We start from the raw sequence: 121,896 nt of genomic DNA, 5'->3' as shown, positions 1-121,896 counted from the left end.
GGAAGAATATCAAAACTAGTATCAGCATTAAATAAACAATTAACTGTAGGGAGTAGATAGATAGATAGATAGATAGATAGATAGATAGATAGATAGATAGATAGATAGATAGATAGATAGATAGATAGATAGATAATTCAGCTTTTGGCTTGTGCATGAAAGTTTTTCGTCTGTTTATGTGTATACATTCCAAATTTAAATTAAAACATTTAAGTGTTATTTGGAGTTCATATTTTAGCTTCCATTCATTTTGTAATCTGACAACATATATGCCAAACAGTGGGACCCGGTATAAATAAACACATGTAAACTGATCCGTCTTTAAATATTCATTCATAGCTACAGTTCAGCATAAATGGAAAAAATACAAAGGAAATAAAGAAAAAGGTCCATTGTTGTTGTTTGGGTTGTTGCCAGCACTTTATGAAGGGCTGGTGAAGGGTTTGATGAGACCAAGATCCATAGCTTTGACCAGGCATGCACGTGCCACATCGATGGCCTCCTGCCTCTTGGGATTGTCCGCCGCCTTGCCAATCACTGAGAGGATTTCCAGCATCTCACTCTCGATCAGCTTCTTGGCCAGCTCACTGTCATCTGAGTTGAGCATGTTGTAGACAATCACAAGGCCACGGTGCTGGATATTAGGATTGGTATGGAGACATAACCTCTGCAGGATCTCAAGCCACTGGGTGGTCTGTTGGGAGAGATCAGTGACTCAATCAGTGACACAGTGACGCAGTAAAGTATGTGAATGATGAATTAAAAATGTCACATGCTGCTTTAAACTTGGTCGTTTAGACATTTTGCAGCTGCACTTACACTTGCAGTTCTAAACAGTGGAGTCTATGGCTTAAAATGAGGGTTTGAGTAAGTTACTTTTTGTGTATGAATTTTAATTTTCCTTTTGAAGGGGATCTCCACTGATTTTACACATGACCATCAGTTTAGTAGCCACAAGGAGCAACTCTCTGCTTGTAAAAAATGTCATCTGTGGTTTTGCCACTGAAGATGCCATTCCAATATCACCCCCATTATTTCAACTTGACAAATTTGAAACAGCCTGTAGTACAAACTGGGGCTGTGGAGTTTAAAATACAGGCAGTGATGGTAATGAAAATATGCTATTGAGTTGCATTATGGGAAGTGCAGGATCCACTGTTTTTGGAGGCTCACCAATAGGGACTCAAAGTCTGCCTCCATTTTGACCATTTTACTGCGTCCACTTCTCTGTTAAATCACAGCTGTCATGGTAAAGTAACACTTTCAAAACCAAACATAACCTCAGCTACAATATCATAGGGCTGTGTTGAAACCAGCTGCTGATTTTAGCCAATTTTTTGAGATACCAATAAAAATGCATGACATGCTCCCAAGTATTACAAACGTTAGCGCACTACAGAAAAATAATAATTTTTGTAATCCCTTGTTTCATGTAATGTATTCAGTGGCACAAAGATTGATATGTGGTACACCAAGGTGCATTTTATCTCTTGCCACAAAACATGGATAATGCTGCACTGCGTGATGCCCTTAACATAACAGCCAGGAGGGTAAAGCATCAGTGTCTTAGTTTTTCCTTTTTACATCACATTCAAAGTCAAATTCAACCTAAAGCTTCAGTCCTTTAGTATGGTTCAAAATTCAGCTGGGTATATGGGAAATGCAGAAGTGAGCTGGATGGTAACTAGGTGTCATAAAGGTTAGCAGGTGTTTTCCACAGAGCCATGTTGTGCTATGTGTCGTCCAGGTTATTTGCTCCTGTTGCATCTACCAGGTAGCATAAGTTATCAGTTCCTGAGGGAAAGCTAACCAGGGGATTTATGGGCATTTTTCATAGTGGGGCACACATGCCTTTGAAACAGACTCTGATGTGACACTTTAATTCATATTCCACGCTAAAAACAGGAGTGAACACTGTTGTACATACCACCCGGGTCAGTTTGAGGCAGAGCTTCTTCTGAGCAGCAGTGAGCATGGCTAGAGCTCCACCTGCGGCTACCTGAAGATTGTCGTCATCCTCGCCACATAGCAGCACCAGCAGCTTCAATTTATCATTGCCATCTTCCAGGTAACGATCTTGGACCTCAACACACAGAGATCAAATTTTCAAGTTTGACATGTTGACTATGCATCATCAGTTATTATGTGAAGATTTTAGCTGCTTGTCTGTTCTCACCTCTTTACATGTAATGAGGTTGCACATGCATTCAGTGGCAGCCTGTCTGATCTGGTCGTGCTCCTCAAACATGTAGTTCTCAATCTCTGGCAGAGCTTTCTCTTTAACAATCTTTGCTCTAGAAAATAGATCACATGTGTAGGATAAGTTGAACACCCACAACAAGGCAAGACCTGAAAGCTATATTGAGGTCACTTTGGAGGAATGAGCTGTTAAGTATCACTGTGACCATAATATCATGTGAAAGATGTAACCTTAGTTTTTCACTGTAACCAGCGAAGTTGGTGAGGCCTTTCAGAGCTTCAAAGTTCTGCATTCCATCCCTCTCTGTGTGGAGGAGGCTAATTAAAGGCCGCACCACCTCATACACCTGTTAACCAAGAAACAGCTGAAATGAGAATTTTAAGTCTTTTGTTGACCTGTTGCAAGGTAAACACCAGAGCAACAGACTGAACTCTGCAGGGGAGGAACAAACAAGATTAATTATCACTATAATAATGATAATAATGTCAACCACCAAAAGACTATCACAGCAATCAGAAACACAAGTTATGCATCATCTTCTAGCATATAGAGAGACAGAGAAAAATAGAGGCAAAAACAGGAAATGTCAAAAATCAAAGACAAGTATTGTATAGAAGTTACGCATCTAGTGAGGGGAATAGGAAAATGTGGTGACTCAGTAAATTTCCATTCCCCTTACCTCACTATCATAGCAAATGTGACCTCCACAGAATTAATCACTACTAAGCAGTTACTGTTGTATGTCTTACCCTCTCCCCAGGGAAGGCGATTTCTGGGTTAGAAATAGCTGCAATCTTGGCAAGGACATGGCTGGCCTTCACCTTTCCAGCATCGGTCCCTTCCAGAGCAAGGGGTATCAAAGCCTGAAGGAATAGAAACAGTTTTTATTTATATAACAGTAGTGAGCAACAGTGGTGATACTACCGTTTGCAAGAACTAGTTTGTCTGGTTAATAGCAGCGCAAAATATTTAAGTTCACTCCACCCTTCTGTTGTTGAAAGTTTCTCTGAAAATACTCACCTTTCCCCCACCTTGGGCTATAATAGTACCACGATCCTTGGGATCCTCTGATAATGCCAAGAAAACCCTAATGATAAAAAAAAGAAAATAGGCTCCACAATAATATATTTTCAAGCAAGGTTGCAGTTTAAGGAGGCATTTACGAGAAATTGGATGTATTTAGTTTTTAGCTGGGATTTCCAGTTTTTTCACAATGACTTTGATGACACAAAAGAATGGTTTATCATCATTTCGCCATGAGGTGCTTCTCCCACCTTGCTAACATCTCTTTGGTCTGGTCGGTCAGGATGGCGTTGTCTGCTTTGACCATAACAGCAAGAGCTGATGTGACACCAGCCTTCAGCAACCTTTTGACTCTCTTCTCAATAAAGTCCTTCTTGTCCTGAGAAAAGAGAGTGTGCAAAGTGTGTGTATGCATGCATATCTGTCAAAATATCCTGCTCTGCCTACGTCAGTTTAAATATTGTTGTCTGCTGTCTTAGAGAGTATTTCAGCTTCACTCCCTTTCTCTTTTACCTTAGGATGTTGCTCAGGCACATGTTGCTTGGAGAACTTGGCTAGCTGGACCAGTTCAGGGATGATTTCCTTCTTATCATAGCAATTGGTGCAGTTAACCAGGATGCAAGCTACTGCATATAAGATTGTCTTATCCGTAGACTAAAAATAAAGAGAAAGGAGAGATGTTATTTCCAATTGATAATCAGATATACTGTATGTTTCTTTCTGACTGTTATTTCTGTACCTTGGCCAGTTCAAACATGGCTTTCATGGCAGGCTCATCCTCAACAAAGTCATCTTTCACGTCAGCATCATTAGTCAGATAAGCAAGACCCTCGATAGCCCATTTCCTTGTTTTGGTATCAATCTGGGGATTACAGAGCCACCTGGGGTAAAAGAAGGAAACATTTACCAGCAAGTGTGTCTAGCGATGATTTAAAATAGTAGGATTGCAAGGTACATTGGCATTCTGTTACTATATATACCTAAGGAATTAAATCCATTCAACATTTTGTATCAAAATTAGACAATAACTAATTATGTGTTTAGCATATACTGTTACCACTATCAGTTTTCTCAAAGCTTTTCTACATATTGTCATTTTTGCTTTATTATGTATGATGACCTGCTAAATTCCAGAGCAGTCATTTCTATGCATGATTACTCACTTTCTGCACTGCTTGGCCAGCTTCTCCGTGGAGCCCTCAGCAAACTGCCTTAAACTATAATCATCGCCTCCGGCTGAACCCAGTTTACAGAGACCCTGCAGAGGACATGGCCACGAGTTATGTAGTCTAATCAAACTTATTCATATTCTTTCGCTAAAGTCAACAACAGAAATTTGTGCCCAGTGTAGCTGAGCAACCATAGCTGCTAACTATGTTTTTTCCTTCCTGTACTGTATTGTGCTATTTATACTACTAACTGCGGGTTTTCGCAGTGTGTGTGGGCTGTGGTAAAAAAAACATTTTTGGTTTTTGTGTTTTTGAATTATAAAGTTTTGCTATCTTCTATTCTTTCCTAGACACACTCACCACCAGCGCACGTATTTTAATTTTCTCATTGTTGGTCTTCTTGTAGATATCCTTGAGCAGTGACACGCCATTAGTAATAATGAAGGAGGCGCGGCTCATCTTTGAGGAGGCATGGATCAGCGCCTCCACAGCAACTGTCTGGTCCACCTCACGTTCTGAGCCACACAGCGCCACCATCATCTCCATGATACCTTGCTGTCCAACTAGGGCGTTACCAACATCAAAAGGGCCCTGCAGCAGCCCCGAGATGGTGTTGACAGCATGAATGGTCTTGTCCATGTTATTGGGGTCAATTTTTGATCTGTAGAAACGGAAGGGAGAACAAGGGGGAAAAAAAAAAATCAAAAGAGATTACATAAATTATTTCAGCTTTGTCTCCATTTGGAAAGTTTTGCCTACAACATCGGTAAATGGGGGATCTCTGGGAACATACTTGATATATTCATTACAAATGTCCCTGAAGTTGGTTCTCTCCGGGTCACATTTGAGATCATCATAGAGCTTGTTGAGGAGCACGCTGGCAATCAGCTGCGTGTTTTCTGTCAAGGGCAGCTGGTCTGGCAGTTCGGGAACCTGACCGCACACCTTGAGGATCTTTTTCAGACCTGGTGAACAAACACATATATGCATATCTAGGTATCTGCTGAATACACCACGTCAGGGAGTCTAGGAGGCAGCAATGGACTGCAGCTCAAATCAAATAAGTGACATGATGCAGCAGTGTGGCTCACCATGATCAATGGTGAAGAGGGTCCTGGTGTGGTCTTTCTCTTTTTTGTCTTTGCGAGGTACATTCTTGGTCAAGAGGTTAAGGGCCTGGTCTCTGCCGTGGCCAGACACCTTCTTACTTGCAACCATCTCCAGCAGCGAGAGCAGAATGGTTTTCAGGTCTTCAGATGCATCTGCAGAGGGACAGATGATGTAAAAGATTGTATGTCTCATTCAATAGTGCTGGGAAAAAATACCAACAATAGCATAGTTGAAGCCATACAGATACACATGATAATTTTGTCTCACCCAAAACCAAGGCCTCTTCTTTCCCATATTCCCTTGTATCTCTACCAGTGAGGGAATCGTTAATGCACTGGAAGAGGTTGCAGGTGGCCAGTGTGATCTCCTCATTGTCAATAGCCATGATGCTGCACATCTTATCAATGCCCACCATGTTAACAATAGCCATGGCCTGTTTAGAGGAGTGAGAAGAAATATAAATTTTTTGAGAAAAAGGCAATACAAATAATATTATCCTTATTTCGAAGCGCATAATATAGACTTCACTTTGCTTTTGCCTTGACTCATTTTCTAAGGCTATGCTCACCCGAGCTTTGTGCCCTGTGCACATTCCTGACAGAGTACGAATGGCAGCCAGGATCATCTCTGGTTTGCCTGTCTCTATCATGTTGAGCAGCAGAGGCACTCCGTTGTTCTGGAAGATTCTCTCTGCTCCGGCGTCTTCTCTTGACAGCACAATCAGGTTGTTGGCAGCCTAGCCATTAAAAGAAAAAGTAGTGCTGTGTAAACCCACAGAATAACTTTGCATACACATCCTTACATTAAAAATGGGAAGTTAGTTCATTCACCAAATTTTTCTTCAAATTACAGAAAATACCCACTTTTTCCCTCTTGTCCTTTTCCATTTCTTCATTGAGGAGAATGTCGAACATGTTCTGTACCCTTGAATCTGTGGAGAATGTTGTTTTGAGCTGTGAAGAAAAAAATGTGAAACTAAGTGAAGCTTTGATCATTTCCTGTAGCAGTAGAGCAACATTGGACAAGTGATACTGGCTTGCCCCAGTCAAATACATTAATTTTGTTTTTGGTTTAGTGTAAATATCTGTCAATATTCCTTTGTATACAAACATTTCATTCCTATCCTACAAGAAAAGAAATCAAAATTATGATATTTTTCAGCCAAAGGATCATTATTAAATACATCTAGCGGTGCTGATTTGATGCTATACATTAGTGAATGCTGGATGCATTTGTGTAAAATGAATCCTGTAGTCTTATACTGTACAGTACGAACTTCTGTGTGTGGGTGTGTTGTTCTGTTTAATGCTGACCTTGGCCTGGATGTCTGCCCCCAGCCTGCGGAGAGTCTCCAGGAAGGTCTTGTTCTTTGGTTCAAGGGTGGCGCATCTCTGCACATCTTTGAAAGCCATATCTAGTTTTCCTAGCTTCTCCAGAGCTTGGCATCGCCGGTACAAAGCTTTAATATCTGCTGCATCCACATCAATTGCTAAAAAGCGGAAGAATCATAATGAGCCTGTGGCTATTCTTTGGTTTGATACTACAACTGGTGTTGGTTAAAATTCTATATTTATTACTCTACCTTTAGATGCATCAGATGCTGCGTTGGCATAGTTTTCCTATGATAAAAAAAGAAACATTTAAATGAAAATGTATTTATCAGAAGAATTACAGTACTTCACCTGGTGCTTGTATGTTCTTCTTTACCCAGCTGCTTACCTTTTTTAGGTAGCATGCAGATCTGTTCCTGTGAATGACAGCCAGCACTTTTTTGTCCTTGCACACCTTGATGGCTTTAGTGTAGCATTCAATGGCCTTGTCAATATCTCCAGCCTGGAAGTGTTTGTTTCCCTCGTCTTTTAACTGGATTGAGTCTCCCATCTGGTAGAGATTGGAATAATCACGTATGAAATATAAAATTAATACACCAGAAAATTTTTGAGTAATTTATGTAAAATCCAAACTGATAGCCAGCACTTATGTCTCATCACTTCTCGTATCTGACAGTATCACCTCAACAGCCAAAGGACAATTTAACAATTTAAGTGTCATCAATCAAATGTACATGTAGTATTTTAACTGTAATAAAGCCACCAAAGTCTTATACCACAGTCACACGTTCAAGCTACAGGTTAAAAACAAATCTGCTGAACAGTTTTACAGCTTTTGTCATTCTAAAGGTAAAAATCATTAGAATAGAAGAATAGAAGCAGTTCAAAACCAATACAGATATACAGGACCCACACTTAATTCACATTCCCCCTGGAGAACAGTAATCATAATCTGTCAGCACAATTATATTATTTAAAACTACTATAGCATCAGAAATATTTTTATTCTCACCATTCTTGCTAATAAGTATCCTGCTGACCTGGGTCTCCTGTAGCAAATGGCCACGCACATGCTATCTCTAACTTAAATGGCCTCCCCTCAGACCTTATTTGGGCATGGTCTTGTACCCCAGTTGGAGCATTGCAACAAATGCCACTTTCCGAATGGACAGACACCATCTCCTCCTGCTCACCTGATAGGCACAGTCTATCCCCCTCTGTATCCTTATCCTAAGTACCCTCTGCATACCTGATTGACGTGCAAAAGGGAAAAAAAAGGTCTCTGTGGAAGTTGTACAGTACCTTTAGGATTGTGTGCTGTGTCTCTTGCTTGATCCTCTTCTACGTTCTTCAGTTTTTTTCTCTACTGTAGATGGTCTGCACCTTCAGCCCCTAGTGTTGGTTGCAAACTTTTTCTGTCTTGTGTAACCTTCCCCCACCAAGACCTCAATTTATATGTATGCTTGATGTCATTGAGGTGGGACAGAACTAAAGTGGACCATCCATGACTCATAGGGGTTAGTTCCAAGCATACAAAAGCCCCTCAAATAACTTTGTAGTAAAGGACATCATAAACCATGATTACATGTGTTGCAACAAATATCCTTCCAGTGTATCTGAATTATCCAAGGCTTTATGAATGAAACAGTTATTTTCGATTAAATAAATTCTGTGAGAGTGACCCCCTCAATGATGGTCTCCTCCTGATAAGGTCTATTTAGGGCACAGACAGCTGAGAACTCACCAGCAAATGCCTGATGTCAAAGTGGCGGGAGGGGGGTTTAAAAGAGTGTGTGTGTATATGGAGACGAGTGGTGGGGGGTTGACAGCTGTAGGACCACAGAGGGACCTGGTAGCTTCTGGAAAGAGAATGATCTTGGGCCACAGGAGTTGGATTTAGATATTTAGTTGTGGTAATTAGGGGAAGGGTTAGGAGTTAGAGGATGCATCACATCAAGAAGGATCCTCATAAATATACAAGTGTGTGTGTGTGTGTGTGTGTGTGTGTGTGTGTGTGTGTGTGTGTGTGTGTGTGTGTGTGTGTGTGTGTGTGTGTGTGTGTGGAGATCGATCCAATTCTGTGGTGAACTGATGTACTGGGTGGTTGTCTCCTGCTCAGTGCATGCTGGGATAGGCTGCAGAACCACAGGGAGTGTAAATAGGAATAAGCATGTGGATATTAATAAAATTATCAGAATGCAACAGATTACAATATAATCCAGAGAAGGGTTATGTTAGGGATGTAATCCCACTGTAGTAGTTGTGACTTCTACACCAGTCAGTATCTGTTATCAGTTTAGGTGAGAGGGGGAAATAACTGATAAAACGTCCTGTTGTGTTTATTGTTACGTGTAGAAACATGTTTCACACTAAATTACATGTTGTACTTTGCAGAGGGTATTTCAAAAAATTCATTACTCATTACTTTCCTTACATTGTGTAATTAACATCACCAGTTTGGTTCCTTTACTTATCAGCCTCATCATCAATGCACATCAAAAAGTCAAAAGATATTTGCTGTATCTTCTTTGTTGAATGCTCAATGGCGGTCTTGCAAGCAAAAAATATGAACAAATAAGAAGAGATATTTGTGGTGTGACAATGTTTTGTTTTTTTGTGTTGACTACACTTCTATCTGGATGATATTTTCAATTAATTTTCACTTTTTTCAATTTAATGTGCAATGGTCCACAGTGGAATAATTTGCGATGCATCTCATTTCTTTCTTTCTTTCTTTTTTTGATCTCTTGCTCCTCAATACTGGTCCTCTCTAACGAGGAAGTGAGGAGCCAATGAGTAGGATGGAATAGAGAGGAGAAAATAGTACAGATCATTTGGAACAGTTAATTTGCACCCCATCATCATTACAGAAGTAAATGGCACTATTCCTAGTGTTAATTGTCTCCCATATTTTGTCACTGATGTCATATGTCTGGTTACAATGATGTCTCACAACCACACACACACCCGCACACAGGCAAAATGTTTGTACCAAATCTGTCCATTGAACATGTATTGAAGGAGGGAAGAAGTTATTCTTGGGCATTGGGATGTATCCTATGTGGGACATTAGAGCCTTGGTGCCACCAAGTGGCATACATCCGTTACAGTAAAAGTGACAATCACACCCTTGTAATTTGGGATTACTGTGCCATACAATGTACAGTGCATACACACTCTTTTACGAGTAAAAGTTGTGCATTAAAATGTATACTTAAGAATACGTTTTATCTGCAAATACTTAAAATATGGTAAATAAAAGTACTCGTTTTGCAGGAGATTTCTCCTTGTTAGCGTTATATTATGATATATATTACTGCTTAACATATTTTAGGGTAGTTTAATCTATAACAATGCATCATATTTTATGGGGGAAGGTTTTGTATGTACAGTGCTAATCTGCAAAGTAGTAACTATAGCTGTTGGGTAAATGTGGTGTAAAAAGTGCAATATTTCCCTCTAAAGTGTACAATAAGTATAAACTGGAAAGACTCAAGAGAATAAATTGGAAATACTAAAGTAAAGTACAAGTATCTTGACTAAATGCACCTGGGCAAATTACTCACTTTCCATCACTGGTGCCATGAATATTAAAAATTCCCAGCTAAGGCACTTTGTACATTATATGTAACAGGCCTACTTTATTATTGTATGTTTCCTCAGTTAACTGGATTTCCTGTTATTAAGAATGTATGGTGGCATGTCTCTCTGCATATGCATGATCTAATACCTCTAAACAACGGCCACATAAAACTACAATACCCGGTTGGTTTGGAAATGCTAAATATGAGACGACTTATCACATATTTTCATTCAAGCAAGGATGTGTAGGTCAAATTTTGACCGATTTTATTTTGAAAAATGCCGGACCGGAAACTATTAGCTATTCTTGGTAGCTACGTAATGCTAGCTCATTTCTGTTGCCTGCATCTTCCTCTCCAACCAAATACTGCCAAACACAAGAAGCTGCATTGCCCCGGCTTATAATAAGTATTTAGTCCCGTGTCCGTTAATTGTTTAAGTAATGTAGAATGGCGTCGGCTTTTGGGAAGATTGTCGTCGGGACTTATGTAGAGATAAAGCGCAGTGATGGTAAGTTTCATCCTGTCTCAGTTGTTTGGGGATCTTTGTTGCTGCGGTGCTGTTGAATACAGCAACCGTTGTTACTGACTGCAGAGCGTAACGTTCACGTTAGCTACACGAAATCGTTAAAACTAGCTGTCAGGGCGGAGTGCATCGACATGGCCAAAGCCTTTGAATGAGCCTTTACCTTTGTTAGCTAGCTTCTGTGCGAATCCAAGATTGCCGTCAGCTATTAATTCATATCGTAGGATAACAGTAAATGCGGTCAATTGCAAATGAACGCAGCTAAAACACTAACGTTAGTGGCACCATATAACGTCACCCAAATTATTTATTCTAACGAATTGAAATTTAACATTAGCCAAGATAGCTCAATTGCTAACCAAGTTAGCTTAACGTTAGCTCCTTCGATTGGGAGCAACGCTCTCTTATGATTAGCTAAACGGCTAACGCTTGTTAATGTTACCCGGCTTTATAACAGCAGTTACGCTGGAATGAAACCTAACCAAGAACCATTTAGTTGACGAGAAGTTTGCTCTTTGGCTGTATTTAATGTTCTAAGTAATTCATTTATTCGGGTTATTACATTTTTACTGAGCTAACCGTAGTTGTTAGGGAGACCTTCGAATTGTCCAAAATTAAGTATCAAGAATGTTTTTGAACACCTTGTAAATTTGACATGCTGTGAATTGATAGTAACACCCTAGACAGACGTATCCCAAGATTTTGGTAATTACATTGGTTTTCTAGATAATGAATGATGATGATATATTTCAAACTTATTTGGATAAGATCACCTCTTGCATCGCGGAAATCTTATTTTAGATAATGTAATCCTTTACCAAGATAACATTAGCATGAAGACAAACAAACAAACTGTAGTTTATGAAGCGCCTATTACCGCTCTGGGATTGCTACAGAAGTACTGCATAATGTAGCTAAACTGCCACAAGGTAGAAACTGGGATTACAATACACAAACTGGAGCTTTTTCATTTTTTTTTTTGACGGGTTAACAGAGGAGGAGACCAGAAAGGGAGAGGCGGCTTGTTGTATGACTCTTCTCTGTTTGAATGTCTGCTTTATTCTGCCTGTCTTGTGTAGTTGTAGAGCATTGCTTCAGGGCCAGGCAACCAAAGATGACTGAAAAGTTTTTGTCATTCCTGCTTGGTCTTCCAGGATTACGCTATACCCAGTGATAAGATTTTGCAATAAACCTGTAAACAACAAATAGTCTTTTGAACAAAGCACTTGAAAATAAACTGTTAACAGCCAGGGGCAAGAGTGTGTTTTTTTGTTTTTTTTTAAACCATTGTACTGGTTACTGTTGATTAGGATGTCCTCAACTCCATCATCCCTGAGTTATTTAATTATACTGTCCTCGCTGTCCTGAGATCAGGGGTGTGATGTGAAAGAAACACTCAGCAGGCCCAGAGAGGGAAGTGGTTCTGTCTGTCTGTTTCCCTGCTAGTTGGTGTTGCATCCAGATCAGGGATTTCCCTCTCTCTGGGGGGGGGGGTTGGTGGCAGGGCTGGTTCAGATTCAAGCCAGATTCAGGCTATTAGCCACCACCCCATCTGTTGCAGCCAGCTCCCTCGATTCTGCCAGGACTCACTCTTGCTCACTCTGCATGTTTTCCCTTTCACAGTCAGTCCTGGTGAGAGCAAGATCTCATAGAGAATAATCTTATGCTGTTCAATAGATGATGCAGCCATTGCTTAGTTTATAACCCTCAGTGTAGTGGCATGTGTATGCTTTTTTTTTAAATTTGTTAAGGTTCCATGTTTAATCTAGGTAATGGATTATTTGCTGTTATGAGGCATTCATTTTAATGTGAAATATAGTAGTAGTCTTTCAAAGTAGAGTACTAGAGAGACATAGGCCACCTACCAAAAGTGATTATTGTCTGCATATTTTTTCTCAATCTGTGACATGTTGACATAATTTCATTAATGAGTGCCTTGGGTTTCTGGAGTGAAACTGATGCTTTGAAGGCTGTGTTTGTTCCTCAGGCTTAGCAGAACTCGAAGCATCCCGTTTTTAGTCCCTTTGACTACTGGGAGGTGGTTTCAGCCAGGTTTTATTATAATAGTGGGACACACTGGACAGTGCATTCAGTTATAGAATATCAGCATTTCAGCTGCTGTAAGACAAGCCAGTATATGTGATTCAGCATTTCAGCTCATGTAGCTATGGGAATAGTGTGTGTGTGTGTGTGTGTGTGTGTGTGTGTGTGTGTGTGTGTGTGTGTGTGTGTGTGTGTGTGTGTGTGTGTGAGTGAGAGAGGAAATGGCATGCAGACTATACAATACTGATGTCAGAGGTAAATGAAATGTTCCCTTCATCAAGAAAGTCAGAGTTTACAGCTAAACAACACTGTCTGGATATTGTAGGTATACAGTGTCTGCCACAGGACGTATGCCGTGCCCTTGAAACCTAAATCTCTTTACTTATGCTAAAATGTTTTATGATAACGATTAATCAGTTGAAAAAACAGCAGAGAAAGAGAAAGTTGATAATTGGTTAATAATTTTAGTCTATTATCAATCACAAACACCAAGTAATTGCCTTACCTTTTTAAAATGATTCCATACATACTCTATATCTATAGTATATTTATATAAAATTTGAGCTTGGACTCTGATAATTGTCATTATTTAATACATTTCATAGATGGAATGAGTTGTAGAAAATTATTGATAGTTTAATTATTTATCGAAAATAATCTCCAGTTTAGCATTGTCCCAATATTACACCCTGCCTTCTCGGGATGTGGAGGTAGTAAGTTGTTCTTCCAGTAAAAAACACTGTCCTAGCAGTGGTGTGGTGTGTCCTAAGGTCTCTGGCTACAGCTTAGCCAGGCCCCCTACATTTCCATTGTTGTGAATGGTGTTACTGTGGCCTCCATTCTCAGGTTATGTAGTTTGTGCCATAGCTGCATATTTCTACAAGCAGCAACCCTGCTTTTGATAGGAGGCCGACCTCTTGATGCATTCACGTCCATTATTGGGGTCATTATGTCAATCACACAATGTCTTCTAGTTAGAGCAGAGATGAGGTTCTGTCCATATACAAAAAGTAGGCCACTGGGGGCTGGTTGATACAACAGACATCTTGCTAAGTCAGCAGAGTTGGGAAGAAAAACTTCACGTAACATTTATTTGTGTCAGACTGGTTTACTGTCGTGATTTGATTCCTCTGTCATCTTCTATGATTTCCATTGGAATGGGCAAAATGACAATTTGTGTACCTTCGGAATTAAAGTGCTTAAAATGGTATATTTAAATTAACTTTAGCTTTACTGAATGTAATGTGGTGTAACAAGACCTTTCCAGACAAGTGGTTTGGAGGAAGATGTTGCTCAGCTGCTGTTATTCACGTAGTATGTTGCTGACTAGAGTCCTATCTCTGTAAACCCAGGGGAAGGATGTAGTCTCAGATTTAACCACTGACATTAACCAATTATCCAGCCACATTTACTTTTTTCTTTTCTCTTTTTTATCGTTAACAAATACCTATTATTAGGAAGCAGTAGTGATTTGGAAGGCCTTTTACAGACACTCTGTTGTCTCTGTAAATCCTCTGAGTGCTGTAGTCATTTGTGCTTTCAATACTTCTTAAGTAGAGGTGTGACACCAAGCACCACATGGCTGTTGTTCTAGCCAATTTAACTGTCGCCAAGTTTTGTATGCAACATACTTTGTCACAGTTCAACATTGGATTATTTTCACTGGCATTCATTTCTATTCGTCTTTCCACAGTGTACTCCTTTCAGATGTCAGCACAGTAGTCACTGAAGTACACTAAAAAAAGTTCCATGCGCAGTCAGACAGTTGACAAATTAAAGGAAAACTTGAATAAATGACTGGAGCAATATAACAAATGCAGATGCCTTCATATAGGGCACAACGGGTAACTCAATAGGTTTAAGTATTGAAATGATGTGAATCATATAATCAAGGCTTCACAGCCACCAGACCTCCATCGAAATGAACACCTATTTTGGACCGGTGCTCTCCACAACCAGCACCAAATGAGGAAATACCTTCTGGAAGTGTGGTGTTTATTCCATCAGTAGAGTTAGAGACTTGAAGAATTAATGCCAAAGTGCATTGAAGTTGTTTTGGCAGCTGATAGTAGCCCAACACCTTTAATATGTGACCCATCTGTTCGATAGTGTGTTAAACTAAGTTATGCCTGTGTAAACAGATAGGCTTGAAATGCCTCAAGGGTCCTACAGTGGGTTTTTTTTGGTGAAAGGAGAAGAATTATATAGCCCTCACAAGCTTTTGTCATCCATATTATACCACTGTGACATACTTGTATATAGCCTAGACATTGTACCTAAATATTTACTCTACCTTAATTTTTAATTAAAGTAGTTTTATCAAGACTTTGTCTATGTTATGTCCTCCGGGTGCGAGTACTGGCTCAACCAGTAACGCAGAGATTTTTGTGGTCCACGGTAAATTTTTAATGGGGGGTAAGGCCCAGTGGTAGGTTGAAATCATTAATGTTCATGAAGTTTTTATGGCTGTGGCATGTGTCGATAATTTCGCATGGTTTATGCATGCAAAATTATGCAAAGTTATCAAATTTTTGTTGCACTTAGATGCATAGCAATGTTAATTCAGATCAGGTCACTTTTTTATTTAATTATTTATATTTTGGGCTAAACTGTATTCTTTTATATGAGAGAATGTAGCATAACAGCATTATTTAATCATCGTTGTATGATACATTGGAAAGACGATATATGATACTGTTGAAATATTGACCATCCTCAAACAAAGATGCTTTTGATCCAGTGTTAATTAATAAAGAGTTAGTTGTTTTTTTTAATATATGAGATAGGTCTACCCTCTTAAGCCAAAATATTCTGATCTTTAGAGTCCAAAAAAATGTTTTTTCCCCCAACCCTCCCTGTTTTAAAACACTAGATTTTCTTTTTTCTGCATTTTGCCAGTGTAAAACAATTGTATGTTAGATCAGCCAAATGTTCAACTGTTAAGAACACTAAAAGCATCTTTGCCTGCTAGCTCCCTGTGTGTCTCTGAATAATGGATACAAGAACATGGTGTTTCCCTGGATTGACAAAGATGGGAGGGCTGAGTAGGCTCTTTACGGCTGCTATTATTTTGCTGCAGACACAGAGGCGGACAGAAGCGTACTGGGTAGAAGCGCAGCAGCAGCTGTGCCTGTCTCTGTTATCAATGATTTTCTCTAACAGGTCATTATCTAACCTCATGGGCAGAACTTTCTAAGATTAGCCTCAGTCTATTGCCTTACTTTCATTTGAAACTTAAAGGACCTGATTACCTCCTGATTTTTTTTTTTTTTTTTTTTTTAGGTAAAATAAAAATAATAAAAATACTGCTGTTGATTACTAATGTGAGCACAGATGACGGGATTTGGTTTAGTAGGGCATCATTCAACACTGTGCTAGTGGAGTGTCTTAGGCTGGGTAATATGGTTGAAATCATGATGACAATATTACTTTCGATATTTTCCGATACTGATTTATACTAAACTGAATTCAAAGCTGTGAACTGTGAAAACTTTAATAACTAGTTTTATGAGCTTTTAATTACAGCATGCACAGAATCATTAATTTGGACAAATTTGTAGAATATAAGGTCATATAATGTTTGTGATTCAGCTGAAAGTCGACAAGTGATAATATAGAATCACTGCCAGGGCCAATTTGTGTTAATAATGTCTTCCACAAAATAAGTTTAGATAAAGGGCACAGGAAAACTAAAGAGTAGGAAGATAACAGTACACAGACACACAATTGAACACTGAAATATGAACACAGTACATCAGTGTTTAGTGACTAAACAGTTATTACAATTTACTATATTATCAAAAACTTTGAACCCTGTTCAGGTTCTTCCGCCTTGCCTGATCTCCAAATAAAAACAGTTCTACTTTAACAGGAGTACGTACAGATCTGATCAGGCTAGCAGGTGGTAATTAGGCCTTTTGTAATTTACCCTACTTATACTTAAAATGGATTTAATCAATATATCTGTTATGTTTACCTAGGTGTTTAAAAGAAAAAGAGAGGGAATAAAAATACATTTGTACTGATACATACATAATTATCCTTGTTACCTCTTTTTCATTAGTAAAACACGAGAATGCAAATACTACAGGACCATTATTACTTCACTCATAAACACTGAAAACATTGCTATGATTTGGTCAACTTGGCATCCAAAAGCCGATGACTTGTGGCAGTCTCTGCAGCCATTTATTAAAACTTGCTATCACCCTAAAAGAGATAAGGGAAATGTTCCCGCTTGTACAAACTGCCTTCACTTTTGAGTGTTATTCTGCCATTATGATGTTTGTGTTTCCTCTATCTATGATACTTTCACAGGACGTATACACCAAGCAATGGTGACCTCACTGAATGAGGACAACGAGAGCGTCACAGTGGAGTGGATAGAAAATGGAGACACAAAAGGGAAAGAGGTAAACTGCCACTTATGATCACTCAAAGCACTAGTAGCAGCAGCATGTTCTTTTATTTTCTAAAGCAATGAATAATGCATCCAAAGACATTCAAGAGCTGTAATGATTACACAACCAACCTGCATGTATGACAGTCCTACTGGACGTCACCCTTTGTGTGCTGATGTGAGCATAAGCTATCGCAAACTGTACACTGGTCGTATGTCCCCCACTGTGCATACTCAATAGTATATCCTACTACTCAGCCAAGTAGCTCCATTGTATTCTTTCTACATTATATCTTAGTATTTAAAGTGTCACTAATAAATTGACCTACCCTACTGAGAAGTTGTAAAAGGTTTATATTGTGTTATTCCAGTCATTTGGAGAGTGAATGTATATCCAGTAAAATCTGTATCTTTAATGATCAGAGGCTCTCTCTCTCTCTATCTCATTCTCTTGCTTTGTCTTTTTCCTCCATCTCCGTCTCTTGGGTCATTAGAAAGAGATAGCGGATGGCTAACATTAGATATTGCTGATTACAGTTATTAATTTTGCGATGGACATTTAGACTACAAAATCTTAAATGCAAAAATCACATTACTATAATGTCATGTATCTTTTACACTTTTTGGTATCAAAGACATAACCCTTCTAGTCTTTAAAGGTAGCTGGCAAAAGTCCATGGTTTGGTTTCTCAATTCAGACAGCAGCTGTTGTCAACTTAACTTCTTTTTAGATACAATGTATTGCAGTTATAAGAAAAGTCATGGTGGGAAAAAAGCAGTCAAGTAAAGACTGGTCTGTCAGAACATTCTCTGAATTAAGACGAATAAAATCGGGATTTGGTCTAGTCAACAATGCTTACACAATTGGATGACACACTGATTCGCATTTTCATAAAGTAGAACAAAGAAATACATTCTGTCAAAAAAGTGATATAGTAAGTTAGAAGTATTAATTAAATCATTAACTTGTTCAAAAGTAAGCTCATTTGTGGTTGTTGAGAATCACTGCATTAGAGCCGGTCTCGAGCTCGTTGAAGTATGGCTAATTTCACTCCATCAGTTTGTTGCTCACTGACAAGCTTGCACGCTCATGAGCTACTAATGTAAGCACAATTTTTCATTTTCGGGCTTATGGAGGACATCAGGTCAATCAAGTTCAAGTGAAGTCTCAAATCATTGGTGTCAAAGTCAAAATACAAGTCTGGCAGCTGGCAGCTCCTGTAAAAAGTGTTCTCCTCACTTTTATATGTGTAAAGTATTAACAAAAATCGGACTTCTAACTCCTACTTTGTTAGCGTGCTGGTCACACTAACATCAGCCATAATATAAAAAAGAATATTTTAGCAGTTTCAAGATGGCTAAGCTGTTACTTAAAGTTTTCAGATGATTTGCCACTCATTGTAGATTTGTAATATGCCAGTTTATGCAAATTTGGAAGTTATTCAGACCCTTGACTTTTTCGACCTCTTGCTAGGATAGTAAGTAATTTGTATGTCTGTCCTGTGATCACATGTCAATGTCCAGGTGTCAGTGCTGGTAACATTGGATGAGAGCTGCAACTGACACACAAAACTATCACTAAGATTAAATGTCCTTGTCTGAGAATAACTAATAATAATTAATGTTGATGCATAATGAATAATATTGGATTACTATTTCTTATTTCATTGGCTATTTGGGATTTTTGTAGTAATGCATTTATAATAATAATAATAATAATAATAATAAAAATAAAAAACCCTGCAGCATTCATATACTGAATTGGACGTCAATTACTATAGCAACGGTCTAAGCTTGGTAGCTTCAAGGCATTTGGGACAGCCCTCATTTAATGTTATTTTTGTTTATGAGAAATGGGAAGTGTTTGGAATATGTTGTATTGTTACACTGATTAAGATACATGTAATCAGTTGACTTTGGTATTAAAACTCCTCTGCTTCTGGACAGATTGACTTGGAGAGTATATTTGCACTTAACCCAGATGTGGCTCCAGATGAGGAGATTGCTCCTAGTCCAGAGACTCCACCCCCTCCTACACCCACATGTGTGAAGGTCAACAAAATTGCAAAGGTGAGTACCAGTGTCCTACCTTATCTGGTAGGACGCTATAAGGTCATTTCTTTTCTTTTTAATTTGATTCTTTCCCTTCATTCACATTATAGCAAGAGGGTGTCTAAAGTGCTCAGACTTGCTCAGTGTGGCTGCAGTTTGCTGAACCTTAATATAGACCCTGAATCCTTCTAGGTAACCAGCTAATTGATTCTGTTAAGTACACTGTGTGAAGTACACCGTAGATTAGTGCTGCTCCATATTGCCACGAAAACACTGGGATTATTTTGGTAAATATTGCAATTGTGATTTAACCTGTTATATAGTATAAATTTCCTTTAGCTCTTCAACATACAAAACATTTAAAATCAAAACTGTGAGGTAATGTAAAATGAGATTATATTGCTTAAATATAAAGAAAGGTAGTTAGTTAGTTGTGCACAAATAATAGGATACTGTAATTTTGGCCTGTAACGATTTTATAATTGAAGTAGTTTTTTTATCCGCCATAAAAAAAGTACTTCAATAATAATAAGAAGAATAATAAGAATTATTATTCTTATTGTTGTTGTTGATGTTAATTATTATTTTTATTTATTCATTTTTTAAAAGATAATTTTATATTATGTGCATTGGCAGTGTCATCACAAACATTAGTGTTAATAAAAGAGGACTCTGTACTCAGCACTAATCAGATTCTCAGGCTTTGTCTATTTCTGTATCTTTACGTAACATAGGCAGGTGGAAGTGGTATAAAACTGAATAGAAAAAAATATGTTTTCCTTTTCACATCCTGAGAAGCAATGAAATACATAAAAGTGAAATTAGGAATCATGTATCCGTAATCCTCTTGCCTTAGAATATTTTACTGTAGCTTTTGTTTCCGCTTGCAGAACCGTCGGACGATAGCACCTACAAAGAATGACACTCCGTCCAGGGATAATAGAGGTTTGTTTTTTAAATTCTTCTCATAATATGTTTATCTTAAACCTTTTTAATGAACTTAGAAATAATAAAAAAGGCAAAGGTCAATACATCCAAGCATATAAGTGACGAATATTATCAGATTATTCTGAGTATTAGGTTACTATATTTCACACATTTTTAAACATATGATATCACAACTTTTTATGATTGGTTGACCCACAGTTTATACGGAACACTGTTACATACAGTCAGTTGTGAGTTTATCGGGTACACTTAGCTAAAGAGTTGTTGATTCCACTGCGGGGTCATTTTGGAGGATAAGGTTTGCGGTGCCGTTGAACGGTATTGCATTATAGAGAGATGTTATTTGGCCAACATCATTGATATAAATGGGGTTGACAAAATCAGGTGTGTAAAATGCAAAATTATCATACATTTGAATAAAAACCTCTGTATAACATTTTCAACATAAACTGAATATTATAACCTTCATGAAGGGAGGATTTATTACAAGGATGTTGTAATACACTGCATTTGTTTTTTCTGGGTGTATCTAATAAACTGGCAACTAAGTGTACAAAGCTGTTTTTAAAAAAAAGATTAGAGCTCTAGACCTTCGGTCGCTACTTTTTGGTAGAATTCAGCCATGGTCAAACACATTTTAGTGTTTAGTTAAATTTAAAAGTTTAAAACAGTGGGTTCCATTTTAATTCCAGAATCAAATGTGGTGTTTTAGTAGCATATGGGTCAAATGTCTCTTTCTTAATCTTTGTGGTTTTGTGTTTTCAGTGATTCCGACCCGGGCCAGACCCCAGCAGCCTCAGCAACCAGAGCCGGCACCACCGCCTCCATCCCAGCAGCCTGCACAGCCCAATCAAGCTCAGACACAACAGCAGCTGCAGAATGGTAACATGATGAAAACAATAATGTGTTTTTGAATTAACTTAAGATAGGATCCAACTGTGATCTTTCTCAAGAAAATACTATTTTCAGGGAACCAGTCGTAACATTTACAGTATTTTCAATCAATTGATTTAGGCCTTTTGCAGAGACAAACTTCTGATCATAACTTTTTAATATCTCCATGTTTATGTTGACCACGTGTTTATCACAGAATCCTCACATCACCTGATATCCAGAAAGGAGTCTGGACAGCTTTGTATGTATCACCTGCATGTTTCCCCTGCCCTCAATGCTTCATGGTGATTCTCATAGAGTTCCCAATAGAATCTGAGAGTCCTCTAGTCCTACGAGGAGATTGTACACCCAAAATGTCTGCCAGATTTTATTCAGAGCTGTGGTGTGGGGGTGAAGTAGCACAAACACAATCCATCCAGCAGACAGGCTTTCTGGGTATTAGACAGGGAGTAAAAAAAAAAAAAAAAAAAAAAAAGGGTTTGTGCTGCTGTTTGACTTCGCTGTCTTTTCCTCATCGGATTTCTGCCGAGTCACACACAAGCACACGTGAAAAAGCCTGTGGCACTCTGCAGTACTCCTCTAGGCTCAGATGGCAACAATAACTTTTTTCTTTACCCTCCATTCCTTCCAATTGCTCACTGTCATTTGATGAGCTAAGAGGAGAAGGAGGGAAAGGCCTTTTTCCCCCTCCTCACCCCTCAGCTCCCCCAACAACTGACCGTGAGACTGAGTAACCCATAAGTAGCGATGGTGTTGCATCCCTCTTATAGTGCTTTTTCCCGGTGCTGACCCAGCTCATGTTCTCCTCCCAGATTGGAGCAGATTATTAATCCCTCTGCTCTGATAGTCTGGGTTCTCGGGGACTGGAGCCAGCAGGAGGCCAGGACTGTATTACTGGGCCTTGGTCAGGCTTTGCAGTGGTGGGGTTGTAGCAGCAAGCCAGGGCTAATCAGATAACATAGATTTTATGAACTTTGCAAGGAATCGTGGCTTTTACTCACATGTTTGCTAACTTGTTTTTTCTTGTTACTAAGAGTTTGTGATTGACCTGAAACAACACTAACCTGTGGGTTTGCTGTGCTGGGAAATTTGGAATAACCTTCTGGTTGATTGAAACAATTTTCTAATCGTACTTGATTTGAAACCAACTCTAATTATAATTGGTGTAAGTGCAGTAACACAAGGCACATATCCTACATTGTAAGTGATGCGTTTTAGCAGTCCCCTAGCAGCAGGCTTTGAACACAATGTAAATGCCTTTTGTTGGTTATGTAGATAAAGCAGCTAGTGTTCTACTGGAGGCACTGTGTGCAAGCCACTGCATCCTGGTCTCAGTGCTTGAACACTATCACTCTTCTCCTTTGTTGGAAATAGCCCAAGGCTTATCCCGTATGTTTGAAAGAAAATCAAGAGAAAGGAAAGACTCACAGAGAGAGAGAAAATAGAAGAAACAGATTGGAAGAGGGATGAGAGAGGAAGAGACCTTTTTTGGGAAAAAAAAAGGCTATTGGCATATCCAGTGAAAGGTAGTAGAGTTACTGTTTCTCTTGTCTTTATGGCAGCGAGGAGGAAGTCAAACTGTGTGAAAGAGGTTGAGAAACTGCAGGAGAAGAGAGAGAGGCGTCGGCTTCAGCAACAGGAGCTCAGGGAGAGGCGAGCTCAGGTACATCAATATTATTTACCTTACTCCCTCGTGTTCAACAATATTTATTCAATGAATCTTGATAACCACTGATGTTCTTGACATTGATATTTTAAAGTGAAAGACATTAGATTCATTTTCCTATTGGTCATTTTGTCTCTCCTTGTCCTCCTAAAGGAGGTGGATACCACAATTCCTAACTATGAGATCATGTACATGATCCGAGATTTCCGAGCCAGTCTAGATTACCGGCCCCTGACCACAGCAGATTTGGTGAGAAGAGACGATGGCTTTTTTTCTCTCCTGATTTTTATATGTTGGCCCTCAGTAACACAGAATAAAATGTCCTTCTCTGATGCACTCTCCAGATTGAAGAGCACAGAATATGTGTTTGTGTGAGGAAACGTCCGCTCAACAAAAAAGGTAAGGTCTTTTAATGTTAACAACATTAGCCTTGTGACCAATCGTCGTATGTCATATTCTATTTAATACTTTGGACAAAAATATTTTAATGTGATTTAAAGTCTCGTCTCTGCTGTGTTCCAGAGTTGGCCATGAAGGATTTGGATGTGATCACCATCCCCAGTAAGGACGTGGTGATGGTTCACGAACCTAAACAAAAAGTGGACCTGACCCGCTACCTGGAGAACCAGACCTTCCGCTTTGACTACGCCTTTGATGACAGCACCACCAATGAAATGGTTTACAGGTGTGTAACAACAAACAAACCAAGCCATGAGACCAAGCTGTTTCATGTGCTTGCTCCAATAGTTCACAGAAGTTACACCTGACTAGTCAGTGTGACGAGGATAATGCTTTGTTTTACATACAATGGTTAGATGTTATATCTTGCTTTGGCAGGAGGAGTAGTGAATGTATGTGTGTTCTGCCTTATCCTGTAGGTTCACTGCCAGACCTCTAGTGGAGACCATTTTTGAGAGAGGCATGGCCACCTGCTTTGCCTATGGGCAGACTGGCAGTGGAAAAACACATGTGAGTTACATGCAATGAAAACCACATGACTTACCACTGATCAAACCTATTTGTTTAATTGAGAGTATTGCTTTATTTTATTACCCTTGCATATAATTTGAAAATACCTCTACACGTATATTTTATTGTGTACTGTATTTTAGACTATGGGTGGCGATTTCTCTGGGAAGAACCAAGACTGCTCTAAAGGAATTTATGCATTAGCTGGTAAGTCAGTGAACTATGTTTTTCAGCTACTTTGTTGTGTTTTAGTGAGGAAAAGTGTTCAAATATAATTTGTTTGGTTATTACGTTATAAAAGGTTTTGCTTGTTCTGGTGAAATTTTTAGATCTCTCATATATTTTCTTGCAGCTCGGGATGTATTTCTCATGTGGAAGAAACCCATCTACAAGAAGTTAGATCTACAAGTGTACGCAACCTTCTTTGAAATCTACAGTGGAAAGGCAAGTAGTATGGAATCATTTGTTTGGGATTTTGCTTCTTTTTTTTTTCCCCAAATAAAACAATGACCAATGCTGACTGTGTGTGTGTGTGTGTGTGTGTGTGTGTGTGTGTGTGTGTGTGTGTGTGTTTGTGTGTGTGTGTGTGTGTGTGTGTGTGTGTGTGTGTGTGTGTGTGTGTGTGTGTGTGTTTTTTCTTTAGGTGTTTGACCTGCTGAATCGTAAAGCTAAGCTGAGGGTGCTGGAGGACGGAAAACAGCAAGTGCAGGTTGTTGGGCTTCAGGAGAAGGAGGTCAAGTGCACAGAGGACGTCCTGAAACTCATAGAAGTGGGCAACAGCTGCAGGTATGACAACAGAAACTTTGTCAATCTAGTTGTTGTTTGTGGTGCTATCCCAAGACTTTGAAATCTTGTATTTGTTCAGTACTTGTCATTATGATCATAGCCCAAGGCTTTTGTCCTGCATGAACTTCGACTTCCCTGGTCATAGTCCCAGTACATCATGCTCATAGCAATTAAAGTTGTGTTGCAATTTTTTTCATTTTATTTTTTTATTTTTTCCCTTTTCACTCCCCTGCATTTGTTCTTTTCTTGCTGTCATCACATATGTTTGCCATTTGTTCATCTTTGTCTCCTTCCTCTCTCTACTAGAACATCAGGGCAGACGTCAGCCAATGCTCACTCATCTCGCAGCCACGCTGTATTCCAGATCATTCTTCGGAGGAAGGGGAAGATGCACGGCAAGTTCTCCCTCATCGACCTTGCGGGGAACGAGAGAGGGGCTGATACATCCAGTGCCGACCGCCAGACTCGTCTAGAGGGAGCTGAGATCAACAAAAGCCTGCTGGCCCTGAAGGTCCGTAGTCAGGAAAGTAAAGTGGCAGAAAGTCTGTTTTAGAGTCCCAAGCGTTTCCTGCCACTTTCTTTCATTGATTTATTTGTTTGTGAAAGGACAAACTACACAGTGATTGCAAATTGCTATTGTATATTTACCACATCACATGTTGCTCCTTTTCTTCATGTTTCAGGAGTGTATCAGGGCTCTTGGCCGTAACAAGCCCCACACTCCATTTAGAGCCAGTAAGCTGACCCAGGTCCTGAGAGACTCCTTCATTGGGGAAAATTCACGCACATGCATGGTCAGTTCATTGCTTTCATAAATATCTGTGTCCATGTTGTCATCTCTTCCATAGATGATAAAATTTGAATGGTCCTCTCTCCCTTTCCAAACAGATTGCAACAATCTCTCCTGGTATGACATCCTGCGAGAATACACTCAATACACTACGCTATGCCAACAGGTGGGAATATGTTCTCCTACTACAGTGATTTGGAGAATGCATTGTTGCCACAGGAACCATCAGAATAAATGAAATTATAGCTCCTGTAATTCTACTATAATCCCTGCAGGCTAGGTATAGATTGAAATTAGCTGTACCAATGTTGTGAATATAAATTTCTCTGCCTGGTCTCGGTAGTTGTGTCAAACTTTCTTGTATCCCCTCTCACTTTTTTTCCTGCTTTGTTTCCCTCTTCTCTCCCTCTCTCTGTGCGCTGGCGTGGCTGGTGCCGCTGTGTAGAGTGAAGGAGTTTGGGATTAGTCCATCGGACATCCCCTTCTCCCAGGGTGGTCAGGGGAGTCGCCCTGACCACTCGCCCACCAATACCTTTGAGTACGATGACTTTGCTGCTACCTCTCCCAGCAGGTCAAGCATTCCCCAAAGCACTGCACTGCACTGCACTGCACTGCACTGCACTGCACTGCACTGCACTGCAAACACACACACACACACACACACACACGCACACACACAGTGCATGCGCTCCCTCCAGGTTTTTATCAAATAATGATACACATCCATGATCTCATTTTAGCAGCTTTCATTTACTTCATCAGCCGTTCGCTGTGGAAAACCTCCGCTGCCGTCTTATCCTTCCTCTCCTTCATCTGCATGCTGCAACACTTTTCATCCTCCTTCCTTGCTTTGACTTGTGCTTTCACTTTTATATTTGACTAAGCTGTGGACACAACTTTTTTCTTTTCACTGACTCCTGAAGAACAATGCATCCGTGTGTCCGTGTGTTTGTCTTTTATTTGTTCTGTGTGAGTCCATCAGTGGTGAGGCCTGATTGGCTGGGACATCTGTGAAAGATGGGTGTGATTAGTAGATGGAATGAGAACATGGCAGTTCAAAACTTGACTTAATGAGGGGTCAGCTGCTGTTTGGTGTGAATAATAACACTAAAACGTCCATGAAGCTGTTCAGTAAAAGCATCCAGGATGAGCTTTTGTCTGGGCCACCTCTGAGCATGTAATCCTTTTAAAATAGTACTAAATCTGCAGGTCAGGTACAGGGCGGTAATATCTCATCAGCTCTGTGAGTCCTTAGTATTATAACCTCCTATGGGTGGCATGTATTTGATTGCGTTGTATTGTGCAGGTGAACCAGACAAAGTACTCTTTCACGCTGTCTGTGAATGAAGTTAGCATTTCTATTCTAAGAATAAATGGATGCAAGCATTATATCAGGGCTCAAACATTTACAGGACCAACACATTCATCTTTCCTCATGCATGATGTCACTACTGTCATGATGCAACCATCCTGTGCTGTTTGTGAACGCTTTTGACCCTACAGTTAATGTCAAACCCCAAACCGCAGCCATGTTCAGAGTGGGTTTGCACTGTGAAGGACTCAGTCCTGACCAGCTCAACGGCTTTTCTCTGCAGGGTGAAGGAGCTGACAGTGGACCCCAACCAAGTGATCGAGGGGGGTCGACCAAACATTCATACTGTTAACCAGCTGGATCTTTTGGACGAGGAGTGGCTGAGCATCTCGCCGCAGAGAGACGACCTCAAACTGCTCTGTGAGCAGAATGTAAGTACACAGGATTATTATCTCTGAACAGAAAGTTTACCCTGTGAGCGATATGGATCTCATATGATATCAAGGTATATGTAACATCATATCACATATCAGTATACAGCATATAGTGATATAATTAATTTTGTGGAAAATTAAGAAACTTAACCAAATAACTAGACAGAAATGTTTGACTTTGGCTAATCCAATAAATTAAGAACCTGCCACCAATTTTGGTACAGACCATTTCAAATAATCAACATGATCAATAATGTCCACTGGAATCCAGATGTGTCTGACATGTGTTCTGTTGGTTTTTGTAGGTCCTGGAGCAGTGTTAACAGTGTTTGTGTGCTTGTTGGCCCTGTAAATGTGTTTCCCAGGAGGAGGAAGTGTCTCCCCAGCTCTTTACCTTCCATGAGGCAGTGTCTCAGTTAGTGGAGATGGAGGAGCAGGTCCTGGAAGACCACCGAGCTGTTTTCCAGGTCAGAACACTGAAGACTCTTTGAATACTACAGCCTACCTCTTTGTCATTTTTGATGTCCATACATGAAGACATTATATACCATCTGTTTTTATGTATGCAAATACAGCTAAGTTATCCTTTGGACATGTCTAAACATTGAAAACACTAAATAAAATCAGTATAATGTGTGTTTATACAACAGATTTGACACATTACTAATAATTTTGGCAACTCTAACAAGGGAGTCGTATTTTCCATGCTCTCTCTACAAAACTTAAGAAGTCTAACACATGCGTTGGTAACATTTGTGAAGGCTGTAATAACTAAGGTCATTCTTCAGTGCTGCATGTACTATTTCATAAACTAAATATGCACTTGTATGTGTCCTCTGTGAGCAGGAGTCAATCCGGTGGCTGGAGGATGAAAAGGTGCTGTTGGAGATGACAGAGGAGGTGGATTATGACGTGGAGTCATACGCCACTCAACTAGAGCAGATCCTAGACCAGAAGATAGAAATCCTCACTGAGCTCCGAGGTATGACTCGAGTACAGACACACGTTGATGACAATACATCCTGCTCCAACAAACACTCATTACTTTTTAAAAAAATGTCTTTTCCTCTCCTTCCTTTTGTCAACAGATAAAGTGAAGTCATTCCGCTCTACGCTCCAGGAGGAGGAGCAAGCCAGTAAGCAGATCAACCCCAAGAGGCCACGTGCTCTTTAGAGACTGGAGGCTGAAGAGGTTAAGTGGCAAATACAGAAACATAACCACTAGATGTTTGGCACAACTCGGGCTGAGTAGAGCAGCTGTGAAAACACAAATAAGACTGTCTGATGTATCAGTGGGCTCAAGGAATTGCATTTGTTATGATCCCTCTCCTAACAAAACTGGCTGTTCACTCACTATGGTCTTGTTAGAAAACTTAGGAAGGAAAATAGTTTCATATCCTTCCTTTTTAGTAAATCTTTTTTCATGGAGAATTTTTAGTTTCAGCTCCCTGTTTTTCTTAAATTATTTTCTTTTATACTTGTTTGTACTTTCTTTCAAAAGAATATTTTTGACCTGGCGTAAGAAAAGATCTTCATTGAACACGTTTTAAGGTTTATCACACAAAACCAGTATTTAATTTCTGGTCGCCCTGGCTGACATGTCTGCATGTGCACTCTGTGATAGCGTATGTATGCCACTGTCCTCGGTTTTCATGCTTCCTCAGTTGACATTGTTAAGTCATGTCTCATTATAAGCGATCTCCTCTCTTTTCCTTCGATTCAGCAGGTCAAACAGTTTCTACCAGTTTGGAAGATGCCATTAACCACAGTTATGCTTCTTCCTTTGTGTTTCTTTCCTTGTGTCCCTGACAGGGTTTTTAACGTGTAGGTTGCCTCAGTGTGTGCCATTGCATTCTATGTGGCAACTGACTTAAAAATTCTTACTTAATGTAAAACATGTTTTCCACCCGTTTAACACTTTGTTATAAAAATGAAACTAGAAAAACCTGCTATTAATAAATGTATAGTGAAGACCCCTGACCTACCATTGGTTATGTTGCTCAGTGTTTGCACCGGATATAATGCTGGATGAAGTAATAAAGATTCATGTGTTTCATTTGAATGGCTTTTGTGAAAATCAATTATCCAAATAAATGGGCTGAATAACTTACATGAAGAGCCATCTCTGATGACCTCTGAGTAGAAATGGATGTCATAAAACCCTCTGACACTAGTCTGCACTACTGCTGACTCTAACATCATACTCCTTGGCCAAGTGTGAGCATGACTACAGTTTTCTACTTATTTCATGGTAAATTCAAATAAAAGGAAAACACAAGTAAATCCAAAATTGTCTTGATTTACAATAGCTATGTCCTTCCATCATTTTAGAAAAAAAAATACACAAAGTGTGTAACTTGTAGCATTATACTCCGTTTTTTTTGGAGTTGTTTTGCCTTTACAGAGAAACACCACATGGTGACAGCCGCTAGGGAAGCATTGTGTAACAGTATCCATGGTGACAGATGCTTCCTGCCTAAAGCTACAAGTGCATCCCCCAGTTTACCTGTTCACCCTCCATAGAAACCAATGTGACGTCATGCATCGAAATGAATTGGAGGTGACAGGTTTAGAAAGGGGCCTAAAGGCAACACTGCACATATCTGTGAAGGGGATTTAACCGGTTACTTCTTACCTGAAAGATTGATGCTGCAGCAGCTCGAAGACAAACTGCGACGAAGTCTGCACAACAGAGAGGAGTCTGGTTTGATACATCAGACATGTCATTTAGCTGCAATAGAAGGGCTGCCAAAATTTTCGCTGTAAAGAAACATGTATCCTCCGTTTTAATAAGGACGGGATTTCTACAAAGACTGGGAGTTTTTGCCCCGTTTGAAAGTTTTATTTTGAAAACGATTGACGGGAAGCACAAATGTCACTGTCCACCTTGACACCACAGGAGTCAACGATTGCCATGACTCAGTATATTCATTGCCCTCTGGCGGTCACAGTGAGTAACTACATCTGCATATTCGAAGGCCATAATATAGATAGCACTGACTTGTCACTGTAATAGCTACATTTCGAGACTGTGCCACTTAATGTAATAAATACAATAAATAAAAATACTCGGCCTCTGGGAAATTGTATTGAGTATTTTTTTAAACTGAAAAAAAATCTGACATTTTGTTTGAAAATGTTTTATTTAAAAAAAAAAAAAAAATCCTAAGTAATCGATAAGAAAGTAAGCAACAGTTGCAGCCGTAGTCTGCAGTACAATGTAGTGACAGGTGGTGTTAGCATATAAAAATAAGTGTGACATAAAGAAAACTTGTGGACAATCTGAATTTATTTTGAGAGACTACACACATTCAAAAGGTACACTTATTAAATAATTACCTTTTCCACAAGGAGGTCATTTTGACGGAGTTTAGAAAACTTGTAGACTTGATTTTTGATCAGAATAATCATAATTTAGAGATTATTTTCGATGAATGACAAATTCTCCCACGCACCGAGAGTCCCTTGAACAACCAAGAAGGGCTTATACAGCTTCCATCTGCCACAAATTGTCCATGGTTACCCAGTGACCCTTTCTGTATACTCATATGGGGTAAAATCGCACACTCAATATGAGCTCTTTAGAGGTATCCTCCAATATTCTTTGCATATTTCATCCAAGTATTTCAACATTGGGAAATGCACTTCCTCCAAGCAAATCTCCACGGAGGAAAGATGAGTCAGGCCATCTCTTTATTCCCCCCCCCCATCATAAAGGCAGGTGTCGTAAAGCTGATCTCTTCAGTCCCGTCTGCCATTTAAGAAAAGTGGATCCCTGCAGAGTTGAATGCATGCAGCAGTCTGAGGATGAAGAAAATACCCACGATTAAACATGTCAAATCAGTCATTGATTTTCAGTAGATTCTCTGACAAAGAGGGATCAAAGAAACAATTAAGTAGATGTTCAACTTACACCATGAAGTCATCAATGTCCATGGACCTGGCTCTCTTCTCACTGAAATCCGCCTCCTGCAAAACACTCTCAATCTTCTGGCTGATGCTGAAGTCTGCCGGGACTTCCTGTCAAGGTGAAGCATCAAGAGTTTAGATTCGAACTGGCCAACCAGTGATCTTAGAAGCCACAGGTCTGCACTCCCAAAAAACAAGTGTGTTACAAGGGGCAGCTTTTAAGAGGAGTACGACATGACTGGAAAAGATGTACACTGGGATATTCACTCACCACATTGTGTACAGAGCAGTGAATTTTGTAGTTCTTTTCCAGCAGCTGTTCCACCGCACCCGACCTGGAAATTATAAACATCAACATGATCGTCTGTTTCTTTTCCCCACGCGCTCTTTTGACGGAACGGGCTTCAGTTAAAGTGGCAGCGTCTGCAGCAGGCAGGTACTCACTTGAAAGCCGCACTGAGGGTTTTGTTTTTCCTTACAAAGGCTATTCTGACCAGGCCATCCCACTCCTTTTCAGGAGAAAAGAAAACACAATGTTAATATCTACAATCTATCTCCTGTTTTGACCAACTAGATTCTCACAATTTTAAGAATCAAGCCTCAAACCTGGAAGTTAACTGGCGGGGGAGGATTTTTCGGTTCTATCCTGACAACACTTGACTCCACTTTTGGGGGAGGACGGAAATTGTTTTTCCCTACCTGATAAAAGGGAGAAACATCAACACTGAGACACAGTTGTTTCAACGCGGGAAAAATCTTGATGAAGATGCACCAACTAAAGACACTGTCATGTTGTGGTGTCTGGACAGTTGCTGTCAGCGTGGCAGACAAACATCAGAGTGTGCACACCGACCTTCATGAGGTGGTCTACACGAGCCAGTAGTTGTGTGTTGATGGAGAGTCTGCAGTACAGTTTGTCTCCAGGTTTGGCGACCAGTCGCATGGCAAACTCTCTCTGGAACATCAACACGGCACACCTGAACAAAAGTGGAACAAGAGAGGGGCTGAATGCTCAACGCGGACATGAGAAGAATTCAGTAAAAAACTAAAATCTGTTGTTTTTTTTTAACTTTCTTACCTGAAGAAAGGTCGGTGCAGCAGGAGCTTGAAGACAAACGGTGATGAAATCTGCACAAGACATTAAGAAAGGACTAGTTTTAGATAAATGCAATGAATAATGTCATCAAATCAACTGCATGCAGTGTGGAGGAAAGCATGTCGTCACCTGGTAAGGTAAATTAGCCACACAGATGTCAAAGAAAGGCAAATCTGTTTTTAATACATCTCCAACTAATATTTGAAGTTTGGTCTGCATGGGTCTGTTGGAAAACACAAGGTCCTTTCATTAGATCACATATTCACTCTCTATTTAATTGCAGTTACTGTACTATGCTAATATATGGTGGCATAGTGCTGTTGTCGTCACTCACGTGCACTGCACTCTTTTCTGAAGTTCAGCCACCAATCTGCCGTCCAGCTCACAGGCCACCACCTGCGAAAATAACAATTACTGTTTAGACTGAACAGTGACACATAATATAAGGAGAGCGGCCGTCAACACAGCTGAAGGCCGCGTTCACAGCCGCTCTCCCTAAGCCTCTAATGCCCAGAGGACAAACTCGATGCGAAAAACCCGCTGGCAGAGTAAAGACAAATTTTCTGACTTGATTCTTCATGATCTTCGCAAGCTTAAATGATTATTGCCCCCCCCCCCTTGACTCTGTTTGAAGCCAGTAAGAAGCAGCAGCTGTGATACGTTTCTCAAAACACACACAAAACACACAGTCTGAAATGATGGGAGACAACATGAGGATAACCTAGTCAGGAGTCAGAGCTAGATTTCTGCCTAAGAACAATTAATCTGTCGTTTATAAATATTGCTGTGTGTCTTGGAGGCTTAGTAGACGTGTAGAAGGAAAAGACTGAAGACAAGGATAGAAATATCATGTCAAAAAGTAACATTACACCATCTCATCTGGGCAAATATTAAATGCATTACCAAAGTGCTTCACAAGTGATACACCAGGAAGACTACAAACTCCAAAATCTCAACTGTGAAGACTACCTTTACTTACAACAGTGTACATAAGGCTTATGTCTTCTGAGACTTTTTATCAGGATGTAGGGGGAAATTTGGAAAACTGAATACAAGCAGCATGCACACTGCAGTTTATAGAGAATGCCTAATAGTAATTCATTATTTCATTTCAGGAATCACTGTCAACTTTCCTGTTGCTCCAAGTACTCAGGTTGAGTACTTGGAGCAACATGGCACTTTTTCGACACCCTCACCTTCTTGGCTTTTTCCAGCAGTTTAACGGTCATATTACCAGTGCCAGGTCCCACCTCCAGAACCACATCTGTCGGCCTCAGAGCAGCCTGAAAGACGGGACACGTACCAGCTCAGCCACAACCACGGATTAGGAGGACTGTGTATCATGATTGTCTTTAAAAATGCCATTGCGATTATCCCTGTGTGAAAAAACTCCACTGTACGTCCACTTCTCAGTGCCAGAGAGCATTAGAGAACAGCCCACCTTTTCAATGATACCGTTGACCACCAAAGGATTCTTCAGGATGTGCTGGCCAATGCCGGTGTTGAACATGATCCCTGCAACAGGCAACAGACGGGACGCTGCTCACTGGGCTTGTGTAATGTTAATGAGTAAAGCAATTCATGGTAAAACAATTCGATTCTATTTCCTTATTCCACTGCTGACAAACTACTTCTAATTCAAGGGCTGTTATAAATAAGCTAAAGACTATATGCCCAGCACATTTCATGAAAAGCTTTAGTCCCAGGGATTCGAAAACCAAAAAAACAACTTTTAGTTTGTTCTGTAGCGTTAAACAGAAAGTTCACTTTATGTGGCGAGTGACACCTGGGATCAAAATAATTCGGTGAGTGAAACTATTCTTGTATTCATTAATATTAGACAAAGAAGATACATTAAACAGAGGAAACGAAACGCGAATACTTAGCACTTGATAGGCGATAGTTTTGACATGAACTGATAATTTGGTGGACACTGTGTGCCGAAAGAACCACAACACACTTGATTATTCAACAAGTATCCCAAATAGAGCAGTATGACGTTTGGGCATTTGCAGGCAAGTCGGGCAAATTAAATACAGATTTTCTGAATTAAGTTTGGTACACTGTAACGCTAAAGGAACGTGAGCTGAGCGTTACTAACTCACGTAAACAAACCTGTGAAACGCGTGACAGGAGTGAGAACTACAGTTTCCATTAACGTGTGGTCCCTGATACCGGTCTGGTGACAGAACCGACGACTGCTCAATGTTTTGCATCGACATGATGACGAACTCTGACTTTAAAGCCCGTTTTCCTCCAGCAGCTGACCGTGATGTCTGCTGTCATGCCAATGCTAACCCCTTCCTTGGAGAATCATACCTTGGTTCTTCACCTCTTGATGCTGCCTGCTTTTCTTCTCCGCCTTAACCTTCGGCATATTTACTCGGTTATATTCCGGTTAAAAGTCCAGAAACCGAAGTTGGAAACGATTATTCAAAAATATATCCGCCTGGGCTCGGGAAACACGTGTGAACCCCGTTTCTTCTTCACGGACAGGAAGTGCGGTAGCTGTACAATATTTCCTCGCTTGCTGTTTCGCCCTCTAGTGGCAGCTGGACGTCATCTCCAATGGGTTTACAAATAATTCATAATACCGGTTTTAACAGTTTTATTTGATATACTTATTATTATTATTATTATTAGACAATACAACACAGAAACACTTATGAGTGAATACATTTCTTCTCTAGTCAGAGGTAGGAAACTCCTCCAGCGTCATGGCAATGTCTCGAAGTTTGGGATCATCCAGCCAGTTGACTTTACAGGCCAATAGGATGCCCTGAAAAAGAAACACATACATTATTATTACACCAGCTGCTAAGTTCATTGAATGCATTAACCATTTTCAGACCTTGTACTGACTGTACAATTTACCCTGAGCACGTTCTGTGTCATGATGGCCATCTTTTTATATTTCTCCAGGTTCGCCCGGCCTTTCTCCAACGCTGCTTTATACTTCTCTGTGTCTGGGTGCTCTTTCTTGGACATCAAGTCTTCCATCTCTTTCATTTTCTCATGTGTGAGCCGTTTCATCTCTACACACGAGACAAATTTAGTATCGTGTCAAGACAGTTAATAATTTAGTTGTGTAATTCTGAGAACTCATGTTAGTCATTTGTATTTGTACAACATACCAAGTCTTTTCTTCTGTATTTCTGTAATTTCATCTTGAAGATCTCCTGACTCCTGTTGAAAAAACAAGAGGGATTTGGGCATGAAATTAAATTGGAATAACAATTTAATATTAATACCTATCTCAATTTGTAACAGTCAACCTTGAAAAGAAGCATCAGCTGTAGGAATAAATTCTTCCTTTCAAATCTAATCAATGATTGCAAATATCTCCGTATTAACTAACACATAAACAGAAAAAAATTGATCTGGCCACACTCTGGGCTTTTTCACTTACAAAGCAAGTGCATTATGTCAATGAGTTTAAAAAGGAACCCAGTGTGTTGTAAATTTTTCATGACCGAAATGAAATATTTCTTTAGAAGTTTGTGTCGTGGGTCAGCAGGGACAATAAGACACAATCTCAATATACCTGTTGGATCACTCATAATTCTGCTATGACAAGTGATGACAGTGGCCTAACAACAAATATGTCAGTAATATATATGGCATCCACAGACAGCAACATAAAATACACAAAGTACAAACAAAGTGCCATTTTATCTATTGCCAAAGCACAGTTCAAATCCACTTTATACACAAAAAGATTTTAAACATGGCAATAATAGTGAAGACAATGGAGCAATGATTAAATGATGGACACACAGCGGTAGATGAGGCTGCTTACTTTCTGAAGTTGTTTTATATGTGAACAAAGAGCCATACAGCGATCGCTCACAGCTTTCAGTGCTCTATAAAAAAAGGAACAAAAAAAAAAAAAAAAAAAAAAAATGCAAAAAACGATCATCAAAATTAAGTTTTAACAAAATAAATGTATGTGCTTTTTCAGTATGTAGTGAGTTGACATACTCAGCCTCTAAATCATTCTGTTTCAGCTTTTCTCCGATGGCATGCCACATCTGCATTCTGAAAGACACCAGTCAAATAAATGAATGGTCAAAGTTAACAAATGTTCACTGCTTTTATATCATATATTACATTATCATATATGCAGAGATGTCCACCATTCATCACAGAGAATTAAGAGTGTTTACCTGTGCAATGTCAATGTGCTGTTAAAATGATTCATCTTGACTTTTTCCAGCTCCTTGACATAAGCTGGTCTGGAACAATTAATGAAAAAATATACGTTAACCGTGTAAATTCTGAATATAACTTCAATCTTATATTTGTTTTAAATTCTAGATCCACATCATTAGGCTATTTGCAAATACTCACAAGTCTCTCTCAGCTTCAGATGTGCTGCATGATCTCTTACTTTTTCCTGTTACGGGAAACTTGATTTTAATGCTTTGTTTGTGTCCTTTGTGAAAATATATTGTGCTGGAAATAACGCAATGTTATATACCTGCTTGGAGCTGTACTGCCATCTCAAAGCACTGGTTGGACATTTGCTGTTTTATTCTAACAAGAAAGTAATTTCAGCAGTTACAAAGGTTCTAACCATTGGTTTATGACAAGAGGTAATGTGCTTTAATGGGTGCATGATATAACTAGATGAAAAGTGACCCTTAACTGCTGGTGATGGGGTGTGACTCATCAAATAAACCAGCAGTCAGCCACTGTGAACTGAATAAAAATTGGTGCTAAATCAGATGTGGAAGAAGAACCTCAGCATGTCTCTAGGGGAGGTGTCCCTCTGTCTGTTGGAGCTGTCAGGTTCAGGGCAATCATTCAGTGCCACAGCATCCATCATGTGGTTGAGGTTCCCCGCGTTGTCCGGTGGGTCCATCAGAGAACAAGGAAGGACGACAGAACAAAGACCTTCACACGAGAAAGTCTATTTCAGATCACCTGTGTTTGAACCAAGAAGCAGAACCACTCAACCAGTTTCATACTGCTGACTGAAAATAATGAATAATTACTCATATGCTACTGAATTTGCTGAAGCATTAAACTAATATCCAAGAAGAAAAGCATGAGAATGACAATGAGCATTAAATGAAAGCAACGTGTAGGGTAAATATGATTCTAACTACAAGGCTAACCTGAAAAGGCGAACACACTATGTGTAAGGAACTAATGAATTTGTATGTATGTGTGTGTGTGTATATATATATATAAATACATATATATATATATAAATACATATATATATACAAATACATATATATATACATACATATATATATACATACATATATATATACATACATATATATATACATACATATATATATATATATATATAAATAACAGTGAATCCCTGTTTGTGTACAAACGACTTATAATAGCGTGGTTTTTTATAATAAATGGTCTAAGAAGTAAAATATTTGTCTCTCGTGGGGTAGAAGTATAGCAGAAAATGGAAAACTCAAAGTTGTACTAGAGTACATACCTCGGTAATACCTGGTAATGCTGTGCAAACGCTACAAATGCATGAGTCAAAGTCAACACCTCCATGTGAGCACTTTATTTTCTATATAACATTACTGGGATTATACTAGGGGCTAATGGAGTTAGCAATGTCTTACCTTGATTAATTGATCTTACTGTTGGCTTTAAATAAACACAGCAGTCCGTTAGCAATTAACTACGTCGGCTAATTGACTTTGACGATAAGCTGTCAAAAGCTTTCAGCGGCTGTCGCACCTGAATCCTTGTTTAAAGTCACTTGGACGGTGGTTTTGTTTACCTCGGTTGCTCTCAGTTGGAAAACCCCGCCAGGAAGTGACGACATCCCGTCACAGTTCTGTTGCCGACAAATGATGCAGCGCCCCCTGCAGGCCTGGACCGAGAAGGGACGGTTTATTCAGGCAGAAAAATCGAATGGAGTCAGCTTCATTCCCTGAAGTCTCTTCGAATCATATTGCTTATTGCCTAAACTACATGCAAAGGGAGGTCGAGATTAGCTGTGAGACTGACAGTGTCCAAAGGTCCAAATAATTCATTATGTATTATCCAGTGCCAAAAAGTGGTAGACAGGAAATTACCACTTTGCCAGGAGATTACTAATTCAGATCATTTCCAGAGTTTGAGTAGTGGTGTTCTGCATCTGATATATAAAAATAATATATGAAACAATCATAATTATTTTTTCTCTCCTTCTTTTGTTTTTCGTCTTGTTTTTTGTTTTGTTTTACAAAATAAGTCTATAACAATTGTTTTAATATGTTGTGGATTGACTTACTCAGCCAATGAATCATTCAAGTTTTTCTGCATTAGCATGCTACATCTGCATTCTGGAAGACACCAGTTAAATCGGTATTACTATTATAGATCGACTATATATATTGATTTTATTTTGACACGCACTGGAGCAACAATAAGCATTTCGAGCACGGCATGGGTGTAACGTAAAGCTCTAACTTTCTAACTTCGCTCATTCCTCGGCACAGGTCACGTACTTCCCGTTTCAAAATCTACAGGTTCCACCGAGATTTGAACTCGGATCGCTGGATTCAGAGTCCAGAGTGCTAACCATTACACCATGGAACCACGCACGCGCCATGTCCACCTGGAAACGAATAATAACTGAACTGAGACCTCCGGTTTCTCTTCCATATTTCCGAAGAACACAAAGTTCGGCTCAGTTAACAGTCTGATGCCAGGTTCACGGTACCTTTAAGCATTCACATTTGTGAACACCTCTCTTATTTATACATTTTCAGACCAAACCTTTCGTCACTAAATGTTAAACTGCAATAGAAAACAACATACTCCCCTGCTATCTCTGGTTACAGCTAAGAATTTAATGTGATTTTGCATTTATAGACATAAAGAAAACTGGTACCGGTACCCCCGCAAAAATAAGTATTACTCATGTAGAAATTTAGAAATAGAAAAATAATTTGATTTATAGAACCGTTGACAAAAGGCTAAAGGCTAATTTATCTTTCTATTTAACTTTATTCAGTTCCCTTTCTGCATGTACCTGTTTATTTTATACAATATTTATTTTATGCTTATGATTTCCTTTTGGCATGGTTGGAGTATTTCCATTTTTCTGTAGTTATTGAATAATTTCAGTTTAGCCTCCCTGGTCTATTTGAGTTTATAAACTACTCTTGAGCTGGTATTGACCCGACCGACAAAACACAGGAGCCTCAATTTTCAAAACCTACAGGTTCCACCGAGATTTGAACTCGGATCACTGGATTCAAAGTCCAGAGTGCTAACCATTACACCATGGAACCACGCACGTGTGTCAGTTAGAACGGATCAGAACTCCAATGCGGACTTCAGTCCTCCCTTCATTTCTATTCGTATTTGGATAGCCAATAAGTACGTGTGGTTCCATGGTGTAATGGTTAGCACTCTGGACTCTGAATCCAGCGATCCGAGTTCAAATCTCGGTGGAACCTGATTCTTTTCAAAGGTAAGGTTCACTGAACTGTAATTACTTAATTCCATGCAAGTCATGTTGGTGCTTAACATGAGCTTTAGTGTAGTTTCTCAGCAGGTAAGCACAAAGTTGGGTTTGCAGTCTTTTCAACTCAATCGTAATAATCAAGCCTAAACCTAAACACAGTAATAATTCATTCGAAAGCTTGGGGCTTACTCTTACATTACTTTAGCATTATAAATGGTCTAAGAAGTAAAATATTTGTCTCTCGTGGGGTAGAAGTATAGCAGAAAATGGAAAACTCAAAATACAAGTACCTCAAAGTTGTAATAGAATACAATACCTCGGTTATACCTAGTTTTTTGAAAGGTGAGCCTCACATCATGTTGGTGGTCAAGTCAACATAACCTCAACGATGTTTCAAAGCACAAAATTACTTAAGAACTGCACAAAAATGAACATACACCAATTAACTAGTGCAAAAACTAAACTATAAATGATTAAATAAACAATATATTAATTAAGATGTACATGCAGTAAAAGAAGTGAATAAATATGGATAGAAATGTAAATGAAAGTCTTTCATGTTAAATCAGCCAAATTTTTGTGTTCGTAGGAAATATGGAAGAGAAACTGAAATCCTCAATTCAGTTCTCAGACGTTGTAGCTGGGGAGTAGCACAGCAGTTTTTAAGCACAGCAGGTAAGCACAAATAGAGCATGAAATCTGAACTGAAATAACTTAATTACTGCAGAAAAATGGACATAAACCAATGAACCAAGGTTCCTGTTACCATTCACATTTATGAACATCATGGACATTTATTTAAATATTTTTTTTGTCTGCAAGTGTTGTTTGTCTTAAGACACAAGGGGTCAGTATGAGTGTGCTTTATGCCTATTAATATTAAATTACCTTAAATTGAGGAAAACTTTCCTTGAAGTCCTCAACTGACTTGCGTTGTGTGTTAGCAGGGAGTGGCAAATGTATGGTTCCATGGTGTAATGGTTAGCACTTTGGACTCTGAATCCAGCGATCCGAGTTCAAATCTCGGTGGAACCTGACTCTTTTTGAAAGGTGAACCTCAATTAACTGTAATTACTTAACTGCATGCACATCATGTTGGTGATCGAGTCAACATCAGCTCGAGTGTAGTTTTTAAGCACAGCAGGTAAGCACAAATAGAGCATGAAAAGTGAACTATAATGACTTAAATTACTTAACTGAAGGAAAACATACACCAGTTAACCATTGCTAAAAGCAGACCATACATGATTAAATAAAAATGGATTTAGGTATTTTTGTGCCTGTAAGCGTTTTTTGTCGTAAGACACAACAGGTACCAGTTTGCTTTATGTCTATTGATGTAAAATCACATTACATTCTTAGCTGTAACCAGAGAGTGCGGGGGAGTATGTAATGTTTTCTATTGCAGTTTAACATTTAGTGATGAAAAGTTTGATGAAAAAACGAATTAAAAAAAGTAAGCCCTCAGGAAGACACCTTGACAGTTGAAGTCAGCAAACAGATAATTATTTTACCAATCAATCATTCAGTGGTTTCTTTAGCAATGTGGTTCCATGGTGTAATGGTTAGCACTCTGGACTCGGTGGAACCTGTGAGCTAGAAACCGAGACTTGCACTGCGCTGGTGTTTAAGTCAATATCAACCCAAGTGTAGTTTCTACAATTTAGAGCTTTACTTAATAATATAGGACATGGACTAATTAAACAACTAAATGGAAAACATGCATGATTAACTACTGAGCTGTATCTTCACCTATTTAGAGCTGTCTTTACATAGAGGCAGCCTCACAGTTTGAAAAATGAAGTTAATGCTTTGTCACTGAAACCATGTGTTAGTGACAGTTTTTAGGAAAACAATTGCCTTATTTAAGAGTCGGTTGTCAAGACTTATTTTCAGAGTGGTTCATTGGCTTCACACCCTCTAACAAGCAGATCTGCATATGCTTGACTTGACGCTGTACTTCTTTGTAATAAACCTTTATATGCAATCAAGACGGTGTCAGTGGAGTCTCCATCCTCTTCACATCATCAACACCATCAAATAAAATACACTACACAAGTTCAAGCAGAAAAAGAATTGGATAAATATATAGAAATGTAAAGCCTTTAACTTTTGTCCACAGTTCATTCCATGTTGTAAAGGTTAGCACTCTGAACTCTGAATCCAGCAATCCGAGTTTAATTCTCAGTGGACCATCAAGGTTTCAAAAGGAGAGCCTCAGTGAGTTGCAATTACTAAATAGCTGCACGCGTATCATATCGTTAATCGATTCAACATCAAATCGAATGTAGTTTCTTCACAGCAGGTAAGCACAAATAGAGAATGAAAACTGAACTGTAATTACTGAAATCTGAAAAGATATAGAAATCATATTAATTTTTCAAATTTCTACATTGACTTGGTTCCTTGGTTTATGTCGATTTTTCTGCAGTAATTAAGTAATTTTCAGTTGAGGATTCAAGCTATGGGCTTAAAAACTATACTCAGGCTGATGTTGACTCGATCACCAATATGATATGCATGAAAGTCTTTAGTAATTACCGTTTAGTGAGGCTCAACTTTCACAATTTTAAAGGTTTCACTGAGATTTGAACTCTGATTGTTGGACTCAGAGTCCAAAGTGCTAGCCCTTACACCATGGAACCACACATGACCACCTGAGCCATACTGACTTGTTGTGTCTTAAGACAATCAATGCGTATAGGCAAAAAGAATACTTTAATACTTTAGATACTTTACAGTTATACTTTTAAATTTTAGATTTTACTTATAAAATTTAAAAATATATTTAGAAGTCTAAATTTAGATCAATTTCATTTATCTTGCTATCTATATTTATTCACGTATTTTTCTGCTTGTACTTGTTTAAAATCATGAATGCATTCCTTTTGGCACTTTTTCATTGGTGTATGTCCATGGTGTCCATGGTGTATGTCCAAAACTGGATTGGAGTTCTGATCCGTTCTAGCTGACAGACATACGTGGTTCCATGGTGTAATGGTTAGCACTCTGGACTTTGAATCCAGTGATCCGAGTTCAAATCTCGGTGGAACCTGTAGCTTTTTGAAAGGTGAGGCTCCCGTTGTATTGGTGGTTGAGTCAGCATCAGCTCAAGTATAGTTTCCAAGTACAGAGGGTAAGCAGAAATACAGCATGACAACTAAAGGGAGGAAAGACAACATAGCACAATACAGGTACCAAGTAAAGATGATAAGAATGAGTACAGAGGGAGAGGAGCTTTGTACATCATGGGAAGTCCCGTGGCAGTCTAGGCCTATAGCAGCATAACTAGGGGAGGTTCCAGGCCCAGCCTGAGCCAGCCCTAACTATATGTTTTATCAAAAAGGAAGGTTTTAAGCCTACTCTTAAATGTGGAAAGGGTGTCTGCCTCCCGGACCCCAACTGAAAGATGGTTCCATAGTAGAGGAGCCTGATAACTGGAGGCTCTAGCCATCATTCTACATTTGGAGACTCTAGGAACCACAAGTAATCCTGCGTTCTGGGAGTGAAGTGTTCCACTGGGGAAATAGGGTACTATGAGTTCTTTCATATATGACGGGACCTGAACATTAAGGGCCTTGTAGGCGAGGAGGAGGATTCTAATTTTAAATTCTATTCTGGATTTTACAGGGAGCCAATGCAGCCAATCTAACACAGGAGAAATATGATCGCTTCTCCTGGCTCCTGTCAGTACTCACGCTGCAGCATTCTGGATCAGCTGGAGATTATTTAGAGATTTGTTGGGATAATAAGGAGTTGCAATAACTAGCCTAAAAGTAACAAAAGCATGGACTACTTTTTCTGCGTCTTTTTGTGACGGGATGTGCCTGATTTTTACAATGTTACCTAGGTGAAAAAAGGCAGTCCTAGAAGTTTGTTTTATGTCAGAGTGAAAGGACATACCCTAATCAAAGATAACTCAAAGAATCCTAACAGTGGTGCTGGAGTCTAGGGCAATGCCATCTAGAGTAACTATATCATTAGATAATGTGTTTCTGAGGTGTTGCGGGCCAAGTAGAATAACTTCAGTTTTGTCTGAGTTTAACGGTAGAAAGTTGCTGGTCATCCAGGTCTTTATGTCCTTAAGACCTGCTTGAAGTTTAGCTAATTGATTGGGCTTCATTGACAAGTACAATTGGGTATCATCTGCATAACAGTGGAAGTTTATGCAGTGTTTCCTAATAATATTGCCTAAATGAAGCATATATAAGGTAAATAGAACTGGTCCAAGCACAGAACCTTGTGGAACTCCATGACTATCTGGCTCAAGAGCAGGCTTTTTAAGAAGAGGTTTTCTTACAGATATTATAAAGGTCTGCAGTACATAGCCCGTTAATAAAAAAAGATTGATTATATCTAATAAAGAGATGCTAACTAAGGGTAAAACTTTCTTAAGCAGCCTAATTGGGATGGGATCCATGAGATAGGTGGATGGTGAGATAGACATCTTGTGAAGACATTTTTGACTAATGGTGTGTGGTCCAGCAATAGCAATTGAAAAGTTACCAAGCAATGGTTCGATAAAAGAGGATTCTGTGGAAAGACTGTTAAATGTCCAATTTCCATGCCATAAGTCAGGGCAAGGTCGAGGGTGTGGTTAAAACTGTGAGTGGATTTATTTACACTCTGAGCGAAGCCAATTGAGTCTAATAATGAGATTAATGCAGTGCTAGGGCTATCACTATCAACGTCCATACTGAAATCACCTTCTAAAATTACCTGTACTAAGGATTAAACTTTATACAGTAATATGAGAATTCAGATACAAATTCAGAGTATGGGCCAGAAACGTGGTACACAATAACAAATAGAATAGGCTTTAATTTTTTCAATAATGGACGTGTAATAGTAAGCACCAAGCTCTCGAATGAATTATTACAGTGTTTAAGTTTAGGGTTGATTATAACGATTGAGTTGAAAATGGCTTCAACCTCAACTTTGTTCTTTTACCTGGTGAGAAACTACACTAAAGCTGATGTTAACTGAATCACCAACATGACTTGCATGGAATTAAGTAATTACAGTTCAGTGAACCTTACCTTTGAAAAGAATCAGGTCCCACCGAGATTTGAACTCGGATCGCTGGATTCAGAGTCCAGAGTGCTAACCATTACACCATGGAACCACACGTACTTATTGGCTATCCAAATACGAATAGAAATGAAGGGAGGACTGAAGTCCGCATTGGAGTTCTGATCCGTTCTAGCTGACAGACATACGTGGTTCCATGGTGTAATGGTTAGCACTCTGGACTTTGAATCCAGTGATCCGAGTTCAAATCTCGGTGGAACCTGTAGTTTTTTGAAAGGTGAGGCTCCCGTTGTATTGGTGGTTGAGTCAGCATCAGCTCAAGTGTAGTTTCCAAGTACAGAGGGTAAGCAGAAATACAGCATGACAACTAAAAGGAGGAAAGACAACATAGCACAATACAGGTACCAAGTAAAGATGATAAGAATGAGTACAGAGGGAGAGGAGCTTTGTACATCATTGGAAGTCCCCTGGCAGTCTAGGCCTATAGCAGCATAACTAGGGGAGGTTCCAGGCCAAGCCTGAGCCAGCCCTAACTATATGTTTTATCAAAAAGGAAGGTTTTAAGCCTACTCTTAAATGTGGAAAGGGTGTCTGCCTCCCGGACCCCAACTGAAAGATGGTTCCATAGTAGAGGAGCCTGATAACTGGAGGCTCTAGCCACCATTCTACATTTGGAGACTCTAGGAACCACAAGTAATCCTGCGTTCTGGGAGTGAAGTGTTCCACTGGGGAAATAGGGTACTATGAGTTCTTTCATATATGACGGGACCTGAACATTAAGGGCCTTGTAGGCGAGGAGGAGGATTCTAATTTTAAATTCTATTCTGGATTTTACAGGGAGCCAATGCAGCCAATCTAACACAGGAGAAATATGATCGCTTCTCCTGGCTCCTGTCAGTACTCACGCTGCAGCATTCTGGATCCGCTGGAGATTATTTAGAGATTTGTTGGGATAATAAGGAGTTGCAATAACTAGCCTAAAAGTAACCAAAGCATGGACTACTTTTTCTGCGTCTTTTCTTGACGGGATGTGCCTGATTTTTACAATGTTACCTAGGTGAAAAAAGGCAGTCCTAGAAGTTTGTTTTATGTCAGAGTGAAAGGACACTCTCTAATCAAAGATAACTCAAAGAATCCAAACAGTGGTGCGGGGGTCCAGGGCAATGCCATCTAGAGTAACTATATCATTAGATAATGTGTTTCTGAGGTGTTGCGGGCCAAGTAGAATAACTTCAGTTTTGTCTGAGTTTAACGGTAGAAAGTTGCTGGTCATCCAGGTCTTTATGTCCTTAAGACCTGCTTGAAGTTTAGCTAATTGATTGGGCTTCATTGACAAGTACAATTGGGTATCATCTGCATAACAGTGGAAGTTTATGCAGTGTTTCCTAATAATATTGCCTAAATGAAGCATATATAAGGTAAATAGAACTGGTCCAAGCACAGAACCTTGTGGAACTCCATGACTATCTGGCTCAAGAGCAGGCTTTTTAAGAAGAGGTTTTCTTACAGATATTATAAAGGTCTGCAGTACATAGCCCGTTAATAAAAAAAAGATTGATTATATCTAATAAAGAGATGCTAACTAAGGGTAAAACTTTCTTAAGCAGCCTAATTGGGATGGGATCCATGAGATAGGTGGATGGTGAGATAGTAATCTTGTGAAGACATTTTTGACTAATGGTGTGTAGTCCAGCAATAGCAATTGAAAAGTTACCAAGCAATGGTTCGATAAAAGAGGATTCTGTGGAAAGACTGTTAAATGTCCAATTTCCATGCCATAAGTCAGGGCAAGGTCGAGGGTGTGGTTAAAACTGTGAGTGGATTTATTTACACTCTGAGCGAAGCCAATTGAGTCTAATAATGAGATTAATGCAGTGCTAGGGCTATCATTATCAACGTCCATACTGAAATCACCTTCTAAAATTACCCTTACTAAGGATTAAACTTTATACAGTAATCTGAGAATTCAGATACAAATTCAGAGTATGGGCCAGAAACGTGGTACACAATAACAAATAGAATAGGCTTTAATTTTTTCAATAATGGACGTGTAATAGTAAGCACCAAGCTCTCGAATGAATTATTACAGTGTTTAAGTTTAGGGTTGATTATAACGATTGAGTTGAAAATGGCTTCAACCTCAACTTTGTTCTTTTACCTGGTGAGAAACTACACTAAAGCTGATGTTAACTGAATCACCAACATGACTTGCATGGAATTAAGTAATTACAGTTCAGTGAACCTTACCTTTGAAAAGAATCAGGTCCCACCGAGATTTGAACTCGGATCGCTGGATTCAGAGTCCAGAGTGCTAACCATTACACCATGGAACCACACGCACTTATTGGCCATCCTAATACGAATAGAAATGAAGTGAGGACTGAAGTCCGCATTGGAGTTCTGATCCGTTCTAGCTGACAGACATACGTGGTTCCATGGTGTAATGGTTAGCACTCTGGACTTTGAATCCAGTGATCCGAGTTCAAATCTCGGTGGAACCTGTAGTTTTTTGAAAGGTGAGGCTCCCGTTGTATTGGTGGTTGAGTCAGCATCAGCTCAAGTGTAGTTTCCAAGTACAGAGGGTAAGCAGAAATACAGCATGACAACTAAAAGGAGGAAAGACAACATAGCACAATACAGGTACCAAGTAAAGATGATAAGAATGAGTACAGAGGGAGAGGAGCTTTGTACATCATGGGAAGTCCCCTGGCAGTCTAGGCCTATAGCAGCATAACTAGGGGAGGTTCCAGGCCAAGCCTGAGCCAGCCCTAACTATATGTTTTATCAAAAAGGAAGGTTTTAAGCCTACTCTTAAATGTGGAAAGGGTGTCTGCCTCCCGGACCCCAACTGAAAGATGGTTCCATAGTAGAGGAGCCTGATAACTGGAGGCTCTAGCCACCATTCTACATTTGGAGACTCTAGGAACCACAAGTAATCCTGCGTTCTGGGAGTGAAGTGTTCCACTGGGGAAATAGGGTACTATGAGTTCTTTCATATATGACGGGACCTGAACATTAAGGGCCTTGTAGGCGAGGAGGAGGATTCTAATTTTAAATTCTATTCTGGATTTTACAGGGAGCCAATGCAGCCAATCTAACACAGGAGAAATATGATCGCTTCTCCTGGCTCCTGTCAGTACTCACGCTGCAGCATTCTGGATCAGCTGGAGATTATTTAGAGATTTGTTGGGATAATAAGGAGTTGCAATAACTAGCCTAAAAGTAACAAAAGCATGGACTACTTTTTCTGCGTCTTTTTGTGACGGGATGTGCCTGATTTTTACAATGTTACCTAGGTGAAAAAAGGCAGTCCTAGAAGTTTGTTTTATGTCAGAGTGAAAGGACATACTCTAATCAAAGATAACTCAAAGAATCCAAACAGTGGTGCGGGGGTCCAGGGCAATGCCATCTAGAGTAACTATATCATTAGATAATGTGTTTCTGAGGTGTTGCGGGCCAAGTAGAATAACTTCAGTTTTGTCTGAGTTTAACGGTAGAAAGTTGCTGGTCATCCAGTTCTTTATGTCCTTAAGACCTGCTTGAAGTTTAGCTAATTGATTGGGCTTCATTGACAAGTACAATTGGGTATCATCTGCATAACAGTGGAAGTTTATGCAGTGTTTCCTAATAATATTGCCTAAATGAAGCATATATAAGGTAAATAGAACTGGTCCAAGCACAGAACCTTGTGGAACTCCATGACTATCTGGCTCAAGAGCAGGCTTTTTAAGAAGAGGTTTTCTTACAGATATTATAAAGGTCTGCAGTACATAGCCCGTTAATAAAAAAAAGATTGATTATATCTAATAAAGAGATGCTAACTAAGGGTAAAACTTTCTTAAGCAGCCTAATTGGGATGGGATCCATGAGATAGGTGGATGGTGAGATAGTAATCTTGTGAAGACATTTTTGACTAATGGTGTGTAGTCCAGCAATAGCAATTGAAAAGTTACCAAGCAATGGTTCGATAAAAGAGGATTCTGTGGAAAGACTGTTAAATGTCCAATTTCCATGCCATAAGTCAGGGCAAGGTCGAGGGTGTGGTTAAAACTGTGAGTGGATTTATTTACACTCTGAGCGAAGCCAATTGAGTCTAATAATGAGATTAATGCAGTGCTAGGGCTATCACTATCAACGTCCATACTGAAATCACCTTCTAAAATTACCTGTACTAAGGATTAAACTTTATACAGTAATCTGAGAATTCAGATACAAATTCAGAGTATGGGCCAGAAACGTGGTACACAATAACAAATAGAATAGGCTTTAATTTTTTCAATAATGGACGTGTAATAGTAAGCACCAAGCTCTCGAATGAATTATTACAGTGTTTAAGTTTAGGGTTGATTATAACGATTGAGTTGAAAATGGCTTCAACCTCAACTTTGTTCTTTTACCTGGTGAGAAACTACACTAAAGCTGATGTTAACTGAATCACCAACATGACTTGCATGGAATTAAGTAATTACAGTTCAGTGAACCTTACCTTTGAAAAGAATCAGGTTCCACCGAGATTTGAACTCGGATCGCTGGATTCAGAGTCCAGAGTGCTAACCATTACACCATGGAACCACACGTGCTTGCTAGCCATCCTAATAGGATGAGAAATGAAGTGAGGACTGAAGTCCGCATTGGAGTTCTGATCCGTTCTAGCTGACAGACATATGTGGTTCCATGGTGTAATGGTTAGCACTCTGGACTTTGAATCCAGTGATCCGAGTTCAAATCTCGGTGGAACCTGTAGTTTTTTGAAAGGTGAGGCTCCCGTTGTATTGGTGGTTGAGTCAGCATCAGCTCAAGTGTAGTTTCCAAGTACAGAGGGTAAGCAGAAATACAGCATGACAACTAAAAGGAGGAAAGACAACATAGCACAATACAGGTACCAAGTAAAGATGATAAGAATGAGTACAGAGGGAGAGGAGCTTTGTACATCATGGGAAGTCCCCTGGCAGTCTAGGCCTATAGCAGCATAACTAGGGGAGGTTCCAGGCCAAGCCTGAGCCAGCCCTAACTATATGTTTTATCAAAAAGGAAGGTTTTAAGCCTACTCTTAAATGTGGAAAGGGTGTCTGCCTCCCGGACCCCAACTGAAAGATGGTTCCATAGTAGAGGAGCCTGATAACTGGAGGCTCTAGCCACCATTCTACATTTGGAGACTCTAGGAACCACAAGTAATCCTGCGTTCTGGGAGTGAAGTGTTCCACTGGGGAAATAGGGTACTATGAGTTCTTTCATATATGACGGGACCTGAACATTAAGGGCCTTGTAGGCGAGGAGGAGGATTCTAATTTTAAATTCTATTCTGGATTTTACAGGGAGCCAATGCAGCCAATCTAACACAGGAGAAATATGATCGCTTCTCCTGGCTCCTGTCAGTACTCACGCTGCAGCATTCTGGATCAGCTGGAGATTATTTAGAGATTTGTTGGGATAATAAGGAGCTGCAATAACTAGCCTAAAAGTAACAAAAGCATGGACTACTTTTTCTGCGTCTTTTTGTGACGGGATGTGCCTGATTTTTACAATGTTACCTAGGTGAAAAAAGGCAGTCCTAGAAGTTTGTTTTATGTCAGAGTGAAAGGACATACTCTAATCAAAGATAACTGAAAGAATCCAAACAGTGGTGCGGGAGTCTAGGGCAATGCCATCTAGAGTAACTATATCATTAGATAATGTGTTTCTGAGGTGTTGCGGGCCAAGTAGAATAACTTCAGTTTTGTCTGAGTTTAACGGTAGAAAGTTGCTGGTCATCCAGTTCTTTATGTCCTTAAGACCTGCTTGAAGTTTAGCTAATTGATTGGGCTTCATTGACAAGTACAATTGGGTATCATCTGCATAACAGTGGAAGTTTATGCAGTGTTTCCTAATAATATTGCCTAAATGAAGCATATATAAGGTAAATAGAACTGGTCCAAGCACAGAACCTTGTGGAACTCCATGACTATCTGGCTCAAGAGCAGGCTTTTTAAGAAGAGGTTTTCTTACAGATATTATAAAGGTCTGCAGTACATAGCCCGTTAATAAAAAAAGATTGATTATATCTAATAAAGAGATGCTAACTAAGGGTAAAACTTTCTTAAGCAGCCTAATTGGGATGGGATCCATGAGATAGGTGGATGGTCAGATAGACATCTTGTGAAGACATTTTTGACTAATGGTGTGTAGTCCAGCAATAGCAATTGAAAAGTTACCAAGCAATGGTTCGATAAAAGAGGATTCTGTGGAAAGACTGTTAAATGTCCAATTTCCATGCCATAAGTCAGGGCAAGGTCGAGGGTGTGGTTAAAACTGTGAGTGGATTTATTTACACTCTGAGCGAAGCCAATTGAGTCTAATAATGAGATTAATGCACTGCTAGGGCTATCATTATCAACGTCCATACTGAAATCACCTTCTAAAATTACCTGTACTAAGGATTGAACTTTATACAGTAATCTGAGAATTCAGATACAAATTCAGAGTATGGGCCAGAAGCGTGGTACACAATAACAAATAGAATAGGCTTTAATTTTTTCAATAATGGACGTGTAATAGTAAGCACCAAGCTCTCGAATGAATTATTACAGTGTTTAAGTTTAGGGTTGATTATTACGATTGAGTTGAAAATGGCTTCAACCTCAATTTTGTTCTTTTACCTGGTGAGAAACTACACTAAAGCTGATGTTAACTGAATCACCAACATGATTTGCATGGAATTAAGTAATTACAGTTCAGTGAACCTTACCTTTGAAAAGAATCAGGTTCCACCGAGATTTGAACTCGTATCGCTGGATTCAGAGTCCAGAGTGCTAACCATTAGATGGCTATCCTAATACGATGAGAAATGAAGTTAGGACTGAAGTCTTGTTTTACCACTTTGCCAGGAGATTACTAATTCAGATCATTTCCATCATTTCCTGAGTAGTGGTGTTCAATTACCCGTCGTAGTTCATGGCTAACGGACCGCTGTGTTTATTTAAAGCCAACAGTAAAATCAATTAAACAAGGTAAGACATTTTAATCCAACTCCATTAGCCCGTAGTATAATCCCAGTAACGTTATATAGAAAATAAAGTGCTCAGATGGAGGTGTTGACTCTGACTCATGCATTTGTAGCGTTTGCACAGCATTACCAGGTATAACCGAGGTATTGTACTCTAGTACAACTTTGAGGTACTTGTATTTTGAGTTTTCCATTTTCTGCTATACTTCTACCCCACGAGAGACAAATATTTTACTTCTTAGACCATTTATAATGCTAGAGTAATGTAAGAGTAAGCCCCAAGCTTTCGAATGAATTATTACTGTGTTTAGGTTTAGGGTTGATTATTAAGATTGAGTTGAATATGGCTGCAACCCCAACTCTGTGCTAAGCTGTTGGGAAACTACACTAAAGCTGATGTTAACTGAATCACCAACATGACTTGCATTGAATTAAGTAATTACAGTTCAGTGAACCTTACCTTTTGAAAAGAATCAGGTTCCACCGAGATTTGAACTCGGATCGCTGGATTCAGAGTCCAGAGTGCTAACCATTACACCATGGAGCCAGACACACACCATGGTCACCTGGAAACGGATAAGAAGTGAACTGAGACCTTGCATCCATCCATGATGTGCATGCAATTAAGTATTTACAGTTAAATGAGGTCCATTGGTGTCCATGGTGTTCATAAATGTGAATGGTAACAGGAACCTTGGTTCATTGGTTTATGTCCATTTTTCTGCAGTAATTAAGTTATTTCAGTTCAGATTTCATGCTCTATTTGTGCTTACCTGCTGTGCTTAAAACTGCTGTGCTACTCCCCAGCTACGTCTGAGAACTGAATTGAGGACTTCATTTTCTCTTCCATATTTCCTACGAACACAAAAATTTGGCTGATTTAACATGAAAGACTTTCATTTACATTTCTATCCATATTTATTCACTTCTTTTACTGCATGTACATCTTAATTAATATATTGTTTATTTAATCATTTATAGTTTAGTTTTTGCACTAGTTAATAGGTGTATGTTCATTTTTGTGAAGTTCTTAAGTAATTTTGTGCTTTGATACATCGTTGAGGTGATGTTGACTTGACCACCACCATGATGTGAGCCTCATCTTTCAAAGAACTACAGGTTGCACTGAGATTTGAAGTCAGATCACTGGATTCAAAGTCCAGAGTGCTAACCATTACACCATAGAACCACATATTGTTCTTAAACTGTGTAAATTACTGGACGACTTAGACAATCTCTCCACTAAAGTAAATGCTTGGTTAGGCCCCAGTACTAATAGTTAAGTGTCCAGCTGCCAGAATCTACCATAAACAAATAAAACAGAAGTTGTGTTGATATATCACACCCCAAGCAAAAATCATGCTACAAATATACAAAACATAATCCCTTGCTATCCCTTAAGAAAGTAAGTCAAAGAACACAGACTAATTGTTGTATACATGCCCCCCCTGTCACGTCCTGCCCCTGGATAGCTGCAATGCCCATCCATGAAGATAAAAGCTAGGGCCGTGCTCTTAAGCATCCACACCAGGTATTATCATTTGTCCTAGATGAAGCTCAAGCTCAAGGAACCTCAGCAGGCACTGTTTCACTTTTTGTTGACTCCAATTCAAGGAATTTGGTAAATGTACTTTAGGCGTAGTGTTTGGGTGTGCTGTTTGTTAATTGGTGTTGCTTGCCTCTTGGCACCTCAACATTGCCGCCACCTGTCTCTGTCAGGAACCCCTCTCTCTTCTCTTCAGCCTTCTTAGCCAGATAATCATAAGTCAGTATCTTAGAAGCTGTAAATAAAGAAGCTTTGACTGAATTTGAAAAAAAGAAAAATTATCGAGTTTGAGAATGCAAACACACTGTGCCATAGGTCATGGGGCTCATCAAAGCAGAGTTAAACTCTGTTGGAACCCATTAAGCGTTTCCCCCAGTCTCATTAGAAATGATGCAGCCCGGTGAGGGACTGCGTTTTATCTGTCTCAAAGCTGTGACCATTAAAGGGGAAGTTTTTACATTCCTGTCCTCTGAAATAGTCCAGCCAGTGTGTGTAAACATTGACAACTCCGCGGCTCTCTCCCACACCTAGCAACTCAACCAGATGGCTTGATGCATCTCTCTGTGGATACTTTACAGTTAAAATGACACGTGTACAGCATTTTTCTAATGTTATTTCGGGATCACTTTATTGTTTTTTTGGAAGCATGCACGTGTACTGCCATCACATCGCGGTAATATTACTATGCCACTTGATTCATGACTCAGAGCATCAATCAGTGTAGCAAGTGTGGTGTAAATGCAATTGTTAGAATGTTTAAATGGTATTTATTCGTCTATTTAGTAATTTATTTATTTTTTTGTTTGTTTGTTTTTCTGTGTGTGTGTGTGGGGGGGGGCTGTTTGTTTTCGGGTTTTTTTTGTTTTTTGTTTTTTTTGGCATGCATACTGCTTTTGATTCTGAAGCTACAGACCCTCTCTACAAAACATCCACACTGCCCGACCCAAGACGTCAGCACGTCCCTACGTGCCCTGCTCTAATGTTGCCTTCAAACGCTCTCAGGACAGAGCTACCTCGATCTTTTCTCCGCCCTGTCTCGCAGCTTGATTGTAGCTTACTTCCATTAACACACCCCTTAATGATAACAATATTAATTCGACATGTTCCATTTTAAATGGATGATGGCAGTATATAATATGAGGCCAATTGCCGTTGTTAGTCAAAAACATCACAAGCGCTTCTGCTGGAGTGAGAGACTAAAAAAGAGAGTTCTCTTCAGAGATACGTACGAGAATTGTATGTTTTGACAACTAACGCTCGTGGTTGCTTAGTTCTTTCCGACATTTCTCACAGCACATGAAAGCAGCGTCGTTATTTTGCGTATGTGGTCTTGCGGGGCAAACGATGAAGAAAAACATGGTCATGTTATGAGTCTGGAGACGACGTTCACCTCTCTGAGGACAGCGCGACTGGACAAACCCCCCCTGTCCCGCTCATTTATGGCCCCGCCGCGTCGCGTCTGAATGATGTACGCCGCCGCTTTTGGATCCTGCCGTTACTCTGGGATGAGAGCGGAGGACCGGGGCCGGGAGATCGGGCACAGCGGAGCACGGCCGACGGGCGCGCCGAGCGTCGGGCCCGGTAAACACACGGTCGCGTGTTGCGTGTCAGAGTCGGAGAGCCAACGGCGAGGATAACCTTCGCGGGGGGGGTCGCGGCGGGCAGCCAGACATCCGAGTTTAAAGCAGGTGGGCCAGGGATGGGAAATGACACTGCACTCCTCCAAATTCATCCGCTTGAGCGAAGCAGGGTAGCCCTGCAGGCGAAATATCCCCGGAGGGAAAACGGTGTTTGGTAAACGTCGTTCCGACGGGGTTTGACGACGCTGCGTTTCGACTCTCACACAGCGCGGGCGGAGGTCTGCTTGGTGCAAGCGGCGTTGTTATTTCGGTGTCATCTCTTCACAGACATGTCCTTCACAATGGAGGATAGCCTGGAGTCGGGCTGGGTAGCTGTCCGCCCGAATGCGTTTGAGGAGAGGGAGAGGCATAAATTCGTTTTCATCGTCGCCTGGAACGAAGTGGAGGGTAAATTTGCCATTACGTGCCATAACAGGACGGTGCAGAGGAGAAGCTTTGGTAGGGACCCGCCAGCGGAGGTGACTAGTCAGGATGGGGACAAAACAAAATGGCCCGAAAGTCCCGTCAGGGATAAAGTATCGAGGAGCCCCGGCAAAGGAGCCAGGCAGGCTGCGCTTAAAGGCTGCAGCCCTAAAACCAAGTCCGCGATAGCAGCAAAACCAAGTCCGGTCAAAATTCAAACTGTTATTCAATCTGCGGCATCTCCCCGTAGTCCTGACACTGAGGTGTTAAAGTCCCTAAGAGAGGACCGACCGTCCCCCGCAGTGGAGGGCTTGGACCTGGAGGAGCTGGACAGTCTGAGCAGGGAGGACTGCAGCTGGGCCGGGCTCTTCTCCTTCCAGGACCTCCGGGCAATCCACCAGCAGCTGTGCTCTGTGAACTCGGACCTGGAGCCCTGCCTCCCGGTGTTTCCGGAGGAACCAGCCGGGATGTGGACCGTGCTGTTCGGCTCAGCGGAGGTACCCGAGACCGAAATGGATGAGCTGTGTTACAGTTTACAGGTGTACCTGGGCCATGCGCTCGATACGTGTGGATGGAAGATCCTGTCGCAGGTTCTGTTCACGGAAAACGACGACCCGGATGAGTACTATGAGAGCCTGAGCGAGCTGCGGCAGTCCGGGTACGAGGAGGCGCTCAACCGTGCCACAAAACGTCTGCAAGAGGTGAGAGTTTTGGTGATCTTCCCCCAGGATCTCCATGATTAAGTCAGTGCATAGTCCTCTTCTGCAACTCACATTCACGCCGTTGCACATCTGGACAACCAGGAGCATCCCAGTACAACCACTGTCTTTCTAATGTAGTGGCCACCCCAGCTGGACTGCTGGAAGCTGTGCCATGCCAAAAATGGTGGTGAGGAAGTTCGATGCACTAGCCATAAATTATTTAATAGATATAATTAATATGATTGCATCAGATTAAGTAAAAAACAATGCATCATACAGAAAAGGTTAACACGATCTTCATAAATCATACAACCACAAACGATGTAGGCTACATTTTAAGCATCACTTTAATCATATATTTTCTTATCTGGGAAATTTAAATAATCCAGTCCATCTGGTCCGTGCATCACCAGACATCTTTGCATTGCTATATGCGAGCCAACCAAAGTAAGATCAGCATGTGGACTTTTATGAAGTAAGCCAACTAAGAGAAGCTAACTTGGTTTGCATCAGGCACTAGATACCTAAAGCAGGAGAAGAACCGGGGTCTGTGAGAAAGAGAGGTCGCCAGAGGTTACAGTATGAAACAAGCTATATCACAATCTAACCTCTATAAGCATAGGCAAGATTAATATATACAGATGTATCATTTAACCCTCACACACAATGATCGGATATCTGATAGTGTTTACATTTATTTTTGCCACTCCTATGAGAGAAGTATCCTGAAAATCTGTGGAGGGACCGGCCCCAGTGGCTTGCTAGTAAGAGAAGAAACATTTTAAAATTTAGGTTGTAGCAGTAAGTAAGTCCTCTGTGGAATCTTATACCCTCAGCGTGGCTGCTGTCTGCTGCTGAAACAGCTGAGAGAGTCAAGTCTACACACAACACAAACACGCATTCACACAAGCACAGTCCAAGCGCTTAGTTCCTTGTAGAATTAACCTGTTGTTGTAATGTGCAAAGTCATCATCTGTGAGCAGCCGACTTTGCAGTGTCATTATTCAAAGTACAGTCACCGTTTTTAGTGGGACTCTCATGGTTATTTCTTATATTATTAAGAGTCAAGTAACACACAGTATTTTTCATTTTTAGTGATATCGAATCACTTACTTTAACATCCAATGTTATATATCAGATTTCTCTGTCTCTTTCGTGCTTATTATATATCACTGTCTTTCTGCTGTTGTGAGAACATGCACCAGAAAATCCAAGGATTTTTGGCAGGTGCAGGTAATGCTTTTATTACATACAATTCCAACTATCAAGAAAGAACTGTTACATAAATATTGATCGATTGGTTATTACTAGGATACACATCGGACAGTTTTACTCTGACCGGAGCAGAGTGAAAAGGCAAAATGGCTAAAAACAAGATTTAGAATTTTAGGCTACTGTGTCAAATAACATACAATATAGAATTGTGTAGTTGCAAACCAGCCACTGGTTTGTTCAAACATGTGATTATCATGCAGAAAAATCATGGTTCGATTATGGATTTTTGGCGTTATCCAGAGCGACCAATGTGTGGTAGTGATTATGAGTTCTGCATGCATTTTATAAACAGTTATAAAAGATGTCTTGAAGTTATAATATTAACAAACATTTCCGTGAAACACTTCTCTATGTAGATAATATAATCAAATACTTTCACAAATATTCAACTTATCAACTTAGTTCTGCTTTGTATGTGTCTTTGACTTGACACAGTGAAGACATGATCCAGACACCACACACACTCCAAGCCTGCTCATCTTGATTGATTAACTGCTCTATATATAAACAGACATTATATTGATAGTCACTGGCTCTCACATTCTCCCACTTATCAATGGCATTAGATGAATGCATCCTTGACTAATGGAGCCAGACAGTGCAAGAAATCCTTTGAGAGGACGTGGAAGAGTTATCCATCATTAGCGTTATGGCATTACTCCTGGCCATTATAGTGGATAGAGGATAAGCTTTGAGCGTTACCTGTGTTTATGAAATAAATGTCTTTCAAATACATGTAATATAGTACATGTAGTAAAGTAAAGAAAAAAAAAAGACTTTAAGATTACTCTGTTCATGCCTCCAGCAGTATGGTAAGGACAGCAAGGTCACAGCATATTAAATTTTATATCTGCTCGTATATTTCCTTTCATTGCAAAAGTAAAAAAGAGTCAAGAGAGTCCATCCATTTACACTGATGTGTTTACATGATTTTCTGGCCAAGGTGTTTCCTCTCTGCTCGGCTTTTTGGCAGTGAAAAGAGGCCGTGAGCAGCATAGACGAATCACCCACATGTCATTCCACCCAGTCAGTCCCACACCCACTCTCATTCTCACAGTTCAGGAACACACACACGCACAAACACACACACACGCGCGCACACACACACACAGATTAAAAAAGAATGAAAACCAGACACAGGAAATGTTCCCTTACTGCCTTTCCTGAGAAAAAAACATCAAACACTTTTCTTGAAGGTGTATTAGTCCTGAAGATGAAGGAGGAGCTGCTGATCTTATTCAGCTCTTTATCACAGCACGAGCTCTTCTGTCTGCAGTGGTAGTGCTCTGTAATTCATTGAAGCACATTTGCAGTTTGTTGTGTTGTAGGATCTCATGCACACACACGCATACACACACAAACACACACGCATCGATCTTCGCCCTTCATTTGAGGGCTGTGTTAATGGCTATTTCAGTGCTTGCCGGTATTGGCCTACAGGATTGTTCAGTCTGGCAAAAATGTGTGTGTATTGATCTTATTCCCAGAAGCAGAGAGGACTCTGCTTATTGATTGCACTCAGATACACTCTTATTATTTACTGTTACACAAAGCATCTGACAACGAGGTGCAGGTTTCCATTAAGTGCTGATTGGTACTTAAAAATATATTTAAGTATGTTCTACTGACTTTTGTTTACTTGGGTTATCTGAAATAGCTGCAACACTATTATACAGACAACAGAGAGTTGGAACCAAGCCACATGGCATCAGAAGATTACATTCCAGCTACTTACAGTATGTTTACCCTGTGCTTAACAAGGTCGCACAGAGATTTTAAAAGGGGCTATAAATATTTATCTGTTCTGATGTTCTGAAAGTTGATTGAATGTTGACTATAATAGAAGTAGCTTCTTGCGTGTGTATGTGATGCAGCTGCTGGAGAAGCACAAGACCATGGACAGTATGGTGGAGCTGTTGGAGCTATATGAGGAAGAAGACCAGGCCTATGGAGGTCTGCTGGAGGCCTCCACACAGCTGTACCAGTATCTGCTACAGCCTTTCAGAGACATGAGGGAACTAGCAATGCTACGCAGACAGCAGATCAAGGTAAGAATTTGCAGCTGTTTAAGTTTGCCGCTGAAATGTATATACAAGCATAAACAGGTATTTAAAAAGTCTGCTCCCCAGGAGACGGAGAAGCGTCCTCCACTTTGTTGGGGAATTTTTCTCATAACAACTAAATTATTAAGTCTCAAACAGAGTTTGGGCCCTAATCCTGTAGTGACCCAGTAATTTGCCAAGACCTGTCTGGCATTTTACCAAGCCTCTTCAACTTCCCATGAGTCACGATGCTCCACTGACAAGTGGACGACGCGGTAGACACACAAACACAGATGAGCAGGGGATTTCAGTAGTGAAAAATGGTGCAAGGTATTGATGACATCCAGCTAGGAGAAAATGACAAAGACAAAAATAACAAAAAAGTTTTCTTTGTTTTTTCTGGTAGTCTGGTCCCGTTGTTGTCGACCACGGGAAGTGGGATTTTTGTCTGACTCCTGGGGTTATTCTGATGCTATGCTTAACTAGCATACATGGGAATCTGGCTATTGTGCAGATGGGCCTAGATTCAGTGATGCATTTCTCTGGTTCTCCACAGGAACCGACACGGAGCAGTCATAAAACACAATGCGTGCTCACAGGAAATTCTCATGTCTCTTAAAATAGGTTCTCCTCTGTGTGTGTGCATCATTGTGTATGTATGTGAGTGTTTAACTGTAATGAATGATGCAAAGTGAATTCTCTAGTATATTCTGATAAGCTTTACGCCTTATGGTTAGTAAACAGAGGACCGAGGCTGGTGAATGGATAAATGGGGGAGAACCTTTGTTCAGTTGTTGCAGTGCTGATGGCACATTTATATTTAGCTCTCTGACTCACACATAGCACATCAGTAATAAAAAGACTTCAGTATCAAATTATCACATAAAATCCGTTAACAAAGAACACATATAACTGTTTCCAACGTTGGACGTGAACACCTTCCTTTCAGTTTTTTCCTTTTCCGCATTAACTGAAGCACTTGTGGGATGTTGCAGGTGGGGGTTGAGTGACATGCTGCGAGTTGCAATGGAGCAATATAGATCTCCAATTTCCTGAAGGTACACAGAGACATGAATAAGTCATGTTGTGTGTAGTGGTATAGGTTTACTGCAGGTACAGGTTGATGCCAACCCATTGGGATCAGCAGACACACAGCAGAAATGGAAAGACTGAGAGCAAAATGAACAAGCTCTCCAGTTTAGGTGTGGCTAGATAAATTTTCTCAAATCTCATTCCTCTGGGGAGGTGAGAACCTCCAGTGTCAGCTGAAGACAGTAATGTGAGCAGGCTGCAGTGTATTTTATTAAGCTAAGTGAGATCTTTTTACAGCGGAGGGAATTTATTCCATTTGATTCCAACGCAATTTCACACGTTGAGGTATTTTATTAACTTACTATGAATAAATAAAGGCCAATGAGGCGAATCACATTTTTTGCAATGAGAAAGATATATTTTAAAACTGCTGGATTAAAGTACTTGTTGAAGAGACTTCTTTTTTTCAGAATCCTGACACAGCTGAACTGCAGGACGTGAAGAAAACGTTTGTGCTGTCAATCAAATGGCACTGGGAACTATAATCAGACTTATAAAAGTTTAATTTGGAAAGCAATCTGATTCTAATAGATAAGAAAATTCTCTTGAATTTGACTTAAATAATTGAACAAAATCTATCGTTATGCTGAGATAACTGGTAGGACATGGTGATAAGATATAGAGCTGCTGGTTTGGATTTAACTTTTAATTTTATGACAACAGTTTTGTGTTACTGTCTATTCATTGGCTCATTTTCTGAATGGATGTCAAATCATGTCCTTTATTTTCAACCTGTCTTGTGGAGTGAGTAGTAACTAGAGGGCATAGTCTTGACTCACTTTTCGGTTCAAAAGGCTGCAAAAAGAATAAACCTGCATTCTGTACATTTAACTCTCATTTTTCTGGTACAAACCAGGAAACTATTACCAACAATGACCCACTATGTTAGTAATAGGTCAGAGCTGACACTTAGCTGTGTACGCTCTTACTCGCAAATCACGATTTCACTACTCCTTTTTTTTTGCCAGGGCTGGCAAGGATGAGCAGGCTCTAATCCTTTCTGTCTCTCTGTTGTTGCACTCTTGAACTCACAGGTCCCACCGAGCTTTGAAATCAGATCGCTGGATTCAGAGTGCAGAGTGCTAACCATTACATCATGGAAACTCTTACCTGTCTGAGGAAGGGAGAGGGAGGGAGGGTTAAACTGCATCTTCTGGGTCTATTTATAGCCTACAGTGTCTGTAGCTATGTGGGGGTTATTTGTCTTATTCCTTTTCCTTTTTCTGTCACTTCTTCCAATTCTGTATTTTTTGTAATAATTTCTATCTCTGACACGATCCAGTGTGATAGAATAACCTCTTCAGTCACACATCTCGTGCATTAACAAGGCACGAGAAGGCCATGCAGTAAAATTTAGATAGCTCTGTATATATTTTTAAAATTTTTTAAATGTTAAATTTTAGGTGGTAGGATTTCATGTAAAAGATTGGGGTTACTGAGAGTTTCAATACCACAAATCATTGGATGTAAATCTAAAATTAAACAATGTATAGGAATGCAATAAAGAAAAAGAAATAAATAAATCAAAATCAAAAGAATGAGCACTGGCACACTGACAGAAGGAAATTGCAGTGGTAAATGATACTGGTGCACTGCTGGGCAGTGCACTGTGAGCTGACGTGCAGAGTGGTTACTTAGGGTCACACAGGGAAGCTGTGTGGCTCTGTAACCCTCGCTGCTCGCTTTCCCTCTCGTGTGCTACACAGACACCTTTTGTTTTCCACTTGGATGTTTGGTAGTTCATTTTCCCAATTTTTTTCTTAATTAAATGTTTTTTAGTCAGCCCCAGCTCTGGGTTGATCAGTCAAGTAATTTTCAAAGATTGTTTTTTATGTATATAGTTATGGAGACATAGTAATGTCATATTCCCATTGTGGTCCTTAACGCTCTTCAGATGGTTTTACAATGCAGTGATTAAAAGATTAAGTATGTAATGCTGATATATTTAGAGGCAGCTTTATAAATGTTAAAATATTCAATTTACAGCTTCTTCCTTTTAAATACAGCAACAAAAAACAACAACAACAGTCTACAGCTTTACATTTTTTGCAATATCGGTTCCCTATGTTCTGTTCTAGATGCCAATGATACTTTTATGAGTTGGTTGAAAATCGATTTGTTGTTGACCTTGTGACACCATCTTAAGGATTTTTTAAAAGATTTGGTACTGCAGAGTATGAAAAAACAGTGTTTGTGCAAGTGTATGGATGTGTGTCTGAGTGTGCACATGGTAACTTGTATGGGAAAAATATTGCACATTAACAGTGCTTCCATGTGTGGGTGTGTAGCTCCCTCTCCAGGCCTACTTGCTGTGGTGAAACCAATGAAGTAGAGTGCAGATTTCTAACTTATCCTGTTCCTCAGTAAATTCAGAACTTGCTTTCTCTACAACATTTGCAGGGTATATTAACTATACTGTCATGTATACCATTTCCTAATGGCTCCTAAGTATTATTAGGGGAAACATTTATATAACTTTTTTTTTCTCTCCCTTTTTTTTAAGCCAGTTCCCTCTTACCACTAAGTGGCAGTAATGTGTCACACATCATTCCAGCCACTCTGAATCTCAAATGAGAAAGAAGCAGTGTTATCTTATTGGTTTGGACTGTAATGAATGTGCTTCTAACTCCTCTGTATTATTAAGACTGCATTGTCCTTTTTTTAGACTTTATTTTTCAGAGGATAAAGCTTTTATCTCATCACACTCCCTCACTGACACCAATCATTGCTCTTCATCTTTCTGACAGAAATATGTTCATCCTCTCTCAATAGATTTCCATGGAGAATGACTACTTGGGCCCGAGGCGAATCGAAGCTCTAAAAAAGGAGGACACCGACTGGCAGAAGAAAGCTCAGGAGGCGGTCCTCAACATCCAAGAGTTTACTGTAAAATACTTTGAGATCACTGCCAGAGCCCAGAAAGGTACAGTATGCCGTCACTGTGACTGCCAATGTAAAGTTGACAAAGCAGCAGAGGAATGATATTGAATAATCACACAAAGCACACACACACACACACACACACACACACACGCAGTAGTAGTTTTTGCCTGCTATTGACCCGTGTGTGCTTTGGAATGCCAGGGTTAATGTGATCTGGTATTAATGAGGCAGTGCAGACAGCTTTGCTTTGACAGGGACAGGAGGAAACAAGGACAACCTATTGATCAAACAGCTCTGCCATCAGATTCTCTCTGCGCAGGGTTAGTCCACAATGTGCCCCTGCTTATCCCAGTTTTTCTCCACCACCGATTGGTCCATTCATCTGACACTTAGTAGATCAAAAATCAAATAAGTGAGTGGCTTCCAGTGCAGGATGGAAAGAAAGAAGTTGTAATGTTAAAATGGGGCCAATAGATATCTGTCTCTACATTATTATTGCGATAAACATTTAGAGACTTTAGTCATCATGTTTGTGCCTCACTCTCACATGAGCATATGTCACATTTAACTGTGTGGAAGTTTCACTCAGTCACCTGTATATTGTGTTTTGTTTGTTTGTGTTTGTGTTTGTGTTTGTGTGTGTGTGTGTGTGTGTGTGTGTGTGTGTGTGTGTGTGTGTGTGTGTGTGTGTGTGTGTGTGTGTGTGTGTGTGTTTGTGTTTGTGTGTGTGTAGGGGTGTATGAGCGTATGAAGGTGGACCAGCGTAAGTTTGGTAAATCTTCATGGACAGTGGCGGTAGAGCGCATGGAGAGACTGCGCTACTCTGTCGCCAAGGAAACCCTGCAGCTCCAGAGAGCCAGGGAGATCTGTCTGGAGCAGAGGAAACACACGCTTCGAGAGGAGGTGTAGTAGTAACACTCGGCAGCACACAAAACACATACGCGCACAATTACAGACCGTTGTTCTGTGACTTTGTTTTTTCTCCCGTCCCCTCAGATGCAGAGTCTGTGTAGCAGTGAGGATGCGATGGCCCTCTTAGACCACATGGAGACACAGTACTATGAGCTCCAGCTCCAACTGTATGACATCCAGGCTGATATATTACAGTGTGAAGAGCTGCTCCTCACCGCTCAACTAGACAGCATTCGCAGACAGATGACAGGTATGGCCTTATTTTGGCTGAATTTACTAGCTGCAAGAGAATCCCGAGAAGACACTACATTTCACAAACTATTCTATACTGTTGGCTGTGCATGAATCTGCTACAAAACAGTCTGAATTAAAAAACATGTCAAAAACATGAAAGTCTATACATTTATGTACATGTGCTTTCAGAGCATCAGGATGAAGTGGTGTACTATGACACCTTTGAAAGTGCAGATGATATTACAGAGGACGATACTGCAGAGAGGGAAGAGCTGCGCAGACTTCAGGTCAGCGCTCGACAGCTGGAGGCAAGAAGGGGGCGCATCACTGCCAAGCGCTCCTATCTGAGGAACAAGAGGGTATGTATCCTGTACTCGCACTTATTTTCATTCCTGAAGTGTATCCTGGTTTCTACATGCTGTTAGTGCATACTATTCAATATATAGAATTGGGCGTGTGTGCTGCACTTTGTTTGAATGGGCTTTATTTCCAAGCAGAAGTGACCCCCTTGAAACTGTGCCCTGTTTAGCTCCTCTGCTATGTCAAAAACGTATTTTATCAAGAAACAGCTAAAAATATCCTAACAATCAATGGAGAAATCTCTTGTCTGTCCTTCAATTTTCTCAACAACCGCTCATCCAACCAGCTTTAAACTTCACCTGTGTCTTGTTGAGGACCCAAGGAAGTGCAGTGTCAACTGTGAAGTTCTCTGTAGGAGCGGTTTTCTTGAGAAACAAAAAAAGAGAAATATTAAATGACAGTCGGTTAGGGCTTGGGCAACTTATCCACGTCGTCGATTAGACTAGACATCAAAGCATGGATTCCCCAAAAAACAAGCTCCAGCTACAAAACCTCACACTGGATCAGCTAAAGTGTGGGACTTTTTTAGACAGAGACCCAAGCTCTGCAAATTGGAAATGGCTTATCGCAGCATTACAACTGTTATGCACTGACACTTGAAGCAAAAGCAACCAGGAGCACTATGTTTAAGACGCAGCGACAGGATTATTAACTGGCGGAGCAAGTAATTTATGCACTGCTGCTGTTATGGTAACATAACGTTACACCATTTGCCATCTAACGTTGTTATTCGTTGTATATTTTCTGTTTCCTTTAATGCCCATGTATGAGTGACAAAATGTCTTAAATTAACATTAAGACGTTCCAAATATTTTCCTTTCTGATGCAAAAATACATTTGCCAGTTATTTTCTTAGCTGCATATTAGTCCAGTGATGAAATAAATCAATGTCATGCCCATTTTAAGTTTTAAGTCAAATTTATCTAAAAATACTGATACTATAGTATATATACTATACACTATAAATGCTGACAGCAAAAATACTGATTCTCCAGATCAATGAACACACAGTGATTAAATTAAGCTACATTCACTTGCAAATTAGTAGGTACACCTAAATAAAACTAATGCAGTATAATACAACAGGCCTGCAATAAATCCTCCCTTCATGACGGTTATAATGTTCAGTTTAATTGAACCTGTTTGAAAAGAGGTGTTGTTTTTTTTCAATGGTCAACAGCACCACAAATAACCACAGCCTCCAAAACGACCATTAAAATAAAGGGAGGATTTATTGCAGGTCTGTTGTATTATATTGCTTTTGTTTGAGTGTATGTGTCACAGCAGTCCTTTTGAATTTGTGGTCCAGTATTTTCAGATCAGGTATCTGACAAATTGGGTCTGTTGTTATTATTAGTATCATAACACAGCAGTGATGTGTACATTAGATGATGATGATTAGGTGATTGAATAAAATATTTAACTATTAATTACATAACAAGCACGTTTTGAATGGGCACTGCACTAGTGCCCTTATATTTAAATTTGCTCGTACTTGCTGCCTCTCCTCCCGCTTTACTGTCGATTATACTGTTCAGAAATCATAGGAATTTTATATTATGATGAAAGATATTTTTTTTGTTATGCACTCTATACTTGACAATATTGGATTAACTTGTGAGATTACACAAATAGTAGAAACATAAATGACTCATATGATATAAACTAGGAAGATGTAATAAGTAAAATGTCAAATGTAAAAAACCTCCAGCAACTGATGACCTGTTATCTTACATGTCCACTATCTGTCAAAAGAGTCAATGATGCCTACATTAAAATTATAAAGGCACATGACGATAAATTGCCCTAAACTGATATTTATTCAATTATGTTACAAGACACAGGCCTACAAGGTTTTGTTGCAGCAGTTGTTTCATTGTTGGCAGTGTGCATGATGCTGTGTGGATCAATGTGTTGATGTTTTTTCCACCCGCCTTTCTGCAGGAGATCTGTGTATCCAACCACACTCAGAAACAGCAGAAACGTCAAACCATCCACAAAGACTCTCTACCCCGCCAGGTATTACAGGTAGTCGTTTATAAAAAATTATGCGACTATGTATCTATATAACTTTATCAGTAGCTCTCACCTACTCTAAACTGCAAAATTTTCCAGCTGAAAAATGAAGAAGAGGAAGATGAGGAGAGGAAGAACAGCAGAGTAAGTCAGGAGAGACAGAGAACTCTGGACAGATTACGCACTTTCAAACAGGTATGTGCCGTCTTATTATCTGTAAGCATCCCAATTTTTTTTCATTTTTTGCTTACTGATTACCTCCTGTTTATGGACTCTCTGTGTCTTTCTTTAGCGGTACCCAGGTCAGGTGATTCTGAAGTCCACTCGACTACGCGTGGCCCACACCAGAAGAAGGGAGCGAGGAAGGAGCATGGAAACGAGTAGCGTGAGTGAGAGGGAGGAGTGTGTGGACTCTGTTTACGTCCAGACGCAGAGACAGCCGCTGTGTCTCAGTACCAGCGTGCAGACGGACCCCAGCCCCAGCTCCACGCTCACCACTCAGCCCGTCACAGCTCTTACAGCATCCCTTCCTCCTTTGCCTGTGCCCAGTCCTGCAGACTCCTCCTGCTCCCCCTGCTCCCTGTCCTCACTGCTGGCATCCCCTATCTCCTCTCCTCCTCCTCCACCCCCTCCACCTCCCCCGCCAACGAGGGAGGGGCCCTCGCCTTCCGGGAGCCCGGGCCGGCATGGGCAGAAGGCAGAAGGGAAGAGTGCAGCAGAAGAGCTCTCTCTTTCCCCACTCGGACCATTCATCCCTCGCTTCTTTGATAGCAGCCAACTGCTGAGTGCCCGGAAAAAGCTGAGGAAGACTCCAGAGTTTGACACCAGCAGAAGAGGTAGGGGGACCATGTAGTACCATAGAAGTTTCTCAGGGCTCTGTTAAGGTATCTAGTTACTGTAACCAATCGTCGTCTGTCTTCCTCTCCTCTCCCTGCACGCAGTTAGCTCACCCATGGACGAGGTGCTGGCCTCCCTGAAAAGAGGCAGCTTCCACTTGAGGAAGGTCGACCAGCGGTCCATTCCTTCTGCCAAGGGTGACGATGATCCCAACAGCATCTTGGCTCAGATTCGCAAGGGGGTCAAGCTGAGGCGCGTCCCCCATAAGGAGAGAAAAAACCAGGGAGAGCTTCTGGCCTCCACCGACCCCCTGACCAGGAGCATTCATGAGGCGCTGCGCCGCATCAAGGAGGCCTCACCAGAGTCTGATTCGGATGACGACGGGCTGGCCGGCCCCGACTGGGAAAGCTAGGGCTCAAGGCTCAGGCGCACCAAATAACACACACACACAAATGCCTGCACACACTGTACTGTACTGCAATGTAGAGAGCTGTGCTGTACTGTAAACAGACACACACAAAAGCACATACAATTACTCACTCACTGACACTCAAGTACACACAGCCCAGTCACACACATACCTAGTGACTATGCCAAGGCCTGAGTCATACTGATTATCACCAACTCACCAAATGCTCCAAAGGTCTATCTTCAACCTGTTCATTTGTTTTTCGCACTGCATTCACCATCGTGGAGGACATGAATTGTGTTTTTTATTTCTACTGTATGTCACTGTGGTTTTATTCCTGTAACCAGACTGTAATGATGCCATGTTTATTTGTTATTTTTATCAGTTGTACTGTTGAAAAGCTCTGCACTGGCCCTCTGTGGCAATATTAATATTCAGAAACAGCACATAATACATTTTATACCAACACACCGCACTGGCAGTTATTTGTGAAACTGAAAACCTCATACAGAAAGTAGTGCTGAGACGTGTGTGATCTTTTCCACCTTCCCCAAAGCATTAGAACTGTAACTATAACAAAATATGTGGGTATAGTTGCTCATTTGGGACTTGAGACTGAAAAGACAAATAGAAGATTACAAAGAACTTGGATCACTGGATCTACTGTCCAGATTGTAAACCATTACACCATCAAGCATCACCTCTCCTCTATTTTTGCTCAACCAGTGTATTATGACTGAGCCACACTGTACTGCACAGCGGGTTTTGTCCTGTCACATGTGGTTGTGGTAGTGTCAGATAGTATAAACACTACTGCTTGTCTAATCTGACACTGTAAAAAATACTTTAAATCCTTTAGTCTGTCACAGCAGATTCGTGCCCCTCCCCCGCTCTTGTCCTCTTCCACCCCCAACACTATGTGGGTGAGGGAATATGTATCGACCCATCTGTTCGACCGCAGCACATGGACAGGCTGGTGGGAGATATGCAGAGTCACTATAGGTTTATTAGTTGGTGCCACATCAAACAACATCTCTGAACGGAAGCTGGTCACCTAGACTTTCTATAGTGGAGTGGAAGCCACGGTTAGTGTCTGCATTCTTTGTAATATGTGGGCGGACTTGGTTGGTGATTCCCAAACTTCGTATGTGGGATAGTCACGGCAGAGCTGTGAAACCGGTCACGCTTGTTTGAATGATGGATGGCATGTGGGAGGCTAGATTCTCTTACAGCTGTAGGGAGCCACTGTGGGCTGTGGAGCAGGCGGTCGTGATTGATGTGGTTTCTTCTACCATGTTATTCACTCTCCCTCCTCTTCTCTTTTGCATCTTTCCTAATTTCTTTCTCTGCACTCAGTGGGCAGAACCACACAGTAGGTCTGTTACTCACAGTGCTGAAGGTGAAAACACGCTCATGCACACATGGACTCAGGCACTGAACTCACAGCAAATGTGCAGAAACATTTTAGTGGCAAAGCTAGTCCACAGCCTCTACTCACAAGTCTTTTTTTTTTTTTTTTAGGAATGATTTCAGCCCTTTGATGATACATAATGCACATTCTGAATCACGTTATCTGCACGACAACAACATTCTTTCTCGTTTGTTGTGTTATCACTGATGAAACATTATAACTGTGGTAGTTGAGTAAGTTTAAAAGCACTGATAATGTGGAATTAGCCCCTAAAAAATTGTGACGGAAGGACGGTATGAAGGGACCAGCGAGATGCTTAGTAGCACAGGAATTCACACAAACCTACATTAACATGAAGCAAAAAGATGTGGATTCCTAAACTAAGCTCTGAGTCTGGAGCAGCCTCAGCATGCACTGTCTTAAACAGCTTTGGTGAAAGATTTGTACTTTTTCTCTTGTGCCTGTGTTGAGAGCCATTCATAGATCAATCAGGAGGCAGACAGTGTAGAATCTGAACAGGCATGGAGGTATGAGTCACATTATACAGCTTGAAAGTAGCTCAGTGCTATACAGGTTTGATTATGTTTCCTGGCAGAGCAAATATGAGGCACTTTTACACCTCTTCTGTCAGTGTCAGCACAATCTTCTTTCATGGTACCCTCATCATGTAGCCACGGAAAACCTGACCTGACTCTTTACTTAAACCTAACTCAGACCACGCCTGACTTGATGTCACTATAACTGACTGTGGCAAAGTTCCCAAAAGATGTTCGTGCTAAAGTTTATGTTGCTCCAATAAACAGTGACCAACAATGTGCTCAAAACTTTTGGGAAACTGGGCTCAGAAGGTGAAACCTCTGCCATGAACCACCTATCACCTGACTAACCTTAGAAACCCACTGTCATGTGTTTTACACTTACCTTTATCTATAAATAACCTTAACACAGCTTTTTTTGTCAGCTAACTGTTATTTTGCATTACATTTCATTGCTTTGTTTTTATCCTGTGTTTTTTTTCCAAAGCATTTCCGGCCAAATTGTTGTGATGTGTTAGCTTCTGAACATTTCCTATGTAGACCTTTTATCCACACAGGCTGACAACATATGACCCTTTGTCTGAATAAGTAGTCACTTGAGACGTGCAATATAAGTATAGAGAAATACAAGAAAAGGGATGAAAAAACTTGGGTTGGTGATAATGAGATCTGATTGATTGCCTAAAACAATAGACTTATTAAAGATTAGAATACCCCTTTACCTATAGTTCTAACATTTTCATTTATTCAGTTCTTCTTTTTTTTTTACAACCTTGCACCTGCATTTGAATAAAACTGTGTGAAGCAAATTCTGAGATTGTCTGTTTCACTGTTGAATAATTTAGTTAATAAGGTGTTTTTAATGAAAGAAAGAGAAAAAAAAAGAAAGAAACGGAACAAAAGCAATTTGTACACGCTGAATTCTGCGGTCACTGTATTTGAATATAAAACATAACATTTCTTAGTTCACAGAGGTGTGTTCTCAGCCTAGTCTTTTTTTGAATTCCAACAAAGGATTTAGCTTGGCTGAAGCACCAACAGGTGTGTCTCCTGATCGTTTTTCACCAGCATTTGGTGTATCCTTTCACCTGAAAACACACAAGTCTCACCCATCTACGAACATCTTTAGCCTGAGGTACCTCTTTAATATCATGAGTTCAAAATTACTTTAAATAGTCAAAAATATTGCCAGTCTTCTCATACCTCTAATTACAATTATAATACCTACATTTAAATACCATTAGTTACAAAACAGGAGAATGAAAAGCTTATTATTCACTACTGTACAAAGGCATTCATTAACAATAGCATTAATATTAAGGTATTCCATCTCTGTCATTAGACTGTCATAGTTAAACCAGAAAGAAAAAAAATGGGTAACATTTCCCTTTACATGAGTCTTATTCCAGTGTATTAACCTGTGTAACTAACTACAATATTTTAAGTACAGAATTATGCTGTGCTAGGACGTAATGCAAATCTCTTGATATATAATGGAGTTACAACAGTGTACTAACACAGTGCAAACAGGGTGCTCAATTGAAAGATAAGATAAGCAGCACATTATGTGAGCATATAGCATTTTGGAAATTTAGTGATTTTCAAGGAAGAGATTTTGAGATGCAGTTTTGGATTTTACCGTTACAGGAGCTGCTTTGTAAGTGAATATTTTGGTACAGAACATATAACACTTTGTGTTTACATTGTGTTGTTATGCATTTTAAATATATATTGAAGAGGTTTTCATTGTTTACCTACAGACTAGATACTCTATAATAACAATGCAATACTTTTCCATGGGTTAATACACAACAATAAGCCACTGCAGGGTGTTACTGCATTTGAGTTATCCATCCATTCATTTACAATGCCATCATGAGTAGAAAGTTGTCCTATACAGTTCTATAATTATATCATCAGTATTATATCCTGTGTAAAAAAGAATAGAAACTGAGTACAGTTCTGTATTCACCTGTTAGGAGTGAAAATCTGTGGTCTGTGTCACTGAGGGTGGAAATATATGAACATGTAGATGACACTCTATAAGCCCTTCACGATGCACTACTTCGACTAGACAGGGCTGCCACACAGGTTCGCGGTCAACAGTAGTACACTTTCTGTTGGACATGGGGGATCAGCTGAGTTGCATTTGACCTATCTGCATGAGTCCACTGAGTAGAGTACCTGATAGAGTTAGATAGAGGTGTCATATAGAGCCTGTCTGGTATTGCTCAGTGTGTGTGTGTGTGTGTGTGTGTGTGTGTGTGTGTGTGTGTGTGTGTGCACAACACACACAGACACACACACACACATATTATATACAAACACGTCCACTTATGTGTGCTTTAAAGGCACACATTATGTCGAAGGTCAGGCCTTGTTCAGAAACAGACACCACACTGAGTTTGGCAGGAAGACAGGTCAGGTGTGTGAGACGGTGGAAGCATGTCAAATCTAACACGGGCACACGCCCGTTAAAATTTCTGTGTGGCATGAACAGTGCCTCTGGAAGATTCAATACTCAACTATCATGTAGGGTTTTAAATAGGCTGTGGATACATAGCAGTCTTTTGTTTTCACTTGAGAAGTAAACTGAACTCCATTTCTAAGCAGTGTTGTGTGTCCAGGCTGGGGAGCAGGATTGATGTCGCTCCAGGCCAATAGGTAAGACTGTTCTGGTTTGTTGAGAGCCGTCCTATATGATGAGTTTCCAGTGACCCTCCGCTGGCAACCCGAGCTCGGACTCCGTTTCTCTGTTCAGCACTTCTCTGTATAGTAAGTCACTTTGGATCAAAGCATCTGCTAGTTAGAGGACAATATTTTGGGGGAATTTGGCAGCTTTGGCGCAGTTCTCCGAGTCTTAACAGCAATTATTTCCACATGACTTTCAACAGTCCCCTTGGGGGGGGGCAGTTTAGAGATGAAGAAAATGGTGTGTGTGTGTGTGTGTGTGCGTGTGTGTGTGTGTGTGTGTGTGTGTGTGTGTGTGTGTGTGAGTGTAATGTTGTGATGCTGCAATCTGTAGTGTAGCTCTCCCAGTCAAACAGCAGATGGCACCGAGGCACAGTTCTTAAGTTAACTCTTGTTGAGTATATGTGCGTGTGTTTGTGTGCGTGAGTGGGTGTGTGTGTGTGTGTGGGGGGGGGGTTTTGCAGTGTGCCATGGCAGGCATCTCTATGACTGGAAAGATCAATTCAACCAAGGTTACGCCTACACCAGCCAATCAGAAGGCAAGATGAGGTAGTCCCTGCGTTGTCTTGAACTACAGGAGTGCTTGCGGTTGGTTGGAGCTCAATGCCTGCAAGGTGAAAATGGGGAATTAGCTGCCCTTTTTGAGCAAAATCAGAATCGGGGCAGTGTAGTGTCTCAGTTTTAATGTGTGCCGGGTGTAGGAGGAAGGTGGGACATGGTGGATCGGATTGATGTGGTCGAGTTGGGGGTGTTAGGGTGCAAATTATCCTATGGCTCTGTCTGTGAAGATTAGGTAGCTCCGTTTCTAGCTGGCCTCCTCTATGAGCCGAGCCAAGGTGTCTCTGAGCTCCGTCAGCTCAAAGATCTTGCCGTCCAGCAGCTCCAGCAGCGTCCGCAGGCTTTTTCTAAAATTCTCCTGTTCCTCTTGGTTCTCCTCTAGCCGCTGCTCTGCACCCGCCAGCTGCTCCTCAAGAACCCGACTGCGTAGCTCTGTCTCCTGGAGAAATAGAGACAGCGTTGTCGATATATTAATGTTATTAGGTGGGTAGTAACTGTTTTTTTTTTGTTGTTGTTTTTTTTGGGGGGGTTGTTCATGAGACAATATTTGACAGAAGAAACACTGTTTTTAGTATAATAGCTATTTCTTTCACTCACCTCAAGTTTCTGGGTAAGAGTATCTTTCTGCTCCATCAGGTCATTCATGTTTTCCAATTCTTCTTTCAACTTTTCCATTTCCTGGAGGTCATTAAAAACAGATTAAAAGGCTGTGTAACATGAATGTAGTCTGCATGAGCCATTACAATTTAAGGCAAGTCTCTCCCCATACTCTCTCACACCCAAGCACACACACACACCTCTTCTTTATCCCTTAACGTAGTCTCCAGTTCCTCTATGGTTTGATTGAGTTCAGTCTTCTGAGATTTTATCACTGGGGTTTGGTTGCTCTGGCACTCAAGCTCCGTCACCTAAAAGGACAAAATTGACCTCATTATTCAGATCCATGGATGGAGAGATAAGTACAACAGAAGCAACCTATCCTTCATTCCCAGACTACCTCTTTTTACTCGCCCTCAAGTTTACACTCATCTCTCCTCCCTTTTTTTTCTCTCCCATCCTTTCATCTTGACTTCACACCATCCTTTCCAAATGATCACTCCTGTTTGATTTGAATACAATAATCACACATGAAAACAAGCAAGCATTCCTATGCCCCTTCCCTCACCCGTTTGTGTAGTCTTTCAGCCTCTTCCTGGTAGGCAGCCAGTTGTTGTTTCCACTGTTTGACGTTGGCTGTGGACTCCAGCAGAGCTGCAGTTAGCTTGGCATTGTTCCCCTTTAGTGCCTCCAGCTCAGCCTCCCAGTGTTTTGTCATGGCGGGGCTGCAGAACACAGGGACATGTCAGTTTACCACAACAGAAAAATAAGGTGGTTAGTGCTCATGTTTTCATGTTGGATGGAATCTGTGTATATCTGAAAACTCATGATGTCTGATCATGAATCTGCAGCATCAAGTTGTGACTGTGAGGGTTTATTTTTAACAAGACCTCACACAAAATTACAGTATCACAAACATTATTGTTTGGAAGTAGCCAGTCAGATATCCTTCCATCAATCCATCTATCCATCCATGGATTATGAGACAATGGCTGTGTGTTTGTAATCTTTTGAGTCTCAGACCATTCAGTAATCCATCCATCCATGGATTGTGAGTCAACGGCTTCATCATTTCTAGTCGTTCTGTGTTTCTTTCGGGTCGTTTTGAACCTCTTTGTGGATGTTTTGAGTCTTTTGGTTGTTTTCGTGTGTCTCTTTATTTGACATTATGTAGGCGAAGCCCAGGGCCCCATGATGACTTGGGCCCTGGGGCAGCTGGGCCTGTGCCCAGTAGGCCCATTCAGTAATTCCTGCATGCATGCATCCATCCATCAATCCATTTTTGCTCCAGCGCTGAAAACTGACAAAGGCTGCAGCGAGCACTCAGATTGGAGGTCGGCACTTCCTGGCCAGTAGCTGTGAAAGCACCCGTGTGCCAAATGAGTTGTAATCTGAGATTACATCCTCAGACTGTCTGGAGCTTAATCTGGTCCAGCTACTCACAGACAAGAAGATGAGATGAGAGATAAGAGAGAAGTGATTGAATGTGATTGAATTTCATGATGGTCAGGCATGTGTAGGAGAAAAAGGCTGCTTGAAAAATGCACTTGCATATGGGCTGTGAAGTCGATAGGCATTTAAGATTTACATAAAGCCCTCTCTGTCTCTCACATAATGTCTGACTTTGGCAGGAGAATGTATGAGAGACCTAAACGTTGTCGAATACTGACATCGAGTCAAGTACCTTTGAAAAGGAGCTCCTACTCGCACACACTTCACAGTAATTCCTCACAGCGGTGGAAACAAATCCACAGAAAAACACAAAAGGAATCTTAGGTTTCTCAAGGAGTGATGAGGGTCTGTGTATGACCCATAACAATGTTGTTTTCAGTTTTGTTCCGCCCCCTCACTGTACCACACAGATATACGGTATATGCTCACACACTGCAGCAGTATTCCCCTATTCCATAACACCCGCTCTGTGAAGTGTAAAATAGAGAAAGACCAGATCTAATTCACTCAGGACTCCCACAGTGCCTTCAGTTCTTACACAACAGCCACCCCCTCCGTGAGTGCAATTGTGTCTATGTGTGCGAAGCCTAGGAGGGAGATGACACTTCATCCTACACATGCACACGCTAACTGACACACAACCACACGCGCGCATACACACATGGAGTGATGCTGTCACCAAGGCACACAGCCCCGCCAATGTATAAACCCCACACAGCAGCTCAGAGAGCAGGAGAGCAGGCGAGACGTCAAGATGCGAAGATGGAGACAGACGGCGAGAGCAAGGGAGAGCGGCGGAGAGAGGATTAGAGGAGAGAAAAGAGTGCAAGATGTTTTGACACTGGTGTTCGTCTTCATTAAATGAGTCTGGCTGAGAGGTTTCAGGAAGGCACCTGAGCACAATTCTGGGTGAGGACAGCAGAGCAGAGCTGAAGGTGTGTGAGGGTAAGTTAGTTGTTGCTGTGTCACTGAACAGCTGATTGTAAAGATGATGTGATATTTACACAATAATTATTTCTCATGAGGATTTTACTCATTATGTCATTTTGTTATAATTCCTCTTCTAGTCATGCAAGAGCCCTTTACGTGATGTTCAACTGAAGAATGAATAAGTTCCTGTTTGTATCCGGTTGAAATTGTCAGGCCATTTTTTTGCATCATTGTTGAATAAAATTAAATCAAATTCTGGTACAGAAGATTGTATTAATGTTACAGAGTTATGTAATTTTATCTGTTTCATGTGATCAACGTTCTTCCAACTAAAACTGAATGTTTGACAAGAGGAACAGATTTTGTGGGGTGTCAGATTTTATTGCATTTCATTTTGTTTTATTTATTATCTTATTGGTTTAAAATTTATTTTATTTTTTTGATTGGATTCCTTTTTTTGTTTTTTTTTTGTTATAGACATAACCTGTACCGTCTGATAATACAGCATAACTCTTAAAATAAAAAATCAACAGTCTGTTTTGTGTTTTACTACATCACAATGTCAAGAATAATTCTCCTCCAAGGCTCAATAAAGCTACCAAACACAAAGCGTAAACTTGTATGACACAGAGGGTTTTCCTGCAGCCCTCTTGTGCTTCTGCCGTGTCCTGACCACTGTGCGTTGTCAGGTAGGTTCTTCCTCCTCACAGAGCCCTTCAAGAAGCAGGGAGGTAGAGCAGTTGCCATGGCAGCACTGGTGGAGCGGAGGCGCGCGTGGCACCCTAATGTATGACATTGGCATGTCTCCGTTCACACAAGCCTGCCACAAATCCACCGACAGACGCCTACATCCTCCTACTCTAGAAGACCATTCACATAGAGCCAAGCCATTCCCAACAAAAGGTCTTATAATATTGTTAAAGCCATTCAAAATGAGTCCACTGCAGACCTGCCAAACACGCCTACCTCCTGCAATATACAAAACCCCTCTCACAGCCTTGCATACAGCTTTCTCTCATCCTCCTCTCCCTTCCTCTGCCCTCTGCACCCACACCTACCTGCCTACACAGTCCTGCTAAGCAGCAGTGTGATGTACACACTATGGAGATTAGTCATTATCTAATTCCAGACACATGGCAGAGGGACAAACCAAGATCATCATAGAAGTCTAGCGCAAAAAGAGAGCAAACACCTGTGTGTGCAGGTGTGTTTCTGCATGTGGGTCTTAACCTTCTTGAAGCAGTATACAATTAGACACAGTTAAAAATACACTACAAACATTTTTAATCTTTTCTTGTGGCTATCAAGTCAACTACATGCTTACACACTGTTAAACAAATTGTCACAAAATACACTTTAACTGCAGTTGGAGGCACATGTGACGCTGATAAAGCTCCAATAAGAAGTGATAAACATGTGAGATGAGGCACACAGTGCATACTAAACTGAGGAAATATGAGTCATAGAAAGGAAGGGGGTTATGTGGCAAATTATCTGGATGGTCCTTGCATCTACCCTCTCTGCATATGCCTCTAAGAAAATGTGAGACTGAGGTTTGCTTGCTACGTCCACACTTGCCATCACAAATGCCCAGAGTGGACCCCGTCTCCCACGCATGCAGCATTAATAGACACATCAGCAAGGCTGCTGCAGCAGGCAGTGGGTGTCCTCTCTACATCCTGCTATCACTGCACAGATCAGTGTAGCCTTATAGAGTTTGTGATGTAGCGGTAGGGATTTCTAAGTATTTGTACTTGAGCTTGTCAAGGCTTTACAGACTTTAACACATTAATAAAAACATCTAGTGTCTCTAAAGATTTCTAAAATGATCTTTAAATAGAGGAGGATTCTCCACTCAAACCCCAAGAGTTATCCAAAAAAAAGAATGATAATACATTAAGCGATTGATTGATATCTTTAATTAATAAGAATCGCAGCCAGAGAAATAAGTGGCACAGGTTACAGAGATTTTACAAATAAAAAGACCTGTGTATACAGTAGACTAAGTGACAGTAGATAATAGGACAGAACATTTCCTCTCCTGAGTAAAGAAAAAAAAAAAAAACTCACTCAAATGACTCAAACTGATTGTCCATACCCTCCTGTTCAGTTTATTTATTATAGTGTGTGTGTTTGCAGTTCGTGGCTCTTTAGGTATCAGTGACTCATGTACAGACTTTATACATGCATCTCTCTTTCTCTCAGTCTCTCTCTCCCCGGTTTCGTGACACACACACACACACACACACACACACACACACACACACACACACACACACACACACACACACACACACACACACACACACACACACACACTCTCTCTATGTGTCTGTCTGTCTTGGTCTTTCTCTGCCTCCCACTACCCACAGTATGTTATATAAGTCTTATATAAATGCTTCATCAACACCTTTTCGGTAATGAACCTCTCAGCCACGCCTCTTCAGAAAGCCATTATACACTGCAACAATATTTACATAGCACTTTGATCTCTTTATCTTACATAATCTACTATATATGAACCAGTATTGGCAATCAGAAGGAATATGAATTATCCATTTCAATATTCATTGTGCAAACAGGTAAGAAAGACACCAGGACTGTATACAAGAGTATCAGTTCATGCATAGAGTTCACATACTCTGTAATGCATCAAACAACATAAAAATCAAAAGATTTGAATTGGCATTCAAAAAGATATTATTGCATTGCAGTGAACATTAAAATATAAATAGTGTACGTACTTACCAAGCATGCTCAGATTAAACAAAATGAACAACTTAAATAATTCCTCATTCCTGAGAAACACTTAGTCACATCTTTTGCTGGTCCAAGTGAAGTGACAGTGTGTGAATGCCACAGATATAATTCAAGAAAAAGTCCTGAAATTTTATTGCGCTCACATCCCTAATCACTGGAGTTCTGACACGCTGTCGTTACATTATTTGTTAGCAGTTAGTTAACAGGCAGTGCATCAGGTTTTGTGAAGAAGACCCTCCCTGTTGCTCACCAGCAATCACGCTCCTATTTTTGGGAACGTTTGTGCCTGAACATTTTTTTGTTTTGCGTAGTTATGATGTCGCAGTAGTCAGGACTTGTTATGATCTCCCTATCAGAAAGAGCAGACCCGACAAGTCTTAAACTGCTCCCTAGGGAGGAAAAACACGAGAGAGCAGCGGTGAATAGAGGGAGTTCACTACCATGCTGACATGCAACATATAGGTGCACGTAGATGGAAAGGAAGACAAGGAGGAAGAGGGTTGTGTACTTCTGTGCCTCTGACAAACAAACGGCAAAACAGAGAAAATTTATAATAGTCAATCTATATTAGCTTTGCTTGTGTGTGACGTGTGAAATATGACCGTGACAGTGAGTGTATATGTTCAGACTGTAACATTTGTACTGTATTAAACATGACAACATGGGACAGTGACCACATCACAATTTGGGACGTACCTGTGTGCGAAGGCCAGTGCGTTCTGCGCCGGCTCTGGACGGGTGTCTGAGTTGGGAGTCGTGTCACAGATTTCATCTGTGCCATTGATGTTTTCCATGGGCGGAGTCACTGGGGTCAAAGGTGACGAGAGCTCACCTGCTGGAGACTCCTACATGTGAAACAAAGCAGTTCACGTGTTACTGTCAGTTAGACTTCAAATCATCAGTCATACATTACTGAAATGTTTTAATTTTTTCCTACTATTCACACTGTTAGTCATGATTACATAAGGTAGGAAACAATTTTAACAATAAATCATTCTAAAAGTGCATCAATTAGCTAGTCAAATTTACACATTTGTGACATCAATAAATAAATACCTGTATGATACTGCCTAATATCAATCATATAAAAAAGTAATGAATAGACCTACAGTGAGGTCATAAAAGCTTTTACCTCTGCTACATTTTACAGTTCTTAATGGGGTCTGGTTGCTTTTTCCAGAGAAAAAGCCTCAGGCATACAGGAAATGGTGCATTTAACATTACCAAACACAGAAACAGTGATTTGTTTAGATTACAGGAAGAAGAACTGGGTAGTCGTTAGCATGAGTTAAGATAGATATAATGGCTACAGTGACAAAGAAAAAATGGCATCGCTTTAGGGCAGCAAATGCCCAACTATTTTCATAACTCATTAACTTGTCTATTATTCTTCATTAACCGATTAATCGTTTCCTCTATAAGACTTCCGCACCCCAAGGTGACGTCTTCAAGTTGCTTGTTTTGTCAGCCAGACAGTCCAAACCGAATGATATTCAACTAAAAATTATTAAAACACAAAACAAAACTGAGAAGCACCAAATCCTCACGCCTGAGAAGCTTATCAAAGCTTATCTTGAGAAGGATTATCAACATTGTTGCTGACTTTCTGCCAAATAATTGTTTCAGCCCCACACCACTTACGGGAATGTACCTATAATTAAGAACTAAATTATAATTAACTTACATTTAATAATATAAAATATATAATAATTAACTTGAGTGATCTCAAAGGCCTCTTATTACCAGAGAAGAAAATAAGATAAAAAAAAAGAATCTCATGAATAAATCATCTTTCCTATATAAGAGTTGACATGAGAAATGATGGAGGTGTATATATGTGTGTGTGTGTGTGTGTGTGTGTGTGTTTCTCCGTGTATGTGTGTGTGTATTTGGGGATGGTGGGGGTGCTGTCTCTCACACTGATGAAGCTCTTATTGCTGTGGTGCTAAGAATTTTTGCATCTTTGTGAGCAATTCCACATGCCTATAGGCCACTAAATATCTTACTATAGCAGTGGGAAATTGCAGAATTAAAGATGAATGCTTATCTATATATCCCATACAACCACAGAATTATATGAGAGACAAACCATTTAGCTGCTGCATGTACATAAAACAAAGCTATTAAGACTCAGGGCTTGGGCACAATATAGTAGCACAATGACACTGCCTGTACGTCTCTAATGGACAAGCAGGAAGTGAGAGATAAGAGGGAGATTATGGCTGCCGTGACAATTTGCACTCCACATTCATTAATACACCATTTAATATCTGTTCATGATGCGCTCCCACTGGAGTATGGCCTACTGAGACCAGCATATAGCATTTAGCTCTGTATTTTCTCATCTTTTTATCTCTCATGTTTTGTTTTGTTTTTTTTAGTTTATTTGGAGGAGATAAAAGAGAGGATCCGGAGGTTAGAAAGAACCCCTGCAGGCATGTGGATGAAACACTGACTTCCAGGAGTGAAAGAGAGCAGACAGCTTCAGTACACCGCTGCAGGCTTAGAGCAGGAAGGCCGCAGCCTTTACAGTTAAAGCAAACCCTCCAGTTCTATCAACATAGCGCAGTTCTGGCCAGTGCACATACAGTCTTCAACCCCTGATGAGAGCGAAGCTGTCCACTTGGCTTCATTAAAAAACATCCTCCCATGGGAAACACAAGGCACTGTAGCATTTCAGCCCATGTGGGCCGCGGCATTAATAGTACACGTAATAGACCGCAGTTCAGCAGGGGGCTGCTCCCCTTGCCTCCATAATGAACACACGAGGACATGAAGCCTGTTAGCAGCCTTTAGATTAAAGAACAGATTTCTCTGGGGACTCTCCACTGATTCTCCTCTGAAACAAGCTAATTTTCTCTCAGACGCAGCTACACATGCCCTAAAACACTCTATTATTAAATATCTCACACAAACAAATACCTAACATACAGGCTAATTATGTTCTCCTTTTTGTGGTGAATTCATAGACAGATTTGTCTTTTTAATGCTAAGGGTGGATACATACAGAGAAAATGTACCTTATTGGTGTATTTTATTTTAGAATAGTAATTTTTAACATCAGCGTCAGGACCCTCCAGTGGGTCACACAGTAGAAGAAAGTAACTTAGTACATTTACTCAGGTACAGCACTAAAGTACAAAATTGAGGTACTTTACTTGCATTTTCCTTGAGTATTTCCATTTTATGTTACCTTATACAGAAAATATTGTGCTTTTTATTCCACTACATCCGTTTGACAGATGTAATTACTGGTAACTATTTTTTTTTTTTTTTTTTTTTACAAAAACATACGATTTACTTATAAAATGCAATTCATTTTTAAACATTAGATTTGTGATTTCCAACATTTTTGGCTTGTTAGCCCTTACAAAAAAGCAATATCTGGTTGGGACCGCTTTTCACATTATAGATGTCTAACATAACAGCAGTTACACCAAAGAGACATTTCCCTTCTAAACCTCAGATGACTTTATTTAAATAACTTTTCAAATGGAAAATTTTTCTATTATTTCACACACACACTAAGGCTAAGATTACAGAAAAGTAAAAAAACAAATGAGTGCAAAATTGTGCAGCTGAACTTTGCTTTATCTTCTTTTCTACCCCTACCCCACTTTTCGACCCCTCAGATTTATTTTGTACCTCTTTGGTGGGACCTGAACCCTAGGCTGGGAACAACTGGACTGAAATACATAGCTGTATTAGAATCAACATTAGCAATAATATCATATCATATTTTTTTGCAGAACAAGTACTTTTACTCTTTATACCTTAAGTACATTTTGCTCGTAATACTTATGTACTTTTACTAAAGTGGGATTTTGAATACAGGACATTTACTTGTAATGGAGTATGTTAACATTAATGTTTTGGTACTTTAACTTAAGAAAAGATTCAGAATACTTTTTCTACCACCATTTTTAACATTTTCTAATTAAATGTATTTTTGTATCTATTTTCTATCAAATTCTTTCTTGTTTTCTGAATTTGTTCCCTGTGATAATAATAAGGGCCAATTCGTCTTTGGTTGACCCTATCACCAGCTGTTCATTACACGCAACATGCCTGTGACAGAAGGTCAGGAGTAGGCTGACAAGATGGTTAAGAATTGGGAGGTTAGGATAATGTGTAGAGAACGTACCTGAGAAGGGGAAGTGGCCATCTCCATCTTTTCTTGACTCTTCTCTTTAGCAAGCCGTGCTGCTTCTTTATACTCCGCAAACTTCTCTGCAAACTGGACAAAGAGGAAGATATCATTATGGACTGTAATTCTTCCAATAGTGTGGTTTAATCTATTCAATGCAGCCATATGTGCATGGACACACAAACACACAAACACACACATACACACACACACACACACACACACACACACACACACAGATCAGTGTGTGATAGATCAACTGTGAAGCTATGGGAAGAATAGGGAGAAGCTGTTGCCAATAATGACTAACAGGTGAACTTAGAAAAGAAGGCCACCACCCATAATGCCACAGCAGAAACGTGAGCTAACTAGGTCACCGTTAGTAACCTTTCTATCAGAAACATACACATATGCACACGTACACATGCGCACACACTGAACAAAGCGGGCTGTGCCACTGTGTTTTTCCTTGAAGAGTTTTCCTTGAATCCGAAGTTGTCGGTGGCTGAAGTTGATCTCTGGGGTTATTTTTGTCAAGAGCAAAGATACATCCAGAGAGCCTGAAGAGGTAAGGTGAGCTCAGCTGAGGGGCTCTGGGCAAATATTTAAACACTCTGGCACATACACACAAGCACACACCCCTGATGTCCCTTTAGGGTGTGGTTCATCACCGACGCTACTCCCACAGTTTTACAGAGTAATTTAGTACATACAATACTGCAGAGGGCTGAGTGGTGAGGAAATCAAATTGACAACTCTGCTGGAGCCAGTCTTGTGTCTGCCATTTGTGGAGCTGCAATGAGTAACTCAATATCATTTCACCTCAGTGCAATATAATAGTTTTGGTATAATGATGTAAATGCAGTAGATCTCAGTGTAAGTGCTTCAGGAGTGTTGGCACTGCAGTTATCTGATAAGTGAACCTGATTATTTCAACTTTAAACCAAAGAAAATACTTCTAAATGGCCTTTAAGTATCTGTTAAAACTGCGTACTGATACTCCTCAGACATTGTTCCTATTAACTGTTCAATTACCACTGTAAATCAGTTAAATCAAAGATGCTCTATATCAGCCAAGAAATTTGGAAAATGGAAGAGGTTTTTAGAATTGATCATTTTTACTTTTATTGTGTTGTTCTCTCTGATTTGTGACAATGATGTAAGCTTGATAATGAACTGAACTTTAAATACTATGTACCCTTATAGGTTACTACAAGTTTGATTCATTTAAAAAGTCTCATGAAGATTAATTAAGATATGTTTTACAAGAGAGACCTGAGAAGAGATTATATGTGCACAGGATCACAACACAATTCGGTTACATGCATTATTGAGTTCTTATTTATTTATCCCGAGAAGACACCCAAGTGCACGTACTGTTTTATGGTAGCTGTCTGCCTTACAGTCATATAATTCGACAAATTTGCAAAGTTGGAGGCCTGTGAGAAACAGATTTTAAAAAGGAATAGTCAAATTGAACCAGGAGCCCCTAATTTGAGTGGTGCCAGAAAATCCAAGCCAAAACTGAGATGACCCTGGTGACATCATCAGGGTTATTTTGTCAGACTTTAGAAAGCTGGTGAAGCACCTACCACTGGCTCCATCTTTGTCTCAAGACCACATGTTATTAATGTCCAGTATATGAAATGAAACAGCACGTCTTTAATATCAGGTACTGTTATCAGCCTCTTTATCCTTGCCCTCCTGACGCAGAGGACATGTCTACATTGCTGAGTTTGGTTTCATTGCGTGCGTGAGTGCGTGAGTGCGCGCGTGCGTGGGTGTGTTTGCGTGCGTGTGCTTTTCTGACGGTGGAAATGCTGTGCGCCTCCCCAGTTCATGACAGAGCTTAATCACACTGCAGAGGAGAGAAACCCCCACCTACTCACACACACACACACACGCCCAAGTGAACACACAAATACTTAACTTCCATAAACAGAGTCACACACAGAAAAAAAGCCTCATTAGGGCTAACTGCCAAGCAGATTCTACACTTTGAGAGAAGCTATAGCAACTAGAGTAAAAAGAAAGTTGAAATGCCATCCTCTCTCAGGGACTAGGGGAGAAGAAGAAAAGAGAAGCCACCCTGTGACTGATGTGTAGAGGTTTATAGTAGATGTGGTTTGTGTGTGTGTGTGTGTGTGTGTGTGTGTGTGTGTGTGTGTGTGTGTGTGTGTGCGCGCGCGTGTGCGTGCGTGTGTATATGTGTGTGCGTGTGTGCATGCGTGTGTGTGGGTAGATGGGGGTGGTACCTTGGATAGATGATGCTCAGTGGAGAATCCCAGGCCGTAGACAGTGTTAGCTCGACTGTCCGCCCACTGGCCAAACTTCTGTGAGGTCTTTGTGAACGTCATGTTGGGACTGATAGTGCTGTTGATTATTGCCTACAAGACAGAGACAACCCACTTAATATGCATTAAATTAACCTTAGTACTGCAGCGTGTATAATATGAGTGTGTGTGTGTGTGTGTAAAAGAGAGAGAGGGTCAGATGGAGAGGCAGAAATAATTTAAACCAGAGTATGTGCTTTCTGTATGTCTGAATGGAGACTATTTGCAAACCAAATCAGGACTACAGGTGAAAGTTTGAATGAAACACTATATTGTGTGTATGTGAAACACAGAATTTACACATTAAATTCTCAGTTTATTTTACTGTTATTGTTGTTATGAATGCCTCAGTTGTGTGTCTTTCAGACTCTCCAAACAGTATTGCAGTAGTGCGAAAACAACTAGTCAATTATTCAATTAGTCAACTGATAGAAAATGTATTGTCAAAACTTTTGATAATCTGTTTCATGCGTTTATTAAAATGTCGAACATTCTTTGCTTCCAGCTACTCAAATATGAGGATTTGTTCCTTTTCTCTGTTTCATATAATTGTAAACTGCATATCTTTGGGTTTTAAAATGTTACTTGGACAAAAAAAAAGTCTTTGAATGCATCACCTGGGGGTAATTCTGATAAGAATTTTACACAATTTTCGGACGTTTTATAGATTTAACACAGTAACAAATAGTACTGTTTGTGTATGTGTTTATATGTATGTGTGAAAGACAGGGGAAGCCTGAGAGAACAGTATATAGCTTCGGGTCTACGGTAGTGCAGGCTGACACCCACCAACACAATAACATCCACGATTGGAAAGTGATAGAAGAGAGCTGCTGAGTTTGACTTTGAAAGACTTCAGCTACTGATTCAGTGGTACAGCATCAGTAAGACACAGCGAACAAGATGAAAACAATGAAAACACATACACATAGAGGGATGGCAGAGAGGCAGAGTGGTAGATAGATACTGTATATCTGATGAGGACAAACAGGAAAAGGAAATGGTGGACATGGAAAAAGTAAAATGCAGTCAGAACGTTGGTGAAAGCTTAAATACCCAGAGCTGTTAGTTAATGAATATCAGTAAGCTACATTGTTGCACTGGGTGACATGTTTCCATCATAACCAAAAACACGGTTTGGTTTATTTTGATTCAATCCCACATTCACCAGTCCCGCTGTGGTAAATACTCACTAGAGGACCAAATCTGACACTGATAATAGTCCCCAACAAATGCACTATTTACTGCTGCCTGAGTAATGTTTGCCAAAAACTACAGGGCCCAGCTGTTTTAGAAACATCTATAAACCTTTTGAAAAAATTAAAGTAAATATTCATGACTGGTTTCTGAAGATTTACATCTTCATTAGGAACCAATGGGCTTGGGCTTAGTGCCAAAAATGGGGTTGTGAAAGTCAAAAAGTACTGAGATCCGTTAATTTACATGAGCCAAAATAGAAGGCTACCTCTAAATCTTATATAATTCGACCCTTTGTTAAGTAACACTAATAGAAAAATAAATTAATGGCTGATCAATTTGCAGTGTTGTGTAATAGCTGACATTTTGGTTGGAGTCAATACATAACAATGAGTTTGGGAAGGGTAGCAGTCACTGAGTGTGTGTTGAATTTAGTGATCAACTATCTATTGGGTGCTGTATGATACGAGTTGGTTGCTAAATTGACTGTCAGAAATGGTTCACGCACACTTGGTGATCACTGAATGCAAACTCCGCGCCCTTGCTTTGCTCACATGAGTCCTTCACATTTTTCTGACCTTCTCATTCACCTGGCTTCACACTTTTCTGTCTTTGCCGCTCTAGTTATGTCTTCTGCCACACATCCTTTTCACTCTGTCATCTGTTTCTCTCATTTAGCTCACCCCTCCTGTCCCCATAACTGGTGCGCATGTGTGCGACTGGTCTGTCCCTATAAAGAACTCAATCACACCATGCCCAGCAGGAATATCCCTCCCAGATCTCTCACAAGAATGTCATGAGACATTAAGTGTAGACTCTGAAGTGCAGACAGACTCACACAGACGTGCACTCACAAACACAGCAATTGCATGCATACACACGATGAAACATGAGCCTTCAGGCTGCAACACTGAGCTCTTTTAAGATGTGTTTGCACATTAGATTCCCGTGCAGAGCTTATTAATACCATTAACACGTAGTAGATGACAGTGCCACTAAAATCTCCTGTAAGGCTGTTTGATGTGTGATGAGGTGATTATACTGAAACATCTGGAACATCTTCATACAACAATGTCAGCTGGTAGAAATTAAAAATAACACAATGGATGCCATAGTAAGGTATAATGAAATCTGTGTTTTGTGTTTGACAAGGTGTGTAAGGTGAATAGTAACAATCAGAATCAAGTGCTCACCTTGGTACCGTCCAGGCTGATGATTCGGTAGACGTTGCGCGTGCTGTCGTAGAAGTAGGAGACAGTGACGGCATGCTTGCTGGTGGGCAGCCAGTTCTTCTTGGTGTTGGGGTCAATCTGGAAGACGTGGGCCCGCGTGCTATAGATGGGCTGCTCCCTGAAGGGCACGAAGAAGAAGTGGTGAACCTCTTTGTGCCGCAACACCAACGTCTCACCAAACCCACCTCCAGCATCGAAACTCCTGTTGCCCACGGGGGAGTCAGATCGCCCTGGCAACCGAATTACCAACTCGCCATCCTCCATAGTTACACCACAAAAACAGAGGCTGTCAAAGGACGACTACATATACTCATAGTCTTGTATACATGGATAACAGGCTAACTGAGCCTTCAAACTACAGCAGAGTTCCAAAGTCTACACTTCCTCTCATACATTATATCTCAACTCTACACACTAAATGCATGCAGCTATCCTGCAGAAGCTCCTTTCTGTCTTTCTCTCTGTGTAAAGCAGCGCTGTCTCTCCCTGCTCTGATATGGGAATGCCTGCAGCACTGAGCGAGGGTCACACAGGGGAGCACAGGGAGGGAAAGGAGAGGGTGTAGGGCTAAATATAGACAGTAGACCATGGTTAACTACCACAGACACACCCCACAGAGTTGCACTTTCCACACAAACACACACACACACACACACACACACACACACACACACACACACACACACACACACACACACACACACACACACACACACACACACACACACACACACAGAGACACAATACATTCAAACACAATGACACAAATGTGAGTGTGTATGTGGATTTGTGCCTGTGTAGCTTGGATCAGTAGATGATCAAAACTCCATGACGGGTTCAGCTGAGATGAGTTAATTCCTTATTGACCTCTGTGTGACACTCAAACCAGAGTTTAGATTCACCCTTATTTGTTCTGGGGATTATTTAAGAGTGCTCTTTATTTTTTGAACAACCATTCATCCGTCACTCGTGCGCAACTTTCACTCTTCGTCCATTTATCCCTTGCTCTTCGGTTGGCTCTTACAGTGCCCCTCATATATTCTAGCATTGTTGAGGCTTCTTGGGTAATATCTACAGTCAGTACACACACACACACACACATACACACAAAAAAAAAAACACACGAACACACACACACACACACTTGCAAACAAAAACACACACACACACACACACAAACACACACACACACACACACACACACACACACACACACACACACACACACACACACACACACTCTCACTCAAAGCACAGGGTGCAGAGGGAGATATTCTGGGCTGGCAGTGCTGGCAGAGCAGGAGATAGAGAAGTGCTTACACTGCACTGAGGGGGTGATGGGGGACATCAAAGGCTTGCTGTATAAATTAATATTAAAATTCAGCAGCAGCACCCCTCCTGTGTGTGATTAGCCAAGACTGGGAAAGAAAGAAAAACATGGAGACAGGGAGAGAGAGAGAGAGAGAGAGAGAGGGAAGTTAGGCTGGAAGAAAAAGAGAATGATGGGGAATGTGGGGCGTATGGGAAGTCAGAGAGTGAATCTGGGATGATTAATGCCGCTCCACAAAGCTGCTTGTGGAGTGCTGTGTGCGAATTATCATAATCATCGACAGCAGTGTAAGTGGCGGAACTGTGAGTCATTTCAACTCTCTCCCAGCACACATCACACAACCACGGCCTGTCTGTATGATCTGTGCAATAGCCGCCTGGAAACTGGCAGCGTTTTTCATTGCATAATTTGATAGAGCTGTGGCAAATTTTTTGCTTCTTGTTGCTTGATTGTGTGTGCACCAAACACAGCAACGTTCTTTTGCTTTGATTTTTACATGAATGCCTGTGCCAAAGAGTTTTGTTCCAAAATGACACCCACCAGTTGTCCCAAAAAAAAGCAATACCCACTCCTACAAGTGGACTTTTAAAAGATTATACAATAAACGCTGCTTTCTTACAAGACATGAATAAAAATCATTTCTATATACATTTTCCTCCTTTAAATATTCATTACACAAAAGGTATCACATCAATCAGACATGCCCCCCCCCCACAGTCTTTTTTACAGAGATTCTGGTCTGAGCCGGACAGAGTTAGCTGTTATGGGATTGCGTGGAGGTCAATTCAGAACATGTTGATCCTCTTGCACTTCTTGAACTCCAGCTTCCAGCACGAGCATGTGGGCTAAATGGCGGTTACACAGATTTAGCAACCGGGAAGAAGGAATGCCTTAAAATGCTGTTTAACTTCTAACGGTGCATGAAAGAAGTGTGTAGAGAGTGTGAATATCCAAACAAAAGCTGCCCACCCCACTATAAGAGGGGAACAAGGCTTAGAGGAAATGGAAAAGGAAAAACGGAAAAGTCAGAGTGTAAGCAAAGTGGTCATTTTAGTTGGCTGCAAATGAGAGGTAAAGGAGAAAGTGTGGAGGAGGAAGAGGAATAGGAGAAGGAGAAGGTGTTTAGCATGCAGAGTGTACTGCATGACACAAGGGCAGGTGATGGAACGTGAATGTTAAAACAGAGAGAATAGGCAGGCAGAATGAGAGAGGGAGGGAGAATGATGAAGTGAGGGAAGAAAGGAGGGATGAGGACAATGTGGAGGAGGTGATGAATGTAGGAGAGGATGGAGCACTGATGAATCCACCCATCTTCTAGCAGAAGAAGATGGAGAGAGTGGGAAGCTCCAAACGGCTACACAGTACGGTATAAACAATTACACAAACTATGGCGGTGCGCTGTTCAGAGCTGAACTTTCATGAACGCAAAAGGCATTTTTAAGGACAAGAATGGTACAGTGTCAAACAGCTACGTGAGCAGGTTGTGTGCTTGAGACACTTTTGCTGACTTCTGTGGGAGGATGATGATGATGATAATGGTGATAATGATGGATGGATGGTGTAAGAGCCATATTAAGATAAGCCATATACAAAGAGTGTAATATTAGAATATATATTAGAGTATAATATCATATGTAACATTTTTACTATTATGTGAAATTATGTTCTGGAAAACTGAGTACTAAATTATTGTTGTTGTTAATGTTATGGCCATAAAATGTTGCTGTTTCTGAAATGCTCCTTTACTTTTATTGATGACATCATGGCCAGTAGCTCTTAGTCGGAGCTCATTAGTCTGTGGAGCAAGACAGTTTTTTGACTGATATGATAAGAAATGGATACCAGATGCCCAGGATTTTTTTAACGTCGAATCAAAGTAATTGCTTTAACATAGACTTTAACTCAGTAGTGGTACATTTTGGAAAACTTAAAAGAGTTCCACTGTAGGTGGACTGATAAAAAGACAGACTGGTTGCTCTGAGGTGTGCTGTCTATTAAAGGGTCAGTACACACAAATAACAAAAAAAACATATTTTCTTACGTACCTCTAGTGGTATTTAGCCATGATAGCTTTGATTTTATTTGTTCAGGTTTTGAGATAGTTCTGCTTCCACACCAGTGGAGGTGAATGAAAAATACATCTGAAAAAATTCAATGGTAACGTCTCTTATCAAAAACAATGTCCCCATTATTCTCAATAATCCACGGTACTACTTTCTACCAAATAATTGAACCCAGGAAAACTGGTGACAGTGATGTATGTCGATTTTGTGTATCATGATTTGAAAATAAATGGTTTAAAATAAAAAAATGGAACTAAAACTTTCTGCATGACTGGATACCACTGTTTGTCGTTTTTTTGTAATCAGGGAGAGCTGACCCATTCAAATATGTTGAGCTATGGCACTCACCTCAACTCTACACATGTTAACACTGGTATTGATCTGTGGACAACGCTCTTGCAATGCCTACAGGGCATTTTACATGAGCACACACACACACACAGACACACACACACACACACACACACAAACACATCTGCAGTTCCAACAGGTGTTGCCTATAGTGCCTCTTGTGCCTCAGGGGTTTGATGCACAGATGTGAACACTCTGTCTTCGAGTCACAGTGTGTAACCAAATAGCTTAAACACACAGGCTGCATTTTATTTTTTTCTACTTTAGTGTTTCCCCTTTAACTATGCAGCTGCCCCTGTTGCTGCAAACACTGACAGTGAAACAGAAGCATAATGAAACGGTCCATCTCGGGAGATCTCGCTTTCCCTTGCCACCCCTCCTCCCTCAGTAAGTTGTCCTTTTTTTTCTAGAGTTTTTCATTAATTCAACGGAGGAGAGCTTGAAGGCAAGTAGATCTTATTTAAGGTAGAGAGAAGTCATTAATGAGAGAGCTCCCTGTTGCTCCATCTACTGGGAGCAGCTTGGATGACCTGAGATGTGCCTGTAAACACACACACACACACACACACACACACACACACACACACACACACACACACACACACACACTCTCTCTCTCTCTCTCACTCTCTCTTTTTCACACACCCACACGGCCAAAGACAAAGATAGAGAGAGAAACTGAATCTGTCTGTGCATTGATTGTATTTGCCCAAGGAAGTAGGAGCGCACCAGATACAGGGCTGATAGGCATCTCCAGTTCTCGTCCAACACTAATGTTCTGCTCTGTTCCGTTACCATTAGAGTTGCAAGAGGCTTGGTATTGAGCCACAAGGCCGGAAGTGAAATATGACTCTATCTGTCTGTGCCATTTCTGCTAGACAGGCAACCAGACAACAGATCTGCCACTACCGTACGTATGCTTTCCTCTCATCTGCACCTGCATATATTCAGACTTTAATACAGATGCTGTAGGCAGCATTGTGCTTTGAATCAAATATTACTGTTTATTCCATTGTGGATCAATTGAGTCATTGAGCCAGTTGCATAACAGTAAGTTAGTCACCAGTCTCCAGTGGAGAGCTGAAGCTGAGTGGGAGACTGCTGAATGATCTGTGCTGCCCACACGGTAGGAGGGCAGAGTGGGCGCCTGGGAACCCTCCAGTGTATTGTAAATAGTTAATGCAGGAGTTTTGGCCGATGTCTTGAAATCGCACCATGCCTGTGCCATATTGTTAACCTCCTGCTGTGCAATTAATCACAATGCACTGCAAGAGACAGCTGTTAATGAATGGCAGGCTTGGTGGGGGAAACGAACCGCTGAGCTCAGGGTTAGGTTACATGCAAATGAGCAGCGCCGCGCACACGGCAGATATTTCACTGATGGGTGCCGGTTGTTGAGGATGTGTAAGCCAGCGGTCACCGTGCTGCCATAGAGACAGCAAGCCACTTTCTGTCACTAGTGCCTTGTGCAGCATTCTGGCTACTGACATTAACAAGCTTCTGACATTATTCTGTTCCCAAACCTTCTCTAGAGCAGGACCAGGAACGGGATGTACAGAACATGAGACCACAGATCTCCGTTTGAGAATATTTGAGAAGAAATGCTGTTGTTACAAATGTCTTTCTTTCAGAATTACATAACTGTCTATAATGTAGGTGGGGAGTAAACAGTGGGACAGAGAGACCTAGAAAAAACAGCATCTTCATTCACTCTCTCATTGTTCTAGGGCAAAAATAGGGAAGTTTGAAATACTAAGGAATTTAAACGCTGCTTCATTTTGGTGAGCACACCTGAAAATACCTATAGGGCCCCCTGGTAGTCCCACTTTGAGAACCATTGCAGATTAACCCACTATTTTGATCCTAAAAGTTTGATGAGGGTGGCAACTTCTGCACCATCATTTGTGTGCCAGCATGCTGGTCCTAAAGTTTATTCCTATTTTACCAAACAGAGCATATTCTTAGGGGAAAGGCTAGAGTTGCTTCATTATATGCCTCGGAATTTGTTGTTTTTCCTGTGCAGCACAGCAAGGCCATCAGAGGATCACTACTCAACCACATATGTCAAACAGCCTATAGCTGAACTATGCATCCACCATCACCCTCTTGTTAAGACAGAGACATTTTTACGCATACACCTGGGTCATAATTTTGTTATGCGTGGTGTGGTTTCCATGGCAGGGAAGTTCATAGCGTGTGAGGCGGCCGCAGCTGATATGAATACAGAAACGAGGAAAAAGGAACTCAGTTAGCCTGTGGGGTAATAATCACACTTACCCCATTGTTGTGATTGAAATGAAAGGCGACACCTGACCACTGATCCTTTTCGCCGGGAATAAAAACGAATCTCTCGGATTGGCTGCTGCGTATGAAGGTCTTCTCTCTACACGGCAGGCTCCCCCTTATCACCGTCGGTGCGTGTGCAGGAATTCGATGACAGCTGCTCCATTCCCCCGTTCCGCCGTCACCGTGCGAATTCACACATACATGTCGTTCCGCACATGGCCCGGAAATCAGAGCTTCTCCCCCTCCTGCTGTGGCGTTCAGGGTTTGGTGATGGAGCGGCGGCGGCGGCGGCGGCAGCAGCAGCAGCAGGAGCAGGAGCAGGAGCAGCGCGGTGGGAGATCCAGCGCAGAGTCCAATGAAGATCCGACGGGCGCCCTGCTGCTGTCGTGTATGTTACAGATCCTCGCTGAAAGGGTGGAGAAGCCCGGCTGTCTGAACTGGGAAAGACAACCCTCATTTAGCCAGTAGATAAGGCACAGCATCACACTGTCCACCCGCGTCTCTCTCTCTCTCTCTCTCTCTCACTCTCTCTCTCTCATTACCATAGGCTCACAGGCTACACCCCCACTCTCGCCCAGACTACAGCTATTTCACAGCTATTCCACACATTCACTATTACCAGTGCATTTTTATAATTAAGCCGTTTTCTAAATTAGCTCTTGGACTAAACCTAAAGTAATGAAGTAATGTCTTGTGCTTCTGCAACATCAATTGATGCTTTTTTATTTATTTTTTTACTGATTTGCGTGACAAACTCCGGCCCTCCTTATCAATGCTGGTATGTGGAGTCGTTTGCATAGATCAAATTATTCTGCAGCTCATGTGCTGTAGCTGTAGATGCGCTTTATTGATCTAAGCCCATCCACAGACCCCGATGTGCGCACCCCCCCCAGCAGCTCCACGTCTGGCCGATGCATCCGTTTCCCTCCCACTCAGATCAGTGTCAGTATTGAACTGCCTACGTCACGACACCGTCCTCCGCAGTGACGTCACTCGGTGCCCAAGGGACCGATGACATTTGATGTTTTTTTGTTGTTTTATAAAAAGTTTATTGGGAAGTAGCCTACTCACCGAGAGCTATAAGAAATTCTATGTCAAGGCAGTAATATGTAATTTCCAACTTTCATACCCAGATTTTCTGAAAACACCAGCAGCCCAAGGCGAGGCTTCTGTTATTATGTCCAGTGAACAGGTCATTGCTTTCTGTCATATCCCGCAGTTTAATAATAAACAACCCATTAAATAACCCGGTTCATACTCCATGAGTTCTTTGGGCTAGTGTCTGTCAATAGGTCAATTGTCTTTGCCAGCCTGAAAAATAGAAAACAGTGTATTCTACATTTTTCTTTAAAGTGACGGAATTTTGCACCATTTATGAATATATGTCATACTTGTGCATGCGATTCTTTATCATCTTCTGGTCTTGTGCAGTGTTATTATTACTATGCGAGGGTCTGCTTTATGAGTTTTTGTTTTTAAATGTATTATGAGCTCGCTAGTCAAGTAGTCAGCAAAAGGGGATTTAGGGACAATATCTAATTCTGAATCTCATGGTTGTGAGGAAATACCTCTGTTGAGGAAGGCCTCATCTGATGTAAATATGCTTCTGCGCCATGGCTCCAGCCAGTCAATTTAAGAGTAACCACAAGAACAAGAATCTGAGGACACAGCAGTCTCCCGTAAATGTCAGTACATCAAGTATTGATAAACTGATAATGTTGGGTCACACGTATAAGCTTAGTCTATGACCCAGAACTCACAAAGCTACCACAGTGACATAAAATTCCATACAAAAATACTATTACAAAAATGATGTATTTGAAGTCTATGAGGCTCATGAAATCGCTTTCATTTACTGTGTAGATCTATGTAGATTTAATGTCCGCTTACAATAATGACTGTCCTATTATGTTCTCACCATTCATATCTTGTCACTGAAATATAGTGGACATGTAGTGGACTTTTCAGGTGGCAAACCCACCCTAAAATAGATTTATTTTTTTTTTAAACCATGCCTGTTATGATTATAACATTGAAAAGCTCTGTTTAAATGGGTAAGCAATTCAGGCCATCAGCGGAACACCAGAGATGGGTGATAAAAACTGAAGCTTCATAACGGACAATGGGTAATGGACAACATGACAGCAGCCATGGGGATTTTACTGGTATACGGCCTTATCTGATTCACCGCTGTAAGCTCACATTCAAATGAAACTCATTTGGATATGCAAAATTGTCTCAAACAATTTTTTTAAGAGTACACACATACATTCACATAGATACCACAAAATCCTGATGTACTGGCTTTTTTTTTCAATTTCACTGTCCAATATTATTGATACAGCACAGAGAATTAATAAATAAATTTATTAAGTTTTGGGTGGATTCTTCCTTTAACTAACGCGTGGCTACGTCCCCTTTAAATGGAGTTCCAGTACGTCATGACATCAATGCGGAAGTATGTACCCACAGTATTAGCACCTTCAGTTTTGTTTACATGTGACATGAAATTTGGTAAGTGTTACAGACTACGGGTTCAGTTTTGAGTAAACACTCTCAACATTTAGCGACACGTTCCCATCGACGAACTCCTCATATAAATCCGCAGAGAAAAGTCTTTAATATTTAGAGAGTAGGGTTGACGACGTTTGAATTAGCTAGCTAGGCGCTGTTTAACGCGAGCTAATTTTGCTAACTTGCTACACTGATCACTGATAAGTTTCGATTTCCTCTGTAACTTTTCCTGGATTTTTCGTCACTCTTTCGAGTGAAAGATTTCAGTGATTTCGAGTGCCGCAGTTCTCCGTTAAACGCCGACTCCGCCGACTGTTCATGTTGCTCTTTGGTGTTCTCTCAGCGGAGTTGATGCTGGAGCTCCGTGAAGATTCGCAGCATGTTCCCCCGCAGCGCTGCTCCGAGGGGCCGGTCAGCCTACAGTAACGGACTGTACCCGCCACCCCCTGTGCCCCGATGTTACGATTACAACCACCAAAGCCTGTCGGGTGTCAACAGGTGAGGCTGACGAAGAAACTAACTGCATCCGTGTGCTGGATATCGGCAGCATCAGTAAAATAGCAGTAAACATACAAATGGTTGCTTAATAGACTCTCCTGTGTCCCTGTGGTGGACCTTACCTAAATATATTTCTAGAGCTGCTGATCCACTGATAAATTATCTTTTGGAATAACTCCAAGGGGTCGTTGTAACCTCTGACAACAGACTGTCCAGCCATGAAGATTGTAGTGTCTCAGTGTCTGAGATATGCCTATAATAACCTGCAATTTTTTATTCAGAGAAACAATAGTGATGAATTTGACTTCATTGTCGTTTAATCAGATTGTATGATGTTTCTCATATGTGGAGTCTGTCATTTAACACAACAGAGACTGGCCAGAGAGTGTTTTCTGTACATGTGTTACTCCTATACGGTAATATGTGCTGGTGTTTTGGTAGGTTCTATGTTCCTGGACTAGCGAGGTTTCCTCAATATGAATGGAAACCCCCACCATCCACCTCTCCAGTCCCTCCTCCTCACACACCAACTATGACCAACAGGCGCAAGTATGTCATTTTCTCATTTATACACTGCTGAATAATCTGTCTCGATCTTCCGTGTCTTTAAACTTGCCTCCATTTTTTGACCGTTTGCCTTTTAACATGTCTTGTCACATGTTTCCTTATCGTTATCCTTCTTCCAGGAGGCAGAATGATGAATACAGCTCCCATGTTGTGAAGCGCCAACGACTTGACTCCTCTCCCCATCCACGGATAGGCTCCCCTTCAGTTCGGGCTCCTCCACCCCCTAGTCGCCCTGACCAAGTGGTGGCTGGGTCCTCAAGATCATCCTTCTCTGGTTTTGATTACTCTTATCCCAGCCCACACTCCCATCCCCGCCCTCAGGTGCCGGCTGTCCCAGAAAGCTCCAACAGCCTGCAGGCCTACGCTAAGGACAAGGTACACTCAGATAGCCTAAATCTGGCCTAACATACATCAAGTCTGACTATGTGTGTAAACGCGTAGGTATGCTTTGGATTAGTTAGTGCTGCATGTGTTTGTGCCCTCAGCTGAGCGATCAGATGGTGGAGCTTTTTGAGGCGTGCCAGCAGCAATCTTCAGATTTGAGCCGGAAGGAAATGTTTCGAGCTCGGCTGCAGCAAGACATTCAACGTGTCTATGCAGGTGTGTATGACTGTATACAGTCACTACTGCTCTGACTTTCTGTTGTGTTTTCTTATTCACTAAATGTGTTTCTCGCAGTGGCACGGCTTTACTTGACTGGATCTTCTATGAATGGATTGGGCTGCCGGAGCAGCGATGCTGATCTCTGTCTGGTCCTGAAGGGAAATGTAAGTATTTCTGACTCTTTGCAGTGAATGTCACTGTATATGTGTAACATATGCAGTCATAGATACCCACTTCCTCTTGAACACCTGCACATTTTTTTTTTCTGTTTTTTGTTTCAGAAAAGACCTGATCCTATTCATGTGCTCTCTGTCCTCCAAAGGTTGTTTAAATCACTCTGTGAGTAATAAAAAAAAAACAATTTTGCAAATATCAAATCATTTAGAATAGTATATTATTTATTTGTCTACTATTAAATTCGAAGATTTTTGAACGTGGTTGGAGACACTGTCTTACTGTCTTACTATCTAACTTCTTATTTAGCTTTGCCTCAGACTCCACTAGGTGGAGCTTTTTACCCAGTGAAAAAGGAGTTTCAGGTTTAGAGGAGAGGAAACTGAAACTACCATTAAATCTCATGATGTTTGTTTTGATTTATAGTGTATGTAGAGAGGACTCAGCTGATCAGAGCCAAAGTGCCGATCCTCAGGTTCAGAGAGAAAGGCAGGTAGGAGTAAAACAGTTCAGCAGTTGAAGCCTGTGTTTACGACATCATCAAATTTAGAGATAAGTGTTATTGTGACTCTTTTACAACTCTTCCCGCCTTTAGTGATCTGGAGTTCGATCTGAATATCAACAACACAGTGGGCATCAGAAACACATTCCTTCTGAGGAGTTACGCTTATGGTGGGTGAGACTAATATTTCGACTTCTGTGCCAGTAACTTTTTAAAATTCATCTGTCTGTTCTTAATTCAGCTTTAACTGTGACTGCTCATTCTGTTTATTAGTCCAACCTCGTGCAGTGCAGTTGTTTCTTGAAAGGGAGGCAAAGAAGTTTCTTGTTTTGACCTGCTTGTGTGGTCCCCCTCAGCTGATCTCAGGATAAGACCCATGATCCTTGTCGTCAAGAAGTGGGCACGGCACAATCAAATCAATGATGCCAGCAAAGGAACGTTAAGCAGCTACACACTGGTGCTTATGGTTCTGCATTACCTCCAGAGTCAGTAATATCACACACACAGACAAAATCTTTTGTCATTTCCTTTTGTACCTTTGACTTATAGTGAATCTCATCATGTATGTGCATGTGTTGTTTTCTTTACAGCTCTTAAAGAACCTGTCCTACCCTCTCTACAGAGGGACTACCCAGTGAGTTTCTTCATTTTTTTTGCAGTCACAGAAATCTCATTTCCAACAGCAGTTCAGCCGTTTTATCAATTACAATAATTGCAACTGGAAACTTTTTTTTGTGAATAGCCAACAGTTTAAGAGGCCAAATAGTATGTTCGACAGGCGAAATGTCAGGAAGTACAAGAAGTAAATTGCTTGCCGACACTTCTTCACATTTTTATTGTCTGTTTTTGTAAAAACACAATTCTACACCAATTGAACTTTGCCTCAACCATCACAAACAAAGAATCTATTTTATTATTAAGAAAAAGTGTTGTGGACAACACACCAGAAGCAAAGTTCTCTACATATGTTTATATTTAACTCTCCACTTTGAGAGGTTATTATCCACATCAAGATGTCAGTAAACCATTTCACACATCTCTAAGTGGCAGTGTCACTCATTTTTGATTGTTTGTCCTGCGCCTTGATTTTCAGGAGTGTTTTAATCCCTTCATGGAGATCGACATGGTTCCAGAGGGGCCCAAACACATCCCCCCCTACGTCTCAAGAAACCAGTCTTCTCTGGGAGAGCTGCTTCTGGGCTTTTTAAAATACTATGCCACAGACTTCAGGTATCCCAAGGACATCACATTACTGGGTCTAGTGTTTCACATGCACCCCTGGTTCTTTTGCCTGCTCCTTTTCTTGCTCCCATTCCCCGTCTCCCACTCCTGTTGCCAACTTCTTCTCGCTCTCCAGTCCCCTGTCTCTCTTTTCCTTCCTCTATCCTGCATCCTCTTCTCTGGTCTCATGTTTCTGGGTAAGAGGCAGGAACAGGTGGGACCTTTGGCCTTACACAGCACTAACATGACATACCACGATCACTGTGTTTGCAGTATGTGTGTTACTGTGCCATGCCACAGTCACAAGTGTTAAACTGAAACTCACCATACAAATATGCATTGATTTTTACATTTTACAGTATCAATCACTCAAACAGGTCAGTCTTGGTTTAGTGATTTTGCTTTTTTTTGCCCTTCACGTTACTGCTGAAAAAAGCAACAAAAAAAAGTACACGATTAGCACATTTTTCGAACCTTTATGCCAACCATTTGTTGCAACCAATGCATGTCAACAAACTAAACAGTCGAACTTGCAAAAACTGAAATCTGTCACAGTGAATATTTCATTGTAGTTCTTTTTCTTTCTTTTTTTTTTGTGCAAAAAAAATATGTTTTTGTACCTTGAATTTGATGCATTGAATGAAGCTCCAACATTTAAGACTTTTTAGAATCGCAAGACAGACAATAGGCAAACATTGTACAGAAAAGGAAAATATGTCAAGTTTCTGTTAGTGTTTTTATGGTCCATCAAGAATGAGTTTGCAAAACTTTTGTTGCTTGCCATATCATCACATGACAATCGTGTAACTTTGACGAATAATAAGAGTGCTACGTGACATTATTATCTTTCCTCAGCGTCTGTTTTTATACTGCACTGATTAAACCAAAACCAACAGATACTTGGAAGGTACAGACTCTATCTGAAAAACTTCACCTTTGTTTGCTGGCAGTAAAGTGTTTTGTAGCTGATTTAAATAAAATATGCAAAGCCATTGGTATGGTCCTTCAGGACCTTGGTCATTGTGTTTATTTTCAGTCTAATAAGAACTAAATGTTTCCCTTTTCTGTGTCTTGCAGGTGGGATAAGCAGGTGATCTCTGTACGAGAGGCCAGAGCTTTGACCAAGACCAATTCTCAAGATTGGAGAAACAAATACATATGTGTGGAAGGTAAACATTTCAGTGGACATTACATGCTACAGCCACCACCGCTTAACAATGACTGGAGCATCAGTGTAAGAAATGTCCCCAGTAATGCTACATACTTGGTGAGCGACAGCGATTCCTTGTGTTTTAGAGCCATTTGAAAGAAATAACGTCGCCAGGGCAGTCCATGAGAAGATCAAGTTTGATGCCATTAAAGCTCAGTTTGCTGAGGTACATGCCAGTCCTGATAACTGTGCTCCCTTCATATTTTCTTTCTTCCCATTAGCCGCTGTGGGCCAGCTATGAGTTATTCATAATCCTCCTTCTTCTCATCTCTCTGTGTCTGCGCAGTCATATCGAATACTAAAGGAGAGGAATGACCTGAACTCGATCCTCCCAGTCAGAGCCATCATTAATAAGGAGTCATCCAGGAGATAAGGGGTTCCTCTAATTAGACGAGCTGACTGGAGTCTTCTACCTCAAGATAGGCCTGTGCGCAGAAATGGTGAAAGACCTTTGGGATGTGCTGAGAGAGGAGCTGTGCTGCCTCCAGACCTCACGGCCAGAAAGGTTCTGGGACTCTGAAAAATCTGGCTGCCTCCATATCGGTCACATAATGCGTGTCCTGTGGCAGTACCTATTGAATATACTGCTCTGTCAATTGCTTTGCCGCCTTTGCCAAATTTATGTAACGTAATATTCCAGCAGGCGAGAGTGGAAGAAAACATACAATATTTGTGGAGTGACAACAGAGGGCTCTGAAATCAAAACATGTTACTTATACTTGTGACAGAGAAATGCTCCACTGAAGCAGGATTATAATGGTCTGCATTTTTAGAGATGGTTATTGCTGCTATGCCGCCCTCTTTCCGAATGCACAGAGCATTCTTGGTAGGAAGCCAAGTTTATTAAGTATATGAGAGACACAAAATAACACCTGCAACCTGCCCATATCTGAAGCTAGCTTAAATGGAAGCAACAGTGTGTAGGTTTGAAAGACTAGCCTCGGTCATGTTTCTCTCCTCTGAACTCAGGTTTAGTTACATCCACATTGTTAGAGCCATACTGTACAGAGTCATAATGGAAGATGCCAATTTGTTTCTGCCACATACATGTACAGTATATATATTGCCTGTCTGGACCAACTTGTAACATCAAAGCCTTTTTTCTATTTTTCTAGGTCAGTAGTGAAGCTGTTGTGGGCTTAAACATATAGACACTTTCTTCTGCCGCTGTATCAAAGGCCCTCTCTTTTTTTCATCATCACTATCTTTAAATTTCTAAGCTCATCTGAAAGCTGAGATTATTATTATTATTATTATTAGTGATGTTTAAGTTAGTGTCGTTATTCAAATGACTCTGAGGGTGATCACTTGAGGGCTGCAGAGACGCCAGACTGGATATTTCCACTCCTTTATCATTGATCATGATGTGTTGTGTTATTTTCCCTCAACTGGTTACAAACCTATACTGTGTCTTTTTAGTTCGACATCTGCTCGATTTATTTGGACAAAACCTGATTTGTTATTCACTCATTTTTCATTTCACTTAATACATAAGTTAATTGCAGAATTCACACTTTTGAGTGTGACTCTGTTTTTTTCATTCATCTTTGGTTTATGTTTTTCCTCAGCTCTTTTTGTGCATTTTGTAAATTACTAACTTTTAAATGTTTATTTAAAAAATTAAATCTCTGAAGATGTATGACTGTTTCACTTAATATTTTGAGCTCCATGAGAAGCCCTCTGAAATTTTGGCTTTGCTAATAGAAGTGCCAAAATCATATTAAATTGTACACTGGTTTCTTTTTTGCAGGTGTCATTCATGTTCCCATGTGTTGACAATGTATTTGACAAAGTAAGGTTAGGTGGTAACCTTATTTATATGTTTTAAAGTAATATCTTATGCAAAATGGTATAATGGTCCATTCTGGGGTATGGGATGTAAACAGGACTCAACAATAAACACTTACTGACCAATCACACGGTATTATATTTGCTCACCTTGCAGTTAAATTTCAACATACAAGATTTTATTCACAGGAGCTATGCATAGAGACATTGACCTTAACCACAATTTACTATCTCATAGATCTCGAACTGATAGTCGAACTCATATTTTGAAAGCAGGTGTCATTTTGGTTTCCTCGATTTAATGCAGTTTTTCCTCTGTTATCAGAAGCTCTGTTGTCATTCAATACATTACAGGTGCTTGTGATTCACAGGCCTTGAAAAAGATTATAAAATGAACACACCTTTTGTTCAAGTGTTCTCTGTAGATTCCTCTGGCAGCCAGTGTGCTCACTGGTTTTTGTTTGGTGGTTTGACGCCTATTACACCTAGTTCTATGACTTCTGCATAGGGCCAAGAATGCTAGGGGGTAGATCCCTTACCATACGCGTGTGTGCGTGGATCTGTTTAGTGTTGCCACCAGAAGCAGGGGCACTGGGGGGTACTGTTTCAGCACATGGCCTATATTTAACTTAGCAAATGGGATTTTGATCTTAAAGTCAGATTGCCCCAGTCAGCTGTTAAGACACTGGAACACACCAAGAACAATATAAGGGTGATTTTCTGAGATCTATAACAATCTCAAATCATATGTTGAAAATCCAACTTCTTCTTAGAGTTAGTTGTTAGCGTGCTTAACTTAACAGCCAGTGAAACCTACCCTCTCTCACTGGTTTGCCCTTCTCTATCTCCACTCCCCTCTTTTCATTCCCCACTCAGTCTATTTCTGTCCGTCGCTGAGTCAGATGGACAGCTCCTGACTTAGAATGACACAAACAGGCAGACCAACTCCTCCGAATTCAGACTGGTTGAAAACTAGAGGACTCTAAAATACACAGAAAAACATCACTGGGAACTGCAAAGGGAGAGCTGGAGGATATTACCAAGATGGAGGAATGTGGGAGTCTGGACTCGGAAATGAGAGAGCTGCAGGAGTTTCAGTGTGAAGCTTCAGAAGCCATCAGCCTGGATGATGAAGATGAGGTGGAGGAACTGCAAAACAGGTGCTTTACTCAGTTGTCTCAACCTTGCACTCTGAATAACTTCAATTCTGGATCTACTTTGTCTTTGTGTAAAGGGCTGTCTTTTCTGCTGGGAAATCTTACCATGAATAAATGGAATGGAGTCTGAGAAACTGCTTGTTTCTGGGCTTCTTGTCTCAGAAATATTTTGCTTTAGAGAAATAAAAGAAAAGCTGTGTCTTATCTCTGCCTGGAGAATGTGACTGGACAGGTGTACCTATGTTACACAAAACAGTGCTCCATTAATGTCAATAAATCCATTATATGATCATCTGTTCTTCAGCTTAAACAAGGAATTGTCAGCGTGGCAATGCAGGTGGCTCTATTCTAATATTTGATATTATTCACCGTTACATATTTTGCATCTCATTTATCATGTTTCATTCTGGGTGCTCGAGCTATCCTTGCCATATCATAAATAGTAGAAGACACTGATATGTTGGATGTATCTGAGAAGTCCAGGCATCTCCTCTCTAATATTACATGAATGACGCTTTGGGACGTCACCTTGCTGTAACCCTGCAGGGATTGAGCTGTATTCATAGCAGGAGGAACAGCTCAGAGCACATTTGATCATTATTTTTTCAGCTCATCACTTACATTGGCAGCCTGGCACCAGACACCTGGTCTAATACCGGAGATCTACACTTCACAAGTAATCATATTGAGACAAGATCAGCGAGTGTTAACTTGTTTTCAGCTTAGATTTTCTAACTTGCCTCAGTGCTGGAAAATGTGAATTTTGGCACATGTTGCTCAGATATGTTTTAATTTGATTTACTGGTTTGTTCTCTGCTTGCATTTCCATTAATTGTGCCAAAAGGATCTCCTCTTGCAGTTAGACTGTTTAGTCATGGCCTTCCTCTTCTCTTGAACGAAAAAAAAAAGCCTGCTCTCCTTCCTCTAACTCTACTCCATTCCTCCCCCCTTCAGTCTGCGAGAAATTGTCCAGGACCAGTCGGTGAAGCCCAAACTCCAGTGCCTGATGGTGGATCCAGCATTTTCCATGGTAACAGTTCAGAGCGAGGACAGTGGTATTGTTTGGGAGACGGCCTCTAGCCGCTGCTCTACTCCTTGGGCCTCTGAAACGAGCTCCATCTCTGAAGCCTACAGCATGGAGGGCTCTGGAGCTGCAGGAAAGATCACCATCGTCTTTGATGAGGAGAAAATAGTCCGCAGGAGGACAAGGTCTGGAGGAAGGAGCAGCAGGCTGGGGGACAGGCTTAGCCGACCTGGTAGCTCAAGATCGGCTTCAGCTCTGGGAGTGGAGAGACTGGAGATGGCAGAGGTTTCTCTCCCCAATGTAAAACAGGAGAAAACTGAAACAGAGTCGGACTTGGAGGAAATCAAAAACAAAGACCAGCAATTGTTTAGTTTGATTTCAGAGGGTTATGAGATTCTCAACATCAGAGTCCCCTCCAAACTTCCCACTGTGGATGAGGAGGAGAGCACAGAGCTGCAGGATAATTTGTCCTATCTGGACCAGACTCCAAAGATCAGGTCCCGCGACCACAAGTACTGGACACAGCAACAGAATCATGTTCTGCCAGAGGAGGTGGAAATACAGGATCACCAAGAGGTATTTATCAGATCGATCATTGTTATTATAATGATTATAATAATGGGATCTTTAATTTCTAACACAGTTATGATTAAATTTGACCTGTCCTGCCATTCACATAAATTATTATATTTATTTTTCCAATAAAATGCCTGTTTTATTTAAACATTACAATGTCCCCTATGGATTGAATTGCTCATTTAAATCTCTCCACAGCCCTCAAAGCAAGATTCTTCTCAGCCATCAGCAGACAAAGAATCTGGACACACAACCACTCAGAGAGACCGCACCAGTGACATTGACTACTTCGAGAAGTTTACCCTTTTGGATGAAGCAGTCCCTGGAGAAAAAGCTCCAGAGCTGCAGGAGGAGGCAGAACAGCCTGCAGTGAAAGCCCAAACAGAGGAGCAAAAAACCCCTAAGGAGACAGCCAGAGACAGCCCCACTGCATCAGAAGACTCTTTTGTCTTTGTTACAGATGTCGAGATAGTGGGGGAACACCTGGATGAGGTCTTCTATGGAGAAGGAGCTCCTGCTGATTTACAGCAGCGGAGAGACGACGAAGAGGCGGAGGGTGGAGGAAGGATGAGAACGAGACAAGAGAGCCAGAGATCAATGAAGGAGAGTGGTTCAGTGTTGTTTGGGAGTGAAGAGACCATCCTCACACCCATCTATATCTCCCCCGGACCCCCAAAGATCATTGACCCCATCCTCCTGGAGGAGCCCACCGCCATGTCTTTCATGTACTCTGACCTTTATGAGGATGCTGTAGGTGAGAGGAGGAAGAGTGACGAGGAATACTCAGAGGCAGAAAGTGTGGCATCTGAGAAGTCTTATAAGAGATGTTTGTCAGATTCAGAGGAGCCGGAGGGGTACCTGGAGAAGTTTATTTTGAAGGATGAAACTCCAAATGAGGAGATTCAACCAGAGTCAGTGGAGGATAAGAGGGAGTGGAGGATGGTGTGGTCACAGAGTAAGTTTGAAATGACAGGATGTCTCACAAGGGTCGTCAAAGAAGAAGATGAGGACAAGACAAAGACTCAGGAGGTCAGTGCTGGAGACAGGAGTGAAGATCTACAATCAGCAACATTTGAAGAGAAAAGAGAAATAATAACAAAAACAGAAAAGGAGAGGGAGGAACTACAACTCTGCATGGTGACTGAAGGGCAGGCTGCCAGAGAAGCCTCAGAAGAATCAATTCAGGAGTCTAAACTGACAGAGGATCAGGTGGAGGGTAAGGAAATGAAACATGAGATTAAAAGAGACCAGGCTGAGCCTGCTGAGAGCAGCACTGATGACTCACTTCCTGAAATTCAAGAGGTGGACAGAAAATTAGAAAAAACAGAGAGAGGGAGTGAGGAGCATCAAAAAGAAGAGCACAAAAGAAATGTAATTGAAACCGAGCAGCCATGGACCCAGCCAACAGCTGAAGTGCATGTAAAAGCTACACAGGAAACAGCAATAAAAGCACCTGCAAGCAGTGAGGTGCCAAAGATTGACACTAAATCAGAAATACAAACAGAAACCACTGAAATTGGCTTGTCTGGGGAGGCAGCTACTGACACTCAGATGGTGGCTGCTGATGAGAAAGTAGGAACCGAGGCCAAACCAGGGGCCTCAGTTTTAGTCAAAGAACCTGAGATGGTGAGATGCGAAATGCTCCCCTCCACTGAGCCCTCAGGTGAAATAGAGACATCAGCTGAAATATCACTGTGTGTGGAAAAAGGAGCAGCAGAAGTAGCTCCTGAAGATGTTGCACCTGTTGAGGCCACCGCCGACTGTGACTGTGGAGTAAACGCAGTAGTGGATGTCACTGAAAAAGGAGGGAACAAAAAAGAGATTCAAACCCAAGTTCAGGTTGATCTTCAGGAAGTAACAAGGGCTGAGACAACAGATGTTAAAAAAGCAGCTCCTGAAGGAGAAAAAGAACATGAAGCTCTGAAAGGGGAAACAGCTGCAGCTGAGAATCGGTTGCCTGAATTTATTATTCAAGCTGATCAGGGGTCAGAGGTTAAAAGTGAGATTTTAAGTGAAGTAATTGAACGTGAGATGCAAGAGATAGTCAAGACAGATTCGGATAAGAAGTATCATGAAACCCTTGAACCCCTCCAGTATCAACAAGAGGAGTCAGATAGTGAATCAGACAAAACAAAGCTGACAGCTGAAGTCAAAGCTAAAGCTAAAGCACCAACAGAGGACACTGGGCCTGTTGTTCAGGAGGCGGTGAATGTAGGTGATGAGTTAGTCCTCCTTGTTCCCAAAGGACAAGCTGTAGAGATGGACATTGATATTGGTCAGTGGTCAGACCAGACCACAAGTGATGCAAAAGCTATCCCTGAACCCGATAGCACATGTGAACGTCTCATAGCACCTGAGGACATTCCTACACCGACTGAAGAAATAAAGACAGAGCCTCAGTTGGAAGTAGAACCAGAAGTTGGTGTAGAGGTGGAAGAACTACCCAGAAATGACTTAGACAGGGAGTACTCACCACCTGCACCTGTGGAGGAGGCCGACACAGAGGAGAAGAAGATGGAGGAGGACTTCGAAGAAGATGAGTTTGTGTATTCCCCTTTGAGGAGCTTTACTCCCCCGGAGGATTTATGTGGGCTACACGGAGAGGAGAAACTAGCAGAAGAAGCAGAAGTAGAACAAAGGGCGGAGACGCACAACGTGGAAGATGCCCCAGAAGCAATCATTATTAAAGGGGATGTAGGTCCAGATATTGATCTGCACAGAGAAGATATAGGGCAAAAGATGGAGCAAGGTGAGGTGGATGCAGAGGCTCCAGAAGTGCCTGCCGAGGAGCTTGAATACGAGTTGATATCTAAACAGGATGCAGAGGAGATGCCAGAACCCGAAATACAGAGAGATGCAGAGGAATCAAGACCTGAGTCTGGTCAGGACAGAGAAGACAGGATGAAGTTGGGGATGGAGATGGAGGGGAATGTGTTTGAACTGTCCCCAGAAGAAGAACTCATTGAGGCTGACTATGAAATCATTGATGCAGAGGAGGAGATTCAGGCCCGACTGGCTGCTGAGCTGCAAGGAATGGACTGGTTCTGTTTCACCTGTGGATGTCTGCTATCAGAGGACAGCTGCGTTTCTGGAGAGCATCACAGCCATGAGGTGACTGCTGTGGACAAAGCCTATGAGGAAATCAAGGTAGTGTAATAAATGCACATTTTGCATGTGTTGTGTATATAGAGTGGTTTTAAATTTCACAATGAGATTTTTTTTTACAAATAAAGATTAGTTTACTTTTTGGTGAGAAGTCCTACTCAGTCTGTGAAAACGGTGATATATGTTGGCAATCTCACATTAGGCTTGAGAATTATTCTTTGATTCATCATTTTGGGGAAAACCTGTATTCTGTCTCTCTGTGAGAAAATTTGGTTATTTCTTTTAAAATGAAAAAAAAGTAAGCATCGTTTATAGGATATGATAAATTGAATAGATGAAGAGGAGAACGCTGCTGTTTATATGAGGAGATTAAATCATAATTTTTGTCCAATCAGACAACATCTTCTTCCATCCTTCCTTCTTTTCCATCTGTGGCCTCAGAGAGTTCACAGTGTGTCTCAGATATTTGATCGTTCTAAGTGGGCTGCTGCTGAAATGACACTGCAGCAGTTTTGATGACAGATGGCATGCTGTAATCGAATAGCAGCTCATCCTCTTGCCTTTTACCAGCATTATTACAACATAGGGTTATGATCAACACACACTTTACTGGTATTAGTTTGGGTCATCAAACAATAAACTGGTCCTAAATAAGTCAGCTATAACTTTTCCATTCATGCTGGCAGCCTGCGACCAAGCACATTGAACTGTTGTGATGTAATGCTCTACTTTGATGGGTGGAAAGGTCCAGTGTGTCATCATCAAGTGGAGACTGAGATGTGATTTGTTCACACACACTGTTTTCCCTTGCTGTCCCGCTCAGTCAGCACAGGTTCAGCCATCTCCTTTAAAAAATAAAATAAAATAAATAAACGAATAAATAAATAATTCTGTATTAACATTATAGCAACTCCTAGCACTCTAAAAAAAATTGTTTTCTTTTGCCTGTAGTTTTCCAAAAGCCAGTTTGTAACCTGCAAGTTCATGGGCAAACTTGCCTTATTAAAACAATAAGAAAAAGCTCCTCACTCCGCTACAAGATGCTGCATTCACCAGGAGACACAATATTCAGTTTTCAGTGGGATTTTTCCGGCAATTCTGTGAGGATACATTAGACAACGTGAGTGAAGTGCGATATTTCGCCATGTGTTTGATAAACAATCACAGTAAAGTATCTGGCATCTAAATCAAAGCTGGAACAAGCTGAGAATGATCAAATGTCATTTCCAGATGATATCTGAACCAGGTCTAGTGCATGTGCGAAACATTGACAGCTGGACTGTAAATAAGACAAAGATCAAAGCTATAATGCAAGTCTGACTTCAGCACCAAGAAGTCCAGTCTATTCAGATACTCCACAGAGGGGAAAATCAATCCTGACAAGTTTACAAAAACAACTTAGCAAACCTGTATCCAGTCCAATTCTCTGAGCTAGAATGTACAATGCACTCCTTCACCTCTTCAGACATGAATTTGTGTTAATATGTACACACATTCTCCCTTACACACTCACACCGGTTTTCCCGCTCTTAGTGTGGAGCTTAAGCTTATTTTGCCTGTTCACAGTTGTATACTGTTGTCAGAGGATATACATGTGGTAATTTACGGGTAACTGTTTGTGTAACAGGAGACGCTGAGTGACTGGATCTCGGTGCTTCAGGGGAGGTCAGAGAACATTGAGGACTTGGTGTCTGAACTGGAGCTGGCCTACAACTCTGTAGAGGTAAAGCACACTCACTTTGTGTCATTCACATTTAATACTCTTAGGCTATAATTCTTTTTAGCATGTGCGATCCGATTTTTATACATTAATCAGAGTGAATAAAGTCCAGCATAAGGCATGACATTTTAGCAGGACATTGTTTCACTTGTGAACATGTATGAAATCAAATGTCTCTCTTGGCTGTCACTGTCCTCTCCACCAGGACCAGTGTGTGGAGAGCGGGTCAGCGATGCAGGCACAGAATGAGGAGATGATGGCTCTGGTGATGGAACAGTACAACAACATGTCCGTCAGCATGGAGGAGGAGAAAAAGGTTAAGCTGGAGCAGCTGTATGACCAGATCGTCTCCTTCCAGGAGAATATTGACTCAGCCAAGGCCACTCTAGAGACGACGGCCAGAGAGGCTGAGACTGACGCACGGGTGAGTCTTGAAGCTTCTAAGACCAATTGATCAGTGGTATCATGTGATTGGTGATCAAATTTCGGATAAATCCCTCTTCAATCTGCTCTCCTTCTAGTCACCTGAAGACATTAATGCAAGGTAATATGCTTCCAGTGAATGGAGTGTGAGCTAGTGTGGTTTCCTAACAACTATGTAATAACATATTACTAGACAGTGATAACCAGCATGTTGCTTGACCTGCAGAGCTATAACCCAGGTAGTATGCCAGTATGCTGATAAGCGAATTGTAAGGGTAAATTTTCTTTAACAGCCTACATACCAAGCTCAACCTATAGCAAAGAAGGGTTTTGTCATGGACTTGTGGTCGTGGTCAGAACCTTTAATGTTGCGGTTGTGTGTTTAGGCTAAGGGCAGCTCTTGACTCAGCCATGTCACTGGAGCTGGGTCCCAAGGGACTGTTGGTGTTCGAGGACTACGCCAAGGGCAACACTACCAGTTCACACCTTGCACAGCGCAAGGGGATTCCAGGTGGGTCTGATACAAGCATACGTATTTTTACAGATACACCCAAAGTCTAGTGTCACGTGCATATGCATATGTGGCAGTTATAAATCTCTATGTGCTGTATATCTCCTGGTTTTTACCTCAGTGCCTCAGAGGCCCACGCTGCAGCCCCAGGAACCAGGTTCAGCCACCAGCACCAGTGTCACTGTTTACTGGAAAGTCAACCCTGGAGATATCATAGACTGCTTCCAGGTCTACTGCATGGAGGATCCACAAGGAGGTAAATACTTTAAGGATGCTAGTGGCTGGAAAATGGTGGGAGAAGTTCTGTTTTTGTCATCCTCTTCAGTCTTATAGCTCTTGAACTTGATAAAAAGGGGTTTTGTCTTAAATGATGTTCTATTCTGAGAAAAAAAATAAACTATTGGATATTTCAGTTGAGAATTGCACTATTCATTCAATCGTCTATTTATTACAAGTCTTTCATGAGTGTCATATTGTTCTAGTGTATTATCTTCTAGTATTTATAGTGGGTGTAGTTTTTGTTGACATAATATATTAATCATAGAGAAATGTTTTAAGATTACAGAAAAAAATAATTTCTTCAGTTTTTTTGGTTTAGAGAGGTAGTACATATCTATATTGTTGTTGTCCACAGCTGTGTTGGAGGAGTACCGTGTGACAGTGAAGGAAAGTTACTGTGTCTTGGAGGAGCTGGAGCCTGACAAGACGTACAAGGTGTGGGTGATGGCTGTCAACTATACAGGCTGCTCCCTGCCCAGCGAGAGACTCGCCTTCACAACTGGTCAGTCCACACACTGGAGAAAACAACTTTGTCTAATAAAACTGGAAGCGTCATTTTCATTTTCACTGGCATACTGGTAGTAGTATTAGATAGATTTAAAAAGTCCGTGTTCAAGGCTGATATTTGTTGTATTACATACAACATAACTAAGTTTATCTGGGTAGATCTGGGTAGATTGCTGTTGTCTTAGATTCCTTGTACTCTTTCCGGCAGCTCCGTCAGTCCCAGTGATTGACACAGAGCGCTGTAGTGTCATGTGGGATTCGGCCACGCTGAGGTGGCAAAAACGGACCCTCGGAGATAGTTACACCTTGGAGTACTGTCGCCAGTATGAACTGGAGGGAGAGGGGCTCAGGTAGGTCTCAAAAACCTTGCTGATCAGACCTGGATCATTTAGGATTTGTGGTCAGTTATAGTGATTGTTTTCACCTGATAAGTACCAGAAGGGTGTCTGGAAAATTCTGAATCACAGAAAAATGCACTGATTAACTCTGAAAATCTTTTTTTAATTAGAATTTCTGACACTGAACACATTGGGAAGGGCGGTCAACTTGGAAAAAAAATCTAATTATAAATTAGAAATGTGAAACCATAAGTACACACTTTGCCAAAATTAGCTGGACTAAAATCTTTTTCATACAAAAATTCCCATACACTAACAGTTTTGGCTGTAAAAAGGCTGAATAACGTGAGTGTGCAATGTGTGCTTGTGCGACATACTCCTAGATCCATCTCAGGTATCAAAAGCTGTGAACAGAGGGTTCTCCTGCAGCCCAATGAGAATTACCTGTTTTACATCAAGGCTGTGAATAAGGCCGGATCCAGCGAACAGAGCGAGGCTGCACTCATTTCCACAAAAGGTAAAAAACACACACTTAAACTGTTTTTGTACTTGTATTTTGTTTTGTTTTTATGTTCTTTTCTGTTACTTGTTCCTTTTTCCAGGGACGAGGTTCCACCTGCTGAAAGCCTCAGCTCACCCTGCTTTGGAGCTGTCAGTGGACCGGACCACCCTGCACTATTCCCAGGACACATATGAAAACACACCGCTCACAGACAAACAGTGAGTTTAACACAGTTTCGATCACCTCCTACCCTAGGAAACCTTTCAGGAATTTGTGTAACCCAGAGTTTCTGTGTCGTCAAGGTGTCCATCCATTCTGGGTGAGTTGTTGCCGGCACGAGGGCACTGCTACTGGGAGACAATTGTGTCAGGAAGTACAGCTTACAGACTCGGAGTGACATACAGCACAGCTGATAGAGTCAGCTCACTGGGAGAAAACAGCCTGTCGTGGTGTTTGCACTGTATCCCTACACCATTAGGGTATGCAAAAATGTCCCCCGATTTTTCTAAGGTACTTTCGGTCATTGTTTTAGTCTAAAACTTCCACCTTTGGTCTCTTTGTCTTTCCAGCTGCACGTATCAGTTGCTGCACAATGACGTTCAGTCCAGTGTGTTTGTGATTGAGATGCCTGAGCGAGTAGGTACTCTCCTGGATTACCAGCTTGGTCGTCTTTCTTTCTACAATGCCCAAAGTGGTCAGCTGTTAGGTACCTTCAGCCAGCGCTTCACCCAGCCGTGCCACCCTGCTCTGGCCCTGGAGATGCCGGGCAGCCTGGAGGTCAGCATGGTGCTGGATTTGCCGGAGTTTACCAAGGAAAGCTAGCTTTGCTAGCTGTCTCCCATGCTGAAGAGTTTACAGGTCATGTTGGACATTTGTTAATCTGAATGATCCTACTTTATAATGATTAAAATGACCATTATTGCATTACAGAGAAGGGTGCCGATATGATAAGACATAAAATATACTATCCACAGTAAAGGCAGAAGTCACACTTGGGTCTCAGTTGTTTAAAGAGACCTCATTGATGGGTTTGTTTTTGTAAAAAGGGACTTGATCAGTTTAGAGCTCAATTTAAAAACTAATTTTCTCTGATTGAACACGAACTAAATTCAACATGTCAATTTTTTTTGGCAGCAGAAATGAAACTGTCGTGTATATATCAAAAACAGAGGTAATGCAAATGAGCAATTAAGGTGTGCAATACAACTGGATAGAAACTGTGTGCCTTGAAATTTTTTTCACAGGTGAGTGTCTTGTACTTTGTTTTGCCAAGGGAGAGGTGAAATGTTGTCAATCATTTTGTAATTTTGTCCGTAAAGTGACAGTTTTGTAAATGTCCTATGATTTATTCCTTTGCAGTTGTCTCTTGTTCCTTCAAACCCGTACTGATCTAATACCAAGTAAAGGCTCTGGCAACATATTGAAGTCAAATACGCGTTGTAGCATCACTGAGACAAACAAGTTATAATTCAAGTCTTTTGTCACCCCAAGGTTTAGACACTGAGTTTATATCCCCAAAAGATATACTGTAGCACTTTCTGAATTGTGTTTCATATTGTGAATAGGTCTATTTTGTGTAAATAACCTTTGTAAACAGATGTGTTCAGCTCTCTATTTTGTTATGTGCAACTGATGGCAAACGCGGATTAAGTGTTTTTCTTTTCCCTGTCTTGTAAACTGATTTTCTCATCCGAGCTGAATGAACATGATTATTTTTTCTATTTGCACAACTTGACTGATTATTTTGACTCAGCTCACTAGTTCTATAACATACATTCGCCACCAGAGGGCCTCAGGACTCCATTAGCTGTAATATTGGCTCAAAAGTTTCCAAAAAGGATTTATTCGTCCTCTTGTATTATGTAAGACCAGTTTTTTCAGGGATGAAATGCAGGGCAGTTGGTGGCAAACCTGCACCTTAAGATGAGAGATTGAGTGGACATACACATTACATGCTCTACAACTCTAACACAGAGATGTAGTGTCAAATAAAATGATGCCTCAATTGTAATTTGTCAGTTATTGATGGTATATGACAAACAACCACTGAGATAAACAGAAATCAAAATATTTCTATATAGAATATTTTCATTTTCATTTTTCTTAGAAGACCCCATTGTCATGTACTTTTCATCACCCAGTACACACAGTGCAATGTAATATAATGAACATTATCATCAACCTAAAAATGAGTGAAAACTATGATACACAAATTACATTTACAAAAATGTGTTTAGATCGGTTTACCCAAAGGTACCTCAGCCAGGAATCAGTCGAATATATTTCTGCTACCAATCCTAACAAGGTCTGCAAAATCTATCATACATTTAGACTTCCAGATGCCTTGTTATGACTTACAGCTACTGTGGATTTGTGGTCCCTACACCTGGCTGCCAGAGCTATATGGTTTTCCAGAGGACATGTCATTTCATAATTATTATGTTATTATTTTTCCAGGCACTCATATGTTTTTTTTTTTCCCCCTCACCTCTGACACCTCTCCTCATTTCTGGGGAAACAGAGAGGGGAGGGAGAGTGAGAGGAGGAAGAGGGGTGGAGGACAAACACATGCAGACCATCAGGGAACAGCTGCTGGCTTCCATGTGCTCTGTTGGACTGCTAAGATGGAACTTGAAGGAAAACTCTTTGAAAAGTGACAGCCACATTTTACTGGAACTCACTCTTCTCTGCCTTCCTGCAGTGGAGAACACTGGGCTGGGAATTTGGAACAATTTTTATTATGGCAGAATTCAGAAGGTTCTGCTCCTGTAAGTTAGGACCCAGTTTCACTGCTGCAAGCCGGGGAATATGGCGTTGCAGCCCTGTTTTTGTACCTCATCTCATCACCAGTTATTTGACACTATTTGATAAGATTTATTTGAAAAATATTTTTTTCTAACCCAGAAAAATAGAAAAAGGGCATGACAGTAGTGTCGTAAAAATCACTGCAGTTGAAAATATGCAACACGCAAGATTTTCTTTTTTAAGAACAAAATTGACAACAGATCCAAATGTGCTCTTCATTTCCTTTTACTGCACCAATTAAATAGCCGGCCAAGAGACGTTTCAGCAGGAGTCTCTCCCACACGTTATCAATGACTTGAACAATATCTGATTTCAAGTATACATCATTTCCTCTAAGCTTCATTACTCTCCTTTTTTCCATGTCTACAGCCAAAATCAGACAAAGAGCTCTCTATCCTCCAAACATCTATACAACTGATCACACAATCAGAGAGGCACAGTGGGTAATAGTGAATTTTTCATTACTGGAAAAACAAGTCACCCAATAGCACAGATTGATGCACTGGCTTAGTTAGAGGATGGTGGAATCATGTACTTTTTGAAAAGAAAAATGCAGTGATGAAGGTCTACTGGAGAGCTCAGATGTATGGAAATGTCATGTTAAAAAAAAAAAAAAAAAGACAGTGGCCGAGGTTGGCTTATCATATTTGTATTTCAGTAATATGAAGACAGTTGTTACCAACCATCAACAGACTATGAACAACAGCAACTGAAATGACAAAGATCATTTATGACAATGTATCAAAATAATGAAGGACACTGTTTGCATTTTGAAACCAGCAGTCATGAAGGCACACTGCACCCATATGGTCTTCACAAACCTGTAAAACAACATGGTGTGATGAAAGCAGACACACCCCAGTAAACACTTTAGTTTCAGAATATGGTGCTTTAATGTATGGAATGGGAATGTATCCATGAAGTATCCATGAAGTATCCATGTATCCGTGTATCCTTGAAGTGAAATATCTTTATGACTATTAGTATTTTAAAACTGAGACACAGAGATAATGAAAGTAATCACATGGGGTAGACTCAGTTCAGTAATGTATGAGCTGTGAGGATATGAGGGAACATGACAGTAAAAGGAAAGAGAGGCAACTCATTTAACAGCCCAATTTCTGTGCTACGCAACCATACTGTAAAAATAAAGGACAACAGAAGGCAACTAATAATACATTCCCAAATGGGACAGACACTTCAGTTCAAACAGAGTGACCGTTAAATAGGCACAGCAAATGATTAACACGAAAGAAAAAAAAAAAAAAACCCAAAAAAACAAAATAAATGTTGGTCATGGAAAATCATGGCAACAACAGAAGTGGGTGGATTGTTAATGAAGCAGAATATATCGCAAAACAAGGAAAAAATCATCAAAAAACACACGGGTTTCTGACAGTTCTTGGGAAAACTTTCACACATAAACATAAACACGTTAGTCCAAAATATTTTGCATGAATAAGTTAATAGAGTGTGCAAGGCCTTTCCATTACCTCAGTGTATATTGCAAAGATTGTGAACAAGCTTATCAGCCCTAGTAGAGGAAACTGCATTATATCAATCATGGAACTATTTACAACTATACAGCCTATACAATGCAGAGGAGGTGAATGCAAAGCAAATTGAGCAATTGGCTATTCCTATAGTCATGACTACATACATACTGTACATTACCGTTTATGTTAGTAGAATTTACATTGCAGAACATTTTACACTGGATATATGAAATAATGTGTGCTCAGAAGGGTGCTAAAGGATCTGAGATCCTCCATGATAAAACGCAGATTTATAAACTGGAGCAACATAAGATGACTAAAAAAATCTTGCCATAAGGTGCCATAGCCCCACACTGTTCAGTTTAGTAACCAAGGTCCCTTTAACTCAGTATTCAACTCAGTAATTTCAATATCCTTGTGTTCCTAGTGTGGCACTGATCATGTCAGAGAGGAACAATTCAAACAGAAAACACATAGCCCTTAAACAAAACAAAAGCTGTAAAAGGTTACAAAAAAAAAAATGAAACAGTGGCCCACTGAGAGATGAAACATTGCCACTTACTTTCCCCTGCTGGACTTTTCATTTCCTTTGGCTTTCCTTTGAACTTTCTGTGTCTTTCTCATTGAGCATCATTTCATAACACTCCATCTTTACCACATACATGCGCTTAACCTTTTCAAAACTTCCCACAATCACTTTTCCTTCTCTTTCAGACAAACATCTCTGAAGTTTATCATCATTAAAAGTCTCTTTTTATAATCATAGGGTAATATTTCCATTAAATATTAAGTTGTTTGATTCCGGGACGTAGAGTCAGATTCAGAGCAGCACCTTACATCTGCCGGGTTATTCCTCCTCGATTCATAAGACTAGATCAGGGTTGTACGGTCAACGATTAGGCAGGGGTAGAGCTCTTATCACTGGCCAGACTGGGTTTGGGGTCTGGTCTGTGTGGTTTGTGCTGAGGGCTGCTGCGGAGGTTGTCATCCATCTACAGTACAGGATGTACAGTTTAGCTTAGAACACAGACGCATGAGCAGAAAATAATATTACAGGGATTTAGTAAGATACACTATATATGTAAGTACAGTTGAGACTGCACCTTTCAAATGCAGCCGTGAACCCATGCAAAGAATAGAAAAGGAAAGCAGAAGCACCTTTTCTATTAAGTTGGACTCTTTGTTTACAAGCTGAGTTAGTTTCTGTAGGTTGGCATCCATTGTTTCCTGAACAGGTGGGGGAGGACCTGGAGAGAGATGAAGCAAGAGGACGCCGGCAGAAGAAAAAGGAGATTACACAGAATTTGTGGAATGGGAGCAGTGTTAAGTCAGTGAACACCCAAAAAGAAAGCAGACATGCAATGTAACAAAGATGTGAGAAGAAGGAAAATTCTCATGATGTTAGTTGTTTGTGTGTAGCCAAATGTATATATTCCTCCACGTCTTTGTGTCCGGATTTTACCAAGCTAAAGCCCCAAAATGTGATTATTTCCAGAGTGCGCAGCAATCTTACAAGGGTGGTCTGTGCTGAAGTAGACTGCAAGGATGGTGTCACAGAAGCGTGTGAGGTTGTCCAGCTGTCTGAGGTGGCTCTGCAGAGGGCTGCTGGGAAGACTGGCTTTCTGGAGTGGAGCCAAAAAACCGAATACAAAGGCATCCAGACTGGTTGGCCTACAAACACACACGTATACGAAAATAAATTCAAGCGATATCGGGCTATGAATTGTGGATATCAAAAGCAGTATTACACATATTGTCAGAGGGCTTTATAAATCCTCAATTACAATGAATAATTTTGTCTAAATGAACACTGCAAAAAGCATTCTTCTAAGTATAATTTCCATAGAAGGATTTCTGTGATACATTTGTGAAGACCCATTCCCTTTATATCAAAGCCCTGATCAAATGACCAACTGAATATTTAATGAGAAAAACTAACAACTCCTAACCACAAATTTAATCATACAGACAATATTTCCATCCAAATTTTTCAAGCTTTTTCATCATTTGATGTAAACATGTTGTCCTTCAAATGAACGTTGAGGTCAGCAAACATTAAAAGAACTCACAAATTGCCAAAGAAGTAGTTTGCTGTTCCCAGTCTGTAGGAGAGGAGATTCAGGCACTCTTTAGCATCACTGTAGATCTGAGGCAGACAGAGTGAGCAAGATTTACAGTTGTGAAAAAGAGAACTCTGCACTCACAACCACAATGAGTTAACATATTGACAGAGCTGACACAACATGTAACTGATGAATTAGACAGATCAGTATCTACCTTTCCCTCCACCTCAGTGATTCTGTGTAGCGGTGCCTCTCCTTTGGTTAAAAGAATGCGGGAGAGGGCGGCGCTGGCATGGCGATAAGGGACAAGAAAGTTAAGAGGGAACGGTGAGCGTGACGCAAACCATGGCCGTGTCAGGTTGGCGTAGTTTTCTGCATCCACCCAGAAAGTGTGCAGCTGTGGGACACAAAACAACACTCTAAACATTAACAACACTCACAGATTAGTGTTTGTCAGGAAACAAACAGAGGAGAGATTTACCAGAGCTGGTTGCAGTTTCTCTCCAAGCAGGGCGATGTATGCCATGGTGTCTGCTCCTTGTCTGGCTGTCAGCTCATAGTCTGCATTAAACCTCTGAAAAAAAGAAAAATCCTAAATATTACTGTAGATCCACTAATTCTTCTAAATGGGTTTGGGGACATAAAGACCAGGCGACAGACGTTGGCAGACTCTCACCTGTTTTCGCAGGAAGTTGAGTATCCGTGTTGGTTCTTGCACTGCTGAGTCTCCACAAAGCAACTCTGGGACTGTCGCTGCAGGTTGAACAACCAGGACATTACAATTCAAGACAAAGGTAAAGCTATTTAGAGTGGCAGCGCATCTGCATTAACATGTTCTTAAGGTCTTGTAATTTACATTGTATTGTGTACCTACAGTGTACATTAATTCACATCATTGAGGAATCTAATCAGATACATAAAAGCATAAGAACTTTGGTTTTCAACATTTTCTGGTATGTTTTAGGGTCCTCGAAATTTAAATGATAATAGCAATTAAAGTATTACAGTTGTCATGTGATCTAAAGCATGCAATACTGTTGTAGTGTTGTTATTTTCACAAGTATGAAGGAAGCCATAATCCATATCTGGATTATACAGATATGTATAATTTCTTTCAAAATTATATATATTGTATGTAACAAATATTCCTATATCTGTCACAGAATTCTCGGTCGACCACATATGTATACCAACCAATCCCCATGTGGCGTCCCGACCACAATGTTATGAATTTCTGGTTTATGAGAGGCTGCAGCCCACCTGTTAGAGTTTTCCATGTCCAGTCTATGGGAGAAACTGTGACTTTTGCCCCAGAAAACTTAGCGTATGCCTGAAAGAAAACCGACACTTGAATCAGGAAAGATGGTAAAAAAAGACAGCAGTCAGTGCATTTATGAATAAAAGTCAGTCTTAAATGTTACACTGTAATTATTGATCGAAATGCGAACGTATGCAGCATACAACCTTCAGGGGAATACTTCCTGAGCTGTATACAGCCCCACTGCAGGACTGTAACACTTCAATCAAGCATAGGTTTTATATGATATCAATCTTCTAATGCAGCCGAATGCTTGTTGCAATCAAAGTAACATCAGCAGGAATAAGGCACTGACTCTACATGCATTTGGCACAAGGGACCACTATTATTACACTGCTGACCTGAAAAAGCTTCATTTATAGAAAGAGTAAAAGCAAGCAAAAACATAAGCAGGAAAATAAAAAAGACAGACCAAAAGAAAGACAAATCAATGCATAACTAAATCAGTTAAATGAGGGCTGCAACTAACCATTATTTTCATTAATTAATCTAATAATTTGTTGATTATATTTTTCAGATTTAGGGTACTAAATGTCAAATAACAGCAAAAACCTATCACAATTCTCAAGGAGACGCCTTCAAATGTCTTATTTTGTCCAACTAACAGTCCAACACCCAAAGACATTCAGCTTACAATGATATAAAACAGAGAAAGCAGTAAATTATTACAGTGGATGAAAAATGAAAGCAAAAGATAACCGAAACAATACATTCATGTTAATTAAGTTTAAGGGTTAAGTTTTGGTTTCTGCTTTTAAATCAATTTCCTGAAAAATAAATTAATTGTGCATATGATTGAATTTTCTAGTTTTAGTTCCTATTTTCTAGAAATGCCTTGTCACATATTAAATGCCTGTTATCATCTTGATAAGATAAGTCAAGAAATATCCCTGACAAAGGCTTACATGTTTATTTTATAATTGTATTAGAATTCCGTCAATAAACCAACACAGACCAAACCAAAAAAAAATCATTAGTGTCACTTATTTAATGATTTAAAAAGGTGACATACGTTTCATCCTGGTCAGTAAATGAGTCAAAGTGTCACCCTGTGGCAAGAGTTGTAACTGCATGGAT

The 121,896-nt window shown here is 40.7% G+C and overlaps 9 protein-coding genes and 12 non-coding genes across 30 annotated transcripts in view; 10 read left to right on the top strand and 11 right to left on the bottom strand.

Annotated features, from left to right (window-relative positions):
* Window positions 1-340: 340 nt before the first annotated feature.
* On the bottom strand, window positions 341-8,244 carry unc45b (unc-45 myosin chaperone B). Its single transcript, XM_040154294.1, has 20 exons — window positions 8,136-8,244; window positions 7,222-7,383; window positions 7,085-7,121; window positions 6,816-6,991; window positions 6,366-6,455; window positions 6,071-6,238; window positions 5,770-5,935; window positions 5,484-5,654; window positions 5,186-5,357; window positions 4,753-5,053; window positions 4,387-4,481; window positions 3,963-4,104; window positions 3,737-3,877; window positions 3,475-3,602; window positions 3,221-3,287; window positions 2,950-3,063; window positions 2,431-2,546; window positions 2,177-2,294; window positions 1,928-2,083; window positions 341-694 (listed from the first exon to the last, which is right to left on the bottom strand). Exons 2-20 carry the CDS (start codon window positions 7,381-7,383, stop codon window positions 422-424), a joined length of 2,793 nt encoding a protein of 930 aa, XP_040010228.1. The 5' UTR covers window positions 8,136-8,244; the 3' UTR covers window positions 341-421.
* A 2,466-nt stretch (window positions 8,245-10,710) lies between these two features.
* Window positions 10,711-29,295, top strand: kif2a (kinesin family member 2A). 4 transcript variants are annotated; one of them, XM_040156099.1, is made up of 22 exons: window positions 10,711-10,925; window positions 17,301-17,395; window positions 19,330-19,452; window positions 20,325-20,379; window positions 21,148-21,264; window positions 21,473-21,517; window positions 22,839-22,939; window positions 23,096-23,191; window positions 23,287-23,341; window positions 23,465-23,627; window positions 23,821-23,911; window positions 24,055-24,118; window positions 24,264-24,355; window positions 24,555-24,697; window positions 25,004-25,208; window positions 25,381-25,491; window positions 25,586-25,653; window positions 25,933-26,058; window positions 27,083-27,230; window positions 27,599-27,700; window positions 28,080-28,215; window positions 28,322-29,295. In XM_040156099.1, the coding sequence occupies exons 1-22, from the start codon at window positions 10,865-10,867 to the stop codon at window positions 28,405-28,407; spliced, it is 2,283 nt and encodes a 760-aa protein (XP_040012033.1). In that variant the 5' UTR covers window positions 10,711-10,864; the 3' UTR covers window positions 28,408-29,295. The 4 variants fall into 4 exon arrangements, with proteins under 4 accessions (XP_040012033.1, XP_040012034.1, XP_040012035.1 ...); XM_040156100.1 differs by lacking the exon at window positions 21,473-21,517; XM_040156101.1 differs by lacking the exon at window positions 25,933-26,058.
* Window positions 29,296-30,917: 1,622 nt separating this feature from the next.
* Window positions 30,918-34,757, bottom strand: dimt1l (DIM1 dimethyladenosine transferase 1-like (S. cerevisiae)). 2 transcript variants are annotated; one of them, XM_040156382.1, is made up of 12 exons: window positions 34,558-34,757; window positions 33,680-33,753; window positions 33,435-33,521; window positions 32,573-32,634; window positions 32,368-32,461; window positions 32,221-32,270; window positions 31,996-32,119; window positions 31,749-31,841; window positions 31,587-31,651; window positions 31,414-31,477; window positions 31,147-31,253; window positions 30,918-31,034 (listed from the first exon to the last, which is right to left on the bottom strand). In XM_040156382.1, the coding sequence occupies exons 1-12, from the start codon at window positions 34,613-34,615 to the stop codon at window positions 30,992-30,994; spliced, it is 921 nt and encodes a 306-aa protein (XP_040012316.1). In that variant the 5' UTR covers window positions 34,616-34,757; the 3' UTR covers window positions 30,918-30,991. The 2 variants fall into 2 exon arrangements, with proteins under 2 accessions (XP_040012316.1, XP_040012317.1); XM_040156383.1 differs by lacking the exon at window positions 34,558-34,757 and adding an exon at window positions 34,354-34,527.
* Window positions 34,758-34,837: 80 nt separating this feature from the next.
* Window positions 34,838-38,098, bottom strand: cenph (centromere protein H). 4 transcript variants are annotated; one of them, XM_040156386.1, is made up of 10 exons: window positions 38,006-38,098; window positions 36,981-37,164; window positions 36,719-36,774; window positions 36,589-36,634; window positions 36,405-36,473; window positions 36,220-36,276; window positions 36,038-36,101; window positions 35,373-35,424; window positions 35,113-35,273; window positions 34,838-35,017 (listed from the first exon to the last, which is right to left on the bottom strand). In XM_040156386.1, the coding sequence occupies exons 2-10, from the start codon at window positions 37,100-37,102 to the stop codon at window positions 34,925-34,927; spliced, it is 720 nt and encodes a 239-aa protein (XP_040012320.1). In that variant the 5' UTR covers window positions 37,103-37,164; window positions 38,006-38,098; the 3' UTR covers window positions 34,838-34,924. The 4 variants fall into 4 exon arrangements, with proteins under 4 accessions (XP_040012320.1, XP_040012321.1, XP_040012318.1 ...); XM_040156387.1 differs by having other exon boundaries at window positions 36,981-37,134; window positions 38,006-38,087; XM_040156384.1 differs by having other exon boundaries at window positions 37,845-38,052.
* A 638-nt stretch (window positions 38,099-38,736) lies between these two features.
* On the bottom strand, window positions 38,737-38,808 carry trnaq-cug. The gene has a single exon. It is a non-coding gene; the product is annotated as a tRNA-Gln (tRNA).
* Window positions 38,809-39,434: 626 nt separating this feature from the next.
* trnaq-uug lies at window positions 39,435-39,506 on the bottom strand. The gene has a single exon. It is a non-coding gene; the product is annotated as a tRNA-Gln (tRNA).
* A 96-nt stretch (window positions 39,507-39,602) lies between these two features.
* trnaq-cug lies at window positions 39,603-39,674 on the top strand. The gene has a single exon. It is a non-coding gene; the product is annotated as a tRNA-Gln (tRNA).
* A 971-nt stretch (window positions 39,675-40,645) lies between these two features.
* Window positions 40,646-40,717, top strand: trnaq-cug. The gene has a single exon. It is a non-coding gene; the product is annotated as a tRNA-Gln (tRNA).
* A 1,948-nt stretch (window positions 40,718-42,665) lies between these two features.
* On the top strand, window positions 42,666-42,737 carry trnaq-uug. Its single transcript has one exon. It is a non-coding gene; the product is annotated as a tRNA-Gln (tRNA).
* A 1,998-nt stretch (window positions 42,738-44,735) lies between these two features.
* On the bottom strand, window positions 44,736-44,807 carry trnaq-cug. Its single transcript has one exon. It is a non-coding gene; the product is annotated as a tRNA-Gln (tRNA).
* Window positions 44,808-44,903: 96 nt separating this feature from the next.
* On the top strand, window positions 44,904-44,975 carry trnaq-uug. Its single transcript has one exon. It is a non-coding gene; the product is annotated as a tRNA-Gln (tRNA).
* Window positions 44,976-46,974: 1,999 nt separating this feature from the next.
* On the bottom strand, window positions 46,975-47,046 carry trnaq-cug. The gene has a single exon. It is a non-coding gene; the product is annotated as a tRNA-Gln (tRNA).
* A 96-nt stretch (window positions 47,047-47,142) lies between these two features.
* trnaq-uug lies at window positions 47,143-47,214 on the top strand. Its single transcript has one exon. It is a non-coding gene; the product is annotated as a tRNA-Gln (tRNA).
* A 1,999-nt stretch (window positions 47,215-49,213) lies between these two features.
* Window positions 49,214-49,285, bottom strand: trnaq-cug. The gene has a single exon. It is a non-coding gene; the product is annotated as a tRNA-Gln (tRNA).
* Window positions 49,286-49,381: 96 nt separating this feature from the next.
* trnaq-uug lies at window positions 49,382-49,453 on the top strand. The gene has a single exon. It is a non-coding gene; the product is annotated as a tRNA-Gln (tRNA).
* Window positions 49,454-52,170: 2,717 nt separating this feature from the next.
* Window positions 52,171-52,242, bottom strand: trnaq-cug. The gene has a single exon. It is a non-coding gene; the product is annotated as a tRNA-Gln (tRNA).
* Window positions 52,243-54,593: 2,351 nt separating this feature from the next.
* LOC120805667 (junction-mediating and -regulatory protein-like) lies at window positions 54,594-70,781 on the top strand. Its single transcript, XM_040156111.1, has 10 exons — window positions 54,594-55,984; window positions 59,134-59,307; window positions 63,166-63,316; window positions 64,010-64,179; window positions 64,273-64,438; window positions 64,612-64,781; window positions 66,727-66,801; window positions 66,898-66,993; window positions 67,091-67,634; window positions 67,740-70,781. The coding sequence occupies exons 1-10, from the start codon at window positions 55,151-55,153 to the stop codon at window positions 68,045-68,047; spliced, it is 2,688 nt and encodes an 895-aa protein (XP_040012045.1). The 5' UTR covers window positions 54,594-55,150; the 3' UTR covers window positions 68,048-70,781.
* A 2,414-nt stretch (window positions 70,782-73,195) lies between these two features.
* Window positions 73,196-88,334, bottom strand: homer1b (homer scaffold protein 1b). Of its 2 annotated transcripts, XM_040155524.1 has the most exons (8): window positions 87,850-88,334; window positions 85,382-85,513; window positions 83,124-83,216; window positions 79,676-79,824; window positions 74,406-74,562; window positions 74,038-74,148; window positions 73,838-73,918; window positions 73,196-73,679 (listed from the first exon to the last, which is right to left on the bottom strand). In XM_040155524.1, the coding sequence occupies exons 1-8, from the start codon at window positions 88,150-88,152 to the stop codon at window positions 73,488-73,490; spliced, it is 1,218 nt and encodes a 405-aa protein (XP_040011458.1). In that variant the 5' UTR covers window positions 88,153-88,334; the 3' UTR covers window positions 73,196-73,487. The 2 variants fall into 2 exon arrangements, with proteins under 2 accessions (XP_040011458.1, XP_040011459.1); XM_040155525.1 differs by lacking the exons at window positions 73,196-73,679; window positions 73,838-73,918; window positions 74,038-74,148; window positions 74,406-74,562 and adding an exon at window positions 79,065-79,368.
* Window positions 88,335-96,358: 8,024 nt separating this feature from the next.
* tent2 (terminal nucleotidyltransferase 2) lies at window positions 96,359-102,945 on the top strand. The gene is made up of 15 exons (XM_040155462.1): window positions 96,359-96,432; window positions 96,776-96,930; window positions 97,372-97,479; window positions 97,617-97,872; window positions 97,983-98,097; window positions 98,176-98,264; window positions 98,382-98,439; window positions 98,701-98,767; window positions 98,870-98,946; window positions 99,133-99,261; window positions 99,367-99,410; window positions 99,870-100,006; window positions 101,075-101,166; window positions 101,294-101,373; window positions 101,494-102,945. Exons 2-15 carry the CDS (start codon window positions 96,812-96,814, stop codon window positions 101,578-101,580), a joined length of 1,458 nt encoding a protein of 485 aa, XP_040011396.1. The 5' UTR covers window positions 96,359-96,432; window positions 96,776-96,811; the 3' UTR covers window positions 101,581-102,945.
* Window positions 102,946-103,681: 736 nt separating this feature from the next.
* cmya5 (cardiomyopathy associated 5) lies at window positions 103,682-115,115 on the top strand. Its single transcript, XM_040155460.1, has 14 exons — window positions 103,682-104,155; window positions 105,107-105,752; window positions 105,951-108,899; window positions 110,485-110,580; window positions 110,783-111,001; window positions 111,099-111,121; window positions 111,387-111,511; window positions 111,633-111,767; window positions 112,146-112,292; window positions 112,506-112,647; window positions 113,019-113,152; window positions 113,238-113,355; window positions 113,440-113,616; window positions 113,707-115,115. Exons 1-14 carry the CDS (start codon window positions 104,040-104,042, stop codon window positions 113,957-113,959), a joined length of 5,280 nt encoding a protein of 1,759 aa, XP_040011394.1. The 5' UTR covers window positions 103,682-104,039; the 3' UTR covers window positions 113,960-115,115.
* A 1,468-nt stretch (window positions 115,116-116,583) lies between these two features.
* The window catches only part of mtx3 (metaxin 3), a 7,960-nt gene continuing 2,647 nt past the window's right edge, over window positions 116,584-121,896 (bottom strand). The window contains exons 3-10 of one of the 2 annotated variants that reach the window (XM_040155302.1): window positions 120,762-120,831; window positions 120,178-120,254; window positions 119,983-120,075; window positions 119,716-119,898; window positions 119,508-119,584; window positions 118,952-119,109; window positions 118,597-118,685; window positions 116,584-118,430 (exon numbers count right to left, since the gene is read on the bottom strand). In XM_040155302.1, the coding sequence (XP_040011236.1) occupies window positions 118,335-118,430; window positions 118,597-118,685; window positions 118,952-119,109; window positions 119,508-119,584; window positions 119,716-119,898; window positions 119,983-120,075; window positions 120,178-120,254; window positions 120,762-120,831 (843 nt within the window). In that variant the 3' untranslated portion in view covers window positions 116,584-118,334. The remainder of the gene's footprint in view (window positions 118,431-118,596; window positions 118,686-118,951; window positions 119,110-119,507; window positions 119,585-119,715; window positions 119,899-119,982; window positions 120,076-120,177; window positions 120,255-120,761; window positions 120,832-121,896) is intronic. The other variant, XM_040155303.1, reaches the window with a different exon arrangement.

The sequence above is a fragment of the Xiphias gladius genome, chromosome 19, assembly GCF_016859285.1.
Source record: "Xiphias gladius isolate SHS-SW01 ecotype Sanya breed wild chromosome 19, ASM1685928v1, whole genome shotgun sequence".
NCBI classification, from domain to species: Eukaryota; Metazoa; Chordata; class Actinopteri; order Istiophoriformes; family Xiphiidae; genus Xiphias; species Xiphias gladius.
The sequence above is the reverse complement of the archived record's forward strand: the minus strand, read 5'-3'. Positions and strand labels throughout refer to the sequence as shown.

Bases quoted from the DNA above. Each gene is read 5' to 3' on its own strand.
- unc45b (XM_040154294.1), bottom strand. From the start codon at position 7,383: ATGGGAGACTCAATCCAGTTAAAAGACGAGGGAAACAAACACTTCCAG. The intron at 5,655-5,769 runs GTGAGACAAAAT...GTCCCTCTGCAG, and splicing joins AGAAGAGGCCTTGGTTTTGG to ATGCATCTGAAGACCTGAAA. The intron at 695-1,927 runs GTATGTACAACA...CTCTCCCAACAG, and splicing joins GCCTCAAACTGACCCGGGTG to ACCACCCAGTGGCTTGAGAT.
- kif2a (XM_040156099.1), top strand. From the start codon at position 10,865: ATGGCGTCGGCTTTTGGGAAGATTGTCGTCGGGACTTATGTAGAGATA. The intron at 19,453-20,324 runs GTGAGTACCAGT...TTCCGCTTGCAG, and splicing joins AGGTCAACAAAATTGCAAAG to AACCGTCGGACGATAGCACC. The intron at 24,119-24,263 runs GTAAGTCAGTGA...ATTTTCTTGCAG, and splicing joins AGGAATTTATGCATTAGCTG to CTCGGGATGTATTTCTCATG.
- dimt1l (XM_040156382.1), bottom strand. From the start codon at position 34,615: ATGCCGAAGGTTAAGGCGGAGAAGAAAAGCAGGCAGCATCAAGAGGTG. The intron at 32,271-32,367 runs GTGACGACATGC...TGTCTTGTGCAG, and splicing joins TGGCTAATTTACCTTACCAG to ATTTCATCACCGTTTGTCTT. The intron at 32,120-32,220 runs GTAAGAAAGTTA...ACTTTTGTTCAG, and splicing joins CTGCACCGACCTTTCTTCAG to GTGTGCCGTGTTGATGTTCC.
- cenph (XM_040156386.1), bottom strand. From the start codon at position 37,102: ATGGACCCACCGGACAACGCGGGGAACCTCAACCACATGATGGATGCT. The intron at 36,775-36,980 runs GTTCTTCTTCCA...CTTTCTTGTTAG, and splicing joins TCCCCTAGAGACATGCTGAG to AATAAAACAGCAAATGTCCA. The intron at 35,018-35,112 runs GTAAATTGTACA...TTTCTTTTTCAG, and splicing joins TGACACAGAACGTGCTCAGG to GGCATCCTATTGGCCTGTAA.
- LOC120805667 (XM_040156111.1), top strand. From the start codon at position 55,151: ATGTCCTTCACAATGGAGGATAGCCTGGAGTCGGGCTGGGTAGCTGTC. The intron at 64,180-64,272 runs GTGTAGTAGTAA...CCGTCCCCTCAG, and splicing joins AACACACGCTTCGAGAGGAG to ATGCAGAGTCTGTGTAGCAG. The intron at 67,635-67,739 runs GTAGGGGGACCA...CCCTGCACGCAG, and splicing joins GTTTGACACCAGCAGAAGAG to TTAGCTCACCCATGGACGAG.
- homer1b (XM_040155524.1), bottom strand. From the start codon at position 88,152: ATGGAGGATGGCGAGTTGGTAATTCGGTTGCCAGGGCGATCTGACTCC. The intron at 85,514-87,849 runs GTGAGCACTTGA...TCTGTCTTGTAG, and splicing joins TCAGCCTGGACGGTACCAAG to GCAATAATCAACAGCACTAT. The intron at 73,919-74,037 runs GTGTGTGTGTGT...AATGACCTCCAG, and splicing joins CGTTAAGGGATAAAGAAGAG to GAAATGGAAAAGTTGAAAGA.
- tent2 (XM_040155462.1), top strand. From the start codon at position 96,812: ATGTTCCCCCGCAGCGCTGCTCCGAGGGGCCGGTCAGCCTACAGTAAC. The intron at 97,480-97,616 runs GTATGTCATTTT...TCCTTCTTCCAG, and splicing joins ACTATGACCAACAGGCGCAA to GAGGCAGAATGATGAATACA. The intron at 99,262-99,366 runs GTCAGTAATATC...TTTTCTTTACAG, and splicing joins GGTTCTGCATTACCTCCAGA to CTCTTAAAGAACCTGTCCTA.
- cmya5 (XM_040155460.1), top strand. From the start codon at position 104,040: ATGGAGGAATGTGGGAGTCTGGACTCGGAAATGAGAGAGCTGCAGGAG. The intron at 112,293-112,505 runs GTCAGTCCACAC...TCTTTCCGGCAG, and splicing joins GAGACTCGCCTTCACAACTG to CTCCGTCAGTCCCAGTGATT. The intron at 113,617-113,706 runs GTATGCAAAAAT...TTGTCTTTCCAG, and splicing joins TGTATCCCTACACCATTAGG to CTGCACGTATCAGTTGCTGC.